Source organism: Ranitomeya imitator, chromosome 3 (genome assembly GCF_032444005.1).
Source record: "Ranitomeya imitator isolate aRanImi1 chromosome 3, aRanImi1.pri, whole genome shotgun sequence".
NCBI classification, from domain to species: Eukaryota; Metazoa; Chordata; class Amphibia; order Anura; family Dendrobatidae; genus Ranitomeya; species Ranitomeya imitator.
Window position 1 is genome coordinate 465,871,950 of NC_091284.1, and position 117,807 is coordinate 465,989,756.

General features: G+C 43.1%; 1 protein-coding gene across 1 annotated transcript; it reads left to right on the forward strand.

Moving 5' to 3' along the window:
- The first annotated feature begins 8,172 nt into the window (after positions 1–8,172).
- LOC138670262 (uncharacterized) lies at positions 8,173–115,958 on the forward strand. Its single transcript, XM_069757444.1, has 12 exons — positions 8,173–8,201; positions 10,529–10,642; positions 16,713–16,749; positions 17,103–17,131; positions 49,821–49,857; positions 64,840–64,868; positions 66,717–66,749; positions 67,261–67,285; positions 84,565–84,596; positions 91,473–91,535; positions 92,126–92,188; positions 115,528–115,958. Exons 2-12 carry the CDS (start codon positions 10,549–10,551, stop codon positions 115,539–115,541), a joined length of 456 nt encoding a protein of 151 aa, XP_069613545.1. The 5' UTR covers positions 8,173–8,201; positions 10,529–10,548; the 3' UTR covers positions 115,542–115,958.
- Positions 115,959–117,807: the final 1,849 nt, after the last annotated feature.

Consider the following 117,807-nt stretch of genomic DNA (forward strand, 5'->3'; position numbering starts at 1 on the left):
AAATTGCCACACTGCACTCGTCCTACTATGGAATACCTTTTCAGGCTTTGCATGCCATGCTACTGTCACCGGATTGCAACGCTGTCCTACACCTGTTGTGGTTTTTGACACACGTTTTGGGCCTGATGCGGGCCTGCCAGATGACAACTTTTGCGATGTAGGTGGCTGCTGCAGATCATCCTCCTCCGCTTCTGAGCTCCAGGTTGCGACACCCTCTTCCCGCAATGGCTGCCAATCTGGGTCAACAACTGGGTCATCTATCACCTCCTCTTCAATGTCATGTGCACCGTCCTCTGTGTCTCTGTGTAAGGTGCTATAGCGTTCGCGACTGGGCACCATAGTCTCATCAGGGTCAGATTCGGGCTCAGTACACTGCGAGGGCAAAGTAGTGATCTGAGTCAATGGAACAGCATAATAATCAAGCTGTGGCTGTGCATCTGTGCACTCCATGTCCGATTCTTCCTGTAATGGGCTTTTAACAATTTCCCTCTCTAACCCAGGCACGGTATGTGTAAAGAGCTCCATGGAGTAAAGTGTAGTGTTGCCTGCCGCATCCTTCACTTTTGTTTTGGGTGAAGGACACAAGGAAGCAACTTTTTCCGGACCTGGAGCATCCACTGACGACTCGCTGGTTTTAGATTTCGAAGCTTCTGAAGAGGAGGTGAAAAAGCTGGAGGCTGAGTCAGCAAGGAAAGCCAAAACTTGTTCCTGCTGCTCCGGCTTTAAAAGCTGTTTTCCTACTCCCAGATAAGGGAGCCTTCGAGGCCTTGTGTAGCCAGACGATGACACTGCCTCAACACCTCGAGCATTTGGTGCTATCTTGCTTTTCCCAGTATCACCAGATGCTCCACTACCACCACCACCATCAGTACCAGCTGGCAACGACCGCCCACGGCCTCTTCCACCAGACTTCCTCATTTTTTGCGGTAATGTTACCAAAATAACAACCGTTATATGCTACTGTTAAACAAGGTAGAAGGTGTATATTAACTATTTGAGAATTTATATCTCCCTTTTTTTGGCTGGAAGACAGCAGGAAAAAACAGGCCCTGTGTATTACACAACTCAATGTGCAAGGCAGAACGTGGCTGGCAGATATACGCCAAACAGAACTCACGTAGATCCACTTAGTGGCTATTTAAAGCTCCCTTTTTTTTGTTGGGGGCAGACTGCAGGAAAAAACAGGCCCTGTGTATTACACCACACAATGGACAAGGCAGAACGTGGCTGGCAGATATACGCAAAACAGAACTCACGTAGATCCACTAAGTGGCAATGTAAAGCTCCCTTTTTTGGGGGGGATGGGAGACTGCAGGAAAAAACAGGCCCTCTGTATTACACCACACAATGGACAAGGCAGAACGTGGCTGTCAGATATACGCAAAACAGAACTCATGTAGATCCACTTAGTGGCAATTTAAAGCTCCCTTTTTTTGGGGGGGGGGCGGGAGACTGCAGGAAAAAACAGGCCCTCTGTATTACACCACACAATGGACAAGACAGAACGTGGCTGGCAGATATACGCCAAACAGAACTCACATAGATCCACTTAGTGGCTATTCAAAGCTCACTTTTTTGTGTTGGGGGAGACTGCAGGAAAAAACAGGCCCTGTGTATTACACCACACAATGGACAAGGCAGAACGTGGCTGGCAGATATACGCCAAACAGAACTCACGTAGATCCACTAAGTGGCAATGTAAAGCTCCCTTTTTTTGGGGACGGGAGACTGCAGGAAAAAACAGGCCCTGTGTATTACACCACACAATGGACAAGGCAGAACGTGGCTGGCAGATATACGCCAAACAGAACTCACGTAGATCCACTTAGTGGCAATTTAAAGCTCCCTTTTTTTTTGGGGGGGGGCGGGAAACTGCAGGAAAAAACAGGCCCTGTGTATTACACCACACAATGGACAAGGCAGAACGTGGCTGACAGATATACACCAAGCAGAACTCACGTAGATTCACTTAGTGGCAATTTAAAGCTCCCTTTTTTTTGGGGGGGTGGGGGCGGGAGACTGCAGGAATAAACAGGCCCTGTGTATTACACCACACAATGGACAAGGCAGAACGTGGCTGGCAGATATACGCCAAACAGAACTCACGTAGATCCACTTAGTGGCAATTTAAAGTTCCCTTTTTTTTGTTGGGGGGACACTGCAGGAAAAAACAGGCCCTGTGTATTACACCACACAATGGACAAGGCAGAACATGGCTGACAGATATACACCAAACAGAACTCACGTAGATCCACTAAGTGGCAATTTAAAGCTCCCCTTTTTTGGGGGGGACGGCAGACTGCAGGAAAAACAGGCCCTGTGTATTACACCACACAATGGACAAGGCGCAACGTGGCTGGCAGATATACGCCAAACAGAACTCACGTAGATCCACTAAGTGGCAATTTAAAGCTCCCCTTTTTTGGGGGGGACGGCAGACTGCAGGAAAAACAGGCCCTGTGTATTACACCACACAATGGATAAGGCAGAACGTGGCTGGCAGATATATAAAAAATACAAGGGCTGTAGAATTTCAATCTTCCTACAATGATCAAAGGACTAGTATGGCAGAAATAAAAAGGACTGCTGCACAGTGCACACAAAAGACTGTGGACAAAGAAATAACAGAACTGTGCAGAAAGAAGCAACAGGATTTTTTGCTTTGAAAAAAGCAGTTGGATTGCACAGCGGCATACACACAGCAATGCAGCTATCAGGGAGCCTTAGAATGCAGCCTAAGAAGCTACAGATCTGATGCACCCCAAAAAAAAACCCACTGTCCCTGCAAAGAAAAGGTGGTGTTGGACAGTGGAAATCGCTACAGCACAAGCAGTTTGGGGGTTAATGTTCCCTCCCTAACTATATCCCTTCTTCTGACGAAGCTGCAGCAACCTCTCCCTATGCTCAGATCGGCAGAAGTAAGATGGCGGTTGGCGTGCACGCCCCTTTATAGCCCTTGTGACGCCGCAGAAAGCAAGCCAATCACTGTAATGCCCTTCTCTAAGATGGTGGGGACCAAGACTTATGTCATCACGCTGCCCACACTCTGCGTCCTCCTTCATTGGCTGAGAAATCGCGCTTAAAGCGTCATACGAAACGCGACTTTGGCACGCAGATCGACGACCTCATGGCCGATCCCACAGTGGGATCGGGTTGGGATTCACGAAACCCGACTTTGACAAAAGTCGGGGATTTCTGAAATTGACCGATCCGTTTTGCTCAACCCTAATTCTAATGAATTTGATTGCTTATGTATTTGATCAGGAAGCCAGAGTAACGGGATAATCTAATAGGGATACTCCAGGAGTAAGGGAAGAATCTTCCACATATTCATTTAGTGGTATCTTTTTATACTGCCACATTGTTTTCACATTTTTTTTGCACCAAGCACTTTGTCACTGCACATGTTTATATATATATATATAAATAGTTAGATATTTTTAATATAATCTAGTAAAAGTTATGTCTTAATACTTAAGTACTATCCGCTGCTACTTCTTTTTTTTGCTAGGTTCGCTAAATGCTAAAACTGACCTGCCATTATAATTCTCCAGGTCAGTACGAGTTCATAGACACCAAGCATGTCTAGGTTCTTTTTTATCTAAGTAGTGAAAAAAAATCCAAAATTTGCGACGAAAAAAAATTATTGCGCAATTTTCCGATATCAGTAGCGTCTCCATTTTTCGTGATCTGGGGTTGGGTGAGGGCTTGTTTTTTGTGCTCTGAGCTGACGTTTTTAATGATACCACTTTTCTTCAGCTATGTTCTTTTGATCGCCCGTTATTGCATTTTAATGCATTTTAATGCAATGTTGCGGCGACCAAAAAAATTTAATTCTGTCACAACTCGATCGCATCTGCTACATAGAGGCGATGCTCAGATCGCCCCTATGTAGTAGAATTACAGCATTGATATGAGCGCCAACCACAGGGTGGCGCTCATAGCAATCTGGCATCAACAATCATAGAGGTTTCAAGCAGACCTCCGGTTGTCATGCCGATGCACCGGTGGCAGGTCAGCCCAATGGCCGGAAGCGCGCGTTAAATGCCGCTGTTAGAGTTTGACAGCGGCATTTAACTAGTTAATAGGCGCGGGTGGATCGCGATTCCGCACTCGCCTATTGCGGGCACATGCCAGCTGTTGAAAACAGCTGACATGTCCCGGCTTTGATGTGGGCTCACCTCAAAGTGGGGCTACTGACGTCAGACGTACTATCCCGTCCAACGTCAGAAAGGGGTTAAAAGTTTGAATATTGTGAAATTTTCAAAAATATTGCCAAATTTCTGATATTTTCCAAAATAAACGCAAGTCATATCGAACAAATTTTACCACCATCATGAAGTACAATATGTCACGAAAAAAACATTCTGAGAATCAGTAGGATGCATTGAAGCATTCCAGAGTTTAATCGCATAAAGTAGTAAAGAATACTGGGAAAAGGAAGAGCGCACAATAGGGTTTTTAATGTTAAAACAAGACAGAAACCAGCATGGACCTTCTCACCTGGTGGAGTTGCAACAAAGCAACATCTATCAAACGCACATATCAGCTACTGCAGGACAGGAGTCCAAAGGACTTAGAGAATGAACATATCCAGGTGAAGTTTCACTGGATGCGCTGCTGATAATTATATACAAAGAATATTTTCCTTGAAAACTTTATTTCATCAGGTTTACTGGTTTGAAAACCTGATGAAATAAAGTTTTCAAGGAAAATATTCGTTGGATATAATTATCAGCAGCGCATCCAGTGAAACTTGACCCGGATATGTTCATAACCATGCAAAGTGACACTGGTCAGAATTGTAAAAATTGGCCTGGTCACAAAGGCGAAAACACGCTCTGTCGTGAAAGGGTTAAAGCAAATCTGTCACCAGATTCCGAGAGCAGCATAATGTAGAGACAGAGATCTTGATTCCAAAGATGTATCACTAAGTTTACTGGATGAGTTTTTAGATGTTGCATGAAGCAGTAAGCTATCCTCTCCCATACCACAGCTTTCTATAGACATAGTCTATTGACAGTGAGCTGCTTATCATGGGTGGAGGCATGGTCTGACAAGGGTTCATGGGAGCTGTAGTCCAGTCAGTGATAATCTCCAGCTGATAAAATATTCATTGTAAGTAAACAACAGCACACAGCCTGCCCATATCTCCTGCTGTTTTCAGATTACATAGCAAAAACATGCTGACAGATTCCCTTTAAGTTTCTCATACACATTAGAAGCTGTTAGACATACTCTCTCTCCCCTATCCCCCATACACTGGAACAGGTGGGTCAACAGAGTGCTCCTGTGTTTTCTGTAAGAGAGCTGCTGCTGTCAAACTCCTTTGGCAGCATTTTTTCTTTAGGAAAAACAAAAGGAACAGCCACTGATATTCAGTAGGCCATACCCTTTCTCCCCTGACTCCATCTGTCAGGTAAGAGTCAATAGGCCCTCGCACACATTAGACTATTGTCCATTCCAGCAGAAAGGAGCAGAAAACAAGTGTACAAACCTTACATGTGCAACCTTGAGATCCAAGAACAGAGGTCAAAGGATGTGGAGATTGAATGAACAAAAGCACTACAGCACTTGAGCATGTAGATACAGCTTACTTTTTTGTTTGTGATATTTACCCATAAAGCTTTAAACAACATAAATTACTTTTTCTTCCTTTCTGCAAAAATATTCAGACAAGGTTGGCTCTTCTATAAAATTAAATTACTTCACGGGTGCACATATGCAATAGCCAACATACATACTAACAAAATGCATCAGCACGCTGGAATCAATGAAAACATGAAATCCACTATTACTACACATATAAAAATATAAGATGATTAGTAAACCATTTCTTATCAAAAAGTGTATAAGCCATCCACCAGCGACAAGGTGTACTTATGGATGGACCCTGCCCTTCTCACTGTTATGCACCTGCCTCGACCCAGCATGGCTTCACCACCTTCCCAATGTCCACTGCCCTATGTTGTGTTCTGGGCTTCACAAGTGGCATGGCATGCCTTCATCACATCAACTGCCTAGGCCAATTTAAGGCCCACTGAGACACAGACGTGTGTCTTGGTATTAAGACTCCGAGTCCTGTGTTGTGTCTAACAGATGTGTTATTAGTTTTATTTGATGGAACCATTTTTCTTATTAGATAGGAGTTGATAATATTTGTTTATTACTTTGGTAAATGCACACACTGAATCAACTGACTTCCAGATCCCCTCCCTCACAATCTGTTATGTACAACATTACTCTACGCTAAGGAAACGGGTGTCATCTGAATAAGTGCGTCTAGCTTGTAACATTTCTCCATAGAGCATAGCCCTGGTAGTGTGTTTACGGTGGCAGCTTGTCAATTGGAGAATAGTATTGCCTGATATGCTTTTCCTGTGCAAAGTATTGACTCAAGGGGGCTGTATATAAATGAATGTCACAAAATTTCAGATTTATATTTTTAAAATATTTAGAAAACCATGTGTCATTTATTTCCTTTACACTTCACAAATATTTGCTAATTTGTGTTGGCATCCTAATATACACTTACCTTGTAATCTCTTCGGATCCTGTTCCATCCAGATGTGTCCAGATTCCAGAATTCCAAGCAGCGGAAGTTCACCGACCTCCATATTGGGACACCCAAGTGATGGGTGTCTCAATATGGAAACTTCTGGTGGTACCAGCCTCTTGCGCGGTACCACCAGCGGAACACCATTGCACCACACACACTGTATACGCCATACGCACCACACACACACACTGTATACGCCGTACGCATCACACACACACACTGTATACACCGTACGCAGCCTCTTGTGCGGTACCACAAGCGGAACACCGTCGCCGCCGGGATCAGCCGAATGATTCACTGACCGCAGCCATCTTTGTACAGGAGGAGCACATGAGCAGTTTTAATGTGACCGCTGCTATCTGTCTGCACAAAGATGGCGGCAGTCTGATTTACTATGCTTGCACGAATTCCGTGCAGGCGCAGTGAATCATTCAGATGATCCCGGCAGCAGATGCACGACGTGTCTACAGGCAGAGGAAGCCGGTCACATTTAAGGGATTTTCCCACGAACGAAAGTTAATTTCAAACATTGTCTGTGTCTGACCATGTACGGAGCATACCACATCTCCTGGGCAGGGGAGGAAACAAAAGACAATACTGACATTACAGCAGGGGATCACAGAGGATTCATTTAGTGAGGTAAAATATTTCACTCACTGTTTCTAAACAACATTTTACCTCACAAAATGTATCCTATGCGATACTGGTCAAAGAAGAGATGACAGGAGAGGAGAAGACAGTAGATGTTCGAGAGAGAAGGCGTACAGGGGTGAGAGAGACAGAGCACAGGGGGAGACAGGTCAAAGAAGAGATGACATGAGAGGAGAAGACAGCAGATGGGGGAGAGAGAAAGCGTACAGGGGTGAGAGAGACAGAGCACAGGCGGGAGACAGCTCAAATGGGACAGCACATGAGGGGAGAACACAGCACAGGAAGGAGAGAGACAGCAGACAAAGGGTGATAGCACATAGGGAAGATAGGTCAAAGAAGAGGGCACAGATGGGAGAAGTCAGTACAAGGGGAAAGAGAGAGTGGATAGATGGGTGAGCACATGTGGGGGAGAGATTCTCAACGCTGCAAAGCCTGCCCCCATTGTGACATTACCGCTCTCCAGATGCGATAACATCAGGCCTCCATCTAGTGTGGATGTAACATGAAAAAATGTAGAAAAGTATAAATACTTTTTCAAGGCACTTTATGTACTGTGAAAGAGATATGATCCAGTTTAGCCCTAATTACAACCTGTCTGGGAAAGATGAGTGAAGAGGGGTATATAATGGTTTATATACTTATTGCTCAAAAATAGCTTACTAAGTTCCTCACATTTTTATATGGGTAGCAATACTGGAATGTATGTATTCATGAATTGCAGAGTGGTGACGCATTTTTTTAGTATATATGTTTTTCATACTTCATGTGGCCAAAATATATTTTTTGGAAAATGTTCAGATTCTGAAACCTGTGACAATAGTAAACTTTAATGTCACGTAGGTGGACTTGAAATATCACTGTAATGTCCATTTATTGAGAGGATGTGGTTTCTACAGAATAACGCAGGAAACCACTGTCTTCAGTTTTGCACTAGACCCTTAAAGTCATCATTTAGAATGGGACATCAGTGAGGAAACTCCATTAACAATAGGTAAGTCCTTCTGACTTAAACAAGTGAATTCAAAAAATATATTTTTATCAGAGTATTTGGTTTAATGTACAGTAATGTAATTCAATCTCTTTAATATAGCTGCTTTTCATTAAATATCTATTTCATTAAAAGTTGTGTTGTTGCTGCATGTGATGTAATTATTTTTGCTGTTATTTAAAAAAAATCAACAAAAATAGTGCTTACAATGCAGACTTCTATACCTAGTAAGAAGAATAAATTTTCCATGATATTATTTTCTGTGTGTAGGTCCAATACCCAAGTGTGAAAAAAAAAGCCTAAAACTTAAAAATTGTGATTTGGGAAACATTTTTTTTGAAAAACATGTTAAGGACATTTTTTGCATCTATTTTTCAAAATTAAAATACAAAATATTGGAGGGAGCACTTTGCTTTCCCATTTGTTTTTCAACTTTCAGTGTATGTGTTATGAGTTCGCAAACTGTTGTCATTGGTTCTGTATTTAGAGATTATGATATAGCGAAAGCCGAAAAAGGCAAGCCAAAGTTCTTTAAAAAAGTGGATGCTAATAGTTTTTTTATCTTTTGAAGAACACACTATAAAAATTAACCAAAAAAATGCCAATTTCTGCCAGTATAGGTTTATCTGAAAGATGTGTTCTGCCTTAAAGGGTTTAATATTCAATTTAATATCCTTAAGGAATGATTCCTTCCCAAAGGGTACCCCAAAAAATTACTTAAGGCAGCTTACACACATAATAAAGCTGTTTCTCAAAAAATGTGTTTAGGTATAGAAGCTGGTAAAAAAAATATCATTGAAACCACAAAATTAAAATGAGAATAAAATAATAATAACATTATATATATATATGAATTAAAATTTATGTTTTATGCTAAGGTATAACCAAGAAAATGGATCTATAAGGGAGAGTGGAATGTACTGTCGTTAGATTAAAAACCTCCCAAAAAACGCTGTCACATTCTGTAGAAGCGCACTATTAAAATCATAATGGCCTCCAGTCAAGAACATTTTCTATAAAAAATAAATTTGTTCTATTTTCTCTCTCCATTGGTTCTTACAGATGTTATATGAAAATTTTTATGTGGTCATACAATAACTTATAGTAAGAAAATAATAAGGTCAAATGTATGATGCATAAGTTTTAATGATTTTTTAAATTGCGGTTCTAACTTTGTAGTCTACTTAATTGAATGCTACTGTGCATTCAGTACATAGAAAGAATTTTTAGAATTAGAATGGCACTAGAACGTTATCTTTTACCATGTGCCCCCTTCTTTCATATATATTTCTTATTACCCGTTGATTCCTTTTTCACATACGGTTTCACAAAAGCGACTGGATTTCGGTGCTCAGCTGGACTGTTCGTAACGATATTTCTCAAATGTCAAACAGATAAAAAATAAAAAATAGCGGCACTCACCAGTTTGCTGTGTAAACGTCTTTAAACATTGCTGATTGCACGAAACGGCTGTCATCGTTCCTCACTCCCTGCACCCTCACTAAAAACCAGATGTGCAGTGCATCACCAATGTGACAGACTCAGTGCTACAGGACCCTTGCAGACTTCGCCTACTCCGGACTGCTTCTGCACCTTTTCTACCCTCCATTAGAAGTGTGGTTTTGACAAAGACCAGCCTTTGTCGAAACGTTAACCGTAACTTAAAGTATCCATCATTTTTTCTGAACACTAATAAGCATTTGGTGATGCCTGTACTAATAATAAAAAATACAACTTTCACGTAAAAACCTGCAAGTCTTGAGTGTGCGGCTGTTTTTTTTATAGACATAAGTGTAAACGTAGACTTACAGGGTTTTGTAGCACGAATTTACATGTACCGTAGGTTGTTAACCATAGAGACTGGTAAGGGTAAGGGTATTTGCACACAATGTCTTTTTCGAGTGAGTATCCTCCATAATTACCCTAAAAAAGTGATGACTCAACATTGAAAAAATGAACTTGTGCAAATTTGCTGTGCATATGTTCCATCTTTTGAGCTTCTTTTAATCACTTCCTTCTTGTAAGATAGGTAAATGGAGTGACCTAACCATTCTTAAGTCGGCTTCCACTTGGAAGCTCCTGACTATTTTGTACATAGAAGCAAAACATAACATAGCTCCAGTCTCAAAACCACTGCAAAAATGTATCTCCAAGATGGCAAAAAACAACGCTTCAAGAAAAACACTGCCAGCGTTTTCCTGAAGCATATTCTCTAATAACTCGACGGCTACACACGTGTCTAAAAGTCATTGTGTGCATATAACCTTAGCTCAGTATTTTTAATAAACCCATGTTATATCTAAGACACATCTTTATTTTCTCTTTTCCAGGATCTGTTTCTAAGTGAACAATGACTACATATTTATTGTTACTTATCTTTGTCATTGTGTTATTCATCACTCTTCTGTTGGTTCTGTGTATATGCCTCGGAAAGCACATCAAGAGTAAATATATCATTTCTCTTATTCAATTTAACATTTTCAAATTTACTGATTTTGCAATTCAAAAATATGTTGTAAATTATGATTGAATTTTTATAGGGCATAGTTTTATCTGTATTTTTTATTTTAAAATACAATCTGAGGCAAGTAAGGCTTAATATATTTCCTTAGTCAATGGAATATATGACATGTTTTGTCATGCATAGGACAATACATTTTATTTTGTCCATCAGTAATACTTTTTATCTGAATTAATAGGGCAACTGAAAGCATTGATGCAATTTTCTGCCACAACAAGCCTACTTAAAAAAATACCGTACATTTCTTTATTTATAAAAAGAAAGTTACGGTAACTATATACCAAAATAATTTGAGCATGCATATATGCATATATCTGTCATTGACTAATAATATTATAAAATGTATACTATAATGTTCCCATTTTCTTTGCTAAATAGAATAGTTCGCACTTTTGTTTAATACTGACTGACAATAAATGACAAAACTAACATAAAAACAAAATAAGCAAATACCCTGTAACAATTGAATGAATAGTAATACTACATGTAAATAATATAGAACACTTAGTTCACACTATTTTGATAAAAAAAATTGGTAAAGTCATCCCACCACGACAAGGTGTATCAATTCAGGACTGTAACTAACTCTTGCAGTTGACCTCACTATGTGTCAGCAGACGTCAATAGATGAGGGCAGAGCAGGACACAGACCCGACTGTTCAGGCACCCATTCGTGGAAAGGTATATATAGAAAATGGACAGATGAAAAGGGGGAGCCTCGCCCCTGTTTCTTCAAAGTAAAAAACTAAAACAAAAATTAAATGACCCAAAGCATATAATAGTATAAGTGCAATGCATAGGTATACATTTACACTGCGGCCATTTATCAGAGAAAACCTAAGATAAAAACAAAATGAATAAAATACCCTGTATTAAACAAATGAATAGTAATAGTACATGAAAACAACAAGGGGTACTTAGTTGGGAGGAGATGGCCACTTACTTAAGACTATAGGACGAATGGACGTAGAGCGGAGTCCGCAGCTCTAAGAGATAGAGACTTTTTCCAGCGCGGAGCACCGGTTACATCAATATCATGGTACTTTAATAGATATTTGCTTGCTGTGTTTTATTAGTGATTTGCTTGCTCATCCGTTTATCTTCAGGAGTCAATGTTTACATTCAGTTACAGCAAGAAGAGGAAGGGCTGCAGGTTGGATCTTATATTTACCTAAAGGTACCTTCACACATAACGATTTCGTTAACGATATCGTTGCAATGTCATCCTTTTTGTGACGTAGCAACGATCCCGTTAACGATCTCGTTATGTGTGACAGCGACCAATGATCAGGCCCCTGCTGGGAGATCGTTGGTCATTGGGGAATGATCAGGACCTTTTTTTGGTCGCTGATCACCCGCTGTCGTCGCTGGATTGGCGTGTGTGACAGGGCCGCGCTTAGTAACCCGATATTTACCCTGGTTACCATTGTAAAAGTTAAAAAAAAAACACTACATACTCACATTCCGATGTCTGTCACGTCTCACGCCGTCAGCTTCCCTGCACTGACTGTGTCAGCGCCGGCTGTAAAGCAGAGCACATCGGGGACATCACCGCTGGCGGGAGATACGAAATCTGTGGGCCAACCAAAAGTTGGGAGACAGTGAGTATTGCCAGGCACTTGGGCAGTGGGACTCTTGGTCCGGGGAAGTGATCTGGTGTATTGAGGACATTGTATTTTGGCCATCTACCGAGATTTGTTGTACAACCATGGATATATGGAACAAAAAATAGTTACATTGTTAACCTGCCTCGGTGATTTTTTAAACCCACAACCTCAGATCCTCACATTAGTCAACACTATTTTGATCTAAAAAGTTTAAAAGCCATCCCACCGCGACAAGGTGTACCCAATCGGGATGGTACTTAACCCTTGTATGTCATCTCACTGTGTCAACAGATATCCCAATACATAAGTGCAGAGCAAGACTGGGTTCCGATTGTGCAGCCACCTGTCTGTGGAAAGCTATTTATGCAAAATGGACAGTCCAACAGGAGGAACCACACCCCTGCTTGCACAATGTACAAAAAACTGAAACAAAGCCAAAAAAGGATGACCCAAATCATATGTCGGTATATGCATTCATACTACAGCCACTTATCAGACAGAACCAAAGATAAAAACAAAATGACAGATGCATTTGACCTATAGAAATCTATGGGTTGCATTATATGTAACAATTGTACTTTTTTTGCTAATAAAAAGTGTCCTCTAGATCTTTTCCATAAACGTTGTGTAAATGAAGCCTAAAAGCACAATATAGCTATGATTTAATTTTTATGAAATCTCATATAGATAATTCAGCTAGTATTATTATATTTAGTGGTTACTTTTTATGTGGAACAACTACAATTGTGCTCAAAAGTGTACATACCCTGGTAGAATTTTTGATTTCTTGACCTTTTTTCAGAGAATATGAATGATAACACCAAAACTTTTTCTGCACTCATGGTTAGTGGTTGGGTGAAGCCATTTATTGTCAAACTACTGTGTTTTCTCTTTTTAAATCATAATGACAACTCAAACCATTCAAATGACCCTGATCAAAAGTTCACATACCCTGGTGATTTTAGTCTGATAACATGCACAGAAGTTGACACAAATGGGTTTGAATGTCTACTAAAGGTAACATTCTCAACTGTGACCTGTTTGCTTGTAATCAGTGTGTGCATAAAAGCTGAGTGAGTTTCTGGGATCTAGACAGACTCTTGCATCTTTCATCCAGTCACTGACGTTTCTGGATTGTGAGTCATGGGGAAAGCAAAAGAATTGTCAATGGATTTACAGGAAAAGGTAGTTGAACTATATAAAACAGGAAAGGGATACAAAAAGATATCCAAGGAATTGATAATGCCAATCAGTAGCGTTCAAATTGTGATTAACAAATGGAAAATTAGGGGCTCAGTACAAACAAAACCATGGTCAGGTAGACCAACAATAATGTTGTCCACAACTGCCAGGAAAAAATTTTGTGATGCAAAAGAAAACCCACAAATAACTTCAGCTGAAATACTGCACTCACTGAAATCTCGCAGTGTGGCTGTTTCAAGATGCACAATAAGGAGGCAGTTGAAGAAAAATAGGCTGTACGGTTGAGTCACCATAAGAAATCCATTACTGCACAAATGCCACAAACTATCTTGCCTACAATATGCAAAACAGAACAGACAAACCTCAAATTTTCTGGAACAAGGTAATTTGGAGTGATGAGACCAAAATTGAACCTTTTTGCCCCAACCATAGATGTTAAATTTGGAAAGAGGTCAACAAGGCCTATGATGAAAAGAAGACCATTCCTACTGTAAAGCAAAGAGGTGAATTGCTGATGTTTTGGGGATGTGTTATCTACAAAGTCATAGGAAACTTGGTCAAAGATGAATGCAGCATGTTATCAGCAAATACTGGTGGCAAATTTGCACTCATCAGCCCAGAAGTGGCGCCTGGGAAGTACTTGGAAGTTCCAACATGACAACGATCCAAAACACAAGGCCAAGTCAACCTATCATTGGCTACAGCAGAACAAAGTGAAGGCTGTGGAGTGGCCATCTCAGTCTCCTGACCTCAAAATCATTGAGCCACTCTGGGGAGATATCAAGCATGCTGTTCATGCTAGACAACCCAGGAATTTACAGGAACTGGAGCCTTTTTGCCAAGAAGAGTGAGCACCTTTACCATCTTAGAAAATAAAGAACTTCATCCACAACTACCTCAAAAGACTTCAAGCTGTCATTGATGTTAGAGGGGGCAATACATGGTATTAAGAAATGGGGTATGTGAACTTTTGATCAGGGTCATTTGGATGTTTCGGGTTGTCATTATGAAAAAGAGAAAACTAGTTTGACAATAAATGGTTTCGCCCAACCACTAACCATAAGGCTGTGTGCACACATAGCAGATTTTTCGCGTTTTTTTCATGGTTTTTCGCTATAAAAACGCTATAAAACCACGAAAAAACCGCTCACATTAAGCATCCTATTTAATAGCATGCAATCCGCATTTTTTGTGCACATGCTGCATTTTTTTCCTGAGCGGATTCGCATTCCAGAAAAAAACGCTGCATGTTCATTAAACTTGCGGAATCGCGGGGATTCCGCACAATTAAGAATGCATTGATCTGCTTACTTCTCGCATGGGGCTATGCCCACCATGCGGGAAGTAAGCAGATCATGTGCGGTTGGTACCCAGGGTGGAGGAGAGGAGACTCTCCTCCATGGACTGGGCACCATATAATTGTTAAAAAAAAGAATTAAGATAAAAAAATCGTGATATACTCACCTTCGATGGCCCCCGGAGTCTTCCTGCCCCTCAGCGCTGCACACGGCCGCTTCCATTCCTGTAGATGGTGTGTGAAGGACCTGCGATGACATCGCGGTCACATGACCGTCATCGCGGTCACGTGACCGCGACGTCATCGAAGGTCCTGCACACACACCATCTATAGGAACGGAAGCCGCTGAGGAGATCGGCTGTTTGCGGTAGGTGAGTAGAACCATTTTGTATTTTTTTAAATTATTTTTAACATTCTATCTTTTACTATTGATGCGGCATAGGCTGCATCAATAATAAAAAGTTGGTCACACTTGTCAAACACTGTTTGACAAGTGTGACCAACCTGTCAATCAGTTTTCCAAGCAATGCTACAGATCGCTTGGAAAACGCTAGCATTCTGCAAGCTAATTATGCTTGCAAAACGTTAGTTTTCTGCCGGAATATGCATGCCAATTCCGCATGCGATATACCCACGGCAGGAGGCGCAGAATTGCCGTGGAAATTTCCGCGGCAATTCTGCAACGTTTGCACTTAGCCTAAGTGAAGAAAAAGTTTTGGTGTTATAATTCATATTCTCTGAAAAAAGGCGAAGAAAGCAAAAATTCTGCCGGGGCATGTAAACTTTTGAGCACAACTGCTCACAGCTCCTGTGACACAGTTATAATGTAGGAGATGACAGTTCTGCCCCATAACTGTATATTTACACATTTTACATATTTGTATGTATAGGAAATTATAAAAAGGAGGTTAATCAAAGTGTCATCTCAATAGACAGATAGTGTTGGCTTTAGCTGGTCATGTGATACTGTATCAAAGAATTAGGTATTATAGCAAAGCACAGATGAATAAAGTGCAGGATAACAGATATGCAAAGTGCCTCTCCAGAGAAAAAGAGGACTTAAACTCTATAACGCCACCTGTTGGAAGTAGCGATCCTACAAGTCACAATCAACCCTTTAACGAGTCGTGCAATATGACTTAGGATAAAAGCCAAATCGTTAAAGGATTGATTGTGATTTGTAGGATCGCTACTTCCAACAGGTGGCGCTATAGAATTTAAGTCCTCTTTTTCTCTGGAGAGGCAATTTGCATATTATATTTCCCAGAGGAGCATTGGACGGCAAATAAGCCTCCTTACCTTGGCAAGCCAGAGCTGGTATGTCACTTTCCACAAGGAGAAATGTTGGATAAGAGATAGAAACCCAAATGTCATCTACAGGGAAAAAACCAGGAGGATAAACTACAAGAACTATATATAAAGTGCAGAGTGGGATAATCAGGTGACGGGTTCAGATATAGAAAAAAAACTGGGTGTGCTTCTTTAAGAAGGTGAGCAGGGCTGATGTTCTTAGCTTTTGCATTATCCTCTTACTCTATCTAGGTTTACAATGGCTTACTAACTGCTTTCGGTCCGCCTATAGACTTTAAATGGCTGAGCGGTCGTACTCGTCCTCTCCTGCTAAAACGTCACTGCATAGGAGTGCAACTACCCAATACCGAGAAACTGCGGAAATGCACATATCCACTGATAGTTGGGGTCCTAATGCAATCCAAAATTGAGAAATGGATATGTTTTTTTGTCTATAGGGTTTAGTAACACAGCCAGTGATATTTATGAGTGCATGTGAATCAATATGAACTAAGTTCTATTGCGTATGCTGCATTTTTCATGTAAAATATTACACACTTGAGATCGATGCTGATATTTGTTACATGTTTCCACAGATTCTAGAATCAGAAAACATTGCAAACAATCAAAAATGTAAGTTAACTATCTACATTCTTTTTAAAATATGTTAAGATAGGCTGTCTGTGCTAAGGTGAAAGCAAGGTAAAATTACTGGGAGCCTAAGGTCTTGCCCTCAGGAATTATTGCATGAAATTGAAAAATAAAGAAAAAAGTTGAATATGAAAAAAGTAAAATAGCAGCCTCTTCAAAGAAATTCATATTTTTAGTTGCTTGCAATTTAGGGTAGAAAAACACCAATGAATTTCATTCCTGAAGACCAAGGATAACCTGCATGCAACAAAGTCACATAAAGCATAATGACTGAGAATTGGTTACTCTGTTATTTTGAAAATTACGATACTATGTTACATTCATTTTATTTGCAGTGTTAAAGACCAAGAAACGAAATATTCAAGTAAGTTGACAGCAAACAATTATATGTTGCATTGTAATCCAATTCAGGCTGTACCCTTAGTATTGTTAATACCAGCCGGGACAAGGTAATTTGGTGCCCTAGGCAGATGAAGCTTAAAGAACACTTCTACTAGAAATGTTACCATTTTCACCAAAAAATACCAGCAAAAGGTAAAAAAAGTGGTGTACTTAAGGGACGAGGCTCAACAGGGAGTGCAATTTCACAGTTAGGCCGGCGTCACACACAGCGTAAAACAATACGGTCCGTATATTACGGCCGTAATACGCTGAAAAGTCCCGAAAAAAGTGGTCCGTAGCTCCTCCGTCGGCAGGGTGTGTCAGCGTTTTTTGCGCATGGCATCCTCCGTATGTAATCCGTATGGCATCCGTACTGCGTGGTTTTCTCGCAGGCTAGCAAAACCAACATACCGCTATAGAAGTGATCCATGTGTCCCAAAAAGAAAAGAAAATATATATATACTGTCTATATATATATATATATATATATATATATATATATATATATATATATATGTATATATATATATATATATATATATATATATGTCAGTAGACACATATATTAGAGAGAAAAGCCGGTAATTCAGTGCGGTGTACAGTAAAATCACACTGACAGCTTACAGTAGAATAGGTAGAATAAATGTGTACACATAGAATAGGTATATATATATATATATATGTCAGTGTGACACATATATGTATATATATTAATATTTATTCCAGCGCTAGACAGCTTGAAAGCCGGTAATTCAATTACCGGCTTTTTCCTTCTCCTTCCTAAAACCCGACATGATTTGAGACATGGTTTACATACAGTAAACCATGTCTTCTCTCCATTTTTTTTGCAGATTCCACACTACTAATGTCAGTAGTGTGTATCTGCAAAATTTGGCCGTTCTAGCTCTTAAAATAAAGGGTTAAATGGCGGAAAAAATTGGCGTGGGCTCCCGCGCAATTTTCTCCGCCAGAGTAGTAAAGCCAGTGACTGAGGGCAGATATTAATAGCCTGGAGAGGGTCCACGGTTATTGGCCCCCCCTGGCTAAAAATATCTGCCCCCAGCCACCCCAGAAAAGGCACATCTGGAAGATGCGCCTATTCTGGCACTTGGCCACTCTCTTCCCATTCCCGTGTAGCGGTGGGATATGGGGTAATGAAGGGTTAATGCCACCTTGCTATTGTAAGGTGACATTAAGCCTAATTAATAATGGAGAGGCGTCAATTATGACACCTATCCATTATTAATCCAATACTAGTAAAGGGTTAAATAAAACACAAACACATTTTTTAAAATTATTTTAATGAAATAAAAACAATGGTTGTTGCAGTATTTTATTCAACGCCCAATCCAGTCACTGAAGACCCTCGTTCTGTGAGTAAAAAAACATAATAAACCAACAATATACTTACCCTCCGCAGATCTCTAACGTCCAACGATGTAAATCCTTCTGAAGGGGTTAAAACATTTTGCAGCAAGGAGCTGTGCTAATGCAGGCTGCTCCTCGCTGCAAAACCCCAGGGAATGAGGCTAAAAATAGATCAATGATCTATATTTAGCTTCATTTGCGGTGAGGCGCCCTCTGCTGGCTGTTCATAGATCGTGGGAAATTACCTAGAAAGCTCCCTGGCTTTCTAGGTAATTTCCCACGATCTATGAACATCCAGCAGAGGGCGCCTCACCGCAAATGAAGCTAAATATAGATCATTGATCTATTTTTAGCCTCATTCCCTGGGGTTTTGCAGCGAGGAGCAGCCTGCATTAGCACAGCTCCTTGCTGCAAAATGTTTTAACCCCTTCAGAAGGATTTACATCGTTGGACGTTACAGATCTGCGGAGGGTAAGTATATTGTTGGTTTATTATGTTTTTTTACTCACAGAACCAGGGTCTTCAGTGACTGGATTGGGCGTTGAATAAAATACTGCAACAACCATTGTTTTTATTTCATTAAAATAATTTTAAAAAATGTGTTTGTGTTTTATTTAACCCTTTACTAGTATTGGATTAATAATGGATAGGTGTCATAATTGACGCCTCTCCATTATTAATTAGGCTTAATGTCACCTTACAATAGCAAGGTGGCATTAACCCTTCATTACCCCATATCCCACCGCTACACGGGAATGGGAAGAGAGTGGCCAAGTGCCAGAATAGGCGCATCTTCCAGATGTGCCTTTTCTGGGGTGGCTGGGGGCAGATGTTTTTAGCCAGGGGGGGGCCAATAACCGTGGACCCTCTCCAGGCTATTAATATCTGCCCTCAGTCACTGGCTTTACTACTCTGGCGGAGAAAATTGCGCGGGAGCCCACGCCAATTTTTTCCGCCATTTAACCCTTTATTTTAAGAGCTAGAACGGCCAAATTTTGCAGATACACACTACTGACATTAGTAGTGTGGAATCTGCAAAAAAAATGGAGAGAAGACATGGTTTACTGTATGTAAACCATGTCTCAAATCATGTCGGGTTTTAGGAAGGAGAAGGAAAAAGCCGGTAATTGAATTACTGGCTTTCAAGCTGTCTAGCGCTGGAATAAATATTAATATATATACATATATGTGTCTCACTGACATATATATATATATATACCTATTCTATGTGTACACATTTATTCTACCTATTCTACTGTAAGCTGTCAGTGTGATTTTACTGTACACCGCACTGAATTACCGGCTTTTCTCTCTAACAGCGCTGCGTATTTCTCGCAAGTCACACTGCTTGTCCGTGTGTAATCCGTATTTTTCACGCTTCCATAGACTTTCATTGGCGTATTTCTTGCGCAGTACGGTGACAAACGCAGCATGCTGCGATTTTGTACGGCCGTAGAAAGCCGTATAATACTGATCAGTAAAATACGGCAAATAGGAGCAGGGGCATAGAGAATAATTGTGCCGTATTTTTTGCGAGTTTTACGGACGTAGATTCTGCGCTCTTACGTCCGTAAAACTCGCATGTGTGACGGCGGCCTTAGATATAAAATAATTCATTGTTTTTGGACCACTTACACAATATCAGGGGCAAGTAGCGATATTCATCACCTGACATCCTATATTTTAAATGTCAGACCCAAGGATAGTCATGGAAACTAATATAGCTTAACTATAATGATGGCCGTTTGGTTTTAATTAAGGTGACCGGTATTTTGCGCATACTCTAATTGAAACTAAACAGACCCATTATAGGTAAATGGACACATATGATGGTTTTTGCCTCCGTCATGTAATAAATACAGTTTGCAGCAACATTAAATGGTGATTCTGGTGCCATATTTCTATAGGGATAGTTATTCTATGCCTTGCGCAGGCATGTACTATGGAGGACAGAGAATGAACTTCAATCCAATATTGCAGCCAGCATGCAGCCGGCGGGCACGGAAAGGGTGAATCAAACACCCAAAAACCCCGCCTCCATGGCTGAAGATTGTTCCCTCCAAATTCAGGTGACAGTGTCCCTTTAACTGCCCAGGTCTCAGAACTAATCAGGATGCAGGAAGCCGATATAGTAAAGATGGCTGCAACAAAGGTGCAAAATGCTGATGAGACAAACGCTCACAACTAGTGATGTCTCCAGGAAGTCTGTGCAACTATTCGGGTTCAGCACCCCAAACATCGAGTGCTTGCCATGCTGTCATCTGCACGACAGCGCAAGAAACACCGGCAGCTCTGAAAAGTGGTAAGATTATTACCGCTGGTCAGAGCGCCAGCAGATGTGACCCACAGTAAAAAGTTTACCTTCGATCACAGAAGCGTTGGCTGATGTGAGTACTACTCCTATCAGCCTACGCCTGCTGCTAATAATAACAGGAAGAGCAGGCACCGCTGAAGAGAGTATTCATCAGCCAGGGCCTGTGCTTTACGGCCGGCCAGCGCTGACAGTGCAGGGAAGCAGAGCGCCGGGGGACAGACACCGGAATATAAGTATGTAGTGTTTGTTTTTTTTTTAAATTTACACTGGTAACCAGGGTAAACATCGGGTTACTAAGCGCGGCCCTGCGCTTAGTAACCCGATGTTTACCCTGGTTACCAGGGGACTTCGCATAGTTGGTCGCTGGAGAGCTGTTGTGAATTCTGTGGCAGAGCTCCCTCCTGTGGTCACAAGTGGTACTTCGGCTGGTTCTCTCTGTGAGCTTCCGTTGGTGGAGGAAAGTGGTACTGCGGCTTCTGAGTTTCCTTTCTCAGGTGATGTGGTGAAGTCGTTAGGTGCTGCTCTATTTAACTCCACCTAGTGCTTTGATCCTGGCCTCCAGTCAATGTTCTAGTATTGGACCTGTTTCCTCCTGGATCGTTCCTGTGGCCTGCTGCTCTGCATAGCTAAGTTACTCTTTGCTATTTCTTTGCTGTTTTTTTTCTGTCCAGCTTGTCAATTTGTTTTTATCTGCTTGCTGGAAGCTCTGGGACGCAGAGGGTGTACCTCCGTGCCGTTAGTTCGGTACGGAGGGTCTTTTTGCCCCCTTTGCGTGGTTTTTGTAGGATTTTGTGTTGACCGCAAAGTTACCTTTCCTATCCTCGCTCTGTTCAGAAAGTTGGGCCTCACTTTGCTAAATCTATTTTCATCTCTACGTTTGTCTTTTCATCTTAACTCACAGTCATTATATGTGGGGGCTGCCTTTTCCTTTGGAGTATTTCTCTGAGGCTAGGTAGGCTTATTTTCTATCTTCAGGCTAGCTAGTTTCTCAGGCCGTGCCGAGTTGCATAGGGAGCGTTAGGCGCAATCCACAGCTGCCTTTAGTGTGTTGGAGAGGATTAGGGATTGCGGTCAACAGAGTTCCCACGTCTCAGAGCTCGTTCTTGTTTTTTGGGTTATTGCCAGGTCACTGTATGTGCGCTGACCTCTATGTCCATTGTGGTACTGAATTACCTTTCATAACAGTACTGGAGGCCAAAAGTACTAATGATTCTCAATAGAGGGAAAAAAGAAGTTCTGAGACCATTTTTTTTTCTTTGCACTGTGTTTTGCCTTTTTTTTCCCCTAGACATTTGGGTGGTTCAGGACACAGGTGTCGCAATGGACATTAAAGGTCTGTCTTCATGTGTGGATCAGCTCACGGCAAGAGTACAAAGTATTCAAGACTTTGTGGTTCAGAATTCTATGTTAGAACCGAGAATTCCTATTCCTGATTTGTTTTTTGGAGATAGAACTAAATTTCTGAGTTTCAAAAATAATTGTAAACTATTTCTGGCTTTGAAACTTCGCTCCTCTGGTGACCCAGTTCAGCAAGTTAGGATCGTTATTTCTTTTTTGCGTGGTGACCCTCAGGACTGGGCATTTTCTCTTGCGTCAGGAGATCCTGCATTAAGTAATATCGATGCATTTTTCCTGGCGCTCGGATTGCTGTACGATGAGCCTAATTCTGTGGATCAGGCAGAGAAGAATTTGCTGGCTCTGTGTCAGGGTCAGGATGAAATAGAGGTATATTGTCAGAAATTTAGAAAGTGGTCCGTACTCACTCAGTGGAATGAATGTGCGCTCGCAGCTATTTTCAGAAAAGGTCTCTCTGAAGCCCTTAAGGATGTCATGGTGGGATTTCCTATGCCTGTTGGTCTGAATGAGTCTATGTCTTTGGCCATTCAGATCGGTCGACGCTTGCGCGAGCGTAAATCTGTGCACCATTTGGCGGTATTACCTGAGCTTAAACCTGAGCCTATGCAGTGCGATAGGACTTTGACCAGAGTTGAACGGCAAGAACACAGACGTCTGAATGGGCTATGTTTCTACTGTGGTGATTCCACTCATGCTATCTCTGATTGTCCTAAGCGCACTAAGCGGTTCGCTAGGTCTGCCACCATTGGTACGGTACAGTCAAAATTTCTTCTGTCTGTTACCTTGATCTGCTCTTTGTCATCATATTCTGTCATGGCATTTGTGGACTCAGGCGCTGCTCTGAATTTGATGGACTTGGAGTATGCTAGGCGTTGTGGGTTTTTCTTGGAGCCCTTGCAGTGTCCTATTCCATTGAGAGGAATTGATGCTACGCCTTTGGCCAAGAATAAGCCTCAGTACTGGACCCAGCTGACCATGTGCATGGCTCCTGCACATCAGGAGGTTATTCGCTTTCTGGTGTTGCATAATCTGCATGATGTGGTCGTGTTGGGGTTGCCATGGCTACAAGTCCATAATCCAGTATTAGATTGGAAATCCATGTCTGTGTCCAGCTGGGGTTGTTAGGGGGTACATGGTGATGTCCCATTTCTGTCTATTTCGTCATCCACCCCTTCTGAGGTTCCAGAGTTCTTGTCTGATTACCGGGATGTATTTGATGAGCCCAAGTCCGATACCCTACCTCCGCATAGGGATTGTGATTGTGCTATCGATTTGATTCCTGGTAGTAAATTCCCAAAAGGTCAACTGTTTAATTTATCTGTGCCTGAGCACGCCGCTATGTGGAGTTATGTGAAGGAGTCTTTAGAGAAGGGGCATATTCGCCCGTCATCATCGCCATTAGGAGCAGGGTTCTTTTTTGTAGCCAAGAAGGATGGTTCACTGAGACCTTGTATAGATTACCACCTTCTAAATAAGATCACGGTTAAATTTCAGTACCCCTTGCCATTGTTATCTGATTTGTTTGCTCGGATTAAGGGGGCTAGTTGGTTCACCAAGATAGATCTTCGTGGTGCGTATAATCTTGTGCGTATTAAGCGAGGCGATGAGTGGAAAACTGCATTTAATACGCCCGAGGGCCATTTTGAGTATCTAGTAATACCGTTCTGACTTGCCAATGCTCCATCAGTGTTTCAGTCCTTTATGCATGACATCTTCCGAGAGTACCTGGATAAATTCCTGATTGTGTACTTAGATGACATTTTGATCTTCTCGGATGATTGGGAGTTTCATGTGAAGCAGGTCAGAACGGTGTTTCAGGTCCTGCGTGCTAATTCTTTGTTTGTGAAGGGATCAAAGTGTCTCTTTGGTGTTCAGAAGGTTTCATTTTTGGGGTTCATCTTTTCCCCTTCTACTATCGAGATGGACCCTGTTAAGGTCCAAGCCATCCATAATTGGACTCAGCCGACATCTCTGAAAAGTCTGCAAAAGTTCCTGGGCTTTGCTAATTTTTATCGTCGCTTCATCTGCAATTTTTCTAGTATTGCTAAACCATTGACCGATTTGACCAAGAAAGGTGCTGATGTGGTCAATTGGTCATCTGCTGCGGTGGAAGCTTTTCAAGAGTTGAAGCGTCGTTTTTCTTCTGCCCCTGTGTTGTGTCAACCAGATGTTTCGCTTCCGTTCCAGGTCGAGGTTGATGCTTCTGAGATTGGAGCAGGGGCTGTTTTGTCGCAGAGAAGTTCTGATTGCTCGGTGATGAAACTATGCGCCTTCTTTTCCAGGAAATTTTCGCCTGCTGAGCGAAATTATGATGTGGGCAATCGAGAGTTGCTGGCCATGAAGTGGGCATTCGAGGAGTGGCGTCATTGGCTTGAAGGAGCTAAGCATCGCGTGGTGGTCTTGACTGATCATAAGAACTTGACTTATCTCGAGTCCGCCAAGCGGTTGAATCCTAGACAAGCTCGTTGGTCGTTGTTTTTTGCCCGTTTTGACTTTGTGATTTCATACCTTCCGGGCTCTAAAAATGTGAAGGCGGATGCTCTGTCTAGGAGTTTTGTGCCCGACTCTCCGGGTGTATCTAGGCCGGCGGGTATCCTCAAAGAGGGAGTAATTGTGTCTGCCATCTCCCCTGATTTGCGGCGGGTGCTGCAAAAATTTCAGGCTAATAAACCTGATCGTTGCCCAGCGGAGAAACTGTTTGTCCCTGATAGGTGGACGAATAAAGTTATCTCTGAGGTTCATTGTTCGGTGTTGGCTGGTCATCCTGGAATCTTTGGTACCAGAGAGTTAGTGGCTAGATCCTTTTGGTGGCCATCTCTGTCGCGGGATGTGCGTACGTTTGTGCAGTCCTGTGGGATTTGTGCTCGGGCTAAGCCCTGCTGTTCTCGTGCCAGTGGGTTGCTTTTGCCCTTGCCGGTCCCGAAGAGGCCTTGGACACATATCTCAATGGATTTTATTTCAGATCTTCCCGTCTCTCAAAAGATGTCAGTCATTTGGGTGGTCTGTGATCGCTTCTCTAAGATGGTCCATTTGGTACCCTTGTCTAAATTGCCTTCCTCCTCTGATTTGGTGCCATTGTTTTTCCAGCATGTGGTTCATTTACATGGCATTCCAGAGAATATCGTTTCTGACAGAGGTTCCCAGTTTGTTTCGAGGTTTTGGCGAGCCTTTTGTGGTAGGATGGGTATTGACTTGTCTTTTTCCTCGGCTTTCCATCCTCAGACTAATGGCCAGACCGAACGAACCAATCAGACCTTGGAAACATATCTGAGATGCTTTGTTTCTGCTGATCAGGATGACTGGGTGTCCTTTTTGCCTTTGGCTGAGTTCGCCCTTAATAATCGGGCCAGCTCGGCTACCTTGGTTTCACCGTTTTTCTGCAACTCTGGGTTCCATTCCCGTTTCTCTTCAGGGCATGTTGAGTCTTCGGACTGTCCTGGTGTGGATACTGTGGTGGACAGGTTGCAGCAGATTTGGACTCATGTAGTGGAGAATTTGACTTTGTCCCAGGAGAAGGATCAATGTTTCGCTAATCGGAGACGCTGTGTGGGTCCCCGACTTCGGGTTGGGGACTTGGTTTGGTTATCTTCTCGTCATATTCCTATGAAGGTTTCCTCTCCTAAGTTTAAACCTCGTTTTATTGGTCCGTATAGGATTTCTGAGGTTCTTAATCCTGTGTCTTTTCGTCTGACCCTTCCAGATTCTTTTTCTATACATAACGTATTCCATAGGTCATTGTTGCGGAGATACGTGGCACCTATGGTTCCATCTGTTGATCCTCCTGCCCCGGTTTTGGTGGAGGGGGAGTTGGAGTATATTGTGGAGAAGATTTTGGATTCTCGTGTTTCAAGGCGGAAACTCCAGTAACTGGTTAAGTGGAAGGGTTATGCTCAGGAAGATAATTCCTGGGTCTTTGCCTCTGATGTCCATGCTCCCGATCTTGTTCGTGCCTTTCATATGGCTCATCCTGGTCGTCCTGGGAGCTCTGGTGAGGGTTCGGTGACCCCTCCTCAAGGGGGGGGTACTGTTATGAATTCTGTGGCAGAGCTCCCTCCTGTGGTCACAAGTGGTACTTCGGCTGGTTCTCTCTGTGAGCTTCCGTTGGTGGAGGAAAGTGGTACTGCGGCTTCTGAGTTTCCTTCCTCAGGTGATGTGGTGAAGTCGTTAGGTGCTGCTCTATTTAACTCCACCTAGTGCTTTGATCCTGGCCTCCAGTCAATGTTCTAGTATTGGACCTGTTTCCTCCTGGATCGTTCCTGTGGCCTGCTGCTCTGCATAGCTAAGTTACTCTTTGCTATTTGTTTGCTGTTTTTTTCTGTCCAGCTTGTCAATTTGTTTTTATCTGCTTGCTGGAAGCTCTGGGACGCAGAGGGTGTACCTCCGTGCCGTTAGTTCGGTACGGAGGGTCTTTTTGCCCCCTTTGCGTGGTTTTTGTAGGGTTTTGTGTTGACCGCAAAGTTACCTTTCCTATCCTCGCTCTGTTCAGAAAGTTGGGCCTCACTTTGCTAAATCTATTTTCATCTCTACGTTTGTCTTTTCATCTTAACTCACAGTCATTATATGTGGGGGCTGCCTTTTCCTTTGGGGTATTTCTCTGAGGCTAGGTAGGCTTATTTTCTATCTTCAGGCTAGCTAGTTTCTCAGGCCGTGCCGAGTTGCATAGGGAGCGTTAGGCGCAATCCACGGCTGCCTTTAGTGTGGTTGGAGAGGATTAGGGATTGCGGTCAACAGAGTTCCCACGTCTCAGAGCTCGTTCTTGTTTTTTGGGTTATTGCCAGGTCACTGTATGTGCGCTGACCTCTATGTCCATTGTGGTACTGAATTACCTTTCATAACAGAGAGCTGTCTGTGTGACAGCTCTCCAGCGACCACACAGCGACGCTGCAGCGATCGCCATCATTGTCTAGATCGCTGCAGCGTCGCTAAATGTGACGGTACCTTAACTCATGGAGGGGGTGATTGCTTAGTGTTTAAATTGTACAAAAGTCACTTGTATAGGGCGCTGGTCACGCACACCTGTGCATGATAGCTTACAGCCTATTAGTGATACCCATACTATTAGCTTAGGCGGGTTGCCCAGCACTATCTAAGTGCACTCCATGAGATCTGACATGCTACTTTACAAGGACAAAAATGCTGGGCTTGGCTGCACCTTGAAAAACAACATGCAAAAAATTGTACATAATAAATGATCTATTTGTTGATATTTTGGCCAAATTATGCAAGTTCACAACCCATGTCAAGGGTCCTCACACTTGTGAGTCCTAACACTAAAATAAAAAGCAAAGCCACAAAAAGAAGAAAAGTTGTTAGTGGTTGTCTCATCAGTATTTTGCACCCGTGTTGCCGCCATCTTTACTATATGGGTTTCCTGCATCCTGATAGTGCACTAGTTCTGAGACCTGGGCAGGTAAATACTGCTGTCCTTTTTGTTGTGCTGTATTCATCGCCAGAGCCATTAACCACATTCAAAAAAGCAACTTTCACATTCAAACGCACTCTCACCTCTGCTAAATAACTCTACTTCACAACCCTCATATTTTCTTTATCCTACAAATCCAAACAGTTAATCAACACTTTTAACACCCTCCTCCACTCACCACTGCCTCTCCGAACCCTCTCATCTGTGCAGAAGACTTTGCTGCATATTTCAAAAATAAGATTGACCAAATTGACAAGTCTTTACTGCACAACCACCACAACCTCTACAAATAACTAACCACTCCCCTCATAACCTTTCTCCCAACCTTCACTGAAGGAAAGCTTTCTCATCTTCTCTCCAAATCCCACTTCACCACTTCTACACTTGACCTCATGCCATCCCTCCTCCTTCCCAACCTCACCACCACACTTGTCCCAGCCCTAACCCATCTCTTCAACATACCATTAACTTGTGGTACTTTTCTTTATGCTTTCAAACATGCCACAATCACACCTATCCTGAATAAACAATCCCTCGACCTGACTTCTATGTCCATCTATCGTTCCATATCTCTTCTCCCATTCGCCTCCAAACTCCTTGAACAACATGTCCATACTCAACTTTCCTCTCTCTTCTCATCTAACTCACTCTTTGACAAGCTACAGTCTGGCACCTGTTCCCACGACCCCACCGGAACTGCCCTGACCAAAAATACCAACTACCTACTTATCACCAATGCTAACAGACAATTCTCTATACTCCTCCTTCTAGATCTGTCCTCTGCCTTCAACAGTCGACCACTCCCTCCTACTACAAATCCTTTCTTTCCTTGGTGTCAAAGGTGTCTTTCCTGGATTTTCTCATACCTTTGTAACCACACATTTAGTATCTCCCATTCCCATACTACCTCCTCATCCCACCCTCTCTCTGTTGATGTCCCTGAAGGCTCTATCCTGGGAACCACACTTTTCTCAATCTATACATCTGGCCTAGGACAGCTTATCAAGTCTGATGACTTCCATTACCACTTATATGCTGATGATACTCAGATCTACCTCTCTGGCCCATACATCACCTCTCTGCTGTCCAGAATCCCAGAGTGTCTATAAGTCATATCCTTCTTGTTCTCCTTTTGCCTCCTAAAATTTAATGGAATCCATATATTGCTTCATACAGAATAATGGACTTCATAAAATGCACCACATAGAATAATGGGCCTCATGTAATGCTCCATACATCCATACAGAATAATGGACCCTATATAATGCTCCATACAAAATAATGGACCCCATATAATGCTCCATACAGAATGGGCCCCATATAATGCTCCATGCAGAATGGGCCCCATATAATGCTCCTTACAGAATGGGCCCAATATAATGCTCCATGCAGAATAATGAGCCCCGTATAATGCCCCATACATGAAAAGAGGAGAAGACGGAGCAAATAGGTATCCATAGTAATAAAACAAGTCTTTTTATTAGTAACAATAACAAGTATATAAACAAAAATAGCAGTTAGAGATTACATATGATAAAATCACAGGGTAGAGACAGAGAAACCCAAAGGGTCCATACTTGCACATGCCCGAGTAAACAATAGGGAGGTTTTAAGTAAAGTGCCAGTGCCTATAAGCTCAGTAAAGTGGTAAGATCGCCATTTCAAATGAATTATTGTAAAGATGGCAGAACAAACACCACTAGGGCAAAACTTACCAGGGACAGAGCAAGAGTGGATCCTGGGCCAGGTGTAGGCAGACCCGGACGCGCGTTTCGCATGGCAAATACACCACTGGACGGCTGTGTCACTAGCGAGGCCACGCCTACTAGACGGCTTCTGCCCAGGAGTATGTATAACTCATACATACTCTCTGGTCCTGACTCAAAAAACTGAATTCCAGCAACGCAGTGTGTGCACTGGGGGAATTCATAAGTCTGCAGTCACACAGACTTATCGTTTTGGACCGGACAACTTATTTAAAAACACCTAAGCATGCATCATAATAGTTAAGCCATAAAGCATAGCATAGCATATGAACTCTAAAAGAAGAAAGCTTTAAACAAGGGCCATGTATGAAACAATGAATTTTTATTAAATACTTAAATATAAAAATAATATAGACATATGTAAAAAGTGAGAAACCACTGGTAAGGCAAATAGTGGGTATGCTTGGAAAAGGTGTAAGGTGGCAGTCGGACATGTGTCCCCGAGGTGCCAAGACTTGGAGATGTAGGACCCGGAGAAGCAGGCCCCAGCACACAGTGCTGAGAGGTATTTTAATGGGCCTGGATTATGAGTCCAGGTTTTATGACCAGTTGAGAGAGCTGGGTGGGATCAGCTGCTCACTTACATCCAGTCCAGGTCTTGGAATGTATGATTTAAGGCAGCTGAGCCTTCCATGTGCTGCTCATACCCTGCTGGAGTCTGATAGAAAAAGCCACACCTGTTTAAACAGGTGAGCCCCTGCTGTACATGGACTGGTTAATTTCTGTTTTGTTCTGTTATACTTTTTGCTTAACTGGAAAAGACTGTCATATTTTTGTTAACCCTGATACAATATTGTATCATACAATTATTAGGTTCTGTAGAAGGACGTAGATCTGGGGATTTATTATGATGGAATATAGGCTGAACTGGATGGACAAATGTCTTTTTTCGGCCTTACTAACTATGTTACTATGTTACAATGTTACATTGTTTATGAACTTTTAATAAACTACCTGTTTGTATGTCAGACTCAGTTACAGTGGGGAAAATAACTGCCGAGATCTCCATCTGCGCATGCGCCGCCCCTGGCCGGCAGCGATTTTCCCGGAGTCCAGGCCACCGCATAGTAAACCATGTCCCTGCGGGGGCTCTGAGCTTTCACAAGATGTCAGCAGAGCCCCCGCAGCACCGGATACCCGCAGCATCGGACACCGGCAGCCTGCGGCTGGTAAGGTGTATCTGCATTATAAGACGCACCCCCATTTTCCTCCCAAATTTGGGGGGGGAAAAAGTGCATCTTATAGTTTGAAAAATACGGTATTTGATACACTGCCGATTTTGCAAGTTTTCCCACCTACAAATAATGGCGAGGTCTGTAATTTTTATTGTGGTACACTTTCACTGTAAGAGACAGAATATAAAGAAAAATACAGAAAATAACATTGTATGATTTTTACATAATTAATTAGCATTTTATTGCATGACACAAGTATTTGATACAATAGAAAAACAAAACTTAATATTTGGAACAGAAACCTTTGTTTGCAATTACAGAAGGCAAACATTTCCTGTACTTCTTGACCAAGTTTGCACACACTGCTGCAGGGATTTTAGCACACTCTTTTATTCAGATCTAGATCTTTCCACTTTCGGGGCAGTCACAGGGCAACATTTAGTTTCAGCTCCCTTCAAAGATTTTTTATTGGGTTCAGATCTGGCTAGGTCACTCCAGAGTCTTGAAATGCTTCTTATGGAGCCACTCCTTAGTTGCCCTGGTTGTGTGTTTCGGGTCATTGTCATGCTGCAAGACCCACTCACAACCCATCTTCAATGCTCTTACTTAGGGAAGAAGGTTGCTAGCCAAAATCTTGCGATACATGACTCCATCCATCCTCCTTTCAATACGGTGCCTGTCCCCTTTGCAGAAAAGCACCCCCCAAAGTATGATGTTTCCCCCACCATGCTTCATGGTTGGGACGGTGTTCATGGGGTTGTTCTCGTCCTTCTTCCTCCAAACACGGCGAATGGAGTTGATACCCAAAAGTTTTATTTTGGTCTCATCTGTCAATGACCTTCTCCCATGCCTCCTCTGGATCACCCAGATGGTCATTGGTGAAATTCAAATGGGTATGGACATGTGCTAGCATGAGCAGGGGACGTTGCATGCCCTGCAGGATTTTAAACCATGACGGTGTAGTGTGTTACTAATGGTAATGTTTGAGACTGTGGTCCCAGCTGTCTTCAGGTCATTGACCAGCTACTCCTGTATAGTTCTGAGCTGATTCCTAACCTTTCTCTGAATATTCCTTACACCATGAGGCGAGATCTTGCATGGAGCCTCAGACCAAGGAAGATTGACAGTCATCTTGTACTTCTTCTGTATTCTAATAATTGTGACAACAGTTGTTACCTTCTCACCCAGCTGCATGCCTATTGTCCTGCAGCCCATCCCAACCTTGTGCAGGTCTACAATTTTGTCCCTGGTATCTCTAGACAGCTCTTTGGTCTTGGTCATGGTAAAGAGGTTGGAGTGTGATTGATTGAGTGGACAGGTGTCTTTTATACAGGTAACAAGTTCAAACATGTGCAAATAATACAGGTAATGAACTAACAGGTCTGTGAGAGCCAGAATTCTTGCTGGTTGGTAGATGACCAAATGCTTATTTCATGCAAGAAAATGCAACTTAATTATTTAAAAATTATACAATGTGATTTTCTGGATTTTTTTAAAGATTTTGTCTCTCGCAGTTGAAGTATACCTATGATAATAATTACAGACCTCTCCATTCTATGTAGGTTGGATAACTTGCAAAATTGGCAGTGTATCAAATACTTATTTTCCCTACTGTACGCAATTCTTAATGCCTTAATAGGCAAATATTATTTACTTGTGCAGTCAATGTAGATAGAACATTATTTTTAATTTGGGCATAAAGAACCATGTATTTCACAGCATATGATAAACTAAGTGTATAGCAGCATCTGTGTCATAATATGGGTAATAAAGCCATCAAGAGTAGGGTTGAGCGAAACGGGTCGAACATTTTCAAAAGTCGCCGACTTTTGGCTAAGTCGGGGTTTCATGAAACCCGATCCGACCCCTGTGCGGGGTCGGCCATGCGGTACGCGACTTTCGCGCCAAAGTCGCGTTTCAATGACGCGAAAAGCGCCATTTCTCAGCCAATGAAGGTAAACGCAGAGTGTGGGCAGCGTGATGACATAGGTCCTGGTCCCCACCATCTTAGAGAAGGGCATTGCAGTGATTGGCTTGCTGTCTGCGACGTCACAGGGGCTATAAAGAGGCGTTCCCGCCGACCGCCATCTTACTGCTGCTGATCTGAGCTTAGGGAGAGGTTGCTGCCGCTTTGTCAGAAGCAGGGATAGCGTTAGGCAGGGTCCATTAACCACAAAACCGCTTGTGCTGCAGCGATTTGCACTGTCCAACACCACCCTCGGTGTGCAGGGACAGTGGAAGTTTTTTTTTTTTTTTTTTTCCCCTCAGCGCTGTAGCTCATTGGGCTGCCCTAGAAGGCTCCCTGATAGCTGCATTGCTGTGTGTACGCCGCTGTGCAAACCAACTGCTTTTTTCAAAGCACAAATCCTCTTGTTCCTTCCTTTCTGCACAGCTATCTTTTTTGTTTGTCCACACTTTTTATTTCATTTGTGCATCAGTCCACTCCTTATTGCTGCCTGCCATACCTGGCTGAGATTACTGCAGGCAGGGAGATAGTAGCTGCCTGCCATACCTGGCTGAGATTACTGCAGGCAGGGAGATAGTAGCTGCCTGCCATACCTGGCTGAGATTACTGCAGGCAGGGAGATAGTAATTGTAGGACATTCCCTGTTTTTTTTTTTGTTTTTTTTTTGGTGGGAGATTAAGATTGGCAATTTGGCATTTCTGCTAGAGTGCCATCCCTGTGTGTGCCATCTCTCTCACATAGTGGGCCATAGAAAGCCTTTTCATTTTTCTGTATTTTTTTTTGTGGGGTGTATAAATTCTCCCTGATAAAAATACAGTGGGAGATTAATATTGGCCTTTGGGCTTGTGTGCCAGTCCTGAGTGTGCCATCTCTCTCACAAATAGTGGGCCATAGAAAGCCTATTTTATTTTTTTTGGGGTTTTATAAATTCTCCCTGAAAAAAAGGGAGATTAATATTGGCCTCTGGGCTTGTGTGCCAGTCCTGAGCGTGCCATCTGTGCCAGCCCTGAGCGTGCCATCTCTCTCACAAATAGTGGGCCATAGAAAGCCTATTTATTTTTTTTTTTTGTTTTATAAATTTTCCCTGAAAAAAGGGAGATTAATATTGGCCTCTGGGCTTGTGTGCCAGTTGTGAGCGTGCCATCTGTGCCAGTCCTGAGCGTGCCATCTCTCTCACAAATAGTGGGCCATAGAAAGCCTATTTAAATTTTTTTTTGGTTTTATAAATTCTACCAGAAAAAAAGGGAGATTAATATTGGCCTCTGGGCTTCTGTGCCAGTCCTGAGCGTGCCATCTGTGCCAGTCCTGAGCGTCCCATCTCTCTCACAAATAGTGGGCCATAGAAAGCCTATTTTTTTTTTTTTTTGGGTTTTAGAAATTCTCCCTGGAAAAAAAAAGGGAGATTAATATTGCCCTTTGGGCTTGTGTGCCAGTACTAAGCGTTCCATCTCTCTCTCTCTCTCTCTCAGTCAGTGGGCCATAGAACGCCTATTTTTGGTTTTATTTGTTTTCTAAATTCTCCCTGAAAAAATCATTTTATTTTATTTGGTTTCTAAATTCTTCCTGATAAAATCACATTTTTTTTATTATTTTTTTTTCTAAAGTCTCCCTGAAAAAAAAAAAAAAAAACAGTGGGAGATTAATATTGGCCTTTCTGCTTGTGTGCCAGTCTTGACTCCTGGGTGCGTCATCTCTCAGTCAGTGGGCCATAGAACGCCTATTTTTGGTTTTATTTGTTTTATAAATTCTCCCAGAAAAAATCATTTTATTTTATTTGGTTTCTAAATTCTTCCTGATAAAATCACATTTTTTTTATTATTTTTTTTTCTAAAGTCTCCCTGAAAAAAAAAAAAAAAAACAGTGGGAGATTAATATTGGCCTTTCTGCTTGTGTGCCAGTCTTGACTCCTGGGTGCGTCATCTCTCAGTCAGTGGGCTATAGAACGCCTATTTTTGGTTTTATTTGTTTTCTAAATTCTCCCTGAAAAAATCATTTTATTTTATTTGGTTTCTAAATTCTTCCTGATAAAATCATATTTTTTTTATTATTTTTTTTTCTAAAGTCTCCCTGAAAAAAAAAAAAAAAAAACAACCAAAAAAAACAGTGGGAGATTAATATTGGCCTTTCTGCTTGTGTGCCAGTCTTGACTCCTGGGTGTGCCATCTCTCTCTCTCTCTCTCTCTCTCTCTCCAATTGTGGTCCATAGAAAGCCTACATTTTTTTTCCTTGATTTGGGTTCCAAAATCTACCAGAGAAAATAACTCCATCAATCATTGGTAGAAAAATATTGGCCTCTGGGCTTGTGTGCCACTCCTGATTCCTGTGTGCGTCATCTCTCACTCAGTGGCCCATAGAAAGCATATAGTTTGTTACATTTGTTTTCTAAATTCTCCCTGCAAAAATCTTTTTTTTTTTTTTGGGGGGGTTTCTAAAGTGTTCCTGAAAAAAATAAAAATAAAAAAAAAATAATAGTGTGACATTAATATTAACATTTGTGCTTCAGTGACAGTCCTGCGTGTGGGGCATCTCTCTAATTTGCAGCCACCAAAAAAAGAGTGTGTAACATTGGGCCTGATTTTCGCTGTGGTCTCACCAACCTGTAAAGGGGTAGCTAAATCATACTGAAGTTATAGCTCACCGTGTAAGTTGTGTGACTGCAACAAATAACGTTAGTTTGGTTACGTTTTTAAAACAATGAGGAAGTCTAGTGGAAGAGGTCGTGGCCGGGGGCGTTCATTGTCAGCTGGTAATGAGGGTAGTGGTAGTGGTGGAGCATCAGGTGGTCGTGGGGGAAAAAATATTGCACCTAAGTCTGGAGCTGTGGAGCCAGGTTCGTCGTCCGGCTACACAAGGCCTCGAACGCTCCCTTTTCTGGGATTAGGAAAACCGCTTTTAAAGCCGGAGCAGCAAGAGCAAGTTTTGGCTTATCTTGCTGACTCAGCCTCTAGCTCTTTTGCCTCATCTCGTGAAACTGGTAAAAGTAAAAGCAGCGCGTCGTTAGTGGATGTTCACGGTCAGGGACAAGTCACTTCCTTGTCCTCTTCAGCAAAAACAACAACAGAGAAGAATGCAGCAGGCGACACAACGGGTTACTCCATGGAGCTCTTTACACATACCGTCCCTGGCTTAGAAAGTGAAGCAGTTAACAGTCCATGCCCATTACAAATTGAATCTGACATGGAGTGCACTGACGCACAGCCACAGCCAGACTACTATGCTGGTCCTTTGACTCAGACCACAACATTGCCCTCGCAGGGTGCTGATCAAGAATCAGACCCTGATGAGACTATGTTGCCCCATCACGAACGCTATACCACCGAACGACACGGTGACACAGACGAAGTTGCGCAGGAGGTACAAGAAGAGTTATTAGATGACCCAGTTCTTGACCCCGATTGGCAGCCATTGGGGGAACAGGGTGCAGGCGGCAGCAGTTCTGAAGCAGAGGAGGAGGAGGGGCCGCAGCAGGCATCAACATCGCCACAGGTTCCATCTGCCGGGCCCGTATCTTGCCCAAAACGCGTGGCAAAGCCAAAACCTGGTGGAGGACAGCGTGGCCATCCGGTTAAAGCTCAGTCTGCAATGCCTGAAAAGGTATCCGATGCTAGAAAGAGTGCAGTCTGGCATTTTTTTAAACAACATCCAATTGATCAGCGCAAAGTCATCTGTCAAAAATGTTCTACTTCCTTAAGCAGAGGTCAGATACTAGTTGCATGCATAGACATTTAACCACCATGCATTTGAAAGCTTGGACTAACTACCAAACGTCCCTTAAGGTTGTTGCACCCTCGGCCAATGAAGCTAGTCATCAACGCAACATCCCTTCCGGCAGTGTAGGACCACCATTTAGCGCACCACCTGCTGTATCTGTGCAGGTATCTTTGCCAGGCCAAAGCAGTCAGGGTCAGGGAATCACCAGTTTCGTAGTAGGAAACACTGCATCTAGGGCACCGGCGGCAACAATACCATCTCCCACCGTCTCTCAGTCTGCCATGTCCACCGGCACCCCCGCTAGTTCCACGATCTCCAGCTCTCCAGTCCAGCTCACCCTACATGAGACTATGGTTAGAAAAAGGAAATACTTAGCCTCGCATCCGCGTACACAGGGTTTGAACGCCCACATAGCTAGACTAATCTCGTTAGAGATGATGCCCTACCGGTTAGTTGAAAGCGAAGCTTTCAAAGACCTGATGGACTACGCTGTACCACGCTACGAGCTACCCAGTCGACACTTTTTTTTCCAGAAAAGCCATCCCAGCCCTCCACCAGCATGTTAAAGAGCGCATCGTCCATGCACTCAGGCAATCTGTGAGCACAAAGGTGCACCTGACAACAGATGCATGGACCAGTAGGCATGGCCAGGGACGTTACGTGTCCATCACGGCACACTGGGTAAATGTGGTGGATTCAGGGTCCACAGGGGACAGCAAGTTTGGGACAGTTCTGCCTAGCCCACGGTCTAGTAAACAGTTGTCTGTAGCCGTTCGCACCCCCTCCTCCTCCTCCTCCTCGTCCTCCTGCAGAAGCAAGAGCTCGTCCACAGACCGCAGTCGCACAAACACTCCATCCGCACCTGCCACTGTTGCACACCAGGTCTCCCATTATGGGGCAGCTACTGGCATACGTCAGCAGGCTGTATTGGCTATGAAGTGTTTGGGCGACAATAGACACACCGCGGAAGTTCTGTCCGAGTTCTTGCAGCAAGAAACGCAGTCGTGGCTGGGCACTGTAGATCTTGAGGCAGGCAAGGTAGTGAGTGATAACGGAAGGAATTTCATGGCTGCCATCTCCCTTTCCCAACTGAAACACATTCCTTGCCTGGCTCACACCTTAAACCTGGTGGTGCAGTGCTTCCTGAAAAGTTATCCGGGGTTATCCGACCTGCTCCTCAAAGTGCGTGGACTTTGCGCACATATCCGCCGTTCGCCTGTACACTCCAGCCGTATGCAGACCTATCAGCGTTCTTTGAACCTTCCCCAGCATCGCCTAATCATAGACGTTGCAACAAGGTGGAACTCAACACTGCACATGCTTCAGAGACTGTGCGAACAGAGGCGGGCTGTTATGTTTTTGTGGGAGGATACACATACACGGGCAGGCAGTAGGATGGCAGACATGGAGTTGTCAGGTGTGCAGTGGTCGAAGATTCAAGACATGTGTCAAGTCCTTCAGTGTTTTGAGGAATGCACACGGCTGGTTAGTGCAGACAACGCCATAATAAGCATGAGCATCCCCCTAATGCGTCTGCTGATGCAAAGTTTGACGCACATAAAGGATCAGGCGTCTGCACCAGAGGAAGAGGAAAGCCTTGATGACAGTCAGCGATTGTCTGGTCAGGGCAGTGTACATGACGAGGTACCGGGCGAAGAGGAGGTGGAGGATGAGGAGGATGATGGGGATGAGTATATTTTTAATGAGGAAGCTTTCCCGGGGGCACGGGAAATTGGTGGCGTGGCAAGGCCGGGTTCTGGTTTTTTGAGGGACACAAGTGACATAGATTTGCCTGCAACTGCCCCTCAACCAAGCACAACCGCAGATTTGACAACGGGAACTTTGGCCCACATGGCGGATTATGCCTTGCGTATCCTCAAAAGGGACACACGCATTACAAAAATGATGAACGATGACGATTACTGGTTGGCCTGCCTCCTTGATCCTCGCTATAAAGGCAAATTGCAAAATATTATGCCACATGAGAACTTGGAACTAATATTAGCAACAAAACAATCAACTCTTGTTGACCGTTTGCTTCTGGCATTCCCTGCACACAGCGCCCGTGATCGTTCTCACACGAGCTCCAGGGGCCAGCAGACCAGAGGTGTTAGAGGGGCAGAAATCAGAAGTGGCGTTGGCCAGAGGGGTTTTCTGACCAGGTTGTGGAGTGATTTTGCTATGACCGCAGACAGGACAGGTACTGCAGCATCAATTCAAAGTGACAGGAGACAACATTTGTCCAGTATGGTTACAAACTATTTTTCATCCCTTATCGACGTTCTCCCTCAACCGTCATTCCCATTTGATTACTGGGCATCCAAATTAGACACCTGGCCAGAATTGGCAGAATATGCATTGCAGGAGCTTGCTTGCCCGGCAGCTAGTGTCCTATCAGAAAGAGTATTCAGTGCTGCAGGTTCAATACTAACAGAAAAAAGGACTCGTCTGGCTACCCAAAATGTAGATGATCTAACCTTCATTAAAATGAACCACAACTGGATTTCAAAATCTTTTGCCCCACCCTGCCCGGCTGACACCTAGCTTTCCTATGAAAAGGTCTTGCCTGTGGACTATTCTGAATGACTTTTCCAATCTCGTAATTTTCTTCACCTGATTGTCCAGCATACGACATGTTTCCACCTCACGAAATGGCCAAACTCCCCACACGGGGCCGTGCTATCGCCACTTTGCGCTTGGACCCTTGAGAGTGCTGTTTGTCTGAAGAGGTGGGTGTGGCCGCTTTTGGTCGACGGCACTGCCACTGGGTCCCTCATAGTACAATAAAGTGTCTCTGGCGGTGGTGGTGCGCACCCAACGTCAGACACACCGTTGTAATATGAGGGGCCCTGTGCCTGTAACGCCGGCCACAAGACAGTTCCCCCCCCCAGCTCAAACAGTGCTCTACCACTAGCAAAATTATCTCTCACAGCTTCACCAATGTGTAGTCTAGGCGCTGACATCCTTCAATGCCTGGCACTGACAATACCATTGTTTTGACATTTTTGTTATGTTAGGCCTTCGAAGCCTGTCTGCGGTCCCTTCTTTCAACTACTACTACACTGACCAGGGCACTGCTGGCCGTGTTACCCTGGAACCAATTTAAAAGTGCCTACAGTCAGCCCAATTTTGTTATGTTAGGCCTTCGAAGACTGTCTGCCGTCACTCCTTCCACTAGACTTCCACTGACCATACACTGCTGCCCATGTACCCCTGGAACCAATTTAAAGTGCCTACAGCCAGCCCAATTTTGTTATGTTAGGCCTTGGAAGCCTGTCTGCGGTCACTCCTTCCACTAGACTTCCACTGACCAGACCACTGCTGCCCGTGTACCCCTGGAACCAATTTAAAAGTGCCTACAGCCAGCCCAAGTTTGTTATGTTAGGCCTTGGAAGCCTGTCTGCGGTCACTCCTTCCACTAGGCCTCCACTGACCACACCACTGCTGTCCGTGTACCCCTGGAACCAATTTAAAATTGCCTACAGCCATGTGTTATTATTTTAGGCCTTCGATGCCTGTCTGCGGTCACTCCTTCCACTAGGCCTCCACTGACCACACCACTGCTGTCCGTGTACCCCTGGAACCAATTTAAAATTGCCTACAGCCAGCCCAATTTTTTTATTTTAGGCCTTCGATGCCTGTCTGCGGTCCATTCTTTCAACTACTACTACACTGACCAGGTCACTGCTGCCCGTGTACCCCTGGAACCAATTTAAAATTGCCTACAGCCATGTGTTATTATTTTAGGCCTTCGATGCCTGTCTGCGGTCACTCCTTCCACTAGGCCTCCACTGACCACACCACTGCTGTCCGTGTACCCCTGGAACCAATTTAAAATTGCCTACAGCCATGTGTTTTTATTTTAGGCCTTCGATGCCTGTCTGCGGTCCATTCTTTCAACTACTACTACACTGACCAGGGCACTGCTGGCCGTGTTACCCTGGAACCAATTTAAAAGTGCCTACAGTCAGCCCAATTTTGTTATGTTAGGCCTTCGAAGACTGTCTGCCGTCACTCCTTCCACTAGACTTCCACTGACCATACACTGCTGCCCATGTACCCCTGGAACCAATTTAAAGTGCCTACAGCCAGCCCAATTTTGTTATGTTAGGCCTTCGAAGCCTGTCTGCGGTCACTCCTTCCACTAGACTTCCACTGACCAGACCACTGCTGCCCGTGTACCCCTGGAACCAATTTAAAAGTGCCTACAGCCAGCCCAAGTTTGTTATGTTAGGCCTTCGAAGCCTGTCTGCGGTCACTACTTCCACTAGACTTCCACTGACCAGACCACTGCTGCCCGTGTACCCCTGGAACCAATTTAAAAGTGCCTACAGCCAGCCCAAGTTTGTTATGTTAGGCCTTGGAAGCCTGTCTGCGGTCACTCCTTCCACTAGGCCTCCACTGACCACACCACTGCTGTCCGTGTACCCCTGGAACCAATTTAAAATTGCCTACAGCCATGTGTTATTATTTTAGGCCTTCGATGCCTGTCTGCGGTCACTCCTTCCACTAGGCCTCCACTGACCACACCACTGCTGCCCGTGTACCCCTGGAACCAATTTAAAATTGCCTACAGCCAGCCCAATTTTTTCATTTTAGGCCTTCGATGCCTGTCTGCGGTCCATTCTTTCAACTACTACTACACTGACCAGGTCACTGCTGCCCGTGTACCCCTGGAACCAATTTAAAATTGCCTACAGCCATGTGTTATTATTTTAGGCCTTCGATGCCTGTCTGCGGTCACTCCTTCCACTAGGCCTCCACTGACCACACCACTGCTGTCCGTGTACCCCTGGAACCAATTTAAAATTGCCTACAGCCATGTGTTATTATTTTAGGCCTTCGATGCCTGTCTGCGGTCCATTCTTTCAACTACTACTACACTGACCAGGGCACTGCTGGCCGTGTTACCCTGGAACCAATTTAAAAGTGCCTACAGTCAGCCCAATTTTGTTATGTTAGGCCTTGGAAGCCTGTCTGCGGTCACTCCTTCCACTAGGCCTCCACTGACCACACCACTGCTGTCCGTGTACCCCTGGAACCAATTTAAAATTGCCTACAGCCATGTGTTATTATTTTAGGCCTTCGATGCCTGTCTGCGGTCCATTCTTTCAACTACTACTACACTGACCAGGGCAATGCTGGCCGTGTTACCCTGGAACCAATTTAAAAGTGCCTACAGTCAGCCCAATTTTGTTATGTTAGGCCTTCGAAGACTGTCTGCCGTCACTCCTTCCACTAGACTTCCACTGACCATACACTGCTGCCCATGTACCCCTGGAACCAATTTAAAGTGCCTACAGCCAGCCCAATTTTGTTATGTTAGGCCTTCGAAGCCTGTCTGCGGTCACTCCTTCCACTAGACTTCCACTGACCAGACCACTGCTGCCCGTGTACCCCTGGAACCAATTTAAAAGTGCCTACAGCCAGCCCAAGTTTGTTATGTTAGGCCTTGGAAGCCTGTCTGCGGTCACTCCTTCCACTAGACTTCCACTGACCAGACCACTGCTGCCCGTGTACCCCTGGAACCAATTTAAAAGTGCCTACAGCCAGCCCAAGTTTGTTATGTTAGGCCTTCGAAGCCTGTCTGCGGTCCATTCTTTCAACTACTACTACACTGACCAGGTCACTGCTGCCCGTGTACCCCTGGAACCAATTTAAAAGTGCCTACAGCCAGCCCAAGTTTGTTATGTTAGGCCTTGGAAGCCTGTCTGCGGTCACTCCTTCCACTAGACTTCCACTGACCAGACCACTGCTGCCCGTGTACCCCTGGAACCAATTTAAAAGTGCCTACAGCCAGCCCAATTTTTTTATTTTAGGCCTTCGATGCCTGTCTGCGGTCCATTCTTTCAACTACTACTACACTGACCAGGGCACTGCTGGCCGTGTACCCCTGGAACCAACATCAGAAAATATAAAAATAAGTATTTTGCTTATAAAAAAGAAAATACTGGTGAGATATCAAATGCAGACATTTTAACATTAAAAACAAACACACAACTAAAATCTGGTACAGTACTAAAAATGGCCACCAGCTACAATTACTTTCTCCTGCAAGTAGTTAACTGAAAGTTTTTTTAAATTGAAAACACACATATGGCATCCACCGAGTGTTGTCCTGTCGCGTCTTCTTTATATTATTGCCGAGAAGATGCAAAATAATGAAAATAATAAAATCATTAATTACCAAAATAATAGAGAAAGTCAACACCACATTGCAAATAAACATTCATTCCAAATAAAGAAGCAGGGCGCGTCCGAGGGTGAGTATATACCTAATAAGAATCTAATCACCCTCGGACGCGCAATGCTTATTTCCAACAGCCTTCCTTCCTAAGAATCAGCCCTTCCGTCGTGTAGAGAGACGTTGTGTTACACTCCAAGGTGTTCCCCAGGTTGCCTTTCCTGAGCTTCGATCTTCCGGCTCTCGTTTAGTAGTTCTTGGAAACTACACTGCATTAGGCCTTCAAATTGGGTATGGGGTGTAGAGAGAGGGTGTGTTACACTCCAAGGTGTTCCCCAGGTTGCCTTTCCTGAGCTTCGATATTCCGGCTCTCGTTTAGTAGTTGTCGGAAACTACGCTGCATTAGGCCTACAAATTGGGTATGGGGTGTAGAGAGAGGGTTTGTTACACTCCAAGGTGTTCCCCAGGTTGCCTTTCCTGAGCTTCGATCTTCCGGCTCTCGTTTAGTAGTTGTTGGAAACTACGCTGCATTAGGCCTTCAAATTGGGTATGGGGTGTAGCGAGAGGGTGTGTTACACTCCAAGGTGTTCCCCAGGTTGCCTTTCCTGAGCTTCGATCTTCCGGCTCTCGTTTAGTAGTTCTTGGAAACTACACTGCATTAGACCTTCAAATTGGGTATGGGGTGTAGAGAGAGGGTGTGTTACACTCCAAGGTGTTCCCCAGGTTGCCTTTCCTGAGCTTCGAAATTCCGGCTCTCGTTTAGTAGTTGTTGGAAACTACACTGCATTAGGCCTACAAATTTGGTATGGGGGAAACATTGGCGCATCTGCGGTCCCTCCTTCCTCTAGGCCTCCACTGACCTGTCTACTGCTGCCCGTGTTCCCCTGGAACCAATTTTAAATTGCCTACAGGCAGCCCAATTTATTATGTTAGGGCTTCGAAGCCTGTCTGCGGTCCCTCCTTCCACTAGGCCTCCACTGACCTGTCTACTGCTGCCCGTGTACCCCTTGAACCAACATCATAAAATAAAAAAAAAAGGATTTTGCTTATAAAAAAGAAAATACTGGTGAGATATCAAATGCAGACATTTTGACATTAAAAACAAACAAACAGCTAAAATCTGGTACAGTACTAAAAATGGCCACCAGCTACAATTACTTTCTCCTGCAAGTAGTTAACTGAAAGGTTTTTTAAATTGAAAACACACATATGGCATCCACCGAGTGTTGTCCTGTCGCGTCTTCTTTATATTATTGCCGAGAAGATGCAAAATAATGAAAATAATAAAATCATTAATTACCAAAATAATAGAGAAAGTCAACACCACATTGCAAATAAACATTCATTCCAAATAAAGAAGCAGGGCGCGTCCGAGGGTGAGTATATACCTAATAAGAATCTAATCACCCTCGGACGCGCAATGCTTATTTCCAACAGCCTTCCTTCCTAAGAATCATCCCTTCCGTGGTGTAGAGAGACGTTGTGTTACACTCCAAGGTGTTCCCCAGGTTGCCTTTCCTGAGCTTCGATCTACCGGCTCTCGTTTAGTAGTTGTTGGATACTACGCTGCATTAGGCCTTCAAATTGGGTATGGGGTGTAGAGAGATGGTGTGTTCCACTCCAAGGTGTTCCCCAGGTTGCCTTTCCTGAGCTTCGATCTTCCGGCTCTCGTTTAGTAGTTCTTGGAAACTACACTGCATTAGGCCTTCAAATTGGGTATGGGGTGTAGAGAGAGGGTGTGTTACACTCCAAGGTGTTCCCCAGGTTGCCTTTCCTGAGCTTCGATATTCCGGCTCTCGTTTAGTAGTTATCGGAAACTACGCTGCATTAGGCCTACAAATTGGGTATGGGGTGTAGAGAGAGGGTGTGTTACACTCCAAGGTGTTCCCCAGGTTGCCTTTCCTGAGCTTCGATATTCCGGCTCTCGTTTAGTAGTTGTCGGAAACTACGCTGCATTAGGCCTACAAATTGGGTATGGGGTGTAGAGAGAGGGTTTGTTACACTCCAAGGTGTTCCCCAGGTTGCCTTTCCTGAGCTTCGATCTTCCGGCTCTCGTTTAGTAGTTGTTGGAAACTACGCTGCATTAGGCCTTCAAATTGGGTATGGGGTGTAGCGAGAGGGTGTGTTACACTCCAAGGTGTTCCCCAGGTTGCCTTTCCTGAGCTTCGATCTTCCGGCTCTCGTTTAGTAGTTCTTGGAAACTACACTGCATTAGACCTTCAAATTGGGTATGGGGTGTAGAGAGAGGGTGTGTTACACTCCAAGGTGTTCCCCAGGTTGCCTTTCCTGAGCTTCGAAATTCCGGCTCTCGTTTAGTAGTTGTTGGAAACTACACTGCATTAGGCCTTCAAATTGGGTATGGGGTGTAGAGAGAGGGTGTGTTACACTCCAAGGTGTTCCCCAGGTTGCCTTTCCTGAGCTTCGATATTCCGGCTCTCGTTTAGTAGTTATCGGAAACTACGCTGCATTAGGCCTACAAATTGGGTATGGGGTGTAGAGAGAGGGTGTGTTACACTCCAAGGTGTTCCCCAGGTTGCCTTTCCTGAGCTTCGATATTCCGGCTCTCGTTTAGTAGTTGTCGGAAACTACGCTGCATTAGGCCTACAAATTGGGTATGGGGTGTAGAGAGAGGGTTTGTTACACTCCAAGGTGTTCCCCAGGTTGCCTTTCCTGAGCTTCGATCTTCCGGCTCTCGTTTAGTAGTTGTTGGAAACTACGCTGCATTAGGCCTTCAAATTGGGTATGGGGTGTAGCGAGAGGGTGTGTTACACTCCAAGGTGTTCCCCAGGTTGCCTTTCCTGAGCTTCGATCTTCCGGCTCTCGTTTAGTAGTTCTTGGAAACTACACTGCATTAGACCTTCAAATTGGGTATGGGGTGTAGAGAGAGGGTGTGTTACACTCCAAGGTGTTCCCCAGGTTGCCTTTCCTGAGCTTCGAAATTCCGGCTCTCGTTTAGTAGTTGTTGGAAACTACACTGCATTAGGCCTACAAATTTGGTATGGGGGAAACATTGGCGCATCTGCGGTCCCTCCTTCCTCTAGGCCTCCACTGACCTGTCTACTGCTGCCCGTGTTCCCCTGGAACCAATTTTAAATTGCCTACAGGCAGCCCAATTTATTATGTTAGGGCTTCGAAGCCTGTCTGCGGTCCCTCCTTCCACTAGGCCTCCACTGACCTGTCTACTGCTGCCCGTGTACCCCTTGAACCAACATCATAAAATAAAAAAAAAAGGATTTTGCTTATAAAAAAGAAAATACTGGTGAGATATCAAATGCAGACATTTTGACATTAAAAACAAACAAACAGCTAAAATCTGGTACAGTACTAAAAATGGCCACCAGCTACAATTACTTTCTCCTGCAAGTAGTTAACTGAAAGGTTTTTTAAATTGAAAACACACATATGGCATCCACCGAGTGTTGTCCTGTCGCGTCTTCTTTATATTATTGCCGAGAAGATGCAAAATAATGAAAATAATAAAATCATTAATTACCAAAATAATAGAGAAAGTCAACACCACATTGCAAATAAACATTCATTCCAAATAAAGAAGCAGGGCGCGTCCGAGGGTGAGTATATACCTAATAAGAATCTAATCACCCTCGGACGCGCAATGCTTATTTCCAACAGCCTTCCTTCCTAAGAATCAGCCCTTCCGTCGTGTAGAGAGACGTTGTGTTACACTCCAAGGTGTTCCCCAGGTTGCCTTTCCTGAGCTTCGATCTTCCGGCTCTCGTTTAGTAGTTCTTGGAAACTACACTGCATTAGACCTTCAAATTGGGTATGGGGTGTAGAGAGAGGGTGTGTTACACTCTAAGGTGTTCCCCAGGTTTCCTTGCCATTGCTTCGGTCTTCCGACTCTCGTTTAGTAGTTGTAGAAAAGTACACTGCATTAGGCCATACAAAATGGGTATGGGGTGGAGAGAGATGGTGTGTTACACTCCAAGGTGTTCCCCAGGTTGCCTTTCCTGAGCTTCTATCTTCAGGCTCTCATTAAATTGTGGTTAAATGGAACAACTGCATTTGGCGTACTAGTTGGTTTGGGGCCTACTATCGGTGTCTGCCACTCCTTGCTGTTCTCCTCCACTGAACAAAGCTGTGCCGCCTGTTTACTACGGTTGCCAATTTTGAACTGCATTTCGACTACTTACTGATTTGGCCCTACTCTCTGTGTCAGCCTCTCATTCCAGTTGTCCTCCACTGCAATGCCCCCTGGTTATTCCTGTGTTACCAATTTTGAACTGCATTTAGCCCACTTTCTTCTTTGGGCCTATATCTGTGTTTCCACTTCATCGTGCCCATTGCCCAGCCAGTGATAGATGAGTCTGCTGGTACATTGACCCATAACGCAACATTCCCCGTGCACGCTACACAACAACATTGTGACCCTGCTGAAAGTCAGGTTGCTCTTCCCGCATACCATACCACCTTACACGGGGACAAAGAGGAAGGTGCAGATGAAAGTGCAGGTTCCTTCATCAGGTGGGGGGAGGAATACTAGTTGGCGACGTCACTGGCACAGGGCCTCTCATAGTACGCAAAAGTGTTGCTGCCGGTGGGAGGCGCCCCCGCCGTGCAAACACACCGCTGTACTTTGAGGGGCCCTGTGCCAGTGCCAATGCCAACGAGTGGGCCCCCCCTGCTTGCTCAGGTTCACAGCACTTGCAAAGTTGAAATACTTACCTCTCCCTGCTCCACTGCCGTGACGTGGTCCAGATTTCCTGGGCCCACTAATTACTTGAACCAGCCCTACCCCCCACAACTTTAGCCAAATGACCCCCAATTTCAAATGCCTTCCAATTATTATAAGGTAAATTACGCTTGACAAGCTTCATTAAGAAGAATGGATGGTTTTGACATTAAAATGGGCACTCTAGGTGTTTTCCTGGCCCCCACTCACTGCCGACTATGCTGCCCCATTGACTTGCATTGGGTTTCGTGTTTCGGTCGATCCCGACTTTACGTCATAATCGGCCGATTTCACTCGACCCGACTTTGGACATAGTCGGGTTTCGCAAAACCCGGCTCGACTCTAAAAAGGTCAAGGTCGCTCAACTCTAATCAAGAGCCATTAAATCAAAATGCTGTTAAGCAGAGGTGTTAAGTAGCCATAGTGCTAAGGACATAATGCTACCAGATACACAGCATAGTATCAAATATACAAACACATAAACATGATTAATGAATATACACATAGTTAGCACGGCACACAATATTACCTCAGTAGACAATCCAGGGACCCACCACACACGATGAAATGCTTCATCCAGGCCAAATGTTATACCATTATACCAAAACTGTTGTAGCTGTTTTTGTTCTGACCCAAAGTCAAACTGACCGATCACCAGTGAGATCAAATTAAAAGATTAGGCCCTCAAAAATAACGACCGTTCGGGGAAAATAATGCACACTTGTGTTCAAAACAATTCTGTTTCTTCTTCTGTGAATGTTTCTTATTCCATTTACACATGATGTAGTTCTCATTTAGCCCCTTAATGACCGCCAATACGTCTTTTAACTGACCTGAGATATAAGGGAATAGCATCCCCATACAGGAGACAATTCAGCAGTTGTCGGTTGTGCACTATAGGTGACAACATGCTGCATTAGCCATGATCAGTGTTTGCACCATCCAAATCTGTTTAACCCATTAGATGCTGCTGTCAATAGTGACTACATCATGTAACTGGTTAACAGAGTGTGGGAGCTTCCTCTTTATCCCAATTGGTGCCCTCAGATCATGATTGTGTGGTCCTGATGTTTGTCATGGCAATTCATGACCAAATAGCGGCCTTACAATCTGCCAGCTGTTGTAACTTGTTCAGAAGTTAGCGGCATTTAGGTGGTAAAAATGCTCTTTTTCATTTCTGTCATGCCACTTTACATTAATTCCTGAAAATCACCTGAAGGGTTAATAAACTACCTGACTGAAGTTTTCAATATTTCAGGGGGGGGGCTGTTTTCAAAATGGTATAACGTTTGGGGGTTTCCTAATATGTGGGACCCCTAAAGGCACTTCAAACATTGATAGGTCCCTAAAAAAATAAATTTTGCAAATTTCCTAGAAAAAATTACTGCTACATTTTTAAACTTCCTAAAATGCTGACAAAATAAAAGAACATTTTACAAACGGTGCTGATGTAAAGCAGACATCAGGGAAATGTTATTTATTAAGGTTTTGCTGTGGTATGACTATCTAGCGTAAAGGGATAATCATTAAAAATTTGAAAGTTGCTAATTTTTTAACATTTTTCTCAAATTTGGATATTTTTTATAGGTAAGCACAAAACATATCGACCTAAACTTACTGTTATCATAAAGTATAATGTGTCACGAAAAAACAGTCTCAAAATCACTGGGATTTGTTGAAGCATTCCAGAGTTATTACCATATAGAGTGACACTGGTCAGATTTTTAAAAATTTGGCTCTGTCACTAAGTGGTTGAAAATCTACATTCACCACCTCCCCCGTTACCCATGTTGTGAAAAGTTTATCAGATACCCATAACACAGTGTGACAAAGTCACTGGCAAAGTGCTGGAGGGGAGATATGTTTCACTGAGGTTATTAGCTTCAAACCCAGAAGTTTGCTCCAGCACACTATGTGTTGAGAGGGGTTAATCGGCCATTTTAAGGGCTGGGTTGTTTGTGGACAACCATAGAGCGGGTGGGAGGTTGTCCAACTTTTCTCCACCCCAAGGTGTGGTCTGGGGTTTAAATAATCGGCCTTTTTAGTCATTCGATGTTCTGTGTGTTTGGTGTGTTTGGAGAGAGTAACTCCAGGAAAGTGCTTGTGTTGGTGCTGACCTGAACCATGAGTTTTTGCTAACCCTGAGTGGGCGGATCCCTGCAGATGTATGGACTGTGAGATATCGTTTTGTTTTCTGTTTTGCCCAAAGGGCAGTGTTTATTTTTACTTCATCATGGTTTATGTAGCATGCTTAGTAATAAACCAGTGAAGGGCTTAAAGAGACAGTGTTCCCTTGTCTACCTCCGTACACCACTGAGTCAGCTGATATACCACAACAGTTTTTGCAGAACCTCAAAACATTGCTTATGAGAAAATAAAGTATTATATGAAGTATGAAATCCTTGACTATGAGTCAGTAAGACTATTAGGCTGGTTAATACTAAACAAAATGTAGAACAGAGAGGAAAAACCAATCAATATCAATTTATCTCTTTTGTAAATGGAATAACATTTTCCACAGGGTTAGGGCATTAAGAAGAACATAATGTTGAAGTTTTTTTCCAGTTACTGACATGCATCACCCAACTTTCAAAATATATTGCATTTTTCAACAAAGAAGAATGTGCCATACTAACATTACTTGTAATAAAGAAATGAGAATGTAGTAATGTGGGAACAATTAGTTTGGTATTTTGTTTCAATAATTGAATTATTTTCAGCCAGAAGGATAGAAATAAAGAATGAAGATCAAACAAAGTAAGTTTTTCTATATTACGTACTTTTTTTGCAAATCTGTGTTGATGAACCCCATAATATTCATTGCAAATTATCTACAGAAATAATATCAAATACATAATATGTTATCCTTTAGTTAAAGAAGCACTACCATTAAGTTTTTTACTCATTAAATGTGTGTGTAGACATGCAAGTAATGTAGTGTGTGTAATTAATATACTCACCTACTACTGCTCTCTTCAATGTCCAGCGCCATTCTTTTCCTCTTTTCAATGACATCACTACAATCGATACTAACCGGATCACTCTTCACTCTATAAACTTTCAGGAGCTGGAAGTCTCTTTTAGGTTATGTGCACACGTTGCAGATTTTTTTGCAGATCTGCAGCGTTTTTTCGAGCCGCATTGCTCTAAGGGTAGAGCAACTAAGGGTAGCTCAAGCAATGTTAATCAATGGGAATCCAGAATTGGTGAGCACATGATGCGGAAAATTAAGCACTGATTCACAGCGTTTTATTTTCCACAGCATGTCAATTCTTTTTGCGGATCTGCAGCATTTCTGCACCCATTGACTTCATTGAGTCAGTCAAATTCGCAGCTATACCCCAAGTGTAAAAAGGTCTGTGGATCAGCTGTGGATTTGCGTGCCAAAAACACTACGGAAAGGAAGGAGGAAGAGTGTGTGGGTGGAGAATATGTGTGTGGGCGGAGACTATGTGTGAGCAGAAAATATGTGCGGGTCTGTCTGTGTCTGCCTGCGGGTGTCTGTCTGCAGGTGTCTGTGTGTGTCTGTGTGGGTGTCTGTGCGACTGTCTGTGGCTGTGTGCGGGTGTATCCAGCTGTGTGCGAGTGTCTGTGTGTATGCGGGTGCCTCTCTACTATGTCTACTACTCCCATCCGGCTATGTCTGCTGTCACATTTAATAGTGACTGCATGAGCTGATGATGGAACAGTAGTTCCATCATCCAGCGACTGTGTATAATTGTAAAACAAAAAATAAATTCATACTCACCAAACACCTAATCCCCAATGCCTGTATCTCATGCAACAAAAATAAAATAATAAGCCACGAACTCCGGTGAACTCTCAGTGATACACTGCTGGAGCAATTATCTCCTGTCAGTGTATCGCCAGTGGCCGGGTAGAGCAGTCACATCTCCTGACGTAACTGTTCTATACGTGAGATTGTCGTGGGACACTCGGTAAATAGACTACATTGGACAGGGAGTATTTATGTTTGTTTATTATTTTATTTTTGCTGCAGGAGATCGAGGGAGTCAGAGTTAAGGTGATGCAGTAAGTAGTTAATTACTAATTAATAGAGAAGTCTGTGTGATTATTTCAATTAAAGGATTTTATTCTGGCCGTGTCTATATTTACCATATAACTATAGGATTAGTAAAGGATAAGTGTCTTATTTGCACTTCTCCATTACTTAGCCATGGTTTTGATGTCACATGACAATACAAAGGTGTCATCAACCCCACAAATATTAACCCACTTGCCACCGCTACAGGGCAAGTGTGAAGAGCGAGGCTAAGTGCCAGAATTGGCACATCTATAAGATGCGCCATTTCTGGGGCGGCTGAGAGCTGATGTTTTTAGCCTGAGGGGGTGCCAGTATACATGGCCCCTTCCCAGGCTATTAATATCAGCCTGCAGTTGTCTGCCTAGCCTTTGCTGGTTCGATTTTATAGGGGACCCCATGTCAATTTTATTCTGGGGTTCACCTGTAAACTAGCCAGAAAAGGCTAAGCAAACATCTATGCTCTGATATTAATAGCCTGGGATCCTTTATGGCTATTGGCTCCCTCCCAGAATATTAACATCAACCCTCAGCCATCAGCATTCCCTCTGCTGGTTATGTTAATTATGCAGGAGCCCACGCATTTTTAAAAAAAAAATTTTGGGAAAACTAAACAGATATTGCTTTTCAAGCAAATTTTTTTTTGTGTGTGTGTCTTTTATTTAACTCTTTATGTACCATTTTATTAATGAGGGTATCTGGCTCATATATATATATATATATATATACATATATATATATGTATATATACTGTATATATATATATACATATATATATATATATAATACGCTGCTCAAAAAATAAAGGGAACACTAAAATACCGCATCTTAGATATCACTGAATGAAATATTTCAGTTGCAAATCTTTATTCATTACATAGTGGAATGTGTTGAGAACAATAAAACATGAAAAATGATCAATGTAAATCAGAATGAATATCCCATGGAGGTCTGGATTTGGAATGATACTCAAAATCAAAGTGGAAAATCAAATTACAGGCTGATCCAACTTCAGTAGAAACACCTCAAGACAAGGAAATGATGCTCAATAGTGTGTGTGGCCTCCACATGGCTGTATGACCTCCCTCCAATGCCTGGGCATGCTCCTGATCAGGCGGAGGATGGTCTCCTGAGGGATCTCCTCCCAGACCTGGACTAAAGCACCGCCAACTCATGGACAGTCTGTGGTGCAACGTGACGTTGGTGGATGGTGCGAAACATGATGTCCCAGATGTGTTCAATCGGATTCAGGTCTGGGGAATGGGCAGGCCAGTCCATAGCTTCAATGACTTCATCTTGTAAAACTGCTGACACACTCCAGCCACATGAGGTCTGGCATTGTCCTGCATTATATAATTAAAACACACTAGATATATAAGGGTATAATATGTATAAAATCTACAAAATATAAAAAAATATAGAAATATAAATAAGATGATATAAAATCAAGGTACCCCAACACACCAATGTGTCAAAAGTGTAGTATAACACTACTAGACACTAAGAAGAAAATCATGCTCGTAGCATGGTAGAAGGTCAGAAATACAAATCACAACAGAGATATAAATAGATTAATTTTTATTATTTATTGCATGGTAACAATATATTAAAATTAATTGGATATTAAAAACAATTTCATTATATATACATGTATGTAATATTTTGTGCTCATACCTATTTGGCTACCATTATATGTGTTTTTATACCTGTAAAGACTGAATATATAGAAAAAAGGCACTAAAAAAATATACAGGGGGTATATCTGGCAAAATGTGCAAAAAAGACCTATATGTGCAATAATATATAGCAATGCGCTTATAAAAGGAGCACCTACTAAAGTGCTGTAGTGGAAAAAGTGCTAGTGCAATAAGTGCAAAAAAAAGACGCGCGTCGGGGTGCATCATACCGCACTGGCTATCCACTTAGTACCGCATACATATCAAAGTAAGTGACTGTATATATTGTTTTAACTAGCAGCACCTTATATACCTTAAGCTTTTTTTTGCACTTATTGCACTAGCACTTTTTCCACTACAGCACTTTAGTTGGTGCTCCTTTTATAAGCGCATTGCTATATATTATTGCACATATAGGTCTTTTTTGCACATTTTGCCAGATATACCCCCTGTATATTTTTTTAGTGCCTTTTTTCTATATATTCAGTCTTTACAGGTATAAAAACACATATAATGGTAGCCAAATAGGTATGAGCACAAAATATTACATACATGTATATATAATGAAATAGTTTTTAATATCTAATTAATTTTAATATATTGTTATCATGCAATAAATAATAAAAATTAATCTATTTATATCTCTGTTGTGATTTGTATTTCTGACCTTCTACCATGCTACGAGCACGATTTTCTTCTTATTGTCCTGCATTAGGAGGAACCCAGGGCCAACCGCACAAGCATATGGTCTCACAAGGGGTCTGAGGACTTCATCTCGGTACCTAATGGCAGTCAGGCTACCTCTGGCGAGCACGTGGAGGGCTGTGAAGCCCTCCAAAGAAATGCCACCCCACACCATTACTGACCCACTGCCAAACCGGTCATGCTGAAGGATGTTGCAGGCAGCACAACCCCCAACTGTGGATGTCGGGCACTCAGACCATCCTCATGGAGATGGTTTCTAACCATTTGTGCAGACACATGCACATTTGTGGCCTGCTGGAGGTCATTTTGCAGGGCTCTGGCAGTGCTCCTCCTGTTCCTCCTTGCACAAAGGCTGAGTTAGCGGTCCTGCTGCTGGGTTGTTGCCCTCCTACAGCCCCCTCCACGTCTCCTGGTGTACTGGCCTGTCTCCTGGTAGTGCCTCCAGCCTCTGGATGCTATGCTGACAGACACAGCAAACCTTCTTGCCACAGCTCGCATTGGTGTGCCATCATGGATGAGCTGCACTACCTCAGCCACTTGTGTGGGTTGTAGAGTCTGTCTCATGCTACCACGAGTGAGAAAGCACAACCAACATTCAAAAGTGACCAAAACATCAGCCAGAAAGCATTGGTACTGAAATGTGGTCTGTGGTCCCCACCTGCAGAACCACTCCTTTATTGAGGGTGTCTTGATAATTGCCAATAATTTCCATCTGTTGTCTATTCCATTTGCACAACAGCATGTGAAATTGATTGTCAAACAGTGTTGCTTCCTAAGTGGACAGTTTGATTTCACAGGAGTTTGATTTACTTGGAGTTATATTCTGTTGTTTAAGTGTTCCCTTTATTTTTTTGAGCAGTGTATATTCACTTATACTTGATTTGTGTGTGTAAACATTATATTTTTACATGGTATGTAATGATATTATGGTCTTCAATGGAGAATGAAAAAGAAGAGGTTGGACAAGTAAATAACCTCACAATTCTTTTTTTTGTTAAATAATATATCTTTACTAGCTGAAGAGCCCGGCGTTGCCTGGGCATAGTAAATATCTGTGGTTAGTTATAGCACGTCACTTCTCTTATTTTCCCATTACGCCTCTCATTTTCCCAATCACATCTTTAATTTTCCCGCTCACATCTCTCATTTTCTCCCTCACACCTCTCATTTTCTCCCTCACTCCTCTCATTCCCGCCTAACACTTGTCATTTCGACCTCACATCTGTCATTTTCCGATCACTACACTATTTTCCCTCACTCCTCTCATTTTGCACTCACACCTTTTCATTTTCACCTCACACCTCTCATTTTCACCTCAGTATATACATGTTTGTCATCTCCCTTATATATAGTATACACCTGTATGTCATCTCCTGTATATAGTATATACCTGTATGTCATCTCCCCTGTATATAGTATATATCTGCTGTGTGTCATCTCCCCTGTATATAGTATATACCTGTATGTCATCTCCTACTATATATAGTATATACCTGTATGTCATCTCCTCCTATATATAGTATATACCTGTATGTCATCTCCTCCTATATATAGTATATACCTGTATGTCATCTCCTTCTATATATAGTATATACCTGTATGTCATCTCCTCCTGTATATAGTATATACCTGTGTGTCATCTCCCCTGTATATAGTATATATCTGTGTGTCATCTCCTCCTGTATATAGTATATACCTGTATGTCATCTTCTATATATAGCATATACTTGTATGTCATCTCCTCCTGTATATAGTATATACCTGTAGGTAATCTGCTCCTGTATATAGTATATACCTGTGTGTCATCTCCCCTGTATATAGTATATATCTGTGTGTCATCTCCTCCTGTATATAGTATATACCTGTATGTCATCTTCTATATATAGCATATACTTGTATGTCATCTCCTCCTGTATATAGTATATACCTGTAGGTAATCTGCTCCTGTATATAGTATATACCTGTGTGTCATCTCCTCCTGAATTTAGTATATACCTGTGTGTCATCTCCTCCTGTATATAGTATATACCTGTATGTCATCTCCTCCTGTATATAGTATGTACCTGTATGTCATCTCCTCCTTTATATAGTATATACCTGTGTGTCATCTCTCCTGTATATAGTATATATCTGTGTGTCATCTCCCCTGTATATAGTATATACCTGTGTGATCTCCTGTATTAGACCTCGTTAACACGTTATTTGCTCAGTATTTTTACCTCAGTATTTGTAAGATAAATTGGCAGCCTGATAAATCCCCAGCCAACAGGAAGCCCTCCCCCTGGCAGTATATATTAGCTCACACATACACATAATAGACAGGTCATGTGACTGACAGCTGCCGTATTTCCTATATCGTACATTTGTTGCTCTTGTAGTTTGTCTGCTTATTAATCAGAATTTTATTTTTGAAGGCTAATACCAGACTTGTGTGTGTTTTAGGGCGAGTTTCGTTTGTCAAGTTGTGTGTGTTGAGTTGTGTGTGGCGACATGCATGTAGCAACTTTTGTGAGATGAGTTTTGTGTGGCAACATGCGTGTAGCAACTTTTTGTGTGTCGAGTTGCATGTGACAGGTTAGTGTAGCAAGTTGTGTGCAGCAAGTTTTGCGCATGGCGAGTTTTGCGCGTGGTGAGTTTTATGTCTGGTGCCTTTTGAGTATGTGCAAGTTTTGTGTGAGGCAACTTTTGCATGTGTTGCAAATTTTGTGCATATGGCAATTTTTCCGCATGTGCAAGTTTTGCGTGTGGCGAGTTATCCATGAGGTGAGTTTTGCACTTGTGGCGAGTTTTGCGTGAGCCTATTTTTTGCATGTGGCGAGTTTTGCGCGTGGTGAGTTTTGAGCGGCGACTTTTGTGTTTCGACTTTTATGTGGCGAGGTTGGCGTATGTGTGGTGAAATGTGTGCTGAGGGTGGTATATGTGTTCAAGCACGTGGTAGTGTATGGTGCATTTTGTGTGTGTGTTCATATCCCCGTGTGGTGAGTATCCCATGTCGGGGCCCCACCTTAGCAACTGATCGGTATATACTCTTTTGCGCCATCGCTCTCATTCTTTAAGTCCCCCTTGTTCACATCTGGCAGCTGTCAATTTGCCTCCAACACTTTTCCTTTCACTTTTCCCCATTATGTAGAAAGGGGAAAAATAGTTTGGTGAATTGGAAAGCGCAGAGTTAAAATTTCACCTCACAACATAGCCTATGACGCTCTCAGGGTCCAGACGTGTGACTGTGCAAAATTTTGTTTCTGTAGCTGTGACGCCTCCAACACTTTTCCTTTCACTTTTTTCCCCATTATGTAGATAGGGGCAAAATTGTTTGGTGAATTGGAAAGCGCGGGGTTAAAATTTCACCTCACAACGTAGCCTATGACGCTCTCAGGGTCCAGACGTGTGGCTGTGCAAAATTTTGTTTCTGTAGCTGCGACGCCTCCAACACTTTTCCTTTCACTTTTTTCCCCATTATGTAGATAGGGGCAAAATTGTTTGGTGAATTGGAACATGCGGGGTTAAAATTTCACCTCACAACGTAGCCTATGACGCTCTCGGGGTCCAGACGTGTGACTGTGCAAAATTTTGTGGCTGTAGCTGCGACGGTGCAGATGCCAATCCCGGACATACACACACACATACACACACACACACATTCAGCTTTATATAGTAGACTAGCTGAAGAGCCCGGCGTTGCCTGGGCATAGTAAATATCCGTGGTTAGTTATAGCACGTCACTTCTCTTATTTTCCCATCACGCCTCTCATTTTCCCCCTCACATCTCTCATTTTCTCCTTCACACCTCTCATTTTCTCCCTCACTCCTCTCATTCCCCACTAACACTTGTCATTTCGACCTCATATCTGTCATTTTCCGATCACTACACTATTTTCCCTCACTCCTCTCATTTTGCACTCACACCTTTTCATTTTCACCTCACACCTCTCATTTTCACCTCAGTATATACATGTTTGTCATCTCCCTTATATATAGTATACACATGTATGTCATCTCCTGTATATAGTATATACCTGTATGTCATCTCCCCTGTATATAGTATATACCTGCTGTGTGTCATCTCCCCTGTATATAGTATATACCTGTATGTCATCTCCTCCTATATATAGTATATACCTGTATGTCATCTCCTCCTATATATAGTATATACCTGTATGTCATCTCCTCCTATATATAGTATATACCTGTATGTCATCTCCTTCTATATATAGTATATACCTGTATGTCATCTCCTCCTGTATATAGTATATACCTGTGTGTCATCTCCCCTGTATATAGTATATATCTGTGTGTCATCTCCTCCTGTATATAGTATATACCTGTATGTCATCTTCTATATATAGCATATACCTGTATGTCATCTCCTCCTGTATATAGTATATACCTGTAGGTAATCTGCTCCTGTATATAGTATATACCTGTGTGTCATCTCCTCCTGAATTTAGTATATACCTGTATGTCATCTCCTCCTGTATATAGTATGTACCTGTATGTCATCTCCTCCTCTATATAGTATATACCTGTGTGTTATCTCTCCTGTATATAGTATATATCTCTGTGTCATCTCCCCTGTATATAGTATATACCTGTGTGATCTCCTGTATTAGACCTCGTTAACACGTTATTTGCTCAGTATTTTTACCTCAGTATTTGTAAGATAAATTGGCAGCCTGATAAATCCCCAGCCAACAGGAAGCCCTCCCCCTGGCAGTATATATTAGCTCACACATACACATAATAGACAGGTCATGTGACTGACAGCTGCTGTATTTCCTATATCGTACATTTGTTGCTCTTGTAGTTTGTCTGCTTATTAATCAGATTTTTATTTTTGAAGGCTAATACCAGAGTTGTGTGTGTTTTAGGGCGAGTTTCGTTTGTGAAGTTGTGTGTGTTGAGTTGTGTGTGGCGACATGCATGTAGCGACTTTTGTGAGATGAGTTTTGTGTGGCAACATGCGTGAAGCAACTTTTTGTGTGTCGAGTTGCATGTAACAGGTTAGTGTAGCAAGTTGTGTGCAGCAAGTTTTGCGCATGGCGAGTTTTGCGCGTGGTGAGTTTTATGTCTGGTGCCTTTTGAGTATGTGCAAGTTTTGTGTGAGGCAACTTTTGCATGTGTTGCAAATTTTGTGCATGTGGCAATTTTTCCACGTGTGCAAGTTTTGCGTGTGGCGAGTTTTCCATGAGGTGAGTTTTGCACTTGTGGCGAGTTTTGCGTGAGCCTATTTTTTGCATGTGGCGAGTTTTGCGCGTGGCGAGTTTTGAGCGGCGACTTTTGTGTTTCGACTTTTATGTGGCGAGGTTGGTGTATGTGTGGTGAAATGTGTGCTGAGGGTGGTATATGTGTTCAAGCACGTGGTAGTGTGTGGTGCATTTTGTGTGTGTGTTCATATCCCCATGTGTGGTGAGTATCTCATGTCGGGGCCCCACCTTAGCAACTGATCGGTATATACTCTTTTGCGCCATCGCTCTCATTCTTTAAGTCCCCCTTGTTCACATCTGGCAGCTGTCAATTTGCCTCCAACACTTTTCCTTTCACTTTTCCCCATTATGTAGATAGGGGCAAAATTGTTTGGTGAATTGGAAAGCGCGGGGTTAAAATTTCACCTCACAACGTAGCCTATGACACTCTCAGGGTCCAGACGTGTGACTGTGCAAAATTTTGTTTCTGTAGCTGCGACGTCTCCAACACTTTTCCTTTCACTTTTTTCCCCATTATGTAGATAGGGGCAAAATTGTTTGGTGAATTGGAAAGCGCGGGGTTAAAATTTCACCTCACAACGTAGCCTATGACGCTATCAGGGTCCAGACGTGTGACTGTGCAAAATTTTGTTTCTGTAGCTGCGACGCCTCCAACACTTTTCCTTTCACTTTTTTCCCCATTATGTAGATAGGGTCAAAATTGTTTGGTGAATTGGAACGCGCGCGGTTAAAATTTCGCCTCACAATATAGCCTATGACGCTCTCGGGGTCCAGTCGTGTGACTGTGCAAAATTTTGTGGCTGTAGCTGCGACGGTGCAGATGCCAATCCCGGACATACACACACACATACACACACACACACACACATTCAGCTTTATATAGTAGACTAGCTGAAGAGCCCGGCGTTGCTTGGGCATAGTAAATATCTGTGGTTAGTTATAGCACGTCACTTCTCTTATTTTCCCATCACGCCTCTCATTTTCCCAATCACATCTTTAATTTTCCCCCTCACATCTCTCATTTTCTCCCTCACACCTCTCATTTTCTCCCTCACTCCTCTCATTCCCGCCTAACACTTGTCATTTCGACCTCACATCTGTCATTTTCCGATCACTACACTATTTTCCCTCACTCCTCTCATTTTGCACTCACACCTTTTCATTTTCACCTCACACCTCTCATTTTCACCTCAGTATATACATGTTTGTCATCTCCCTTATATATAGTATACACCTGTATGTCATCTCCTGTATATAGTATATACCTGTATGTCATCTCCCCTGTATATAGTATATACCTGCTGTGTGTCATCTCCCCTGTATATAGTATATACCTGTATGTCATCTCCTCCTATATATAGTATATACCTGTATGTCATCTCCTCCTATATATAGTATATACCTGTATGTCATCTCCTCCTATATATAGTATATACCTGTATGTCATCTCCTTCTATATATAGTATATACCTGTATGTCATCTCCTCCCGTATATAGTATATACCTGTGTGTCATCTCCCCTGTATATAGTATATATCTGTGTGTCATCTCCTCCTGTATATAGTATATACCTGTATGTCATCTTCTATATATAGCATATACCTGTATGTCATCTCCTCCTGTATATAGTATATACCTGTAGGTAATCTGCTCCTGTATATAGTATATACCTGTGTGTCATCTCCTCCTGTATATAGTATATACCTGTGTGTCATCTCTCCTGTATATAGTATATATCTGTGTGTCATCTCCCCTGTATATAGTATATACCTGTGTGATCTCCTGTGTTAGACCTCGTTCACACGTTATTTGCTCAGTATTTTTACCTCAGTATTTGTAAGATAAATTGGCAGCCTGATCCCCAGCCAACAGGAAGCCCTCCCCCCTGGCAGTATATATTAGCTCACACATACACATAATAGACAGGTCATGTGACTGACAGCTGCCGTATTTCCTATATGGTACATTTGTTGCTCTTGTAGTTTGTCTGCTTATTAATCAGATTTTTATTTTTGAAGGCTAATACCAGAGTTGTGTGTGTTTTAGGGCGAGTTTCGTTTGTCAAGTTGTGTGTGTTGAGTTGTTTGTGGCGACATGCATGTAGCGACTTTTGTGAGATGAGTTTTGTGTGGCAACATGCGTGTAGCAACTTTTTGTGTGTCGAGTTGCATGTGACAGGTTAGGGTAGCAAGTTGTGTGCAGCAAGTTTTGCGCATGGCGAGTTTTGCGCGTGGTGAGTTTTATGTCTGGTGCCTTTTGAGTATGTGCAAGTTTTGTGTGAGGCAACTTTTGCATGTGTTGCAAATTTTGTGCATGTGGCAATTTTTCCGCGTGTGCAAGTTTTGCGTGTGGCGAGTTATCCATGAGGTGAGTTTTGCACTTGTGGCGCGTTTTGCGTGAGCCTAGTTTTTGCATGTGGCGAGTTTTGCGCGTGGTGAGTTTTGAGCGGCGACTTTTGTGTTTCTACTTTTATGTGGCGAGGTTGGTGTATGTGTGGTGAAATGTGTGCTGAGGGTGGTATATGTGTTCAAGCACGTGGTAGTGTGTGGCGCATTTTGTGTGTGTGTGTTCATATCCCCATGTGTGGTGAGTATCTCATGTCGGGGCCCCACCTTAGCAACTGTACGGTATATACTCTTTGGCGCCATCGCTCTCATTCTTTAAGTCCCCCTTGTTCACATCTGGCAGCTGTAAATTTGCCTCCTACACTTTTCCTTTCACTTTTCCCCATTATGTAGATAGGGGCAAAATTGTTTGGTGAATTGGAAAGCGCGGAGTTAAAATTTCACCTCACAACATAGCCTATGATGCTCTCAGGGTCCAGACATGTGACTGTGCAAAATTTTGTGGCTGTAGCTGCGACGCCTCCAACACTTTTCATTTCACTTTTTCCCCATTATGTAGATAGGGGAAAAATGGTTTGGTGAATTGGAAAGCGCGGGGTTAAAATTTCACCTCACAACGTAGCCTACGACGCTCTCAGGGTCCAGACATGTGACTGTGCATAATTTTGTTTCTGTAGCTGCGACGCCTCCAACACTTTTCCTTTCACTTTTTTCCCCATTATGTAGATAGGGGCAAAATTGTTTGGTGAATTGGAACGTGCGGGGTTAAAATTTCGCCTCACAACATAGCCTATGACGCTCCCGGGGTCCAGACGTGTGACTGTGCAAAATTTTGTGGCTGTAGCTGCGACGGTGCAGATGCCAATCCCGGACATACACACACACATACACACACACACACATTCAGCTTTATATAGTAGATTTAGCATGCAAATCTGCAGACAAATCTTCAGAGAAAACCGCATGAAAATCTGCATCAAATCTGCATCAAAAATGCATAAAACCGCACAGATTTTCAACTGCGTTTTCTGTCAAGAGAGTAAGAATCCGGGCAGAATTTTACAACAGCATATCCGCAACATGCACACATATCCTAACAATGAAAGCCTATAGAGCCTCATTCTGACTCTCCATAGGGTTACATTACAGGAGCCACTTTCGGGTAATGAAGAGTGCAGTGTGAGCCGGCCTGTCTGCAGAGTGGTGACATCACCCAGAAGAGGAGAAGACGGCGCTGGACACCGGAGAGAGCAGCGGTATGTGAGTATATTAATACACTCACACTATATTACTAAAATTTAAGTATTTTGCTCTTTACTCCTTCAGTATTATGTCTTGTAAAAAAAAATCTGTTTACTAAGAGAGCTTTAGCAAATCTTGAGAATAATGTTGTAGTTCAAGATTTTGTACCACCAGTGCTGGACCCTCTCACAGACACAAGAATGGGGCTGTGCAGATTGACATCTGAATGGAGTCTCGTTAACAAAGAATGGAGCAGCGCACATGCTGGAACTCTACAAAATCCTATTTTCTGTACTGATGGAGGTTCCTAAGCTGCAAAACCTAGTGATCAGCAAACTATTACCTATCCTCTAGTTCAGGGGTGGGGGGACCTCAGGCCCCAGGGCCATTTAGGGCCCTTGATGTCCTTTTATCAGGCCCCCCGGGCAGATTCTCAGGGACCGCATTCTTGGGCAGGGAGGTGTATTTTGATTACAGCCTGCTCATTAATTTCTTCTTGCTCTGTTAGCACACACACATGCAGTGTTCACTACTGAACACTGAAGGGCATGCAATGAAAGATTACGTCCTGACACCAGTGCCAGAGTCAGGATGTACTTTGTGGGCAGAGTTTGTACAGACCCTGAAGGATGGAATAAATATCCAAATGGCCCTTGGCAGAAAAAAGATTCCCCACCCCTGTTCTAGTTATATGATAACTTTCAAACTTGGTAACCTGTCAGCTAAAAGATAAAAATCAGTATTTACCTGCTGTTAAAGGGATAAACTGCAGGTAAATACCATTTTAAACATGTGTGGAAATCTAAAGAGAAGTGCAGCTACAGAAGAGATTATGAAGTTATATTCTATCTGCAGAAATTTTCACCAAGTCATTGGGGAGGTGCCAAGGCAGTGAACAGTCAACATTCCTACAGTAATCACTTCCCCTTTTCTCTGACTGAGAAACAGTATTCCCCTGCAGATTATCATTATTGCTACTGGTACATACTGTTTTTTTGTTGATAGGTTACATTTAAAGGGAACCTGTCACCCCCAAAATCGAGGGTGAGCTAAGGCCACCGGCATCAGTGGCGTATCCACAGCATTCTGGAATGCTGTAGATAAGCCCCGATGTATCCTAAAAGATGAGAAAAAGAGGTTATATTATACTCACCTGGGCGGGCGGTCCGATCCGGTGGGCGTGCGGTCCGGTCCGCGGCCTCCCATCTTCTTAGGATGATATCCTCTTCTGGTCTTCATGCTAGGGCTCCGGCGCAGGCGTACTTTGCCCTGTTCAGGGCAGAGCAAAGTACTGCAGTGCGCAGGCACCGGGAAAGGTCAGAGAGGCCCAGCACCTGTGCATTGCAGTACTTTGCTCTGCACTCAACAGGGCAGACAAAGTACGCCTGCGCCGGAGCCGCAGCGTGAAGACTAGAAGAGGACGTCATCTGATGAAGATGGGAGGTGCCGGACTGGATCGCGACACCCATCGGACCGGATCGGGACCGCCCCTGGGTGACTATAATCTAACCTCTTTTTCTTATCTTTTAGGATACATCGGGGAATCTGCAGAATGCTGCAGATAAGCCCCTGATGCTGGTGGGCTTAGCTCACCCTCGATTTTGGGGGTGACAGGTTCCTTTTAAAGCTTAAGAGGGCTATTTGCTTATGATTAAAGGGGTTGTTTACTATTTGGACACCCTCTTCTCAATTCTCATATTTCCTCATAAAATAATAACACTTATACTTACCTCTCCTGAAGATCGCTTAAGATTGTTATGTCAGGCGATCCCTGCCACCAATCAGTGCTGGTTTCACTCTCCCCGCCTTTGAACAACTCACATACTGTACACCCAGAGATAGTGAGAGCTGCAGCTCTCTTATTTTCTCTGGATGTATGTGCACTGATTGACCTCAGGGATTGCATAGCATAACAATGTTATGCGATCCCCATAAGAGGAGAGTATAAGTGATATTATTTTACAAAGAGGAAATATGAGGATTGCTAAGATGGTGTCTGAGTGGTGGACAACCCCTTAATCCACACATAATTCTTTTAGATTGAGAGTTCTGCTGATGGCACTAAAAGGAACTAACTGATATCTCTGGACTAAGCTGGTGACGCACAAATATTTTTCCTGCCTTCACACAACATTTGAAATCTAACATAATTTCATCCATTGACATCAATCTTCAAATGTGTTCATGGTTGTGCCCATTTCTGCACAATGAGAGCTGCACTCTGTTGTGGATCTCTGCTTTATCAAATAGAGGGGATCCCCTCCTTTGACATCTATATGGCATAATGTAGAATACAAAATGTTGTACATTTTACTCTATGAACATTTAATTTAAAAATTAATAAAATATATATTTTATTTATTGGTGGCTATACTCTCATAACTGAAAGATAGCTTTATGTGGGCAAGAATAGTCCAAATTATCTAGTGAGCTACAGGGTGTTTACATGGCTATCTTGTTACAAAATCATTACATAGCTCTATCTATGGTATTCAGCTAATCTGATGCTATCATTCTCAATACAGGAATAACCAGGAGCCATTAAGAGTGAACTGTGAGTATTATTTCTTAATAGCAAATAAGCTGATGCAGATAAATATTTTAGTTGAGACTTAAGTCAGGGAAGGGTTATATATTACCTGAAACTACATACTATATTAACAAAAGTATAAGAAACCTACACATTACATCTACAGGAGCTTTTATGACATCCCACATTAAATCCATAGGAATAAAATGTTGGGTTGGTCTCACACCGCTTCTATTCTGGGAAATTTTGACTATTTAACCAGAAGAGCAATTAGTGAGCTCAGACACTGAAGTTATAGACCTTGCTAGCAATCTCTTTTCTAGGTCATCCCAAATGTGTACAATGAGGTTGTGATCGGGGCTCTATGCAGACAAGTTCTATCACATACAGTAAAACTCACCCAACCATGCCTTTATGTGCACTGGGACACATTTATGCTGGAACAGAAAAGAGAATTCCCCAAACTGTTGCCACAAAGTTGGAAAGATGAAATTATCCAAAATGTCTTGGCGTGCTGAAGCATTAGTATTTACCTTCATTGAAACTAAGTGGCCTAGACCAATCACTGGAAAAAATATTATCTTACTTCCACCAAACTATACAGTAAGAACTACATGGTCAGACAGGTAGTCTTCTCCTGACATTCGCCAAATATAAATACATCCATCACACTGCCAGATCAAGAAGCGTAATTTGCCACTCCACAGAACACGTTTCTACTGATCCAGGGTCCAAGGTTGGAATGCTTTACTCCATCCAGCACTTGGCATTGTATTTGGTCATGTAAAAGCTAGCATGTAACCGTAAATGGCTTGAAGATCCTAGCATGCAATCCATCTCAAGGAGGATCACAAGGAAATGGACAGCATGTGACTTAAATATGAGTGTCTGAGCAAAGAGTCTGAATACTTATGACCATGTGAAATTTCAGTTTTTCCTTTTTATTAAATTTACAAAAATTACTACATTCCTGTTTTTTTTTTCAGTTAAGATGGGGTGCAGAGTGTACATTATTGTGAAAAAAATGAACTTTTTGAATTTAGCAAATGGCTGCAATGAAACAAAGAGTGAAACATTTAATGGGGTTTGAATACTTTCCATACCCACTGTATATTTGGGAACACATTTCGCTGTACAGTGTTTTGATAATTCTCCAATTTCATTGTTCTTCCAACACAATCAGTGCCTCTTGCCACAGAACAGCGAAGCAGACCACATTATGGATCCTCCGCACCTGTTTTACTGTAATAACATTTCTTTATAGGTTTCATTTGGCCTATAACCATGCTGGTCTATATTGCATAGTTTCATCTGTTTGAAGAAAATTTTCCCAGGAGGATTGTGATTTGGCTTTTACATTTTTGGCAAAGTTCAGTCACTCTTTTGTATGTCTTTAAGCAGTGGGGACCTCTTTTGTCTTTACCCACAGACCTCTGTTTTGCTCAGTGCGCGAAGTGTGGTACAAGTTGAACCATCATCACTGATGACTTCCGTTCAGGCTCAAGTTGTTTGGAGGTTGCACAAACTTTTTTTTGCCACATTTTGAACCCACTTTCATAGGGTTTCCTCATCAATTTTCCTCATTCCACCACGCCCTGTAAGGTTTTTCACTTTGTTATGAGTAGCGAACTTCGTGATAACATGCTGTTAAAACTAAGGAGGTTAAAATTATGACTGTAAATGAATAACTTCCTACAGCACCCAACATGGGAACAGTAAGCATTATACAATCCCTGCTGAAATCAGATAAACATGTCTTCTAAAAATGGTAAGATGGTTTCCCTATTTTACAGTTTGCATTCTTTTAAATGTATATCTTAACTGTATTACCCAAACATACTGTATGTTAATAGTTTTGTGTTTTTATTTTAGATAATAGGGAGCCGAAATATGCAAATGAGATATGTAAGTTGATACAGGAAATAAATATATCTTGGTACCGTGTTAGCCAGTAGATAGAAAAATATTTAGAATTGAGAGTCCTCAGTGGTTGATACCTTTTAATGGCTAACTGAAAAGATGGTAATAAATTGCAAGCTTTCGAGACTACATACGTCTCTTCATCAGGCAACTCTTTGAAGAGACGTATGTAGTCTCGAAAGCTTGCAATTTGTTACCATCTTTTCAGTTACCCATTAAAAGGTATCAACCACTGAGGACTCTCAATTCTAAATATTTTTCATATGTAAGTTGACAAATTTTAGGCTCTGTTCACATCAGCATTATTATTTACATTGTTCTGCTCTGCAATAGTTGCAGAATAACTAAATTAACTAGTTATCCAGATCCCTGACATGGTGGACACAAGTGATACCCTGTTGACCATTGGTGACCACTGCGATAGAGGCTCTAGTGCAAATATGAACAGAACTTGGTAAATATGGTGACATTGACAGTGCATTCTTTTTATTTACAGTGACAGATAAAGATGCAGAATATATGTAAGTTAAAATAAAGTATATACTATGTGTCATTTCTTCACTGCATTTGTGACTAGTACTCATTTTTAAACTCTATATGAGCACTCTCTATCCATTTTTTAACCCATTCTGTACAAATATAATTTAGATGCAAAATGTGAAAAGAAAAGTGATGTCTAGATGGCAAACGTTCCCTAAAAGGAGACTACTGGCATTCATAAAGTCAATGTAGTAAATACAATTGTTGTCAGCAGCGGGTGTGCGTTTGCGCACAGTGGTGTTCATTTTCCATAGAGATCAAGGTCTCTTCTATATGGCCGTATGAAATCACAGTACCATACAGCCCTCAGTATGAATAGGGATACTGCCTTTGCTCAGCATAACCTCTTAATTTGTATAATACCCTTTGCAGTGGGTAGTCAGAGTGCCACTGTCCAGGGGAAAGCATTGAAGCTCTGCAGCCCTACATCACTTTCATTTTCCCCCATACTGTCAGGGTACAGACGTCAAACTAGCTAATTTATTTTCATAATATTTTTAGAATCTATTTTCGCTCAAGTATCCCTCCCCGCCCTAAAAAAATAAAAATGATACAACGAAATTTATCATTCCCTGTATGCCAGTTTTCAAGCATAAAAAGTCACAAAATTTTGATGTATGCTCAAAATTATTACAACCCTTGGCAAAAATTATGGAATCACCGGCCTTGGAGGATGTTCATTCAGTTGTTTAATTTTTATTTTTTTTTAAATTCGTTTATTAATTTCAGAGTAAACAAACATTGCACATATTACATTTATCATTATTAAACGTACCATCAGATACAAATAATTACAGAATATCATCATATCCAAAGTTCAGAGGTAATAGACTGTGCATGTTGAATCACTAGTACCTACAAAATACCTACTATACAACTTAAACAACTTTAACCATTGGTAATAAGTCGCCAAAAGAAAACAAATTTAAGTTTGCTCCGCAACGATGTCCCTAAACCACATGCCCCCCCTCCCGTGCACATATCTAATCAGCGCAGACTACAGAGTATGATGAGATGAGTTCCATCTACCCCAAATTTTTTCGTATTTACCTGGGCATCCTCTATTATGGTACAGTGTTCTTTCATATGGGATAACCGAGTTCACCAGGTCAATCCAAGCTCCAAGGGACGGGGAGGAGCTACCATCCACCTTAACGCCAGTACCTTTCGTGCTAAGAAGAGCGCTTCTCGAAGGAAGATTCCAGTATGGTGATCCCATGTCTCTGTATCCCACACCCCAAATAGGCAAGTCAATGGTTCAAGTGGGACAGGGATTAACAATAAAGATGTTAACAATGTCGTGACCTCTTTCCAATAGTGAAAAATTACCGGGCACCTCCATATCATGTGGATAAAATCCGCATCGCGTGTGTGACAGCGTAGGCAGTCTGACGCCTGGAGGCGGCCCATTTTAAAAAGTCGTGTCGGGGTCAAATAAGTCTGATATATAATATATAGCTGGGTCATCCTGTTGTTAACTGAGGGAGAAACTTTAGTTGGAGATTCCAAAATATCTTCCCACTCCTCTCCCAGTGTATCGGGAAGGAGTCCCTCCCATTTCTTTTTTAAGGAGTTAATAGTGAGCCCATCTCCCACGGATAATAGATATGTGTATAAAGAGGAAATGAGCCCCTGAGGACACTGTGATTTGAGAATGCCTATAAGGGGTAAAGATGAAATTGCTCGACTTGCACCTGTATTTCGCAGATTTGACTGGAAAGCTGACCTCAGCTGTAAATAACGGAAGAATTGAGATCTTGGGATATTGTAGGTATCCCGTAATTGTTCAAAGGACACAAAAACATCCTGGTTATATAAATTACCTACCGAGAGAACACCATATGAGATCCAGAACTCAGTAGATGGGTGATTTAGTAATTCTGGAAAATAACTATTATGCCACAGTGGCATTTCAACTATTATATCTGTATATTTAATAACTTTTTTATGGGGAGCACTGACTTTCTCCATTTCCAAAAAACCCAGTGGACAGTCAATCCGGGCAGAATGGATTATATGGCTTTCTGAATTAGGTAGGGAGTTGCTAGGCATCCACTTGCTTATCGCCCTAGCCTGCCCGGCAAGATAATATAGATAAGAGTCTGGTAAGGCTGCCCCACCCCCCCTTGTCGGTCTCTGTAGGGTAGATAGCTTGAGTTTGGGTCTAGTCTTCCCCCATATAAAGGACGTGGTCAGGGAGTTTAAGTTTGCAAAGAAAGATTTGGGTATTGGCACAGCACTATGTTGGAGACAATAATTAAGTTTGGGGAGCAATATCATCTTAGCTAAATTAATGCGACCTGCAACGGAGAGAGGGAGTTTGCTCCAGGTTATGAATTTAGATTTGACCAGGTCCAATAGTGGATATATATTAAGTCGTAGGTCCAGCTGACTATATTGAGACATATGAATTCCTAGATATTTGAAGAGACTACAGGTAGTTACGACAGATTTTTGAGACAGGGCATTGGCGCATGAGACAGAGGCATCAGAGCAGACTTATCCCAATTTATATAGAGACCAGAGAATTTACTAAAATTATCAATAGCCGTTATTACTCGTGGTAGTGTTTCTTCTGTTTTATCCATAAATATGATCATATCATCAGCATATAGACCGATGGTATCCACACAATCCGCAATATTTATTCCTTTGATATCCGTGGAGGACCTTATGCGTATTGCCAAGGCTTCTATCGCGAGGGCAAAGAGAGCCGGGGACAAAGGACATCCCTGACGGGTTCCCCTATGTAAGGTAAAGGGATCAGAGATAGAGTTATTTACAATTACCCGTGCCCTAGGATTCCTATATAGTGTATCTATCCCTCTAATAAATTTATCTCCAAAACCGTATTTCTGTAGACATGCGGAAAGAAAAGGCCACTCGAGGGAGTCAAACGCTTTAGCTGTGTCTAGGGATGCCAGAGCCCAGTTATTATCCAATTCTAGGGAGCTATATTGAATCACTGATTGGACCCGCCGAATATTAATGGAGGTACTTTTCCCGGGCATAAAGCCTGTTTGATCTGGGTGTATAAGATCTAATATGATTGTATTTAGTCTAGTAGCTAATATTTTAGTGAAGATTTTATAATCTACGTTCACCAATGATATGGGGCGGTATGATCCACACTCCAAGGGGTCCTTTCCCTCCTTCTTAAGTACGATGATATTTGCATCATAAAATGTTTCAGGCATAATTTCTCCCTCCCATATATTCTGAAGCACCTTCAATAAAAGTGGTGCCAGGTGGTCCCGATATTTTTTATAGAACTCAACGGGAAACCCGTCAGGTCCAGGGGCCTTCCCGGTGGCCATGTCCATTATAGCATGTTCCACTTCCTCCAGAGTAAACTCGGCTTCCATAAAAGCTTGCTGGGTTGGGCTCAGTGAGGGGAATGTTATGTCTGATAGATAGTCTGCACATTCAGGAACCCCAAGACCACTACCCGATTTATACAGTGACTTATAGTAATTACAAAAACTTCGAAGAATTTCCTCGGTGGAGGATACCAACGAACCATCAGGTGTCCGAATCTGCAGTACCGTATTAGAGGTGTTATGCTGACGTACTAAAAAAGCTAGGAGTGTACTGGCCTGATTCCCCAGTTCAAAATAAGATTGACGGGTAAAAAATAATTTACGTTTCGATTTAGTGTCTATATTTTGAGTGTATAGTCTTTGGGAAGTGAGCCACTCCACCCTGTTGCCATTAGTTTGATTGGCCACATAGGCGGCTTCTGAGTCCTTCAGCCGTCGCTCCATCTCGACATCCTCCCCCGCCGTCACCCTCTTTATATAGGAGATTGTAGAGGATAGACATCCCCTTAAGTATGCCTTTAGAGTGTCCCAAAACAGATTGAGATTCGAGGGGTCTGGGTGAGTAGAGACAAAGCAGTTTAACTGATCAACCGTTCTATCACTAGCATCTATCAGTTTCAGCCAGAAAGGATTCAATTTCCAAGGTATATTATTATTTGACTGACCGTATTTAAGTTTGAGAACAACTGGGCTGTGATCTGATATCCCCCTGTTACCATGTTCGACACTATTCACCCATAGCGCTAGGTCACTAGATCCAAATATGTAATCTATACGGGATAGAGACTGTCTAGTTGAAGAATGACAAGTATATTCCTTTGTCTCAGGGTGACGTGTTCTCCATAGGTCTAACCATCCGCTACCATTCATAAACGATGCCAATTGAGAGGGAGATTGAGAAAGGGGCCCCCTTGACATCTCGCCGTCTAGTCTCAGTCTGTCTTTAAGATTATCCATGACTAAATTAAAGTCTCCCATACAGATAACACTAGCATTAGGATAATTTAGGGAGAAACCCAGTGCCATGCGGAGAACCGATATGCCAGCCGGGGGTGAGTTATAAACACATAATATCACATATTCCCGCATATTAATAAAGGCATGAACAAAAACAAAGCGACCCTCGGGATCGCGTCGTGACTCTCTAGCCTCCCACCTGACATTCCTATGTACCAACAGGGAGACCCCTCTGGAGTAACTGGTGTGAAATGCGTGAAGGGACCATTGCACCCACGGCTTTTGCGTACACTTAGCTGTGTCTCTGGTCAAATGTGTCTCCACAAGTGCTACAATATGTGGATGATACCTTTTAATTTGTGAAAATACCTTAATTTTCTTTCGAGGAGTCTTAATACCCCTTTTGTTCCACGTCATACATACAATCTCAGATCCCATATCTACGTTCGGGAAAAGGCATAATATACACCAGAGCCTGGGCTGGAATCAGGAACATCATATAGAGCATAAGGTTATCACTGGCGACTAACAAACATAACAAATAATCAAAACTGGTGTAAAATACCAAACAAAACAACATTTGAACAGTGGAGGAGTATAATCCTACACTCCTACAGTTAAATAGAATAGGGGATACCCTCACTGGAATCAGCGTCCAGTATAGTTGACTTTCTCAGCACCCACATAGAAAGCTCTAGATTGTGTTGCCATCAGATAAAGAGAGCTACTCAAGAGTCCGGCGTACCAGGGCCCTTGTATGACCGCAACCATTCGGCCGCCTCCGCCGGGTCAGTAAAGAACAAGGAGGAGCCTTCATAAACAATACGGAGTCGAGCTGGATAAAGCATAGAGTAGATGATGTTTTTATCCCTGAGCTGCTTTTTGACTTCCATAAATCGAACTCGCTGCTTTTGAAGTTCCATAGAGAAATCCGGGAAGATTGATATGGTGGCGTTATTGAATTTAATAGGGGCCTTCTGCCTTGCCAAGCGAAGAATTGCATCCCTGTCTCTGCAGTTAAGGAGACGCGCCAGAAAGGGTCGGGGCGGAGTTCCGGGGGGAAGAGGTCTCGTTGGGACCCTATGGGCCCTTTCCACAGAAAATGTTGAGGAGAATCCGTCTCCCAGGGAGGTTTTAAGCCAGTCCTCTAGAAATTGCTCTGGTTGCTGACCCTCCGAGCGTTCTGGTAGGCCAATAATTCGAATGGTATTACGGCGCAGTCTGTTTTCCAGGTCATCTGCCTTTTGCTTCCAGGTATTCACAGAGCCAGTGGCCTTTGATAGCTTAGCCTCCATTGGGGCAATGGTGTCCTTTATCTGAGACACCCTTGTTTCAACCTCTGAAATACGCCCTCTCATAGTTTGTATATCTTGTCGCAGACGGCCCACTTCAGTATGCACGTCTTCTATTTTCTCAGTGAGAGAGGACCTGGTGAGAGATATGGCCTGCATCAACTGCTCAGATGCTTGTTTAAGAGTCAGTTCGTCTTGTTCTCCCTCCTCATTGCTGTCAGAAAGACGATTTTTGCGTTGACTCTGCGTGGGATTATTTCTGAGAGAACGTGTATTATCTGGGGCATCTTCTCTGGCATATTTCCTCAACTTATCAGCAGCCCACGCTCCTTTAGGATGATGCATGGTGATTGGCAGAAGAACCCCACCAAGGGACCGGATTTATTATTATGGCAGTCTATTCTCCACTAGCAGACCGGACAGGGCCAAACACCGGGATGCACCCCAGAGAGGCAGCAAACCAAGCAAAGAGTCTCAGCTATTTGCAAATGTATCAACTTAGGAATTTGCCCAGGCACCGCGTCCCAGAGCAGCCACAGTTCCCCAGGCAGAACAGCAGGGAGGGGGGACGATCCCTCCAAAGTTATGGTGCCAGCAGGGGTTTTTGATAAGGGGAGTGCAGGGCCCAATTTTCCAGGGCGCACACCGCTCTGCCCCTTTAGTGTTTCAGGCCGGTAGCTCACCTCCTGAATGCACCGCAGTCTTGCTATATAGCGCCTCTCTCCTTGCTGCTGGAGAGTGCGCTGTGGTAATGGCTGCCGTCCCCCAGGGCCCACCCGCCGCTCCAGACCCGGCACCTGTCTCTTGCTCCCCTATGTTCCACAGCGTCCCCACTGTATGTAGATGTCTGCCGCGCTCCCAGGGGATCCACCCGGCTTCAGCCACCGCCGGCGCTGCGTCCTGCCAGCCGGAGCCGCGCTCAAAGATGGCCGCCGCAGCTCAGGGACTTTGCCGCTCTTCCAGGCTGCCACAGATACCGGCTCTCCAGCGTTCCACCGCCGCTGCCCGAGGAGTCGCCGGTCTCCTGGGTTCTCAGGGCACCGTCTCAGCTGATATAAGTTGCAGTTCAGGGGGATTAATGGCCGGATTCTGGTCAGGATGGTGGGAGCTTCCAAAAGGTGCGTCTTCTCTCCTAGCTTACATAGCCACGCCCCCTCAGTTGTTTAATTTTGTAGAAGAAAAGCAGATCACAGACATGGCACAAAACAAAAAGGAATTTCAAATGACAACTTTCTGGCGTTAAGAAACACTAAAAGAAGTCAAGAACAAAAAATGTGGTAGTCAGTAATGGTTACTTTTTTAACCAAGCATAGGGGAAAAATTATGGAATCACTCAATTCTGAGGAAAAAATGATGGAATCATAAAAAAAAAAAAAAAAAAACACTCCAAAACATCACTAGTATTTTGTTGCACCACCTCTGGCTTTTATAACAGCTTGCAGTCTCTGAGGCATGGACTTAATGAGTGTCAAACAGCACTCTTCATCAATCTGGCTCCAACCTTCTCTGATTGCTGTTGCCAGATCAGCTTTGCAGGTTGGCGCCTTGTCATGGACCATTTTCTTCTACTTCCACCAAAGATTTTCAATTGAGATCTAGACTATTTGCAGGCCATGACATTGACCTTGTCTCTTTTTTCAAGGAATGTTTGCACAGTTTTTGCTCTATGACAGGATGCATTATCATCTTGAAAAATGATTTCATCATCCCCAAACACCCTTCAATTGATGGGATAAGAAAAGTTTCCAAAATATCAACATAAACTTGTGCATTTATTGATGATGTAATGACGGCTATCTCCCCAGTGCCTTTACTTGACATGCAGCCCCATATCATCAATGACTGCCTAAAGAGAACATGCAAGTTTCCACAGTCACATTGGAATGGCACCAAACAAACATTCCAGCATCATCACCTTGCCCAATGCAGATTCGTGATTCATCACTGAATATGACTTTCATCCAGTCATCCACAGTCCGCGATTGCATTTCCTTAGCCCATTGTAACCTTGTTTTTCTTCTGTTCAGGTGTTAATGATGGTTTTCGTTTAGCTTTTCTGTATGTAAATCCCATTTCCTTTAGGCGGTTTCTTACAGTTCGGTCACAGACGTTGACTCCAGTTTCCACCCATTCGTTCCTCATTTGTTTTGTCATGCATTTCCTGTTTTGGAGATATACTGCTTTAAGTTTCCGGTCTTAACACTTTGATGTCTTCTTTGGTCTACCAGTATGTTTGCCTTTAACAACCTTCCCATGTTGTTTGTATTTGGTTCAGATTTTAGACACAGCTGACTGTAAACAACTAACATTTTTTGCAACATTGCGTGATGATTTACCCTCTTTTAAGAGTTTGATAATCCTCTCTTTTGCTTCAATTGACATGATTGATGTCAGTCCATTTGGTGCAACAGCTCTCCAAGGTGTGATCACTCCTTTTTAGATGCAGACTAACGAGCAGATCTAATTTGATGCTGGTGTTATTTTTGGGTGTGAAAATTTACAGGGTGATTCCATAATTTTTTCCTCAGAATTGAGTGATTCCATATTTTTCCCCCTATGCTTGGTTAAAAAATGTAACCATTACTGACTACCACATTTTTTGTTCTTGATTTCTTTTAGTGTTTCTTAAAGCCATAAAGTTGCCTTTTGAAATGACTTTAGTTTTGTGCCATGTCTGTGATCTGCTTTCTTTCTACAAAATTAAACAACTGAATGAACATCCTCCAAGGCCGGTGATTCCATAATTTTTGCCAGGGGTTGTACTACTTTTGTCCCTTTTGCACCAAACCCAGAATTATTCTGAAAGAGGTGTGCAGTTTAGAAGTAGGGCGAACTTAACCAATGGGCATCTAATTTATTTTACTATGTGCAAAAAACTTGGTGAAAATTGAAATCTATGCCAGCTTATAACTGCCATAGATTTAATTTTATGGTGCACAGAAAGACCGAAGATGCACCAAATTTATTAACTAACATAAATTTGGCACTTTACTGCATCTATCTTTCACACCAAAGCTGTCCTATTAAGTGGCAATCTTGATAAATTTCATGCAATGAGTCCAATGTAAGCAAAAATGGTGCCACTGAATACTACAACTCATGCTACAAAAAATTGTAACAGTAAACAAATGTGGCATTGCAATAACAAACATTTAAAAAAAAGGTTTTTCTTTTGTAAAAATAATAAAACAAATCATATAAGTATTGGAGCACTATAATCAGGGGAATGATGTTAAAGTGTCATTAATCCAACATTGTCAGCACAGTAAAAAAAAAAAAATTACTATTTATTTATGGTTTATGAAAACATAAAAATACTTCAGAGTTTTTAAGTCTATAAAAGCTGGGCTATTGAGGGGTTAATAAAAGCAGAAATTATTGTTGTATTACAATATTTGCAAAAGTGTTAATCTACTTCGCTAATAATTATATTATGCATATTTATTTTACAGAATTTATTCTGAAGTATTTTTTAGTCTAAGTTTAATTTGTTATTACATGAAAAGTATCCTTTTTTTCTCACATCCTTTATTTCATGTATTTTAAATGGAATTCTGTTAGTAGTATCAACCCTCCTAAGCTATATACAACCCTGGCAAAAATTAAGAGACCACTGCAAAATGTTCTGATTTTATCAGATTTTTCTCTTTATAGGTATATTTTTGAGTAAAAAGTAAATTGTTCTTTTATTCTATAAACTTCTGACAACATGTCTCCGAAGTTCCAAGCAATACATTTTGTATTTTTTTTCTGAAAAGGAAAAATGGTCAAATAAAAAAAACAAAACATTGCTTTCAGACCTCAAATAATGCAAAGAAAACAAGTTCATAATCATTTAGAAACAACAATACTAATGTTTTAGCTCAGGAACAGTTCAGAAATCAATATTTTGTGGAATAACCATGATTTTTAATCACAGCTTTCATGCGTCTTGGCATACTTTCCACCAGTCTTTCACACTTCTTCTGGCGCACAAATGTAAGCAGTTCTTCTTTGTTTGATGGCGTGTGACTATCCATCATACTCTTGATTACATTCCAGAGGTTTTCAATGGGGTTCAGGTCTGGAGATTGGGCTGCCCATGACAGGGTTTTGATGTGGTGGTCTCTTAATTTTTGCCAGAGCTGTATATGAGGTCATAGGAAGCTGAATTAAGTGATACCTTGATATCTGTGATCTGAGCATAAATTATAGCCGAGCTCTGACTGTCACAGCCAGGAGCGGTGCCCTTACCACCCTGGGTGCATTTAACCCCCTAAATGCCACAATCGATAGTGATCACAGCATTTCTATGGCTGGGAGAGGGAAGCATGGTCTAAAATGTGATCTGTCAGTGTAGCACTGACAGGTATAATGCATTGCAGTGTTGGTGCATTGCAGTGTTGGTGCATTGCAATGCTTTATACCAGCATTCAGAGTAATAAAAGTCCCATAGAGGGTTTAAGTAAAAAAGTTAAAAAAAGGAAAAATATTTTTTTTAAATCACAAAATAACAAGGAAAATGGAAAACATATTAAACCAATAAATAGGTACCGGTATATTTATGTAAAAAAAATTACACATATTTGGCACTCTGGAACAACCCGACCTGTAAAACTGTCACACTATTTAACACCTTAATAAAAAATAAAAAAAGTGTAAAAAAAAAAACTATGCTTTTTCATCAAAAAGTGGAATAAAACGTAATAAAAAAGTAAAAAAAACAAAAAACTGCCATACAGCTCCATAAGTGAAGAAATAAAAAAGATCTTAGAATATAGAGATGAAAAAAACAATTATTTTTTCTATAAAATAGTTTTTATTTGTAGAAGCAGCAAAACATAAAATTATATGAATGTGGCATTGCTGTAATCGTATTGATCCAAAGAATAAAGCTGTCTTACCACTTTTATGTCAAAGTGAACGGCATGCAAAAAGACAATTCTTGAATTGTTGTTTTTTCTTCATTCTGCCTCCCAAAAATCGGAATAGAAAGCGATGAAAAAAAGTTATTTGCCCGAATATGATAGCAATAAAAGCATCAACTCGCTCTGCAAAAAACAAGCCCTCACATGACTCTGTCAACAGAAATATATAAAAATTGCAGCTCTCAAAATATGGTGAGGCAAAAATTTTATTTTTCAAAAGTGAGCTTTTTTGTAATGTGTAACACCAGCCAAACAGAAAAAAACTATATAAATCTGTTATTGCTGTAATCGCACTGACCCAAAGAATAAAGTCATCTAATTAATTATAATGCACAAAGAATGGCTGTTGATTTGTTCATTCTACCTCACAAAGATCGCAGTAAGGCTTGGCTCACATTTATCCTGCACTCTACGCTGAGCTTACACCTGTGTAATTCTCTGATATACGTGATTCAGACAGAATCACTGGCTCATTTACAGTAATGAATATGCGGCTTCACCCCTATGGGAGGTGGAGCCGCATATTCATGACTATAATCGGCGGCCCCACGTGACCGCTCATACAGTAGAAGATGCGGCCAGGACAGGAAGCAGCGCCAGCCAGCGAGGGAGCCGGGTGAGTATTTTAATAACAGCGGGCAGGCGCACAGGGGGTGGGAGGGGGGTGGGGACATGGATCTTTATTGTAAACACGAGAAACAAAAAAAAAGGAATATTCATATCTTCTCTACAGCAAACGCTGCTGCAGGGAAGATATGAATGGGGCTTCAGCACCAGTGGGGGGGACAGCGCTTACTGTAGCGCTGTCTCCTGCACGGCACACAGACTGCACACGGACAACGTCCGTGTGTGGTGCGTGTTTTACACGGACCCATTGACTTTAATGGGTCCATGTAATCCGTGCGCTCCCACGAACACTGACATGTCTCTGTGTTTGGCACACGGAGACACAGTCCGCAAAAAATCAATGACATCTGCACAGATGCATTGATTTCAATGTGTCTACGTGTGTCAGTGGCTCCAGTACGTGAGGAAACTGTCACCTCACGTACCGGAGCCACTGACGTGTGAAACCGGCCTTACAGTGTAAACCTACGGGAAACAAAAAACGCTGTGCACATGCTGCGGAAAAAAAACGCGTGGAAACGCAGCGGTTTACATTCCTCAGCATGTCACTTCTTTCTGCGGATTCCGCAGCGGTTTTACAGCTGCTCCTATAGAAAACCGCAGTTGTAAAACCGCAGTGAAATCCGCAAAAAAACAGCAGTAAATCCGCTGTAAATCTACGATAAATCTGCAGCAAAAACACAGAGTTTTTGCCCTGCAGATTTATCAAATCCGCTGCTGAAAAATCCGCAGTGGACCATTATACGTGTGCACGTAGCCTAACACACTCAGGAGAAATTGAACATACAGCAAGGTCCAAATTTTTTAGAAAAATAAAAAACTTGGGGCTATAACAACATTTTAATGGTAAAAATGGTATAGAATTCTGCACATGTGGTGTCAACATGTCAAGTTACCACTAGATGAATTCATTGGGTAATGTTATTTGTAAAATGGGGTCACTTATGGAGTGGTTCTAATGTTCTTGCACCTCAGGGGTTCTGCCAATGTGACATGGCTCCCTTAACCCCTTAATGACCGCCGATATGTCTTTTAACGGCGGCAGTTAAGGGTACTTATTCCTCAGCGCCGCTTTTTAACGGCGCTGAGAAATAAGTGTGTAGCACCCCCCAGTGTCAGAAATTCTCTGGGGTCTCGGCTACCGGGGGTAGCTAAGACCCCAGAGAACATGATTCAGGTCGGTTTTTACCTACCTCAGTGTTGCGATCACCATTATTTATGGAATAAAGCGACCACAAAAAAAAATTCTGATTTCCCATTTAACTTCTCTCTCTTCTGATGTGATTGCACATCAGAGGAGGGAGAAATGGGGTCCGCCTATCGCACCCTTGTACCTCTGGTGTCCCAGAACCCTCCTGCATCCCTCCGTGATATCCCTCGGCCGGCAGCATTTTCTTCTGGGAACAAAATGGCGGGTGTATGCATTTATCATCCCCTTAGTTAGGTAAAAATAATAACATTAAAAAAATGTATTTATTTTCATTTTTCCACATATGGGGTATTGGCATACTTAGGAGAAATTATTTCCTATTATCCCTTTTGAAAATTAAAAACTTGGGGCCAAAGCAGCAACATTTTTGTGGAAATGGTAATTTTCCATTTACTGAGCCTAATGTTATACAATTCTGTGAATCGCCTGAAGGTTAAAAATGCTCACTATAAGTCTAGATGAATTGCTTGAGAGGTGTAGTTTCCAAAAGGAGGCCACTTATGGGGCTTTCTGCTGTTTTGGCATGTCAGGGGCTCTTTAAATGTGGCAAGGCTTCCGCAATCTTTTCCAGCCAAAATTGAGCTCCAGAATTTAGTTGCCACTTTTTCCCTTCACAGCCCTGCCGTGTGCCCAGACAGTAGTTTTCCACCACATATGGGGTATCAATGTACTCGGGAGAAATTGTACAACAAATTGTATGGTCCACTTTCTCCTGTAACCTGTGTGAAAATAAGAAATTGGGGGCAAAACCAAGACTTCTGCTGGAAAAATGTATTTTTTCATTTTCGAGGCTCAATGTTATAAAATTATGTGAAGCACCTGTGGGTTCAAGGTACTCACCATACATCTATATAAGATCCTTGAGGGGTGACATTTTCAAAATGGGGTCACTTGTGGGGCTTTCCACTGTTTAGGCACATCAGGGGCTCTGCAAGAGCAATATGACATATACTATCTATTCCAGCCAAATTTGCACTACAAAAGTCAAATTCTCTTCTGAGCCCTTCAGTGTTCCCAAACAGTAGTTTCCCACCACATAATGGGTATCAGTGTTCTCAGGAGAAATTGCACAACTAATTATATGGTCCATTTTCTCCTTTAACCCTTGTGAAAATTTAAAAAATTGGGCAAAACTAATATTTTTGCCGGAAAAAATGCATTTTTTCATTTTCACAGCTCAACGTTATAAAATTCTGTGAAGCAGCTGTGGGCTGAAGGTGCAAATCACATCTCTAGATAAGTTCCTTGATAGGTGTAGTTTTCAAAATGAGGTCACCTGTGGTAGGTTTCCACTGCTAAGGCACAACAGTGGCTCTAAAAACACAAAATGGCTTCCACTATTGATTCCAGCCAATTTAAATACAGGGTGGGCCATTTATATGGATACACCTAAATAAAATGGGAATGGTTGGTGATATCAACTTCCTGTTTGTGGCACATTAGTATATGGGAGGGGAAAAATTTTTCAAGATGGGAGCTGACCATGGCAGCCATTTTGAAGTCGGCCATTTTGGACGCAACTTTATTTTTTTCAATGGGAAGAGGGTCATGTGAAACATCAAAGTTATTGATAATTTCACAGGAAAAGCAATGGTGTGCTTGGTTTTAACGTAACTTTATTCTTTCATGAGTAATTTACAAGTTTATGACCACTTATAAAATGTGTTCAAAGTGCTGCCTATTGTGTTGGATTCTCAATGCCACCCTCTTCTCCCACTGATAGCAACACCACAGAAGAAATGCTAGCACAGGCTTCCAGTATCGGTTGTCTCAGATGCTGCACATCTCGTATCTTCACAGCATAGAGAATTGCCATTAGATGACCCCAAAGATAAAAGTCTAATGGGCTCAGATTGGGAGACCTTGGTGGCCATTCAACTGGGCCACGACAACCAATCCACTTCCCAGGAAACTGTTCATGTAGGAATCCTCGGACCTGACACCCAAGATGGTGCACCACCACTCTCTATGTGTACTCTGCACCCATGTCTGTGATAGTACTGTGGGTAACCAAAAGTTTTCATAATCTTCAACTGTTTCGGTGGGAGTGATGTGTGTGTAAGCATATTTTTCTACTCTTAGGCAACCATGTCTGTAAATGTACTGTGTCAAAAGCCACTGTGTGTACTCTTTAATCTGTATCTGTGGGAGTACTTTGCCAAAAGCTTCTGTGTATATTCTTTAACCCATATCTGTGGGAGTGATGTGCCTTTAAGCCGCTGTATGTACTCTGCGACCCTGCCTGTTGGGGTACTTTGGGTCTAGATGTGAAATTTGTTATCAGCTACTTTGGTATAATTGTGGAAACATGCTCTGTGTGTGAACATTGTTTTCAGCTTCTGTGGGGAAAATGTGGAAACATGCTCTGTGGGTAAAATTTTTAACTGGACTGCTAGTAGCAAGCCTCGTTGTGGACCCCCAGCTCAATCCAAGATCATACAAGCTTTTCACTGGTGGCATTAGTACTATTGAAGCATACATTTTGGAGCTATGGGGGTAGTGTGCCCCGTGCTCTGTGGGTGAAATTTGTTACCAGCTTCTGTGGAATAAATTTGGAAACATGCTCTGTGTGTGAAATGTGATATTAGCTTCTATGGGGATACTGTGCCCAAAAGCCTCTGTGTACTCTACAGCTGTGTCTGTAGGAGTAGTGTGCCTAAAAAATAATTTTACTGTACCTTTGAGGCCGGGCCTAAAGCACATTAAAGGATTTAACTACTCATTCCAATTACACAGCCTCTAAATTCTAAATTCTGTCTTGTAATATCAGCTGCTGACTCAGTTGACAAGTGGTAAATTTGCTTGATTGCTGCCTTCCTTGGATGTGATACACATTTATCAGGTTGCCTCTTCGAAATAGAAATCTCATTCTCCAATACACATGTGTACTCTGCAACCCCGCCTGCGGGTGGTTAGAGATTGGATGGCTGAGAGTGCCTCCAGTTCCTTCACTTTGTGTGCCACCGGATCCCCCCTTAATTAATCATGGCCCCAATTCGAACAAACAAAAATAATAGAAATGGAATACCGTTCCATTATCGTTAGCTAAAGTATTCATGTGTGGTTGGTTGCTCTGAACAAGAATTTTCTCAAAGAAAACGCTTTGGGCCCCTGGGACCCTAAAGCAACAGCACTGGAAAGGTGTCCCAAAGAAAAGTGGCTGGGATTCATGGTGGCAAGCCTCACAGTGAACCTCTATCTGTATAACAAATCAAACTACAAGCTGCTGTACTGTGCTCTACTAAAGATAAAAGTCCTGTGGGTGAAATTTGTAAGCTGCTAATGTAGGGGTACTGTGCCCTATGCTCTGTGGGAGAAATTTTTAAGCTACTAATGTAGGAGCACTGTGCCCCACGCTTTGTGGGTGAAATTTGTAAGCTGCTAATGTAGGGGTAATGTGCCCCATGCACTGTGGGTGAAATTTTTAAGCTGCTAATGTAGGGGTAATGTGCCCCATGCTCTGTGGGTGAAATTTGTAAGCTGCTAATGTAGGGGTACTGTACCCTATGCTCTGTGGGTGATATTTGTAAGCTGCTAATAATGTAGGGGTAATGTGCCCCATGCTCTGTGGGTGATATTTGTAAGCTGCTAATGTATGGGGTAATGTGCCCCATGCTCTGTGGGTGAAATTTGTAAGCTGCTAATAATGTAGGGGTACTGTTCCCCATGCTCTGTGGGTGAAATTTGTAAGCTGCTAATGTAGGGGTACTGTACCCTATGCTCTGTGGGTGATATTGGAAGCTGCTAATGTAGGGGTAATGTGCCCCATGCACTGTGGGTGAAATTTGTAAGCTGCTAATGTAGGGGTAATGTCCCCCATGCTCTGTGGGTGAAACTTGTAAGCTGCTAATGTAGGGGTACTGTACCCTATGCTCTGTGGGTGATATTGGAAGCTGCTAATGTAGGGGTAATGTGCCCCATGCACTGTGGGTGAAATTTGTAAGCTGCTAATGTAGGGGTAATGTCCCCCATGCTCTGTGGGTGAAACTTGTAAGCTGCTAATGTAGGGGTACTGTACCCTATGCTCTGTGGGTGATATTTGTAAGCTGCTAATGTAGGGGTACTGTACCCTATGCTCTGTGGGTGATATTGGAAGCTGCTAATGTAGGGGTAATGTGCCCCATGCACTGTGGGTGAAATTTGTAAGCTGCTAATGTAGGGGTAATGTCCCCCATGCTCTGTGGGTGAAACTTGTAAGCTGCTAATGTAGGGGTACTGTACCCTATGCTCTGTGGGTGATATTTGTAAGCTGCTAATGTAGGGGTACTGTGCCCCATGCCCTGTGGGTGATATTTGTAAGCTGCTAATGTAGGGGTACTGTGCCCCATGCTCTGTGGGTGAAATTTGTAAGCTGCTAATGTAGGGGTACTGTGCTCCATGTTTTGTGGGTGAAATTTGTAAGCTGCTTCTGAGGGGGTACTCTGCCCCATTCTCTGTGGGTGAAATTTTTTACTGAACTGGAAATAGCAAGCCTCAGTCTCTGTGTGGGCACTGTTAACATTTTTATGTTATTCATTTACTTTCTATTTTACCATGATTTCTCCTGCTTTTACCTCCATTTAGCTTCCTTTTGCAGCCCTCTAGCCCTGAATATGACCATTTTACAGACATTTTAAAGCACTGAGTTCAAATTCTAACCCGAACCAAAGTTTTTACTGTATGTTCGTTGAACCCTGCGAACCCAAACATCCCCGGGTTCACTCATCTCAGGGAGATTAATGTCCTGCCAATAGATCTTAAAAGCTAATTTACATATTAAGAAAAATGTTGATTTCTCTGGAATAAGACATTAGATTGCAAATATCAAAGTACCATTTTATTCAATGTTATATGATCTACATGCCCATATACACTGCTTAGGAGTGTTGATCCAACTGACAGATTCCCTTCGATTTCATGTAGCGGTTTATGAACATTATCACTATATATGTTTCTCTTTTCTGTAAGTGATCCTATTTCTTCAACTTACTACAATTTTGGTAAGTTATTTTTTAATTCATTTTGAATAAACTGAAAAATTAATGATTATTTATATATTAACTGGATCTTTGCTATACTTTATTTAGTCATTAACATTAAAGTAGACATCACTCTTAGCACATGTTCCATTCACAATGCATCATAGCGTGGTCTGCCAGGCTTTATTCCTTTTTCCATCTTGCTACCCACCCACTTATTACCCCTTTAATTTCTTCTCTCACTTTCTATTCCTTTCCTCGGCATCTACTTTTTCAACTATTTATATACTATTTACATATGCCTTCTCATTTTCACATAGTAATTTTTGTGCTTTTTAAGTCCATTCACACACAATTAGAACCTATTTGTGGCAGACATCTGTTAGTTGAAATTTCTATTCAGTATACACAAAACAAACTGGTAGTATGTAAAAGAAGACACACTGGAAGACAATAAAATATATGGTTGATGCAAGCTCTGTTGGGATGACTCTTTGTGCACATTCGGCTCCTGTCCAGGAGAGAGGACCTTCGCAATAAAATGATCTTGATGCCATGCAGGAGCAGGGTGTTAGGCATGAAATTGTTTATTACACTGTTCACAATTATTAGGCAAGTGAATATATTTCTGCATATTTTCCAGCTCCAAGCTGTATAAACTTGAATGCTTATTTGATGAATCAGATCACTTTGTTCTACCCATTAGGGCAAAAAATGAGGTTAAAATTAATGTTGTCACTTTAATGAGCTATAATACTCTGTAATGCTTTTATTACCACATTAGATGTCTCTATCTGGTGATGTTTAGTTGCATTACAAGTTGTTTTTCTGCAAAGCTGTCGATTGCATTGTGGGAAAAACCAATGCATTTTGGGTAAGAAGGTCCTGGTGAAGTAGACATTTTGTAAGAAGCAGTCTATAAGAACAGCTGTGTAAAACATTCTCCTGCATTATGTTACTAAATCTCCATTATCCTGGATAAAATACAACTGATAAGGAAACTCTCTGTTTTGTGATATTGTGTATTCTTGTAGTTTTACCACATTCACACACTCTGATTCTATACATCCATCTGTAGACCAGTAAGCAAGTTAGGCTTCAAAGAATGATCTGCTTATTTTGGAAGACAGAGGTTTATGCTGTGTGTCAGATTGCACACCTTGAGAACTTGTAAGAAGACAGAACACAGAGTATGTGACTTAAGGTACCTTCACACACAGCGACGCTGCAGCGATACCGACAACGATGTCGATCGCTGCAGCGTCGCTGTTTGGTCGCTCGAGAGCTGTCACACAGACAGCTCTCCAGCGACCAACGATCCCGAAGTCCCCTGGTAAACTTGAATGCTTATTTGATGAATCAGATCACTTTGTTCTACCCATTAGGGCAAAAAATGAGGTTAAAATTAATGTTGTCACTTTAATGAGCTATAATACTCTGTAATGCTTTTATTACCACATTAGATGTCTCTATCTGGTGATGTTTAGTTGCATTACAAGTTGTTTTTCTGCAAAGCTGTCGATTGCATTGTGGGAAAAACCAATGCATTTTGGGTAAGAAGGTCCTGGTGAAGTAGACATTTTGTAAGAAGCAGTCTATAAGAACAGCTGTGTAAAACATTCTCCTGCATTATGTTACTAAATCTCCATTATCCTGGATAAAATACAACTGATAAGGAAACTCTCTGTTTTGTGATATTGTGTATTCAGAACTGTTGTTAAATTAGACAGTGATTGTTACTAGGTGATTTGTTCACATGTACAAGCTCCATCTTGCTATATGCTTTCACTGTTAATTGTAAATGTCATTCTAATCTCAATACTTATACCTCTTATTTGCATTCTTGTAGTTTTACCACATTCACACACTCTGATTCTATACATCCATCTGTAGACCAGTAAGCAAGTTAGGCTTCAAAGAATGATCTGCTTATTTTGGAAGACAGAGGTTTATGCTGTGTGTCAGATTGCACACCTTGAGAACTTGTAAGAAGACAGAACACAGAGTATGTGACTTAAGGTACCTTCACACACAGCGACGCTGCAGCGATACCGACAACGATGTCGATCGCTGCAGCGTCGCTGTTTGGTCGCTCGAGAGCTGTCACACAGACAGCTCTCCAGCGACCAACGATCCCGAAGTCCCCTGGTAACAAGGGTAAACATCGGGTTACTAAGCGCAGGGCCGCGCTTAGTAACCCGATGTTTACCCTGGTTACCAGCGTAAACGTAAAAAAAACAAACACTGCATACTTACCTTCTGCTGTCTGTCCCCGGCGCTATGCTTTCCTGCACTGACTGTGAGCACAGCGGCCGGAAAGCAGAGCGGTGACGTCACCGCTGTGCTTTCCGATGCTCACAGCCAGTGCAGAGAAGCAAAGCGCCGGGGACAGACAGCGGAAGGTAAGTATGTAGTGTTTGTTTTTTTTACGTTTATGCTGGTAACCAGGGTAAACATCGGGTTACTAAGCGCGGCCCTGCGCTTAGTAACCCGATGTTTACCCTGGTTACCAGTGAAGACATCGCTGAATCGGCGTCACACACACCGATTCAGCAAAGTATGCAGGAAGTCCAGTGACTAAATAAAGTTCTGGACTTTCTGCAGCGACCAACGACATCACAGCAGGATCCTGATCGCTGCTGCGTGTCAAACTGAACGAAATCGCTATCCAGGATGCTGCAACGTCACAGATCGCTAGCGATATAGTTCAGTGTGAAGGTACCTTTAGTGTAATGAGAGAGGCTGTGACCTAAGGATATCAACATCCTTTATCAAGGAGTGCAAAATTATTAGGAAGCTTGTTTTCCTTAAGGTACCTTCACACTGAACGATATCGCTAGCGATCCGTGACGTTGCAGTGTCCTGGATAGCGATATCGTTCAGTTTGACACGCAGCAGCGATCAGGATCCTGCTGTGATGTCGTTGGTCGCTGCAGAAAGTCCAGAACTTTATTTCGTCGCTGGACTTCCTGCAGACATCGCTGAATCGGCGTGTGTGACGCCGATTCAGCGATGTCTTCACTGGTAACCAGGGCAAACATCGGGTTACTAAGCGCAGGGCCGCGCTTAGTAACCCGATGTTTACCCTGGTTACCAGCGTAAACGTAAAAAAACAAACACTACATTCTTACCTTCCGCTGTCTGTCCCTGGCGCTTTGCTTCTCTGCACTGGCTGTGAGCGCCGGCCAGCCGGAAAGCACAGCGGTGACGTCACCGCTGTGCTTTCCGGCCGCTGTGCTCACAGTCAGTGCAGGAAAGCACAGCGCCGGGGACAGACAGCAGAAGGTAAGTATGTAGTGTTTGTTTTTTTTACGTTTACGCTGGTAACCAGGGTAAACATCGGGTTACTAAGCGCGGCCCTGCGCTTAGTAACCCGATGTTTACCCTGGTTACCAGGGGACTTCGGGATCGTTGGTCGCTGGAGAGCTGTCTTTGTGACAGCTCTCGAGCGACCAAACAGCGACGCTGCAGCGATCGACATCGTTGTCGGTATCGCTGCAGCGTCGCTGTGTGTGAAGGTACCTTTAGGCAAAATGGGACAAAAAAAGAGATTTAACTGAATGTGAAAAGTAAAAAAATTTTTTAAAAGTCTTACAGAGGGATGCTGCAGTCTTGCATCTGCTAAGATATTGGAGCATAATCACAAAACCATCAAAAATTTTGCTGCAAATAGTAAATAAGGTCAGAAAAAAAGTTGAAAAAAATGCAGATTAACTGCCAAAGATTTTGAGAAGAATCAAACATGAAGTGAGCAGGAATCCATTATCCAGTGTTGTCATGTTACAGAACTGCAACCTACCTGGAGTGCCCAGAAGTACAAGGTGTTCAATGCTCAGAAATATGGCTGAGATAAGGGAACCAAAAAACCAACTTCGAAGACAGCAAGGTGGAGGTGGGATACTGCTATGTTCTGGTATTATTAAAGATTGGCTATTTGAAACCTTTTGGGTTGAAGATGGACTCAAAATCAACTCCCAAACCGACTGCCAGTTTGTATAAGACACTTTCTTCAAGCAGTGGTCCAGGAAAAAGTCTGCATCTTTCAAGAAAAAAAAAAAGGTTTTTATGTAGGACAATGCTACATTGCATGCATCTACTACTGCATCTACAATGTACTCTAATACTGATGAAAAAATTATGACATGGTTCTCGTCTTCACTTCACCTAAACCCTTAAATGGGAGATTTACGGTGAAGGAAAACAGCACAGCTCTATGAACAGTGTCTGGGAGGCTGTGGTTGGTGCTGGCCAAATAGATGATTGTCAACAGATTAAAAACTAACAGACTCTAAAGATGGATAGCTTATGACTGTAATTGAAGAGAAGGGTGGATATATTGGTCACTGATTTTTTTTGAAATGTCAGAAATATATTTTTGTATATTTTGAGTAGTGTGGTTATTATTCTCCCTTTTATGGCGCCCTTCAGATGTCCTGATATTTCTGGTACTGGAAAAAACAGTAACGGTGCTATCCATGTCCATGTGCATATGTGTCCGTGTGTCATTCGTGTGCACCATCAATGTGACATGTAATGGAATAGACTGCAGAATAGAAGACAGATGTTTAGGTGTTAGATGGGCAAAGATGGAGATGTCAGTGAGATAATTTGTGCCGTGCATGTGTAAGTTTGCTGTACATGGTAACATAGTTTTTAAGGTTGAAGGAAGACTTTAAGTCTATCTAGTTGAACCCATAGCCTAACCTAACATGCACTAACATGTTGATCCAGAGGAAGGCAAAAAAAACCCATGTAGCAAATAGTAAGCTCCACATTGGGGGAAAAAATTCCTTCCCAACTCCACATACGGCAATCAGACTAGTTCCCTGGATCAATGCCCTATCTAGGAATCTAGTGTATATACCCTGTAACATTATACTTTTCAAAAAAGGCATCCAGTCCCTTCTTAAATTTAAGTAATGAATCACTCATTACATCATACGACAGAGTTCCATAGTCTCACTGCTCTTACAGTAAAGAACCTGCGTCTGTTATTATGCTTAAACCTTCTTTCCTCCAGACGTAGAGGATGCCCTTTGTCCCTGTCTCAGGTCTACAAGTAAAAAGATCATTAGAAAGGTCATTGTACTGTCCCCTTATGTATTTATACATTGTAATAAGATCACCCCTTAGCCTTCGTTTTTAGCTAAAAATAAATGAAAAAAAAGTGAAGGGTCCCCCCTATTTTTTAATAACCAGCTAAGGGAAAGCAGACAGCTGCATGTTGATATTAATTAGCTGGGATGGATATTGTATCCTTCCAAGCCTAAGACCAGCCCTCATCCGCCCCATAAATGGTGCATCGATTAGATGTGTCAATTCCGGTGCTTAGCCTTAACTTTTCCTGATTGCCCTGGTGCCATGGCAATCGGGGTAATGGGATTGTGGAGTTGATTTTAGAAGATAGCTGACATCAAGCCCTTGGGTTAGTAATGGAAAGATGTCTGTCAGACACCCCCATTACTATCCCCGTGGTTAAAAAAAAAAAAAACACAAAATACATGCCGGTCAGCCATAATCCACATAAAGGTCCCACTACGATCCTCATATCGTCCAGCATATGGAGCCCCATTCAGAGAACGAAGCTCCAGAGACTGGAGCAACAGCCAATGCCGCCACTGCTGTGATGAGCGGTGATTGACATCAATATGGCCGGGTCGCACTGAGGGCAGCGGGAGAGCTGGAGTGATGAGCTGTAACGTTACCGCTCATCATTCTGACTCTCGCACTGCGCAATGTGAGACCCAACGGCTGTGAACTGCGGTAACTTTACTGACATTAATGCTCATCACATGTCTACTGGTTTTGCACATGGACACACGTTTGTGTGAAATCACTGACATGCACAGCACCATGGATTTTAATGGGTGTGCGTGTGTCAGTGTTTGAAGTACCTGTGAAAACGGACAACACACGTAACCTCATACACGGACGTGTGAAGGGGGCCTAAGTTAAGATGGGACATTTTACAGTTTTTATTCAGTTGCATAATAATTGTACGCACTAATAGTTGCCCAATGATTCTGCACAAATAGCTTATTCTGAGGCAAAACCTGACTTTTACTTTCTTAAAAATTAATGTTTTGGGTTTATTAACCTTTTGTATTGATGGACTGATTGTAGTTGTTCAATAATAAAATTAATCATCAAAAATACAACTTGTTGAATAATAGGGCACACAATGTATTTTTGTTTTTATTATTTGTACATGAAACACTCCAAAATTGATTAAAATATGTGTACTAGAGTATAGTGTTTTACATATTGACTGCACACACATGATGATTTGACTAAGGCCTCATTTAGATGAGTGTGTTTGTTCGCATGCTCAAACAAATTATACAAGTATAATAAGTATAATAAATTATAAAGCATCTATCCATTGCAATGTTAATCATGGACCGCACACAATGATGCCACCCATGATTTTCACATACCCATAGACTAGCATTGGCACTTTTTATCTGTGATGTTGATAATATTGGACATGTCTTCGTGATTTTTGCACAAACACACAGCCAACAAAAAACACAGACATGTAATCAGCCCCAGACTATAATGGGTATGTGTGCAACCACACATAGAACACGTATGTGTTTGAATAAAATAAGAAAATTTATTTTTTCGTCAAGTACTGCTTCTGTCTTCTGCATTTATGAAACAGCCTGGTAATTATACAACTTACTTGTCTCCAATGGACGATATAATTTCCCAGGATGATATAAATTCCATTTTTTTTCAGCAGCCATCTTTTCAGTAAAGCAACATTTTAATGCTATTTAACTTCATATTATCCCTTTATCTACAGGCAAATAGCATTTTTGAGCATGACAAGTTTCCTTTAAATGTAAATAAAATGTGTACTCTTTTCAATTGTACATATGATTTATTTTATAGATTATTGCAAATGTTCATTGTATGGAAACATCTTCAACCCTGACAAACAATGTTCTCAATCAGGTACTGTTGGATTTTGGCTAGCGCTGCAAGACGACCTTTGTCATGTGATATCAAGTCACACCACCATAGAATGTGTGCAATTTCTTTGCTATAGCAGTGACTGTGACTTTTGTGTGCAGCTAACCAGCCATGGAAACCAATTTGATGAAGTTGCCAGTACAGTACTTGTAGTACTGTCACTCCTACAGGCAGGTTGTAGTAAGGGACACAGCGGGGATAGGCACGTCAGGGGCTTCAGTGTAAAGCTGATCTATTGTTACCCCTAAATGCATCTACTTTACTATAATAGCAAATACAGACTAAGGCAGATACAATATTTTACAATCTGATTTGTGGCAAGGGTGGTTTCTAGGGCAAATACATCATTATACTTTCCATTGCAGTGGTGACCTTATGTTAGAGGTATCAATTGGAGTAATGGCTCATTTACAACTGCTACCTCGGCACATTTGACAGCTATATCACTAGTTTTTGTGCAATGAACTTTGGACACTCACTTATGCCAGGAGATTATACATTATGTAGGTCAGTCATTGGAATCAATATTTGTATTGATATTAGTTCTTGTCTTTATCATTTGTCTCCTAAAGAATATGAAATGATTGATTATCAGAATACCCATAGTCTCGGAAGTAAAGGAAATAAAAAGTCTGGTGAGTATTTTGCTGCTAATACTGTATGTACTATATGTATGAAATCCATAATGAATGAGGCATTTACATATTTTTCTGCATCTATCAAAACTGCCTAATGAGTGTATATTTTCTTAAGTTGCCATACTTGCTAATTTCAACTGAAAAATATTGTTTTAAACTGATCTATGCCTTAAAATATTGCATATGTTTAGATTAGAATGTTAGACGTGTACAATCATTTCCCACTCAGATTTACTAGTTTATAACATAGCCACAAGAGTTGGTGCAAATCTATTTGCAGGACCCAGTTTATTAGCCATGTCAGTAATTTATGACCGCTGATGAGGTGCCCTGTCCTATAATATTAATACCGGTGCCTGCGAGCATGTGCAGTAGAAAGCTTTTCTACCTTCATGTGTAAGAAAATGTGTTCCCAGTAGATGTTGTAATCTAGTAATAGACCAGGGGTGTTGAGCTAAGAAGCGTTTGCTTGCACTGTTGTCCACACTGTCTACCTGATCTAACTAATATTAGAGATACCAGAAGTCATTTGGTAAGAAGAGGCTGTTTACATTGCTGTCCACCATAACTGATCTAATTAATAATGGCGATACCAGAAGTCATTTGGTAAGAAGAGGCTGTTTACATTGCTGTCCACCATAACTGATCTAATTAATAATGGCGATACCAGAACTCATTTGGTAAGAAGAGGCTGTTTACATTGCTGTCCACCATAACTGATCTAATTAATAATGGAGATACCAGAACTCATTTGGTAAGAAGAGGCTGTTTACATTGCTGTCCACCGTAACTGATCTAATTAATAATGGCGATACCAGAACTCATTTGGTAAGAAGAGGCTGTTTACATTGCTGTCCACCGTAACTGATCTAATTAATAATGGCGATACCAGAACTCATTTGGTAAGAAGAGGCTGTTTACATTGCTGTCCACCATAACTGATCTAAATAATGGTGATACCAGAAGTCATTTGGTAAGAAGAGCCTGTTTACATTGCTGTCCACCATAACTGATCTAATTAATAATGGCGATACCAGAAGTCATTTGGTAAGAAGAGGCTGTTTACATTGCTGTCCACCATAACTGATCTAATTAATAATGGCGATACCAGAAGTCATTTGGTAAGAAGAGGCTGTTTACATTGCTGTCCACCATAACTGATCTAATTAATAATGGCGATACCGGAAGTCATTTGGTAAGAAGAGGCTGTTTACATTGCTGTCCACCGTAACTGATCTAATTAATAATGGCGATACCAGAAGTCATTTGGTAAGAAGAGGCTGTTTACATTGCTGTCCACCATAACTGATCTAATTAATAATGGCAATACCAGAAGTCATTTGGCAAGAAGAGGCTGTTTACATTGCTGTCCACCATAACTGATCTAATTAATAATGGCGATACCAGAAGTCATTTGGTAAGAAGAGGCTGTTTACATTGCTGTCCACCATAACTGATCTAATTAATAATGGCGATACCAGAAGTCATTTGGTAAGAAGAGGCTGTTTACATTGCTGTCCACCATAACTTATCTAATAATGGAGATACCAGAAGTCATTTGGTAAGAAGAGGCTGCTTGCACACCTGTCCATCATATCTTTCTGATCTAAATAATACTGGAGATACCAGAGGATGCTTTAGTAAGAAGAGGCTACTTGCACAGCTGTCCAACCTGTTTTTTTTTTATCTTAAAGTAGAGATAATAGATATGTTGAGGTAAGAAGAGGCAGTTATCACTACTGCCCACCCTGTCTTTCTGATCTAGTACTGAAGATTCCAGGGGAGCTGAGGTAAGAGGCTGTGCACAATGCTGTCCACTTTCTTATCTAATATTGGAGATACCTAGAGTGTTGCGGTAAGAAAAGGCTATTCACATTACTGTCAACCGTTTTTCTGTTCTAATACTGGACATTTCAGGAGTGATGAGGCAAAAAGAGGCCTTTCACACTGCTGTCCACCCTTTCTAATCTATATACCAGAGATATGAGGGGTGGGTACTGAGGTAAGAGACCATGATCGCTAATGTCCACCCTGTATTTCTGACCTTGCATTAACGGGTCTTTGTATGCTTATACTGGAGATGCCAGTTGTGCGAAGGTAAGAAGAGGACACTATCACTAATGTTCACCTTGTCTTTCCAATCAAATACTGGAGATACCAGGGGTGCTGTGCAAAGTAGATGCTACTCACACCGTCATCCACCCTGTCTTTCAAATCTAATACTTGGGATACTAGGGTTACAGAGGTAAGAAGAGGCTGCTTACACTGCTATCCACCATATTTTTCTAAATGCTGAAGGGCTGCTGTGCCCTGGAGATACCTATACCATATAGTGTCAAACTCATCTTCAAGTCACAACAGCAGAGCATTCTACTGTACATGCATGCATCTTTCCTATCAATAATATAGGATGGGTTTCTTGTCAGTGTTACAAGACAGGAGACTGTATATTGATTACTTCCTTATACAAAAATATTGTGATTTCCTAATAAAAGGTATATAGTAATTTATTTGTAATACTTCCTTTACTTATTTTTTCCTGGTGAACTTCGTTGTATCAACCATTGCTACACTCTCCAGATACTTTTTCTCAGGCTACTGCACGCCTGGGTTCTGACGGCACAAAACTGTAGGAAACGACAATATATTTATAACAGCAAAACATAATTTTAGCCTATAACAATTCAAGGAAAATATGAGTTTCCAAACACGCAAATCTAATTTTCTGTATGTTTGCACTTTTCACATGGGCCTGTCCTCTTTGGTATTACAATTTTGCTAGCAATTGAAAACTTACTGATATATTAACATACACCAAATATGGTGTACAGCTGAGTTATGGTACAGAAGTTAGAATTACCGCACTGAGAACTGTCATTTTAATTTTTACTACAGAGTCCAATATTCATTCATAATCAAGAAATGAGAACTTATTCCTGGGTTATTGTAACGGGGTCTACTGTGCTGTAGTACCTCTTTCAGCACCCCCCCCCCCCCTCCCCGTGTTTCAGGAGGTCCACTCTGCTTTTGATGGATTCTGAATGAAGGACGCTGGCTGGAATTCCTTGATTACGTGAGAGCATATAAAAGCTGACTGCTACTCCACATATTTCCAGTCTAAAACAACCCACTTTATTCACAGCACACAGAATATATAACACAGATACACAGGGCAGGCCAATAGAAAAAGCAGGCCAGACATACATTACAATAGCCGCAGGGGGCCGGAGCCTGCTGCTATTTACTGTGGAAATTACAAAGGTGGGGGAGGTCAGCAGGAGAATATCTTGTCCCCTCTGAACAGGGGCGCAGCCTGTGGACTGATGCATTTCACATGGAACCTATTATACATAATATATACTGCATAACATGTTCTTGGTGCTGGGGGTTCTGTAACACGGCTCCTCTTTTCAGCGACGCGATCGGCATACACAGTCTGATCCTTAATGGATCGGTTTGGGGATGACCGAAGTTTATGGGGTTGGTACAAGTTCCGTTTGTCGACTTAGTCCATTGGCATTACCATTTTGTTTGCCGGGTCTGTAGTGGATGGTGAAGTCCAAAGGTTGTAGGGCTAAACTCCACCGCAGCAATCTGGCGTTGTCTCCGGAGACCCGATTAAGCCAGACTAGGGGATTATGGTCCGTTAGGAGGGAAAACTCATTCATGCAGCCAATACAGGGGTATTGGTGAGGGCGTCCTTTAGCTGGCGGAAGGTTTCCTCAAACTCTGGGGTCCAGGTTACCTGGCGAAAGGTTGGTTCTTACGGGTCAGATCAGTGAGGGGCTTGGCCACGCTGCTGTAATTGGGAACGAATTTCCTATAATACCCCGCTGTCCCTAGAAACGCCATGACCTGGGTTTTAGTGCGTGGGGTGGGCCATTTGGCTATGGCCTCAATCTTGGCTGGTTCTGGTCTCTGTTTCCCACTTCCCACCCAATGCCCTAAATACTGAACCTCTGCTTTGCCCACGTGACACTTGTTTGGGTTCAGGGTGATTCCGGCCTTGTGGATCCTGTCTAATACTGTCTCTAGGTGATTTAGATGCTCTTCCCATGTCGCGCTGTAGATGGCGATGTCATCCAGGTAGGCACACACATAGTGCTGGAGACCATCCAGAAGTTGGTCAGCCAGCCTCTGGAAGGTCGCCGGGGCAGTCTTCATCCTGAATGGCATAACTCGAAACTGGAATAAGCCAAACGGGGTGACAAATGCTGACTTGGGAATAGCATCAGGACTAGGGAATCTGCCAGTAGCCTTTGCATAGATCGATGGTGGTCAAATACTTTGCCCCTGCCAGCCGGTCTAACAAGTCATCCACACGCGGCATGGGATACGCATCTGTCACTGTTTTCTCATTGAGCTTACGATAGTCTACACAAAACCGTGTAGTCCCATCCTTCTTGGGCACTAACACTACGGGGGATGCCCAGGGACTATCTGACTCTTCAATGACCCCTAAACGCAACATCTCTTGTCACATCCCTTCTCGTACAGACTCAGGGATGCGGAAGGGGGGTTGTCGCAGAGGAATCTGACCCTGGGTCTCAACCTTGTGATGTGCCAGGTGAGTGTACCCGGGTTTCCCCGAAAACATCCTCTGTCGCTGCCTCAACAACTCCTCCGCCTGCTGTCTCTCCCGGGGACCTAAGTCTTCACCCCAGTGTACCTGGTCCCATGTTTTAGACTGAGTCCTCTCCCCTAAGACATCAGGCAAGGGAAGTCCGGCTAAATCCTCTGCTTCAGGTGCACAGATGGCCACTACCTCTTCAGGGCGCTCCCGATAGGGCTTCAGCATATTCACGTTGAACATGCGGATAACCCTGGGGTCGTCACAATTGGTGACATTATAGCTGGTGTCGGCTATTTTCCCCACTACCTGGTAGGGCCCCTGCCATGCAGCTTGGAACTTGTTCTGCCTAGTGGGCTCTAACACCAGGTCCTTCTGCCCTATTTCCAAGGTGCGCTCTCTAGCCCTCCGATCGTACCATACGCGCTGGCACCGCTGGGCCACCTGCATGTTCCCATGTACAGCCTGGGTCAGCTCCTGTAGGCGGTCCCGGAATTCCAGCACATAGGGTACAATAGGTACCCCTTCTATGATGCCCTCCCCTTCCCAGTGTTTTAGTACTAAGTATAATGGTCCCCTTACCCGTCTCCCGTATACCAGTTCGAATGGGTAGAACCCTGTGGATTCTTGGGGCACCTCTCGATAGGCAAACAGGAGGTGAGGCAAGAATTTCTCCCAGTCCCTGTAGGTCCTTGTAAAAGTCCCAATGAGTTGTTTTAACGTCCCGTTAAAGCGTTCACACAACCCATTGGTTTGCGGGTGGTACGGGGCGCTTCTAATGGACTTTACACCGCACAGCTTCCACAGTTGGTTGGTCACCTGTAAACTGGGTACCCTGGTCTGAGATAATCTCCCGGGGAAATCCAACCCGTGAGAAAACCTGGAGCAGGGCAGCCGCCACCGTCTCTGCCAGTATGTTAGGTAACGCAACCGCCTCTGGATACCATGTGGCATAATCTACCAATGTCAATATATACCTTTTCCCTGAGGGACTGGGTTTGGCTAATGGCCCTATCAGATCGACCGCTACTCGGCTAAATGGTTCCTCCACAATGGGGAGGGGGTGTAATTTGGCCGTGCATCGATCTCCCCTCTTGCCAACGCGCTGGCAACTGTCACAGGTCTGGCAGTATTGACGAACATCATAGGTTACCCCCGGCCAAAAGAAGTTTTGTGTCAGACGATGCCTGGTGCGACAGACGCTGAAGTGCCCGGCCAAGGGTATGTCATGAGAGATTCGCAGTAACTCCTGCCTATACTTCTTGGGAACTACCAGCTGTCGTTTTATAGTGGGGCTCGTCCCTGTGTGTGGTGCTCTGTGATCCGGTAGAGGAGTCCCTGTTTCCATATAAACTGTTCCCCTTCCAGTACCCCTCTCCCCTCCTGTGCCTTCCCACGATATCCCTCCAATGAAGGATCCTCAAGTAACTCCTTCTTAAATTCATCTGGGGTGGCCCAAGAAATGTGTCTGGCTATGGGAATACGTGTAGGGCTGGGATGTCTTACCTGGGCCTCCTCTGAGTGTGATTCCGCCTCCGCAGCTCGAGCTTGTCTCCGGGTGGTCACAGGATATGTCTCAGCCAGAGGGGCAACCGAGAAGGCAGACAACATGGGCCCCAAGTCATTTCCCAGCAAAACGTCTGCAGGCAAATCCTCCATCAAGCCGACCGCAACAAGGCCATCCCCAACTCCCCAGTTCAGGTGAATCCTGGCAGTGGGCAGTCGATGTATGGCTCCCCCTGCTACACGGAGTGCCACTGTCCGGTCCGTTTTCTCTTGGTCCTGGACGAGATGAGGCTTCACAAGGGTCAAAGTTGCTCCGGAATCTCTTAGTCCCTGCATGCGTTTCCCATTAACCCACACGACCTGTCGATGCTGCTGTCGATTATCTGCGCGGGCTGCCTGCACGGGGTCTACTTCATGCAGCACTTCCTCCATGTCTTCCACCCCTTGGTTAGTCGCAGCCCCCAATGCCGGGTCAGCTTCGCCTTGGTAACAGTGTACATCGGCCCGGCGGAAGGTAGCTGTTCTCGCCTTTGGCCACTGGGTATGCTGAATCCGGTTGGGACACTGTCTTTGCAGGTGGCCCAGCTGACGGCAGGTGTGGCATCGCGCCCCAGGGGAACTGTGGTAGGCCGGGTTTCTAGCTGGTCCCCCTACAATCCATGGGCGGGCCCCTAGTGACCATCTTTGAGCCGAACAACTGAGGCCTCCTGGCTTCATGATGTTCATCAGCCAGACGAGCGGCTTCCTCAAGAGTCATTGGCCGTCTGTCCCGAAGCCATTCCTGTGTCTCAGGGTTTAGTCCATTAAAGAATCGTTCTAACAAGAAGAGCTGGAGGACGTCCTCCTTAGTGGTTACTTGGCTCCCTTGTACCCACTGTAGTAGTGACCGCCGTAATTTACAGGCCCATTCAGCGTGGGTATCGGTTACTCGTTTTATAAGTCCGCGGAACTTTTGGCGGTATGCCTCTGGTGTCAGCGCATACCGGGCCAAGATCACTTCTTTGATCCGCTCATAGTCTATACAGTCCTCATCAGGTACCGTGTGATAGGCGTCCGCTGCTCGGCCTGTCAGCTTGCTGGCCAGAATCTGAATCCGTTCCTCCGGCTTCACTTGAAGGGCACACTGCCGCTCAAAGTCCTGCAGAAAGCCATCAATGTCTTCCTCTGCCCCCCCCCCCCCAACTGTCAGAAGGCATTATACTGGATTTTTTTGTGGCTTACTGTTGAAGGTACCTGGGCGGAGGCCAGAGCTCCCCTTGCTCGCTGACTCTCCTCTCTCCACTCTGCCATCTCCATCTTGGCCAGCTCCACTTTTGTCCGCTCTGCCATCTCCATCTTGGTTGGCTCTATCCTGGTCCGCTCGGCCATGTCTTCCTTCAGATCAGTACGCACATCAGCCATCACCTCTCGTATGATCTCTACTGCAGGGTTTGGGCCATAGAACGCCAGTCTGTTCGTTACCTCCCTCTGGAATTCAGTCTCCTCCACGTTCACATTGGGGGGCGCTGCACTATCGTGTTCCATGATGGCTGCTATCAAATCCGCTTTTGTTTTGTTGCTGGCGATTAACCCTCGGGCTTCCACCAGATCTTTTAATGTAGTCCTCTTTAACTTCTGGTAGTTGTCTTCCATTCATTCCTTTCCTCCTGTAGAAGGGGTATCACATCCCGCTGTCTGCCACCAGTGTAACGGGGTCTACTGTGCTGTAGTACCTCTTTCAGCACCACCATTCCCCCCCCCCCCCCGTGTTTCAGGAGGTCCACTCTGCTTTTGCTGGATTCTGAATGAAGGACGCTTGCTGGAATTCCTTGATTACATGAGAGCATATAAAAGCTGACTGCTACTCCACGTATTTCCAGTCTAAAAGAACCCACTTTATTCACAGCACACAGAATATATAACACAGATACACAGGGCAGGCCAATAGAAAAAGCAGGCCAGACATACATTACAATAGCTGCAGGGGGCCGGAGCCTGCTGCTATTTACTGTGGGAATTACAAAGGTGGGGGAGGTCGGCAGGAGAACATCTTGTCCCCTCTGAACAGGGGCGCAGCCTGTGGACTGATGCATTTCACATGGAACCTATTATACATAATATATACTGCATAACATGTTCTTGGTGCTGGGGGTTCTGTAACAGTTATAATAACCATTCAAAGGACCCCGGTTTAGTTCGGCCAGGTTTAATAAGGTCAGTTATTATTAGCAGTAAATTAAAAAATTGGTCCGTTTTACACGGATGAGAATCGCAGAAATGTTCCCTGAACAGTGATCTGTATGTCATCCGTGTGCAGTGAGAGGATGCGATTTTCTCGCATCTAAGCATCCGTGTGACATCCGTATGGCATCTGCATCCGGCTTGCTAAATGGACATATAATGTATTCATGGGCTTAAATATTCGTGAAAACATATATATAGTCTATATATATATATATATATATATATATATATATATATATATATATGTGTGTGTGTCAGTGAGATATATATATATATATACAGTACAGACCAAAAGTTTGAACACACCTTCTCATTTAAAGATTTTTCTGTATTTTCATGACTATGAAAATTGTGCATTCACACTGAAGGCATCAAAACTATGAATTAACACATGTGGAATTATATACTTAACAAAAAAGTGTGAAACAACTGAAATTATGTATTATATTCTAGGTTCTTTAAAGTAGCCACCTTTTGCTTTGATGACTGCTTTGCACACTCTTGGTATTCTCTTGATGAGCTTCAAGAGGTAGTCACCGGGAATGGTCTTCCAACAATCTTGAAGGAGTTCCCAGAGATGCTTAGCACTTGTTGGCCCTTTTGCCTTCACTCTGCGGTCCAGCTCACCCCAAACCATCTCGATTGGGATCAGGGCTGGTGACTGTGGAGGCCAGGTCATCTGGCGTAGCACCCCATCACTCTCCTTCTTGGTCAAATATCCCTTACACAGCCTTGAGGTGTGTTTGGGGTCATTGTCCTGTTGAAAAATAAATGATTGTCCAACTAAATGCAAACTGGATGGAATAGCATGCCGCTGCAAGATGCTGTGGTAGCCATGCTGGTTCAGTATGCCTTCAATTTTGAATAAATCCCCAACAGTGTCACCAGCAAAGCACCCCCACACCATCATACCTCCCCCATGCTTCACGGTGGGAACCTGGCATGTAGAGTCCATCCGTTCACCTTTTCGGCATCGCACAAAGCCCCGGTGGTTGGAACCAAAGATCTCAAATTTGGACTCATCAAACCAAAGCACAGATTTCCACTAGTCTAATGTCCATTCCTTGTGTTCTTTAGCCCAAACAAGTCTCTTCTGCTTGTTGCCTGTCCTTAGCAGTGGTTTCCTAGCAGCTATTTTACCATAAAGGCCTACTGCACAATGTCTCCTCTTAACAGTTGTTGTAGAGATGTGTCTGCTGCTAGAACTCTGTGTGGCATTGACCTGGTCTCTAATCTGAGCTGCTGTTAACCTGCGATTTCTGAGGCTGGTGACTCGGATAAACTTATACTCAGAAGCAGAGGTGACTCTTGGTCTTCCTTTCCTGGGGCAGTCCTGATGTGAGTCAGTTTCTTTGTAGTGCTTGATGTTTTTTGCCACTGCACTTGGGGACACTTTCAAAGTTTTCCCAATTTTTTGGACTGACTGCCCTTCATTTCTTAAAGTAATGATGGCCACTTGTTTTTCTTTACCTAGCTGCTTTTTTCTTGCCATAATACAAATTCTAACAGTCTATTCAGTAGGACTATCAGCTGTGTATCCACCAGACTTCTGCACAACACAACTGATGGTCCCAACCCCATTTATAAGGCAAGAAATCCCACTTATTAAACCTGACGGGGTACTCCTGTGAAGTGAAAACCATTTCCGGTGACTTCCTCTTGAAGCTCATCAAGAGAATGCCAAGAGTATGCAAAGCAGTCATCAAAGCAAAAGGTGGCTACTTTGAAGAACCTAGAATATAAGATATAGTTTCAGTTGTTTCACACTTTTTTGTTAAGTATATAATTCCACATGTGTTAATTCATAGTTTTCATGCCTTCAGTGTGAATGTACAATTTTCATAGTCATGAAAATACTGAAGAATCTTTAAATGAGAAATTGTGTCCAAACTTTTGGTCTGTACTGTATATATATATATATATATATATATATATCTACACACACTGCTCAAAAAAATAAAAGGAACACTTAAACAACAGAACATAACTCCAAGTAAATCAAACTTCTGTGAAATCAAACTGTCCATTTGGGAAGAAACACTGTTTGACAATCAATTTCACATGCTGTTGTGCAAATGGAATAGACAACAGATAGAAATTATTGGCAATTTTCAAGACACACTCAGTAAAGGAGTGGTTCTGCGGGTGTGACCACAGACCACATCTCAGTACCAATGCCTTCTAGCTGATGTCTTGGTCACTTTTGAATGTTGGTAGTGCTTTCACACTTGTGGTAGCGTGAGACGGACTCTACAGCCCACATAAGTGGCTCAGGGAGTGCAGCTCATCCAGGATGGCACATCAATGTGAGCTGTGGCAAGGTTTGCTGTGTCTGTCAGCGTAGTGTCCAGAGGCTGGAGGCACTAACAGGAGACAGGCCAGTACACCAGGAGACGTGGAGGGGGCCGTAGGAGGGCAACAACCCAGCAGCAGGACCTCTACCTTAGCCTTTTTGCAAAGAGGAACAGGAGGAGCACTGCCAGAGCCCTGCAAAATTACCTCCAGCAGGCCACAAATGTGCATGTCAGCACAAATGGTTAGAAACCGACTCCATGAGGATGGTCTGAGTGCCCGACATCCACAGATGGGAGTTGTACTCACAGCCCAACACTGTGCAGGACGCTTGGCATTTGCCACAGAACACCAGGATTGGCAAATTCGTCACTGGCGCCCTGTGCTCTTCACAGATGAAAGCAGGTTCACACTGAGCACATGTGACAGACGTGACAGAGTCTGGAGACGCCGTGGAGAGAGATCTGCTGCCTGCAACATCCTTCAGCATGACCGGTTTGGCAGTGGGTCAGTAATGGTGTGGGGTGGCACTTCTTTGGAGGGCCGCACAGCCCTCCATGTGCTCACCAGAGGTAGTCTGACTGCCATTAGGTACCGAGATGAGATCCTCAGACACCTTGTGAGACCATATGCTGAAGCGGTTGGCCCTGGGTTCCTCCTAATGCAGGACAATGCCAGACCTTATGTGGCTGGAGTGTGTCGACAGTTCCTGCAAGATGAATGCATTGAAGCTATGGACTGGCCCGCCTGTTCCCCAGACCTGAATCCGATTGAAGACATCATGTCTCGCATCATCCACCAATGTCACGTTGCACAACCGACTGTCCAGGAGTTGACGGATCCTTTAGTCCAGGTCTGGAAGGAGATCCCACAGGAGACCATCCGCCGCCTCATCAGGAGCATGCCCAGGCATTGTTGGGAGGTCATGCAGGCACGTGGAGGCCACACACACTACTGAGCATCATTTCCTTGTCTTGGGGCATTTCCACTTAAGTTGGATCAGCCTGTAACTTAATTTTCCACTTTGATTTTGAGCATCATTCCAACTCCAGACCTCCGTCGGATATTAGTTGTGATTTACGTTGATCATTTTTAGGTTTTATTGTTCTCATCACATTCCACTATGTAATGAATAAGGATTTACAACTGGAATATTTCATTTAGTGATATCTAGGACGAGGGATTTTAGTGTTCCCTTTATTTTTTTGAGCAGTGCATATATATATATACAGTGTGGGCCATTTATATGGATACACCTAAATAAAATGGGAATGATTGGTGATATCAACTTCCTGTTTGTGGCACATTAGTATATGGGAGGGTGGAAAACTTTTCAAGATGGGTGGTGATCATGGTGGCCATTTTGAAGTTGGCCATTTTGAATCCAACTTTATTTTTTACAATGGTAAGAGGGTCATGTGACATCATACTTATTGAGAATTTCACAAGAAAAACAATGGTGTGCTTGGTTTTAATGTAACTTTGTTCTTTCATGAGCTATTTACAAATTTATGACCACTTATAAAATATTTTTAAAGTGCTGCCCATTGTGTTGGATTGTCAATGCAACCCTCTTCTCTCACTCTTGACACACTGATAGCAACACCGCAGAAGAAATGCTAGCACAGGCTTCCAGTATCCATTGTTTCAGATGCTGCACATCTCTTATCTTCACAGCATAGACAATTGCCTTCAAATGACCCCAAAGATAAAAGTCTAAGGGGGTCAGATCAGAAGACCTTGGTGGCCATTCAACTGGCCCACGAAGACCAATCCACTTTCCTGGAAACTGTTTATGTAGGACCTGACACCCATATCTCCCTCTTAACAAGACCCCATTGATTCTCTATTGGGTTAAGGTCAGGCGAGTTTGCTGGCCAATCAAGCACAGTGATACTGTAGTTTTTAAACCAGGTATTGTGACTTTTGGCAGTGTGGACAGGTGCCATGTCCTGCTGGAGAATTAAATTTCCATCTCCAAAAAGCTTGTCGGCAGAGGGAAACATGAAGTGCTCTAAAATTTCCTGGTAGACAGCCGCACTGACTTTGGTCTTGATAAAACACAGTGGACCTACAACAACAGATGACATGGCTCCCCAAACCACCACTAATTGTGGAAACTTCACACTAGACCTCAAAGCAGCTTGGATTGTGTGCCTCTCCACTCTTTCTTCAGAGTCTGGGATCTTGAATTCCCAATGAAATGCAAAATTTACTTTCATATGAAAACAACACCGTGGACCACTCACTGAGCAACAGTCCAGTTCTTTTTCTCCTTGGCCCAGGTAAGACGCTTCTGGCGTTGTCTATTGGTCATGAGTGGCTTGACTTAAGGAAAATGACTTAAGCAGCAGTGCACTCCTTGTGAATTTCTCCCAAATTTTTGAATGGCCTTTTCTTAACAATCCTTTTTAAGCTGCGGTTATCCCGGTTGCTTGTGTACCTTTTTCTACCACACCTTTCCTTCCACTCAACTTTCCATTAATATGCTTGGATACAGCAGTCTGAACAGCCAGCTTCTTTAGCAATGACCTTTTGTGGCTTGCCCTCCTTGTGGAGTGCGTCAATGACTGGCTTCTGGACATGTCAAGTCAGCAGTCTTCCCCATGATTTTGGAGCCTATTGAAAGACGAAGGGCTCATACTCACTTGCGCGAAACTCAGATGAGTCTCACTTGTTAATACCCGGCGCTTCTGCCGGCACTCAGATCGGAGCGTGCGGCCGCATAGGAATACATGCAGCTGCACGCTCCGCTCCTCTGTGCCAGGTGCAGTGCCGGGTATTGCCATGCGAGACTCATCTGAGTTTCGCGCAAGTGAGTATGAGCCCTAAGGGACCTTTTTTAAATGCTTAGGAAGCCTTTGCAGGTGGTTTTGGTTAATTATTCTAATTTACTGAGATAGTGTCTTTTGGGTTTTCATTGGCTGTAAGCCATAATCATCAACATTAACAGAAATAAACACTTGAAATAGATTTATCTGTTTGTAATGACTCTATAGAATATAGGAGTTTCACTTTTTGTAATTAAGAACTGAAAAATTAACTTTTTTTGATATTTTAATTTTGTGAAAAGCACCTGTACCTGTCCAGGTTGCCTCCTCCTCATCCAGTCACAGTAAGACCTGCACTACCAACTTCAGCAAAGGCAGGGGGAAATGACAGCAGGCTGTTCTGAAACTCATTTGTTTGGGGGGAAAATCCTACATCTTGCAGGAGCTGTGGACGGGGATCACAGATGAGTGGTTGGTGCCGGTGAACCTCTAACCTGGCCTAGTTGAAAATGATAACGGGCAAAATCTCACAGCAGCTCTTGGCCTATCCCTTGCCTAGCACACATATTCAGCATGAATATGGTGGTGCAGAGCTGTCTTAGAAATTACCCACATATCTCAGAGATGCTGCTGAAAGTATGGGCAGTGTGTGCACTTTCGGCGTTCTCACCCTGCCCCTTGCTCATTTGGCTGAGCTACTACATCACTTCTGCCTTCCAGCTCACCGCCTCATATGCGACGTACCAACAAGGTGGAACTCCACCTTGCTTATGCTAGAGAGACTTTGAGAGCAGCAGCAGGCAATAGTGGAGTATCAGCCGCAGCATGGGCGGGGACACCAATTCCCCGCCAATGAGTGGGCCTCCTTGCGGGACGTGTGTGCAGTGTGGCGCTGCTTTGAATACTCCAACATTGCCAACGCTGATGACGCCATCATGAGAATTACTATACCACTTCTATGCCTGTTGGAAAAAACACTTCAGGCAATGATGCATGAGGTGGTGGCACAGTAGTTAGAGAAGCAGGATGAATAGGGACCATTCACACCGTTATCAGGCCTGTCTTCCAATCTTGGCTCGAAGGGTGGGTTCTTGTACCAACAGCGGCGAAGTACACAACTGTCCAGCCAGGGGACAGTTTTGGAAGATGAGGATAAACCATTTTCACAGTAGGGTGCCACTCAAATCAGCTCACCAGCATCACTGGAGCGTGGCTGGGGGGGGATACTGAGGACCCAAACAATACACCTTCCACTGAGGCCAACTTGTCATTGCCTCTGGGCAGCCTGGCACACATGAGCCAATATGTGCCGGCGCATGGACAGAGTTGCTGAGATTGTTACCACTGCTGACTATTGGGTGGCCACCCTGCTAGATCCCTGCTACAAGTACAATGGACTAATATTACTTCAGTCACTGGAGCAGGATTGCAAAATGCATGAATACAAGCACACGCTAGTAGAGGTACTACTGACGGCATTTCCACCTGACAGCAGGGGCGCCGTGTAAGAACAAGGCATTGGAGGGGGAAATAGCCAATGCAGCTGGGGCACTGCCACCACCTTGGAAGGCAAGGTTAGCATGGCCAAAATGTGGAAAAAAATTTCTCAGCATGCCACAACATCCGGCACAAGCTGATACTGTCCCTATTAGCAGGAGGCAGAGTTACAACATGGTGGAAGAGTACATGTGCATACGCTAATTAATGAGTCTGCCCATTTAACACTGGGTCTCCAAATTGGACACAGCCCGAGCTTGCCCTTAGTGATGAGCGAACATGCTCCGATAACATGTTATCTGAGTATCTTGGGCGTGCTACGTTAATATATGTTCGAATTCCAGCTGCTGAATATGTTGTGGCAGTCCAACAAACAGGCAATCCTCACGAGTTGCTGCTGTCTAACAGCTGGTAAACAAGCAGCTGCAAGGACTGGAACATATTATCCGAGCACACCTAAGACACTCAGATAACACGTTATCTGAGCACGTTCGCTCATCACTATTTGCCCTTTATGATTTGAGGAGCTGGCATGACTTGCGTCAAGTGTGCTGTCGGAACGTGTGTTTAGCACAGCAGGCGATGTCATCACAGACAGTCACATCTGTCTGTCCAAAGCCAATGTGGGGAGGCTAATATTCATTAAGACAAACCAGGTGTGAAACCCACAGGACTTGTCTAGTAAGCCAAAGATATGGACAACTCTATCAGTCCTACCCAGCCATTGTTATACTCTATTTGCCATCTGTTTAATTTTGGGGCCTCCCCAAATGAAAAAAACAACAACAAAAAAAAAACAGTGTTAGATACATCTTCCATTTGGAACTCCTTGGTCAAGATTATTTCCACACTCATTTGCAGGGAAATTGTTCCATTTTTTTTAATTTGCTGCCCCCTAGCCCTTACTATGACCATTTTAAACTCTGAAGTTCAGGTCCCCATTGACTTCTATTTGATTTGGGTCTAGTTCGGATGCCGTACCAAACTTTGAACTACAGTATGGCTAAACCCCACAAACCCGAACATCCAGAGGTCCACTCATCCCTATTCACTATGCCAAGTATGGTGTCACGATCTCTGTTTGGATCTGTGGCAGATCTGGTTTCCTTCAGATTAAAACGTTTTTTCCTTTCTGGTCATTGGGGGTTAATGCAGTTTTCTCCGCCCGGTGGCCACTGGTGATATTGCATTGCATTGCTGCTGGGTCAGCTGATGTTTGTTACCACTCCCACCTTCCTTTAAAAGGTCACCTGGTGCTTCAGCTGACTGTTGGTTATACAGGTCCTTTGGATACCAACCTTGCTGGAATCGCTGCTTGCTAAGTGCTTTGGTTCTGCAGCTGAATCCTCATTCCTGGTGCCTTACTCTGCTGTGCGGTGCATTGCAGCAGAGAAAGCTAAGTGTTGTGTTATGGTTTCTTTGTCCCTTTGTTGTGTAACTTTCCTTGTGTTGTATTAGTGCAGCGGTGGGACCAGTGCTCTCACCTGCCAGATCCCTACATAGGGATTAGAGCAGGGCAAGTGAGGGACAAGGTATCCTGGTCGGCGACGGGTTGAAAGAACCCGTATAGGGATGTTAGTAAGACCAGGGCATAGCCTCAGGTGAGTGCAGGAGGTGCCCATTCCCCGTTCCCTACAGTCAGGGTCCACCGTTGTTAAAGTGTCCCCGGTGTACCCTTGTGTGTTCCGTCGTTTTGTGACCGACCCGTGACATTTGGCATTTACAAAGCATTTTTTTTTTAATCTTTTGTCCTGGAATCTGTGCTTGGTTTATTCACTTTTGACTTACTGTGTCATTTAGGTGTCAATTTGGATGCTTAAAGGGAAGGTGCCATCAAAAAAAATTTTTTTTACAGCAATTGTAAAAATGTAAAGAATTGTTTACATTGTCTTAAAAAAATACTATCATTTGTTTATAATTTTGTAAAATATGAAAAATAATTTGAAAAGTTTTGGAATTTCCAAAACCACTTTTAAACACTAGGGGGAGCAGCTGCTGAAATTTCAGAAAAACCTAGAGTACAAATAGCTCACATTACAGCACTGCAGTAATTATGGGTGGAGTCTGCTGATGTGTGTGTGATCTCTCCTCTCCTCTCCTCTCCTCCCCTTCTGGGCTAAGGGATTAGAGAGGATGATACTCAGGAACCCAGTGAGCAGCCATTTTGTTGGTGACTGCAGAGTAAGGCCATGTTCACACGATCCTTTTTTTCATGCGGAATTGCCGCGATTTTCCCGCTGCGGGTCCGCAGCCGTTTTCCATGCAGGGTACATTACATTGTACCCTATGGAAAACAGGAACTGCTGTGCCCACAATGCGGAAAATAAAAAAAAAAAACCGCGCTGAATAGCTGCGGGAAAAAAGAAGTACCATGTCACTTCTTTTTTCGGAGCCGCAGCGGTTCTGCACCCATTGACCTCCATTGTGAGGTCAAACCCGCAGTAAAACCCACAGATGAAAAAAATATCTGCGGGTTTTACTGCGGTTTGTGGTGCCGAACCGCTGCAGCGGGAAGCGGGCGGAAGTGCGTGGGCGGAGTGTGGCTGCCCCCCGTGCTCCGATCCCGCCCCCCGTGCTCCGATGCCCCCGCCCAGTGCTCCGATGCCCCCCCCCGTGCCCTAATCTCCCCCCCTTATACTTACCCGGCGTCCCGGTGTCCGTCCGGCCGTCTTCTCCCTGGGCGCAGCCATCTTGCAAAATGGCGGGCGCATGCGCAGTGCGCCCGCCGAATCTGCCGGCCGGCAGATTCGTTCCAAAGTGCATTTTGATCACTGAGATATAACCTATCTCAGTGATCAAAATAAAAAAAAAAAATAGTAAATGACACGCCCCCCCCCCCCCCCCCCTTTGTCACCCCCATAGGTAGGGACAATAAAAAAAAATTAAGAATTTTTTTTTTTTTTCCACTAAGGTTAGAATAGGGGTAGGGGTAGGGGTAGGGTTAGGGTATTTTCAGCCATTTTAACTGCATAGAAAACTGCATAAAAAAAAGGATCAAAAAAAAGGATTAAAAAAAAGGATCAAAAAAGGACAAAAAAAGGACCAAAAAAAGGACCTGCGTTTTCTGCCAAGAGCTGCAGTTTTTTAAAAAACAGTCCTGACAAAAAAAGGATGGAAATCAGGAACGTGTGAACATACCGTAAGGGTATGTTCACACGTTCCTGATTTCCATCCTTTTTTTGTCAGGACTGAAACCGCAGCTCTTGGCAGAAAACGCAGGTCCTTTTTTTGGTGCTTTTTTGATGCGTTTTTTGATCCCTTTTTTTATGCAGTTTTCTATGCAGAGTCTGTGTGTTTTCTAGGAAGTTTTTTAGGGTTAAAATGGCTGAAAATACCCTAACCCTATTCTAACCTTAGTGGGGAAAAAAAAAAAAAATTCTTAAATTTTTTTTATTGTCCCTACCTATGGGGGTGACATTTACTATTTTTTTTTATTTTGATCACTGAGATATAACCTCTCAGTGATCAAAATGCACTTTGGAACGAATCTGCCGGCCGGCAGATTCGGCGGGCGCACTGCGCATGCGCCCGCCATTTTGCAAGATGGCGGCGCCCAGGGAGAAGACGGCCGGACGGACACCGGGAGGCCGGGTAAGTATAAGGGGGGGAGATTATTGCACGGGGGGGGGGCATCGGAGCATGGGGGGGTGGGATCGGGGCAGCCACACTCCGCCCACGCACTTCCGCCCGCTCCCCGCACTTCCTGCTGCAGCGGTTCTGCACTACAAACCGCAATAAAACCCGCAGATATATTTTTGATCTGCGGGTTTGACCTCACAATGGAGGTCTATGGGTGCAGAACCGCTGCGGCTCCGAAAAAAGAAGTGACATGCTCCTTTTTTACCGCGGCTATTCAGCGCGGCTTTTTTTTTTAAATTCAGGATCATGTGCACAGCGGTTCCTGTTTTCCATAGGGTACATTGTACTGTACCCTGCATGGAAAATAGCTGCGGAACCGCAGCGGCAAAAACGCTGCGGTTCCGCAGTAAAAAACGCACTGTGTGAACATGGCCTAAGGCTGCCGTTACACCATCAGTATTTGTAAGCCAAAACCAGGAGAGGAACAATTAGAGGAAAAGTATAATAGAAACATATGCACAACTTCTGTATTTATCACCCACTCCTGGTTTTGGCTTACAAACACTGACCAAATACTGATAGTGTGAAGGCAGCCTTAGGCTACTTTCACACTAGCGTTGTTTGCAATGCGTCATTCAGGAGAAAAAACGCATCCTGCAAAGTTGTCTGCAGGATGCGTTTTTCCCCCATAGACTAACATTACCGACGCCTTGTGACGTATTGCCACACGTCGCAACCGTCGTGCGACGGTTGCGTCGTGTTTTGGCGGACCGCCGCCACAAAAAAATGCCCCCTCCTCCCCGGACTTTGCAATGGGGCAGCGGAAGCGTCGTAAGACTGCTTCCGCTGCCCACGTTGGGCATTTCTTTCACAGCATGCATCGGTACGTCGGCCCGACGCACTGCGACGGGCCCGTACCGACGCTAGTGTGAAAGCAGCCTTTTACTGACAAGTAGACAGTCACCGAGGATGGCAGGTAGCAAGGATTCTGGGAGATGTATGGTGGAGGGAGCAGGGTGACAGCAGCACAGAGTATTTCAGGAGAGCAGTGTGCTGTTCTATGGGGGCACCCTGTTCGGTGCGTGGAGCAGCCAGGGATTGTACATAGAGCGCTGTCTTTTATACACATGGATGGACTGTCTGCTCCACAGAAATTCAGGAAACATTTCTGAGGATTGATAGCCTGTTCTGATCCAGACTTTGCATGCAGACCCCATTCCCCTCCTCAGATCCTGTCTTCCCCATCCTGTCCTGGCGATGTGTGAAAGCGAGGCGACAGGCGCAGTCCGGGGTGACGCTGGGAAGGAAATGTAGCCATATAGTAACTATAAAAATGAGACCCCTCTCTTCAGCTGCCTCACCAGCCCTCCCCTGACTGCACCTAACTGGAGGCCATGCTGCCCCCTCTATTACCCCAGACCCGCGTGCAGCTGCTCAACCCGAACAACCCTAGAATGGGTCCACTTTATGAAGATAATACTGCCATAGTGTTCTCACATAATACCACCATACAGATCACACATAATACCGCCATGTAGATCACACACAATACTATCAAATAGATCACACAATACCACCATATAGATCTCACATAATACCGCCATATAGATTACACATAATACCGCCATATAGATCACACACAATACCACCATATAATTCTCACAATACGGATCAAGCATAATACCACCATACAGATCACATAATACCATCATATAGATCTCACATAATGCCATAATACAGCATGACGCTCGCAGCTCCTGTTATCGCACGCATTGAGTTGTGTGTGCAATGGGGAAAGATATGCAGCGGGGAGAGGAGTGCATAGGAGAGGATTAGATACACGGCTCAGCAGACAGTATCACACAGGAGAGGATTAGATACACGGCTCAGCAGACAGTATCACACAGGAGAGGATTAGATACACGGCTCAGCAGACAGTATTACAAAGGATAGGATTAGATACACGGCTCAGCAGACAGTATTACACAGGGTAGGATTAGATACACTGCTCAGCAGACAGTATCACACAGGATAGGATTAGATACACGGCTCAGCATAGTATCACACAGGATAGGATTAGATACACGGCTCAGCATAGTATCACACAGGATAGGATTAGATACATGGCTCAGCAGACAGTATCACACAGAATAGGATTAGATACACGGCTCAGCAGACAGTATTACGCAGGGTAGGATTAGATACACGGCTCAGCAGACAGTATTACAAAGGATAGGATTAGATACACGGCTCAGCATAGTATCACACAGGATAGGATTAGATACATGGCTCAGCATAGTATCACACAGTATATGATTAGATACACAGGTCAGCATAGTATCACACAGGAGAGGATACATGGCTCAGCACAGTATAGTGATAGATGCACGGTCTGATGTCCTGTGAGGAGCTGCAGTGAGGTCGGAGCAGCACAGAGAGCCTCCCCCATCCCCCCTCTGTTACCTCTCTGCAGCTCCTGATAGAGGACATCAGACCACAGCACTTCACCCTCTCTAGCGATTCTAGAGATCACAGCCACACACCAGGCAGCATAGCAGAGGACAGGGAACGGCCGCTGCGGACAGTGTGAAAGGGGAGGCAGCTGGAGCTGTCTCTCCTATAACAGCGCAGCTCTCAAGTCACAGTGAGTGGAGCTCACACACTATGGTCTGAAGAAAGATGACGCCGACCTCCTGCCTCTGCTGTGATGTGGAGACAGCCCAGGGGGCGTGGCCACATCAGAGCAGAGAGCAGCTTATAATGCTAGGTATGGGGTCGGCTCCCGACCGCAGCCTCCTATGCCCAGGGCTGCCGTATTTGCAGAGTGTAAGTGTCGTGCTGGGACTCTTACACTCCTGCAAAGCAAAATGGCGGCGCCCAGTGGCTGCAAAAATAATTAATAAAAAAGATATTAAAGTAAAAAATAATTTTGTATTAAAAATAATTGTTTATATAAACAATCATTTTTAATACAAAAACAGAATTGCGGCACCTTCCGTTTAAAAGGAAAATATTGTATCCTTTGACTACTGATTTTCCTTTTATTGTACCCTATTCCTGGATGGCGTGCATGTATTATTTGTGTGCTGCAAAGAGGATGTTTTTAAAGGCATATAGGGTCATTCGACGTTGAGCGAGGGTGCCAACCTCGACAAGGTAGTGTGGTGCAGTGACCCATGTTACAGCTGGGGGGGCGCTTTGTATGCGCTTCAAGATGCACTTGGAGGCATAAATGTGATGACACAAAGTCCATCAGGAGTGTAAATGGCCGGTGTGTGTGTTGCAGAGGAAGACACTCTGCGCTGTAAGTCTGAAGTTAAGTTTGTGTGCTGGGACCTATAGTCCCACAAGTAATTGTGTAGTTCTAACGGGAGACTGGCAGGGCTAGTTATGAGAGATGGGAGGGTCAGACTAGCCAAACACACAACACTCCCACCCAGGGGAGTGGTTACAGGTATGTAATGTGACCAGGGTGTGGGTCACATGGTTCCTGTGTATGGATCTGTTTGGTCCATGTACAAGGTCCTGGAGGGTTGGTGTTTCCTGGCATTGGGGAAGTCCTGCAAGCACCTGAGACCTTGTACCTAGTGGACGGGTCAGAGTGTTGGATTGTCCTGAAGTGGGCTGGAGTCCTGGAAGCACTGCTGAGGCTATGGACTGAATGCTCGAGGGTGTTGGATTGTCCACGGATGGACTGGAGTCCTGTAAGCACCTGGTAAGATCATGGACTGACGGCCTGTGTGTTGGAAGTACCTGTGCTTGGACTTCCTGGAAGCGCATGGAAAGGCTGCATCTACAGAGCCTGAGACGGTTTCTGTGTTGGGGAAGCTACAGTTCCTACTGTGGGTCTGGACTATCCGAGGGCCCTGGGCACAAGGACTGTGATTACAGTGAGGCTGTTTCCCTGTGAACCAGAACTGGCAGGAGTCAGTGTGTGGAGCCGAAACTCCTGAGAGGTAACCCCTGGTATGGGAAAAACCTGTAATATATGGCAGAGACGTATCTGCCATTGGAACAGACTGTCGGGGTTTAATATGTTCCGTTGATGCATGTAATGAACTGTAATGGAGAAAAGACGTGACTATCGAATGTTTTGTAAAGCCACACGTGTTAAAGTAACAGACTGTGTGTAACCTGGCTTACGGTGCAGTTTATGATGCTTTAATAAACCGGAACGGACTTAATTTGTGTGAGAAATCGTGCCTGTATGCGTTATTCCCGTGCAAAGCGAGTGTCCCCCAAGGGAAACGCTACAGTAGGGACAATTAGTTCCCTTCATCTGCCCTATAACTATTGTCTGTTATTTGTCCCTGCTACTAAGCAACTGTCTGAGAATTATTTCGGAGTGACTTTTCTTGTTTTTTAAGCATATCTAAGGGTATGTGCCCACGCTGCAGATTTTCCTGCTGATTTTTTCCACAGCGGATTTGGAAAATCCGCAGTGCAAAACTGCGGATTTTCTTGCGGTTTGTTCTGCGGATTCTTCTGCGGGTTTTCACCAGCACTTTCCTATTGGTGCTGGTTGGAATCCGCACAAACAATTGACATGCTGCGGAAAATAATCCGCAGCGTTTCCGCGCGGCTTTTTCCGCAGCATGTGCACAGCGGTTTTTTTCCCATAGGTTTACATTGTACTGTAAACTTTGGGAAAACTGCTGCGGATCCGCAGCGTGTGAACACAGCCTCACACGTTACACACACAAACACACATTTCTCTTGGTTCTAAGATGTAAACAAGGGAAGCTGCAGGTTGAAAGGGACTACATGGAAATGAAAAAGAAAATCAGTTTGTAGAATATCTAGTCACACAACAGTATGGGTAATTGGATTTAAAAAAAAAAACATTTATGAAAAAACAAAACCTCTTTAACATTGCATTTTTGTGTTTGTTTTTACAGGGCTAGAACAATAAGAAGATTTGAAAACAATGGAATCCTATCATCTTCTGTCTAGTAAGACATTATTAGAACAGTCAAAAGTTGTGTATACTATATGCCTTTAGAGGATGTTGAGTGAATAGGTCAATCAGTTCTCAATTTCTATTTTCAAGACTACAGCAAGAAGGAACAAAGATGGATCTAAAAGAACAAAAAATCTCAAATACACTACCTTACATTTTCATTTAAATTATTAGTCCCAAAACTGGAGGGGAAAAAAAAAACAATGCAGCAAAGAGGAAAATTAAATCTTGCATGATCGGATTGCTGTTATATTTTGCTTCGGCTCAAGTTGCATTGTATTGTCACCACTGTATTGGTGAACTGTTGTATTAAAATTATATGTAAATCAAGAATTTTTATGGCATTGTTGATTTAACTAAATTGGTTTTATTATAGGAAATAAAAGCTTCAGTTCAGAAAACTTACACCTTGTGGATATGTTTATATGCAGTGTTTTTGCAGATTTTTTTATGCAACTTAAAAGCTACTTTTTATAGTACCAGCAAAAGCTATGGCAGCGTTTCTGAAATCTGCAGCATGTCATTGTTTCAATGTTTTTTGCAGCTTTTTTTGTTTTCACCTGTAAAAAGTAATGAGTGAATAAACGCAAAAAAAAAAAAAAAAGCAATGGCATTTTTTTTAAAGCGTTTTTTTGGTGCATAAAACTTGCTTTATTGAACATGTACGGTAGACAAACCACACACCCAAAAATATGCTGCAAAAAAACAACAACAAATAGCTGAAAAATTTCCATAATTTTTAGCAAATGTACTTCAGTCTCCCTTCTGAGTAACTTTATGTATGCCAAAATATCTGGCACATTTTTTGCACAATTCTGCGAAATGTGCAACTTGTATACAGATCAGGTTTTTAAATACATCAGATAGGGATTGCATACATCAGTTAGGACTGCTCTATATGGGTATACCTTGATGTTTGGTGGAGCAGCTTAGTATACATTTTTTGCAAAAAAAACGTATCAACCAAATACCCTGTTTTTTTACATCTTTTTACTAGCACTTGCGGATTACTGTGATTTTTTGAAACTGAGTGTTTTTTGTTTTACTATGCGCTTTTGTGTCTTCTACATATTAGGCTACAGTCACACCTTTAACTGCAGTACCAAAAATAATAGGCATTTGATTTAGATTTTTGGATCTTAATTGAATAGGACTGCATAATATAAAAAAAAGTTATTCATTTACAGTGTGTCAATAAGTCTTCTTCCAGAGACTTCCTTAAAACCAGGTATATCCCAAAGAACCAAAATGTGAATAGTTATATGGCACAGATTGCCATTCTACTTACCATATATACTCGAGTATAAGCGGAGATTTTCAGCCCATTTTGTTGGGGTGAAAGTCCCCCCTCTCGGCTTATACTCGAGTCATACCCAGGGGTCGGCAGGGGAGGGGGAGCGGGGGCTGTCTAATTATACTCACGCGGTCCCTGCAGGTCCTTGGCTCCCCGGCTTCTTCCTGTACTGAGCGGTCACATGGTACCGCTCATTACCGTAATGAATATGCGGCTCCACCTCCCATAGGGGTGGAGCTGCATATTCATTACTGTAATGAGTGGTAACGGTGACCACTCAGTACAGGAAGAAGCTGCCGGCGCTAGGAACCAGGGACTGCACAGCACCAAGAGCGGGTGAGTATAACGGGGAGGGGAGCACTGCATGATATTCACCTCTCCTCATTCTGGGCGCCGCTCCGTCTTCTGCAGTGACGCTCAGGACGCACCCTCTGCCTGAACTTCAGTGCAGAAGACGCTGAAGATGGAGCGGCGCCGGAACGAAGTCAGGTGAATATTGAAAGTGCCGGAGGCCTGAGCGACGGAGGTATGTGATTTTTTTTTTTTTTTTTTTTAATCGCTGCAACAGCAAATGGGGCAAGTGTCTGTATGGGGCATCTTATGGGGCCATAATCAACGTTTGTGCAGCATTATATGGGGCAAGTGTCTGTATGGAGCATCTTATGAGGCCTTAATGTTTGTGCAGCACTATATGGAGCAAGTGTCTGTATGGAGCATCTTATGGGGCCATAATTAACGTTTGTGCAGCATTATATTGGGCATATTTTAATATGGAACATCTTATGGGGCCATCATAAACTTTATGGAGCATTATATGGGGCTCCTGATTCAATATGGATATTCAAAAACACTTAACCTACTGATGTCTCAATTAATTTTACTTTTATTGGTGTCTATTTTTACTTTTGACATTTACCGGTAGCT

What these genes read in the sequence shown, in the direction of transcription:
- LOC138670262 (XM_069757444.1), top strand. Translation starts at nt 10,549, where the DNA reads ATGACTACATATTTATTGTTACTTATCTTTGTCATTGTGTTATTCATC. An exon ending in CCAAGAAACGAAATATTCAA is followed by an intron (nt 17,132 to 49,820) that starts GTAAGTTGACAG and finishes AATTATTTTCAG; the next exon opens with CCAGAAGGATAGAAATAAAG. An exon ending in GGAGCCATTAAGAGTGAACT is followed by an intron (nt 64,869 to 66,716) that starts GTGAGTATTATT and finishes TTTTTATTTTAG; the next exon opens with ATAATAGGGAGCCGAAATAT.